At 39.7% G+C, this 144179-nt stretch overlaps 2 protein-coding genes across 2 annotated transcripts; one reads left to right on the plus strand and one right to left on the minus strand.

The window, feature by feature from the left end:
- Positions 1-9620: 9620 nt before the first annotated feature.
- LOC124789335 (tumor protein p63-regulated gene 1-like protein) lies at positions 9621-110721 on the minus strand. Its single transcript, XM_047256654.1, has 6 exons — positions 110391-110721; positions 102128-102338; positions 100629-100805; positions 84637-84774; positions 53337-53470; positions 9621-10739 (listed from the first exon to the last, which is right to left on the minus strand). The coding sequence occupies exons 1-6, from the start codon at positions 110641-110643 to the stop codon at positions 10531-10533; spliced, it is 1122 nt and encodes a 373-aa protein (XP_047112610.1). The 5' UTR covers positions 110644-110721; the 3' UTR covers positions 9621-10530.
- A 559-nt stretch (positions 110722-111280) lies between these two features.
- On the plus strand, positions 111281-112750 carry LOC124788884 (dolichyl-diphosphooligosaccharide--protein glycosyltransferase subunit 1-like). The gene has a single exon (XM_047256167.1). The coding sequence runs from the start codon at positions 111281-111283 to the stop codon at positions 112748-112750; it is 1470 nt and encodes a 489-aa protein (XP_047112123.1).
- Positions 112751-144179: the final 31429 nt, after the last annotated feature.

Raw genomic sequence — 144179 nt, forward strand, 5'->3', positions numbered from 1 at the left:
AACTACTGCCCACTCTGACTGTAAATTCCCTAAGTACAAAGACCAACTAACACACCATGAAATTTTTAGAACATTTATGATGGGGTTTTGGAGAAAATAATTTCCAAAAAACCAAAAAAAATTAGATTTCTTCATCTTTATGTACTTTGACAGCTTAAGAATTTCATGTATTAATGACATAGCTGACAGTTAACAGTCCTTCCACTTTATCATTTGTCAAGACAGTTAAAATCATGTGACTAATCGTATTTTCGAAACATAATTTTGAAATTCACAAAAAGTCTATTTTCCCAAAAAAATTAAAATACAAGAAGCCCAGAAGTGTGTATGTATTAATCATGCCTCATAGTATTGGGAACAAACTATTTACTGAAAATAAATTCAGATCTCTACCACTTTTGGTTTCTTTATCACAGTTTTTCAATTTCCCCTTTTGTTATGACGTCTTCACAAACACTCTCATTTAGTGAGGTCTGTAGGATTTCAACAAATCACCAGAAAATCAAAATATTGTAGTTTCAGAGATGCATCATGTGGAACTTCACCATATATTTTCTTCAGCAGACTTTGAAATAGTCACATGACACAGCATATGTACGCAAAACAAGCCTAACATGACCACCATCGTTCATGACTCCAACTATTATGGTATGCTACTGCACTGTGGCATTATACAGTATTGTGGCATGAGGATTTCAATGTGTGTCAGGACTGGAGACTTGTACCTGCAAACAAACCAAAAGTTAATTACATCACTTTATTTGGTTAAAGTGATTGTTAAAACTTTATGACTACTACTTATGATTTCAATGCAGACTTTGCCTCCCATTCTAGCATTCAGTATTCTGTTGCAAAGTTGTTTCAGAAGCTCCCATTAGAGACAAGGTACAATCTTAGGAATTCCTATCAGTAAAAGAAAAGCTACTTTGCCAGCCACTTATATGCTAACATAGATTCAAGTATGGAAAAACAGTATTAGCTGCATGATAAGTAGACATGCTTATACAAGGAGTAAAGGTAACGAACATCCACATAGTGTATTTCAGCATCAGCAAAATGTAGGTGGCCACAATAAGGTACCATACAGATGTACGTCTAGTCTTCACTAATTTCTCTGAAGAAGAACATCACTCACAAATTTAGCAATGTTTTCTGTTTTGTACTCCTTCAATTGCTTTTGAGCCAGATATGACTTTTCATTACCATAAGTAGTTGTGTTTGTTGTAAACAAGTCTCTATTGTTACTAATGTAGGTTACTTTGGTTTTTTGTTAAATATCAAAAGAGGCTTTGTAAATATTGATCTCGCAGTAGGTGGCAAACAATATTTACTTAATGTAAATGCAGATGCAGCAACTATTTGTGAAATAGAGGCTTTCCTGACAAATTTAAAATGTTGAATAGTGTCAGTAGAAAACGAAATAGCACATATCAGTGTAGAATTGGTCACATTGTGATCTTATCAACTATTATTGTTTCTGTATGTCAGTTGTGATTGGAACAGGAAAGGAGGTAAATGAAAGTCATGATACAAATGTCCTCCATCACATATCAAAAGGTTCTGTATTTGTAATGTGAAGAATCATTTCACTGGGTTCTATATCCATTGCACATAATCTACAAACAGTGACAATTACGATGCTGTACAAATGGAAGGAAAGCAGAGCATCACCCGATTCATTCAGAGGAGTGGCACTACAAAATGCTTCCTTCCAAATATTTACAAAAATGCTCAACATGACTATTTGATACAGTTGAGGGAAACATTCCAAATGTCAATTTGCCTTTATGAAGGGCAGAAGCATGGTACAGCAGTAAAACACTTAATGAATCAAATAGAAGATACACCGACACCAAAGGGGAATGTAGTACACAGTCTCTGTAGAGCTCAGGAAAGTGTTCAACTCTGTAGAGAGAGGAAAACTAATAGACAAACTGAAAAGAATGAACAGAAGTGGACCCACTTGTGAGAACAATTGAGGAATGCTTTCAATAAAACATGATCCAGATAAACAACAATGTAGAACTCTCAAAGAAAATTATCATATGAATAAGTTCTCTGAGGAAGCTCTGAGCCCTACATAGTTCAACATCTATACAACAGATGTGACAAACATAACAAAGAAGACTGTGTATATGTGGATGGATATGTGTGTGTGTGCGCGCGCGAGTGTATACCTGTCCTTTTTCCCCCCTAAGATAAGTCTTTCCGCTCCCGGGATTGGAATGACTCCTTACCCTCTCCCTTAAAATCCACATCCTTTCGTCTTTCCCTCTCCTTCCCTCTTTCCTGATGAAGCAACCATTTGTTGTGAAAGCTTGAATTTTGTGTGTATGTTTGTGTTTGTTTGTGTGTCTATCAACCTGCCAGCACTTTTGTTTGGTAAGTCTCATCATCTTTGTTTTTATATATATTTTTCCCACATGTATTCAACTTTCTTCATAGCACCAGAAAATCCAGTTACTTCATACCATAGGTTCTGAATTAATGAAACATTAAATTTTTGTTTGTGAATCAACTTTTTGAATTGCATGTTATACAAAAGGTTTTGGGATACTAAGAAATCAAGGAAAGGAATACTACTTTGTTAACAATTTATTTTATTAAAAATTCAAATTTGATGCAACAGTATTAAAATTATGATTCCAATTTCAACATTATATTGCACCATCAATACTGTACAATGTACCTCAAAAATTCAAGCCAGGTAATTGCTTTCATATTTTCAAAATGTATATAACCTCAAGTCCAATGCTGTTGGACACCAATCTAGAGATTTGGTGCTCAGTCTCAGGCATATCAAAAATTCTAGAATTTAACAAATTCAGAGACAAACACACCTATTAAATATGTTCAGAAATTTCATAAATGGTGTACCAAATTACATTCTATTTTCATTAGTATTTCTGAATTAATTTACTTGAACAATATAGAGTTTAGCAGATGATGATGATGATAATAAGTCTTTAATTATATATTATCACAATGCCAAATATATTTTACAATATCACACTCTTTAACAGCAAACAACTTTGAATGATATGTTTCTCATGGGTTACTTGTTAAAAAGTTTCAATGAAACATTTATTTACTGATTAGGCCATGCAGTAACAAATTGTTTAGGCATGTAAGCTACTTCAGTGACCTAACATATGAGATCATAGTACATTAAAAAGAATAATATATTGCTTTTATCATAGCATGGTTATAGTATATGGACATTCAAAATTTGCAAAGAGAAAGTTCAGGCAGCATTTGGAATAGTCATATAAATTCACAAACACCTTTTTTTTTTTTTTTTTTTTTTTTTTTTTTTTTTTACATCCACGTAATGTTTCTACTGCACAGTTGGGTGTCCGAAACTTTGGTTATTGCTTCAATTTAGCCTTCAAAAAGGTCATCCACAATGAAAGGTAACATTGTACATCAGCTTTGTCCATCTGACAAAGCAGTGACAATCAGTAGTAGCAAAAGTAATTGTTAACCTAATAATTGCTTGCTTCACACTATTGCACTTAAATAAATCCTTATAAAATCAGTTACATCATCCTATCTAATGACTCAAATAATTCCAAGTACATGGACATATCATTTAATCTACCAAATCTAGACACTATTCCTGATGATTAATGTGACTATGACCAAAATATTCATACAAAATATTGAAAAGGTACACTTATGAGCATTCTTAAATTGAACATAAATACATCTATCTGACATCTATTGTGTATCATATAAATAATTATAATTGGTGTCAAAACTTTTATTGCACTTCTCAGTTTCATTATTATTTACAACTTCAATTCACGTCACTCACGAGAGTTATAAGAAGCAGAATTCCAACTATAGCACAAAAATAATGATATTGGAGAAAGCTCAGAATGAAAGAAATCAAGTTAAAGGCTCAGTTTCCTCATTTGCGATTGCAAGTATTCAATTCAGGACCCTCAATCACATCATAGTCAGTCCACACACTTTCATTATCCTTGTTGCCAGTTATGTTTCACTATTTTAAGGTGTGGGCTCTTATTTCTGCCAGTTTTACTATCAGCTCTCACTATTACTATCAACCCACATTACAATTAGATAAACATACTTATCATGTGAAGTGTGTGTACATAATATTTCACGTGAAAGAATACTACCAACTGAGAAAACCAGCTAGTGTTTGGTGCTATCCTTTTACACGTGAAAGTTCAACTCTATGCACCAAACACTACCAGTTTTTCTCATATGGAAGTAATACAGAAGTATTATTTCATGCGAACACACACACACACACACACACACACACACACACACACACACACACTTTTGTTTCAGTTGTTCCATTATGAACTGACATAATTTAGGGTTAAAGCAATGGCTTCTCTGATGTGTGCATCAATTGAGATCTAGATTCCCCTAGAGAAGTAACAGAGAATTTGCAATTCATTTGTGTATTTGATGCAGGTGACTGATGACTGATGGCATTCTAAAAAGGTATAGTTTCATACTTTAAGATATACCACTAAAAGGATTACTATTAATTTCCAATTAAACTGTTTATTAAAAATGGTGAAAAATTTTAATTCATTTTTCAGCTTTAATAAGAACTCATGTCTTATGAAATGTGTTTAAACTTAAGTATGGCAACACCAAAATTATTTATTTTCTTTTTTTCTCAAAAGAGATTGTGATATTACAAATCAAAAGTTAAAGAAGCAATTTACAAACATGCTAATGTACATTTTGTGAAGAAACTTTGCAAACTTTCAACTTGCAGTGAAGTGGGTAATAACATTTGGAAGTTTGTAATTATATGGGAGACATATGAAAACATCAGAATTATGTTGTCATAATATTTTTCACTCCAAACCCTTCCTTTTACAAAAGCGTAATAAATAGAAGACAGTGAAGCACTGTCCACAATGCATATTGCACTTTATGTTTATTTCATTCATATTTCTCTAAAAAGTACTCGGTTTATTCAGGGTTGAAGTGTGAATCAACCAGCTTATACCTTTAACATAATAATCTTTCTTCTAAGTTTAATAAGTATTTCTCTCAAGTGCCATTCCCATTTTATTTAATATATTTACACACATGAGTATTATTATTAACTACCAATACCGAATGAGTAGAAATAGTTTCAAAAACAAAAGACAAAGATAAGATAAAATTTTCTTGATTTTATGAAGAAAAAATGTCTTATTTTAGTAGTTCAGCATCAAATACTTCAAACAATTGATACTGTTGTGTTTCTCAATGAAATTACTCAAAGACCAGATAGAGCTTACTATGTGCCTTTCACCTAACTGAGTAGGTCTCAGTCTTCATTCAGCAGAATACAGTGTGTATTTCTTTATTAAGTAATTTCCTATGACATTTTAAATTTTATAAATAGAAGTGTTACTAAAATCTCAATCATATGATGCAGTATTAGCATCAAATCTTGATTGGTGTATCAGATAGCCTTCATGTATGTAATTTATTAATTTAGAATATTGTAAAAGTCTATATCATGAGACTCATTTTCCATTTGAGTAAGGCAATGCTGTGTTCACAACAGGAAAGTCAAGTCTTATAAATAATAAAGAACGAAATAAAGAGGAGACAGATTCTGAGCCTGACAGGAGCAGTCACAAGGTGGCATGTAGTCAGACCAAACTGACTTCAAGGCTGATCACCAGCCTGTGGGGAAATAACAGATACAGGGCTCAAACAAAAGAGGAAGGACAACATGTGAAGCTGACAATGCATAGCAAGTAAAACAGGATTAGACAAAAATGCTAAAGATACCAGTCTTGAAAGGACAACAGTATTAGATGTGTGAGAGAAAGAATGAGGTCTGGTGGTGGGGAGTCAAGCATGTCACTGGTGGGCAATGGGCACTCAAGTTTTTGTATGAACTCATCAGTTGGCTGTAAATCAAGGTCATATCTATTCCCCACCCCCAACCCTTTCTTTTCACTTAGTTTTTTGGTATGCCAACACTCACTGTGAAATAATCAGGAGACACACCCACAATTTTACAACACTACTGGGGTAGAAGATCTTAAAGGGAAGAGAGCACAAAAATTTAGCGACAGTATGTCCAGTGGAGATGATGTGGTTGGTTAGTTTGCTTCACCAGACATCGAGGCAAAGATTAAGATGTGCGCTATAAAATGCTGATATGGAGATAGTTCTCTGTTGGTTTTCTAGGGTATTGCATCTTGTGTGGGAGTTTCTGTGAACATATGGAGTGATGACAAGCAGTCATCACCACCATACAAGGTTGTGGTCTCTCTTTGGAGATACTGTGGTAAGGTCAGCAATTTCCTGTAGTTGAAACTGTAGAATAGACTTCACCGTATTTACTCGAATCTAAGCCGCACTTTTTTTCCGGTTTTTGTAATCCAAAAAACCGCCGGCGGCTTAGAATCGAGTGCAAAGCAAGTGGAAGTTCTTAAAAATGTCGGTGGGTGCGGCCACAACTTAGTTCTGCCGTTGAATATATGTAGCGCTACAAAGGCATGCTTTGTAGGCATAAAGATAAATACTGGCACCAAAACCTCTGCATCAGTAAATAAATTTAAAAAAAAAAAAAAAAAAAAAAAAGGTGGAAGACAAGCTTTTTTTCTACGCGCCGAGTTTTGACCACTGCATTTTCATACATTATCCAACGAAGTAAATACAAATTCCGTATTGTTCATCTTCGAATGTAGCAGCATTTCAATGTACTAAGAAAACCCGACTGGCAAGAATGTTTAGGATGTTTGTCAATATGGCTAACTCTACGTTCTGAATTTTTTCCTATCTGTGAGAAGAGATGGTTGCTAATAGGAACTTTTATAAATTGTGAATCACATGCAGTATTCTCGTCACCATAAGAATAATACGAATATAAACATTTTGCCATGTATTGTTTCGTGTTTGCTGCTATCTCATTTAAATCCTGTCTGCGTAATAAACCACAAAACTAGAGTGAGACAACAGCAAACGCGGAAGAATATACATATCATGTCATGTTTATATTCGTATTATTCTTATGCTAAACAGTGATACAGTCAGAAATGAAGCGAGGCAATTGACTAGATTTTTAAGTCTAAGATGACTCTAATTTCTGTGCAGAATGTAATGTACTAAAGAGGCGCCTGCAAAGATTTTCAAACGGAGGAACATTTTCACTAAACTCTCGTTCAGAACATCATCTATCATACGCAGTCTATTATTTGGTTCTTGATGATCATTATCAAAGAAAGCAGCAGTGTAAGTAACAACAAGTAGCAGTCTCTTGCCATTGTTTTGCTAATGAGACGATTCCTCTCTCGCTCTCTTTTTTTTTTTTTTTTTATTTGTAAGCGGCGGTAGCGCGCACAAAAGCAAGCCATGCCGCGACCGGCGACAGGCCGTAAACACGCAGTATCAGAGTACGACAAACAATGCATGACACAGTACAGTAAAGCATTTTCAGCGTAGAGTGACGTAAACACCTATAACAAAGAAAACTGCGCTTATCAGATCAAAGAAAAATAAGCAATCAATTCAAACCAGATGAAGCACGTGAAAAAGGAAGGGTACCCGTATAAATACGGACGGAGCGCCTGACTTATAGCAATGGCTACCTGATAAAGCTTAACTGCTAAGCTTACGACTCGAACCAAACTACTGTAGCTGTATCGTCATTCATTCGACCTAAATTGTCTCATATTACAGTGGACCAACTTTGTTTCGATTTGGAGATGCGGCCTAAAACTTTTCTCTCACCTTGAATTTCGAGTCTTAAATTTCAGGCGCGGCTTAGATTCGGGAAATTTTTTTTTCCTTGATTTCGAGTCTCATTTATCAGGTGCGGCTTAGATTCGAGTGTGGCTTAGACTCGAGTAAATACGGTAGTCAACTGTATCTTTTGAATCACTTATTCTAGTCATCATTAAATCACCGATAGGTACCTCAGGGAATAACATCAAGACAAGTCAAGTTTCTCTCCCATCTAGTTAAAGCAGCTGAATCCCACAACACGAACCTGCTTTCTTCAATGTCAGACGTAACCACTCTTGAGATGTGACAGTACCAAAATGACATGTTTGTGTCTAAAAACAATTAATTCAGTTTGAAACTAGTTTATGGAATTTATATCCAGAATGAGATCATTGTAAGTCAGTATCTGTGCCTTTCATCATTCTCTACACATATTATGAAATGATGCATATAAACCATGGCACCCCCTACATGCAAAAATCATTTTTTTGAGATCCATAATGGGAAGGTAAAATTTCAATCAACAATTACAGCATTACAGTTGTTTAAGAGACAGAACTGCAGAAGACATAGCAGATATAATAATTCTTTTTGGTTAAGCTGTTACAATAATGAATGACCCATATGGCCATTTTATTTCTCTTACTGACTAGGACATGACTAGGTACATGGTCAGCTTTTCTTCACTCTCCTCTACTTACAATTTGCTTTATAAGTTTGTACAATATAATATATGTACATCTATTCAAAAATACAACTGAAGCTCATAGTGTATATCTTAAATTTCCTAAAACATGAATTAAAAATGGGTAAACATTCTTACAATCTAGATGGAATTTTACAATAATAAACAACACACTCTCTCGAGAACACATAAGTAAATTAAAAGTAGAACTTTATGAGTTTCAAAATGTATGATGGTTTCACAATAGCATGGGCCATACAGAAGTACAGTTTAGCTAACAAAGAATTATTTGTGAAAACATCATTTTGATTTCTGCTCCATTTTTCAAGAAAACCGTTATTCATAGGAGTTACATGTCATGGTTTTCCATATAGGAATCATGGACTATGAACACTAAAAGAATTAAACAGTCTGTAAATTAGGTCCTTATACTAGTTACGTCTCAGTAAATGATATCACTTAAGAGGACACTGTAGAGCACAAAATGTAGAGGACAAATCAACCGTCAATAACTACACTCCATGACAAAGCTAAACTGCAATTCTTCATGCAATTCATATTGTGAATAACACCTTCAAACATACTGTTTGATGCATTACAACACAGACATAATCTGTTACACAGACAACTTACTGTTTTTGTTTAGTTATTTTGGTAAGGCAACATCTCGGACAACAGCTCAGTCCAACTAATTCTGATATTCATCATCATCATCAAGAAGTGAAAAGCATTAGAAAAAAATAAGTATTCAGAGCATTACTACTGAACTACTGATGTTAATTAAATTAAACTATGTTTAGGGACACGCCAAAAACTATTTCCTATTTCAATAGTCTTCCAATGGTTTCAAGGCGAATTAATACACATGATGTACAGAAAATTCAGTATCATAAATTCAAGTCAGTGTATTTCCATAATGAACAAGGCCACTGACCTATTCCACAGTTGCAGTCAGTAATTGGGTCTGGAAATCAACAATTTTTATCCCATAAACAAGATGACAGTAACACAAAATGCGTCTAACTGGCGGATTTCAACAGTTACACTAGCTTCTTCAATGTGAAAATTCATGGCTTTGGCTGAAAACAATCAGGCAGTATTTTCTTTTTCAGTTCTTTTTGAATGCATTGATAAACTGCAAATATTAAATTTTACTGTCCATTTAAACACCCAATACAATTGGGCAATTTCAATTTCATTTGTAGTATAAAGTAAGTTTAAAGCAAATTTTTTGTTAAATTCAATGTTTAAATTTTTTGTTAAATTCAAAGTTTAAATTCATAATAAAGGACAGTATAATATTTTGGGACATCATATACTGAATGATTCTGTATATGCCTGCTGAAAGATTAAGCCTGAAATGTAAAGTGTTAACTTATTTTCAACATAAATATCACACCTCTGTATCTACTCACATATTCAAATACAATAACAAATAAATACAAACAGTGGCACATCAAATAAATATGATACTTTATAATTTTATGTGAGATTTTAAAATTGGGTTAAAGAAAAAGTGCACTACCATTCCTGGTTGTTCAGTACATTAGTCTTCACTACCTGTCATGTTAATTTGCTTTCACATCAATGTAGTGTCAAGGACTACTGTCTAATCTTAAGATTGATAAAACTATGATTTACAAAATATTTCTACAGTGCAGCATAAATAACTATCAATGGTAAACATAAACAAAATCTGTGCAAAAAAGAATGGCGATAACCCCACCAAATTTTACAACTTACAGAAACAGCAGATTACTGCTAGTATATAATACGGCGTAACACCATACAAAGTATATTTAAATAACAGAAGCTACATTTCAAAATTCCAAAAACTTGTCATACATACAAATTTTTACCCACAACAACAGTTACACATGTCAAAACATAATCATGTAAAATTCGAAGGCAATGGAACCTAAAATAGTAGTACTTCTGCCATTATACTATTATACAGGTAGTTTCTCAAGGATTAGTAACACAAACAAATAACTTTACGCCTTACATGTCTGTTTTGAGGAATTTTGAACATAGGAACATATTTTTGTAAATTAATTACTGTAGATGACAGTTGCATTAGCCTGCCTGTCAGCCACGGAGAAAGTTTCGTCCAGGAACAATTAAAAACTAAATTTTCCACGTACTTTAAAGAATCCTAAAGAATTTTTGTTGTGTATTACAGAACCCAGGCCAACATAATTCTGAAGCACGATAGACTTGTGTTCCACTCTGCATACTGGACCATCAGCCTCCTTCTGTATGTGTTCTACAGCATCCACAAGTTTACGTGCAAAGTCTTCAACATCATACATTTTATTGCTATCACCATCTGAAATTAAACACAAAGAAAAAACTTATTTTAGTTTTGGTATTAATCCGCATAGTAATTGAAAGAGTTAGCTCTATTTAAATGAACATTATCAAATTAACAGTGCTCCTTAGTATGACAAGAGAGTTAGTTATACAAGTGACAGTAAACGATAAAGGAGAGGAATGGACAAAGTGAACAATGGGAAAGGATGGACCAGCAGGACTGGCAGGATAGCAGCACACAGGCTAGGTGCCAGAAAATACAGGTATGAGTGAGGCTGGGTTAGGGGACCAGAGTGGCGGCAGTGGTGAAGACCAGTGGGCGGAGCTGAGAATGGGGATTACTTGTGTGAGGATGGGCATTTAGCAGGGCAGGGATTAGCGGGGCAGGGTGGGCATTTAGTGTGGTAGGAGTGGGGGATTTGCGGGTCGGATCAAGGTGGGGGATTAGTGGAGTGAGATTAGAGGATTAATGGGACACAGACAGGGACAGGGACAGGAGATTGGCAGAGTGTGTGTGGGGGGGATTAGTGTGGCAGTGGTTGGGGGATTAGTGGGGTGGAACTGGTGGATTAGTGGTGGGGGACTAACAGTGCGGGGGTCAGGGATTAGCGGCACAGGGTTGGGGGGGGGGGGGCATTGGTATGGAGAAAAGGTGAGGAGATGAAGACAAAGGGGAACAGACAAGGAGGGAGCATCAGGAGAGAAGAAAATAAACAAGGTGAAAACAAGACTGAATGAGAGAGGATAACAAAGAAGGGAGAAACTAAAAAGGGAAGTGAGACGGGAGGAACAAGGAAGAGACGTGAGAAAGGGGGGCACAATGGAGGGAAATGAGAAAGGGGGGAACAAAGAAGAGCAATGTGAAAGGTAGGGGGGGGGGGGGACAAAGAAAGTGAGTAAGAAAGGGGGAACAAGGGAGAGCAACGAGAAAAGGGGACAAAAGGAGGATGAGTGAGAATGGAGAACAAGGAAAGGGTGTGATAAAGGAGGGGACAAGGAAGAGGAGTGAGAAACAAGGGGGGGGACTAAGGAGGGGAAACGAGAGGTAGGGGGGAATGAGAGAGAGTGAAAAAGAAAAGAGAATAAGAGAGTGTGGGATCAAAAAGCATAATGGGAGAAGGGGGACCAAAGATGATGAGATGGGAAGGAAATGGACGCAGGGGACAGGGAGAAATGGAGACAGGAGTAATGGAAGTGCAGAGATATGGATAGGGTGGGATGGATGGAGAGAGGGAGAGGGATGGAGAAAGCGATAGGGATGAAGAAAGGAGGAGGATGGAGACAGGGCAAGGAACAGTCACTAGGCAGCCAAGAGAAGGGAATATACTGTGGGGGTGAAGTGGCTTGTGTTGGGACCCATACGGTGGCTTAGGGGCTCACAAAGGGACCCATAAGGGGGCACAGGGACTCTGGACGGGACCCACATGCTGGTGCAGGGCCCTGTGAAGGGCTCTGTCTGGGGGTGTAGTGCCTCATGAAAGACCAGTGCAGGGGCAAGGTGGCCTTGTGAAGGGGTTGAATGCAGGGATGTAGGGCATCCACACAGGAGTGAAGAGCCTTGGAGCCTTGTGAGTGGACCCATGAAGGAACATACAAGTTTGACCCACGCAGGAGCGTAGGAGCTAGGGAAGGGGCTCACAAAGGGACTTGTGTCGTGGCATCAATGTTAATGAATGGACACTAGAGGCTCATGAACTGACTTGTGTGGGGATGGGGATGCGTAGGGGTACACAAAGGGACCAGTGCAGGGCCATAGGGACTCATATGGCTGCATAAGACCAAGCAACACTGCATAGGGCCATGCTAGGCTTTGTAGGCCCATGTGTGGCCAAAAAGGGGCAAAGCAGGGCCACGCGAGTGTGCATCGGGTCATGTGAGTGTTTGAGGGGCCAAATGCAGGGATGTGAGGCCATGTGCGGGGGCATAGGGCCACACCCAGGGTCATACGGCCAAAGGCAGAGGCAGAGGCACTGGACATGTGTAGGCACTGGACACGTGCAGGCACATAGGTAAATGTGAAGTAGGGTAGGTGACTATGAAGGGGGTAGGCAATCATGAGAGGGCTTAGGTGATATGCTAATGTTGTCCCGTGGGGTCACAGTGTGTTTTGGGGAGGCATAAGTGAGGACGTATTTGATGGGCATAAAGGGATGCATATTTCTCGAGTAGGTGAGCGTGTTGGGCGGATGTTCTCATGTGGTAGGCATAATGTCGTTCAGTTGGCATGATGATGTTTGGAAAACATGATGGTGTTCAGAAGGCATGATCTCTTACAGGAGGCATAATCTTGTGTGAGGAAGAGTGGTTATAATCATGGCGAGTTTATGGGGTTGGTAGGGGGTATGACATCTGTAGGGTGGTATCCACATCTACATTTATACTCCACAAGCCACCCAACAGTGTGTGGCAGAGGGCACTTTACGTGCCACTGTCATTACCTCCCTTTCCTGTTCCAGTCGCGTATGGTTCGCAGGAAGAACGACTGTCTGAAAGCCTCCGTGCGCGCTCTAATCTCTCTAATTTTACATTCGTGATCTCCTCGGGAGGTGTAAGTATGGGGAAGCAATATATTCGATACCTCATCCAGAAACTCACCCTCTCAAAACCTGGCGAGCAAGCTACACCGCGATGCAGAGCGCCTCTCTTGCAGAGTCTGCCACTTAAGTTTGTTAAACATCTCCGTAACGCTATCACGGTTACCAAATAACCCTGTGACGAAACGCACCACTCTTCTTTGGATCTTCTCTATCTCCTCCGTCAACTCGATCTGGTACGGATCCCAAACTGATGAGCAATACTCAAGTATAGGTCGAACGAGTGTTTTGTAAGCCACCTCCTTTGTTGATGGACTACATTTTCTAAGGACTCTCCCAATGAATCTCAACCTGGTACCCGCCTTACCAACAATTAATTTTATGTGATCATTCCACTTCAAATCGTTCTGCATGCATACTCCCAGATATTTTACAGAAGTAACTGCTACCAGTGTTTGTTCCGCTATCATATAATCATACAATAAAGGATCCTCCTTTCTATGTATTCGCAATACATTACATTTGTCTATGTTAAGGGTCAGTTGCCACTCCCTGCACCAAGTGCCTATCCGCTGCAGATCTTCCTGCATTTCGCTACAATTTTCTAATTCTGCAACTTCTCTGTATACTACAGCATCATCCGCGAAAAGCCGCATGGAACTTCCGGCACTATCTACTAGGTCATTTATATATATTGTGAAAAGTAATGGTCCCATAACACTCCCCTGTGGCACGCCAGGGGTTACTTTAACGTGTGTAGACGTCTCTCCATTGATAACGTGCTGTGTTCTGTTTGCTAAAAACTCTTCAATCCAGACACACAGCTGGTCTGATATTCCGTAGGCTCTTACTTTGTTTATCAGGCGACAGTGCGGAACTGTATCGAACGCCTTCCGGAAATCAAGAAAAATAGCATCTACCTGGGAGCCTGTACCTAATATTTTCTGGGTCTCATGAACAAATAAAGCGAGTTGGGTCTCACACGATCGCTGTTTCCGGAATCCATGTTGATTCCTACATAGTAGACTCTGGGTTTCCAAAAACGACATGATACTCGAGCAAAAAATATGTTCTAAAATTCTACAACAGATCGACATCAGAGATATAGGTCTATAGTTTTGCGCATCTGCTCGATGACCCTTCTTGAGGACTGGGACTACCTGTGCTCTTTTCCAATCATTTGGAACCTTCCGTTCCTCTAGAGACTTGCGGTACACGGCTGTTAGAAGGGGGGCAAGTTTTTTTGCGTACTCTGTGTAGAATCAAATTGGTATCCCATCAGGTCCAGTGGACTTTCCTCTGTTGAGTGATTCCAGTTGCTTTTCTATTCCTTGGACACTTATTTCGATGTCAGCCATTTTTTCATTTGTGTGAGGATTTAGAGAAGAAACTGCAGTGCGGTCTTCCTCTGTGAAACAGCTTTGGAAAAAGGTGTTTAGTATTTCAGATTTACGCGTGTCATCCTCTGTTTCAATGCCATCATCATCCCGGAGTGTCTGGATATGCTGTTTCGAGCCACTTACTGATTTAACGTAAGATCAGAACTTCCTAAGATTTTCTGTCAACTTGGTGCATAGAATTTTACTTTCGAATTCACTGAACGCTTCACGCATAGCCTTCCATACGCTAACTTTGACATCGTTTAGCTTCTGTTTGTCTGAGAGGATTTGGTTGCGTTTAAACTTGGAGTGAAGCTCTCTTTGCTTTCGCAGTAGTTTCCTAACTTTGTTGTTGAACCACGGTGGGTTTTTCCCGTCCCTCACAGTTTTACTCAGCACGTACCTGTCTAAAATGCATTTTACGATTGCCTTGAACTTTTTCCATAAACACTCAACATTGTCAGTGTCAGAACAGAAATTTTCGTTTTGATTTGTTAGGTAGTCTGAAATCTGCCTTCTATTACTCTTGCTAAACAGATAAACCTTCCTCCCTTTTTTTATATTCCTATTAACTTCCATATTCAGGGATGCTGCAACGGCCTTATGATCACTGATTCCCTGTTCTGTACATACAGAGTCGAAAAGTTCGGGTCTGTTTGTTATCAGTAGGTCCAAGATGTTATCTCCACGAGTCGGTTCTCTGTTTAATTGCTCGAGGTAATTTTCGGATAGTGCACTCAGTATAATGTCACTCGATGCTCTGTCCCTACCACCCGTCCTAACCATCTGAGTGTCCCAGTCTATATCTGGTAAATTGAAATCTCCACCTAAGACTATAACATGCTGAGAAAATTTATGTGAAGTGTATTCCAAATTTTCTCTCAGTTGTTCTGCCACTAATGCTGCTGAGTCGGGAGGTCGGTAGAAGGAGCCAATTATTAACCTAGCTCGGTTGTTGAGTGTAACCTCCACCCATAATAATTCACAGGAACTATCCACTTCTACTTCACTACAGGATAAACTACTACTAACAGCGATGAACACTCCACCACCGGTTGCATGCACTCTATCCTTTCTAAACACCGTCTGTACCTTTGTAAAAATTTCGGCAGAATTTATCTCTGGCTTCAGCCAGCTTTCTGTACCTATAACGATTTCAGCTTCGGTGCTTTCTATCAGCGCTTGAAGTTCCAGTACTTTACCAACGCAGCTTCGACAGTTTACAATTACAATACCGATTACTGCTTGGTCCCCGCATGTCCCGACTTTGCCCCGCACCCGTTGAGGCTGTTGCCCTTTCTGTACTTGCCCAAGGCCATCTAACCTAAAAAACCGCCCAAGCCCATGCCACACAACCCCTGCTACCTGTGTAGCCGCTTGTTGCGTGTAGTGGACTCCTGACCTATCCAGCGGAACCCGAAACCCCACCACCCTATGGCGCAAGTCGAGGAATCTGCAGCCCACACGGTCGCAGAACCGTCTCAGCCTCTGATTCAGACCCTCCACTCGGCTCTGTACCAAAGGTCCGCAGTCAGTCCTGTCGACGATGCGGCAGATGGTGAGCTCTGCTTTCATCCCACTAGCGAGACTGGCAGTCTTCACCAAATCAGTTAGCCGCCGGAAGCCAGAGAGGATTTCCTCCGATCCACAGCGACACACATCATTGGTGCCGACATGAGTGACCACCTGCAGATGGGTGCACCCTATACCCTTCATGGCATCCGATAGGACCCTTTCCACATCTGGAATGACTCCCTCCGGTATGCACACGGAGTGCACATTGGTTTTCTTCCCCTCTCTTGCTGCCATATCCCTAAGGAGCCCCATTACGCGGCTGATGTTGGAGCTCCCAACTACCAGTAAGCCCACCCTCTGCGACCGCCCGGATCTTGCAGACTGAGGGGCAACCTCTGGAACAGGACAAACAGCCATGTCAGGCCGAAGATCAGTATCAGCTTGAGACAGAGCCTGAAACTGGTCCGTCAGACAAACTGGAGAGGCCTTCCTTTCAGCCCTCCGGAATGTCTTTCGCCCCCTGTCACGCCTTGAGATGACCTCCCACTCTACCACAGGTGAGGGATCAGCCTCAATGCGGGCAGTATCCCGGGCAACCACAGTCGTAGTCCGATTGGGAGATGCGTGGGATGAGCTGGCCGTCCCCGACAAACCCCCATCCGGACGCCCACAGTGATGCCCATTGGCAACAGCCTCAAGCTGTGTGACTGAAGCCAACACTGCCTGAAGCTGGGAGCGAAGGGATGCCAACTCAGCCTGCATCCGAACACAGCAGTTGCAGTCTCTATCCATGCTAAAAACTGTTGTGCAAAGAACATCTGAACTAATCTACAGAGAGCGCAAACAAATCGACACAAAATTTAAACGGTTATTAAAATACAAGACTGCCTAGTAAATGCAGTAATGCTGCTACTTGCGCACTGCTGACACACTGCTCGGCGGCGGAAGGAGACTACGCGATTTTACACTATTCAGGTACTAAAACACGATGCTACAACTCTCAAATACTATAATAAACCCGAAATTTATGAATTAAACAATGCAAGTACCAAAAACACGCAAAGAAATTAAGAATTAAACTATGTAACAAATGAGCTAGGAGTATACGACTTGCTGCTGCAGCTGCTTATCCAACGGCGGCAGGGAGCACATGGTGTTGGTATGGGGTATGAGGTCAGTAGGGGGGGCAAGAGGTCAGTATAGGGGGGCAAGAGGTCAGTATAGGGGGGCAAGAGGTCAGTATAGGGGGGCAAGAGGTCAGTATAGGGGGGGGGGGGGGGGGCAAGAGGTCAGTATAAGGGGGGGGGGCCCAAGAGGTCAGTATAAGGGGGGGGGGGGGGCAAGAGGTCAGTATAGGGGGGGGGCAAGAGGTCAGTATAGGGGGGGCAAGAGGTCAGTGGGTATTTTAAGTCACTGGAGGGGAATGTGGGTTAAGTAAAGGTATGGAGCCACTGAAGGGGAGTATAGGGTGTTAGGAGGGTATTAGGTTGTTGCAAGGAGTAATGGGTCATTGAGATCGAATGGTGCAGTGGAGAGTTATTGGATCCATAGGTGAGTACGAGGGTCGTAAGAGCTTTAGGGCTCACACAGGGTGTGAGTCAATAGGGAGTATTAAAAAAAATGTGTATGACACAGATACAATACCATACTGTTCACAATCTACACACAGAAGAAGCAATGACGGAAATAAAACAAAGGTTCATAATTGGGATTATAATTACAGATGAAAGAATAACGATGAGTAGATTCACCGATGTCATTGCTATCCTGAACAAGAATTACAGGACTTCGACTCAATAATCTAATGAGTACAGAATATGGATTGAGGGTAAACTGAAGAAAGATGAAAGTTATATGGAGTAGACTAAATGAGATTCACTACAAACTTAACATCAAATTGATGACTATGAAGTACATGACATTACTCAATTCTTCTACCGCAGAGGGGAAGGTGGCTTCGAGCAGGGGGATGGCTCAAGTGCAAGGACAGCACCAGGCTGAGTGTGCCTAAGGCGGAGAGGTGTGGGAGAAGGCAGAGTGCCAGCAGATGAAAGGACCATGGTGTGCGTGCAGCGCAGACATGGTGGTGGTGGTGGTGGGTGGGGGGGGGGGGAGGTGAAGCACTGGTGAGATAGAAGGGGGTGGGGGGCAGTGTGGCTCCAGCGGTGGAGGCAGTGGCGCTAGAGGGAGGGAGGCACGTAGGCAAAGGGGGGGGGGGGCACTGTGCTGGGGAAGGAGGATGTTGTACTACGGGAAGGTGGGCTGTGGTGCCACAGAGGCATGTTGTTGTAGAAATAATACTATTAGAGAAGCAACTGAGATCAGGTTGGCACAAAATCTTATCAACCAGATCATTGGCTCAAACTTAGCAAGGCCTAGAATACTGTCATAAAATTATTGAAAGCATAGGAAAAAGTTAACATCAGGCAAGAAACAAGGAAATGAGTTCTTTACAATATTGTCACGTAGAAGAAGGTGTAATTAGATGAATGACAAACACTAACTTCACTTAACGAAGGTTTATTCAGCACTTGCACATACAAGAGTGCAGACCGAACTGCCTCTGGCCAGAAAACATACCGTGTATAAACAGTTACAGAACATTCCAGTACAATGATTCTTGACATTCGTGGATATTTCTAGAATGTACTCAAACCGAATACAGAAATTAAAATTTCAAAGTTCAGGTGAGTTTTGAACACATGAACCTCCATGCAACAGTCTAGTAGCATAGCCACTACACCACGGTGACTGTACTATTTAGCTTCTTCTGCGACATTGCTCCCTCCTTAAGAGAACAGTGTCTCGGCGTTATGTCCTCCTAGTCTGGGAATGAGTCATCGGTCCTGCATACTCCACCTCCCGATGACTGATGCTCGCCCTAGCAGTGATCTTCTTAGAACCTCCTTTGCCGCTACACTCTTCATCACCTTTCCGCTTGTTGCCTGTCACTGGAGCTTCGAATTTACCCCGGGTTGCAGGATCCTTATATGGCTTCATTCAAAGGATGTGGACCGTATCTCTGATCTTTCATCGTCTTGTGTTGGGGTCGAAATCTTCAACTTCATTAGTAACATGAGACAACTGTTTTACAACATTGTAAGGTCCAAAGTATTGCCTGAGGAGCTTCTCAGAGAGACCATCCTTCTGAAGAGAAGTGAAGATCCAGACGAGGTCACCAGGCTGGTAGACAACAGGGCAGTGGCTTGCGTCATACCATCGGCGATAGTTTTCTTGAGCCTGCAGCATGTGGAGTCGAGCTAACTGCTGGGATTCCTCAGCTCTGATTAACACCTCGCCAATGTAGGCATTGTCCACATCATCAGGATGTAACGGAAACACAGTGTCCATTGTTGTAGTCGCCTCACGCCCTTGCACCAAGAAAAATGGCGTAAATTCTGTGGTGTCTTGTTTGGTGGTGTAGTAGGCAAATGTCACGAAAGGTAGCACCTCATCTCAGTTGCTCTGCTCAACATTGATGAACACTGATAGCATGTTGGCCAAGGTCTTATGAAGGCGTTAAGTAAGCCCATTAGTTTGCAGGTGGTAGGCAGATCATGTGATTAGTAATGTTGCACCGACGGTTTATCTCTGTCACAAGATTTGATTGAAAAACTTTCCCTCGAGCCATAATTAACAGCCTTGGGGAACCGTGTTTTAGTACAATTTCTTCCATGATGAATTTGGCTACGTTGAATGCTTCCGCTGTTTTCGTGGCTTTTGTAATGGCAGAGCATGTCAGATAATCAGTGCAAACAATAATCCATCTACTGCCACTAACAGATGTTGGAAATCGGACGAGGAGGTCAATCCCAACATGCTGGAAAGGCGTTTCGGCTGGTGAAATTTGTATGGGTCGGCTAGGTGGTTTCTGAGGAACTGCCTTTCTCCACTGGCACCCTCGACAGTGTGACACATAGTGACGGACACTCCTAAATAAACCTAGCCAGAAAAATCTCTTGCGGATCCTATTATATCTTAATAAATTCTAAATGTCCAGCCTCAGGCATCTCGTGGAATTTCGGTAGAACATGTAAGTGCATGTGTTTAGAAATCACTGGTAGCCACCTCTTTCCAAATGGATCAAAGTTTTTCTTGCAAAGTAATTCATTAACTAACTTAAATTGTCCTTTCACATCCTCTGACCAATTTAAGGCTAGCATAATTTGTGGTGTCATCATTCTGCTCAGCAGAGGCAACCTGGAGTGCAGCGAGACAGTCACTATCTTCATCAAAGTCTTGATGGTCTTGTACAGGGTTTCTTGAGAAACAGTCGGCATCTTGGTATATTCTTCCACTTCTGTACACTATGGTAATGTCATACTCTTGAAGACACAGTGCCCACCTGGCGAGTCGTCCTGTTGGATCCTTAAGGCCTGTCAACCAATAAAGTGAATGATGGATTGTAACAACTATGAATGGCCTTCCATTAATATACCGTCGAGATTAGCACATGGCCCAGATCATAGCAAGACATTCTCTTTCTATAGTTGAGTAATTTCTCTCGGCTTTTGTAAGTGACCTAGAAGCATCCGAAATTTGCACCAGAACACCACCGATCCAATACCCACTGGCATCTGTGGGTAGCTCTGTAGGTGCTCTCTCATCATACAGACCAAGTACAGGGTCAGTCGTCAGAGCTTTTCGCAGCACATCGAAAGAATCTTGTTGAGCACCACCTCAGATAAATTTAGCATCAGCTTTTAACAATTCTTGGAGTGGCCTGGCTTTGATACAAAAGTCTTTGATAAAATGACAGTAATAAGAACATAATCCAAGGAAGCTTCTCACATCTCTAATACTTTTAGGAATAGGAAATTCCATTATAGATCTCACCTTTTCTGGGTCTGGCCAAACACCTTCATTTGACACAAGGTGTCCGAGTATTTTGATTTCTTTTGCTGGATTAAGTTTCAGTCCACCTTGTTGGAGACACTTAAGAACAGCACTCAGTATTTTTACGTGTTCATGAAATGTCTCAAAGAACTCTATAATGTCATCTAAATAACAAAGACACATTGTCCACTTCAAGTGCCTTAGAAGATTATCGATCATCTGTTCAAAAGTTTCTGGTGCATTACACAAACCAAACGACATTACCTTAAACTCATACAGGCCCTCAGGGGTGGTGAATGCAGTTTTCTCACAATCAGCCTCATCTACTTCGATTTGCCAGTATCCCGAGTACATGTCCATGGTTGAGAAAAACTTAGCTCCCTTCAGACAATCAAGCGTATCGTCAATTTGTGGAAGGGGGTAAAAGTCCTTTTTAGTTACCTTATCAAGATTCATGTAATCAACACAAAAGCGCCAACTGCCACCCTTCTTCCTGACGAGAACCACCAGTGATGACCATGGGCTCTGCGGAGGCTGACTGATGTCATTTTTCATCATTTTCTCTACCTCGTAGTGAATTATTCGACGTTCCGTTGCTGACACACAATATGCTCTGGCTTATTGGTTGGCTAAACCATCGATTTGTCTAATTTGCTCTTCACCTGTGGATTGAAGCATTCAGAGAACTCTTGAAGAATGGCAAGTAGCTTCTTCTGTTGTTCCTTAGTGAGATCTGGTGATAGTCGAGCTAGAAGATCTTGTCTCGTAGTGGAAGCACCAATTTCCCCCACAGACTCAGCATGGGAGGTTTCTACAACACTCAGCTGTTTGGCAATTAATGGCTCAGGATTTGCTACGCACATGCGTCTTGGAAGAATCTGAGGTTCTCGGCAACAGTTAACTATCCACAATTCACCAAATCCGTTCTTAAATGAGATGGCAGAGGCTGGGATGACCAAATTATTCTCCAGTGGTATGCTTCTCTTACATTCCACTACAAGATCCATGGGTTTATACATGGCATGACACACGACAGTTACTTTTCTAGTGCTGACTGCAGGAATGATCACTTCATCCAGTACACACAGTCTCCACACACTCGGATGCGCATCCTCCTCTCCACAGTATCTCATCACGTCTAACATAATCTTCGCATGACCACAATCTATAATTGCCCGAGAAGCTACAAAAAAGTCCCATCCGAGAATGGCGTCATGACTACACTCTGCACTCTTGTAAGATGACGAATTCTAAGGGCTATGTATGGCCACTTACACCCACACAAATTACACATCTTCCTGCAGGTTTTAAATATTTCCCATTAGCCACCTTCAGCAGAGATGTCTTGTTGTCGACAAATACGGTTTCCTGAAACTGGCGATGGTACTTCTCCGGAATGACTGAATATGATGCTCCAGAGTCCACAAGAGCTTGGGCTCGTCGGCCATCCACAAGGCTATCGACGTAGTTTCCTATCATTTTTGTAGTGATCGATGGGAGAGGATTTTTCTCTTCGGTGGCCTCACCTCCAAGGAAGGTCGCACCCTTTAGTTTTCCGGGTTGCAGCGGCTAGGTGATCGGCTGGAGCTTCTAAACAGTGATGGAGACCTTGAGTGGTGTGTTGGGGAGCGTCCTCTCCAGCGGCTAGCTTGTGGTGACGGTGACCTATGTTGTCCTGCACCCACATCTTGTTGTTCATCTTCGTCGTCCCGGAGTTGGCATTGGCTAAGATTGGTCTGCTGTCTTATGGTGCAGACACTGACAATAGCACACTACATGTCCCAGTTGTCTGCAGTGGTAACATACAGGTTGGTTATCCTGGTCCTCCAGATGTCAGTCTTCCTTGGTGCTCAAACCGTTCCCCATCCGGCATTGTAGGAACATAACTTCGCCTGGGTCTCAACTTTTTCATCGTTTGAAAGGGAAATGAAGGACGAAAGATTGATTTCAATGTCTGTCTTGAGTTTTTGCTCCCCGTGCAATCCAAGTGCCTTCTGAACTCTCTCACTACCTGACGAAGAACAGTTGTGAAATCAGTTCCTTCCTCCATCACAGACATCGATACGACATTTGGAAGCTGTTAAAACTTCTTGCATGTAATCCTTTTTTGATGCATTGTCTCGATATAGTGGCACCATTTTACGAAGTCGTCTGCCGTTGAAACCTCCTTCAGGAGTAGAGCTTGATACATGTCCTCAACAACACCCTTTATGAGACGTGCAACTTTACCTTCCCCCTTCACTCTAGGATCCACTATTTTACACAGCTCCAAGATGTCATGAATGTAGGATGCTGTAGTTTCTCCTGGACACTGTGACCTGCACTTTAATTTATCTTCGCCTTGCACTTCTGTCATTGTGTGTCACCGAAATACTTGCGCAGTTCCGCCTGGAATACTCTCCAGCTGGTGAACTTCTGGTTGTTGTCACACCATTGCTTGGCAGTGCCCTCAAGTAGAAAAATATGTTAGCCAAACACACGATGTCATCCCATTTGTTAAATTTGGCTACACGCTCATATACGTTCAGCCACTTGTTTGGATCTTGGCCATTGTCACCTGAGAACCCAGAAGGATGTCTCATGTGGTGGCACACAGTTGCTGTCAACATAACATCCTCCTCTTCTTCTTCTTCTTCTTCTTCTGTCTCTGATAGACTGCAATCTGCTGAATATGGCTCAAACTCAGGTTTCTCACCATGTAAATGGTGGCTCTGTCATGGCCTGATGGGAGCCACTGTGTCGTCAATAATGTGCGCTATCACAAGTTCCAATACCCAGCGTCTCCACCAGAACAATGTCACGTAGAAGAAGGTGTAATTAGATAAATGACAAACACTAACTTCACTTAATGAAGGTTTATTCAGCACTTCCACATACAAGAGTGTGGAGCGAACTGCCTCTGGCCAGAACTCATATGGTACATATATACAGTTACGGAACATTCCAGTACAATGATTCTTGACATTTGTGGATACTTCTAGAATGTCTCGAACCGAATGTAGAAATTAAAATTTTACAGTTCAGGTGAGTTTTGAACTCATGACCCTCCATGCACCAGTCTAGTATCATAACCACTATACCACGGTGACTATGCTACTCAGCTTCTTCTGTGACAATATATCTACTTACTACACACTGCCTACAGGACTGGACAATGAACAAAATGCCTTTAACCACTCAGGGGCACCTGGGTAAAAATGGCACACTTAATGCCAACTGCAGAACTATAGAAAGGCAAAAGAGGGGATAATTTAAATAAGTCAAAGGAAATCCCTGATGTGTAGAATATATTAGAGAGTATACGATATACTGACCTGTTACATTCTTATACTACTGTACAAGAGAAACCAGTACTAGTATAACCAAATGCAAACTGACTGTGCTGGTTAAGCATGAGATTATATAGGGTAATTTCTGTCTGAGATTATTAACTTGTGCTGTATATGATTCCTGACATTCTCATAGCACTGCATTCCATGTTCCACTGACTGCTGCCTGAATTCTTAATTCCTCAAACAACAGGTGCGGCTTTTTAAAGGTTTTTATTTTATTCTATGACCAGTTTCATGTAGCTACATTGGGTAGCATATGATACACACTGCCACTATAACAGCATAACTAAAACTGACTGCTCCTCATCCAAAGGGTGTGTACCTGGAACCAGGGTGCACTATCTCTTGCAGCACCACACCAAGTTCTGGCTATCGCCATGTGATCTGTCACCTGAAGCAATAAAAAGACTGACCCTGCTTGGATCTGACTTGATTGTAGGCTGGTTCATCTACTAATATTTCACATTTGCTGTATGTTTATAAAGTAACTTATTCTTTTTTTGCGATTTCTAATACTAATTTTCCGTCCTTGCCATTTATCTGTCTTGTTATCAATGAAGCTTGTTTGTTTTCAGGACTTGTTCATGGCTATTCCTTGGTTTACTATTTTCTGTAACTCATATTGATCAATAATCACTATCAAAATGGTAGTTCAGTGACTAACAAGACTTGTGTATTATATACACTTGACAAAACATGAACGTTTCTGTTATTCTTAAGTTCTTAAAACAGTGGGAACTCAGGTGCCAAAGACTGTTTCCACACCCATCGCTTGTGAACCTTTCAAAGAGCAAAGAAAGAGTGAGATTTGATCAGATTTTCAGAGTGTTCTGCGTGATTGACTAGAATTTAAGATCTTTCATCCTGTATGGACAAAACAGAAAAACTTCAGCTATTTAAAAATAAACTTTGCTCCATTAAATAGTTTGGTCTCACTGTTTTTTGGTGACACTTACCTGCATCACTAACATTGCCATAGGAAATGCCACATACTTTATGTCTTGTCACACACTAAAACTAGAAGAGCCACAGCAAAATAAGTCAGTGCCACAACACCACAATCTCCAATCACACAGGCAACACATCAAGAGATCAAGAAACAGTTCAGTAATAGCAGTGGTGCAATCTTCATCATAGCAATACACACATTAAAGGCTATCAAATTCATACAATATTTTGCACCTGCTTTCATCACCTATTTTGGTGTACCTGGATGACTAGGTTTAACCAGGAAACTCTCACCTCATGAAAATTCTCTATTATACTGTGCATAGTTGACCACTCAAATCAAATTCACACAAGTGTATCAGAATACCTTCTAAATATACATGATTCAGTTACTCGAGTTTTCCACCATTATTGCCAACACACTATCACCCTGATACAATAATCAAGCAAATCAAGACATGCAATTTACTACCGAAGCTATTCATAAGCAAATAAATCATCGAATCACATCCATTTGCAAATGAAACCACTACAGAATATATACTAATTTCTGGTGACTTTTATGGCATCACAATTAAAGATGCTGTTGACACAGAATCCAACACAAACGGCTTGAAGCACTGGACAAAGGTCTCGAATGAAACTGCAAGTAAATCCTTCCAGGATTAGATTGTGTTTCAGATTATTCATTCCCTCATTCATTCATTCTTTCTTTCACTCACCAATAAAGTGATGATGAACCTTCATGAATGTAATACGAGCCAACAAGTAACAAGCAATCACAAAAATTTAATTTGCACACTGTAGTGCAAATAAACAATCACCATACTGGTTAAAGATATTTGTGTTTATGCCAGCTTAACTCAACCATGTAAATGAAAGAAAGTTGCTACTATAGGAAAAAGTCTGCTGCTTTTTCATAATATTAAATAACAGCTATGTATTTGCTTTCATAGTTTAATATTTACTTGATTAGAGTGGTAGTTTTCAGAGAAAACAATTACCTATATCTGTAAATACAGAGTTTGGTTTACAGTTCACTATTACCTGTCATGCAGTTTTAAACTGAATGCCACTACCTGCCAGGAATATTAAATTCTTGAATCCAGATATACGATAATATATAGAAGGTGTTGCTAATGAGATATTTTTTAATTTACTTTTGAGTGTTTTTAATTTTCTTTTGAATGGATAAAAATTCACAATGCCATGCTAAATGGGAGCTGGTTGAACAATTTGCATTAGAGTACATAACTCCTCTCCCAAATCTAGACAAAAATGACAAAATCTACAAGAAAATAATTTGTGTCTCATTCTATAATTGTGTAGCTGAAAGTGATTTTTATCAACAACAATAAAAATCATTAAGGAATAAATCTATTGGGAGAATAGCGTGAGAATTCTAAGATGTTTAATAATGCTTCACTTCCAACTACATCAAGTGGTATAAAATCCACAAGATTTGGCCAAATACTCCTCGGTTAATGCCGACTGGTGACTGTCTTCAGTTGCTGCTCCTGTCCTTATACAACCGTATTGCCATCTGTGACATCACTGATGCTCGTCCCAGTGCCATATAGGGTAAGGTTTGTGTTGTGTGTCCACCACGTCTTCTTCTTCAACCTTCTGATGGCAAGCTCCAGGCCACCATCTATACTGATAGTGTTGCCACAAATTTTTAACTCTGTCACTTCTTTTATGATACTATCCCAGAAACCATTAGTCCGTGTAATAGCATATGTCTTGTCAAATGCATTATGATGTCTGTTTTCTAGAACTTACTCTGCTACTGCTGATTTGTCACAGTTCTGTGCAGTAGTATGCAGTCTATATAACACAGAAGTGTCCACACCCACAAGGTATTTTATATACTCCTACCATTCTGAGGCTTACACTGTCTTTCACAAGCCTCATGAAATTTTGCGGAAGTCCTGAAGACCGAATCAATTTTATGTTTCTTTAGGAGCCAGCTCATCTTTCCTGTTACTGTGCCACAGAATGGTAAAAATGTAAGCTCCTTCAAGTCCTCCTCAGGGTCCTTCAGCTTGTGTGTTTTCAGAAAGGTGGCTTGTCGAATCCAATGGTTGTTGTAGCCATTATCCACGAGTACTTTCTGTAAGTGGCTCAATTCCTTTGACAGGTTTTTTAGCATCTGAGACGATTTTGCTCGATATACCAAGGTCCTCAAAACAGACGTTTCTGTGACTGAAGGTGACAGCTGTTAGCATGCATATTTTGGTCTGTGTGGGTGGATTTCTGGTAAACACTGTGGATGAGACACCTATTTGTTTTATGGCAGAGAAGGATGTCAAGGAATGGCATGGCACCATCTCTCTCTACATCCATCATAAACCTGATGTTGTCATGGATATTGCAGATGTGGTCCAAGAACTCTCCCAGCTTTTCATGTCCATTAGACCAGACAACAAATGTGTTATCAACATAATGATAAAAGCTACTACGCATTGCAAGAGCCTTGTCCAGAGCCATGTGCTCAGTGTACTTCATAAATGGGTTGGCTGTAACTGGAGCTAATGGGCTCCCCATTGCGAATCTGTATGTGGTTAAAATATTCTTCATCACATAAAATATAGGATCCCATCAGAGTGTACTTAAATAAATGGACAACAGTGTCATCAAATAACTGGAGGAGCAGATCTACAGCATCTTCGATGGGAGTGTGTGTTAATGACACAACTTCAAAGCTGACTATAATATTTCCTACTCCAAGATTTGCAAGCACTTAATTCAACTGATGGAGTCAGATGTATTCTTGATGTGGTGCATGCAGTGATCTATGGGTGGAGTAAGGAGGCTGTATAGATGTTTTGCGAGTCTATAAGTCAGTGATTCAACAGTGCTCACAATGGGACATAGAAGTGTGTTGCTCTTGAAAACTTTTGGAAGGCCATGCAATGTAACTGGTGGAGGTTCCCGAGGAAGGAGATTTTTAATGAAATTCTTTTTCAGTGAAGGCCTCTTGGGAAGCTCTGACATCTTCCTTATTATTCTGTATGTTTGGTCCCTCGATAATTTTGGACATGCCTCCTCCTCCTCCAGCATCAAACGAATCTTCACGTTATAGTCGGTTCATTCCCTAATGATGGCTGCATCGCCCTTGTCAGCTGGCAGGACTATGGGGAGAGGATCACTGCAGAGTTTGTTAAGACCATTATGTCCAGCTCTTGCCATGTTTGAGGATGGAAGCTTAGCTGTGGAAAGAATGTGGCTCGTTTCTCAATGAATTTATTCCGCAGTTTCACTGTGCACCTTGTGAACTGTTGGTTCCATACCACTTATTATCGTCAGCAAAACTGATACTCCATGGTGAAGTTGCAAAATGAAGTTCTTTCTTAAGAGTCAACATGCCACCCACGTCAAGCTTCTTGTAGTCTTGATAATGGTGCATTCTGTTGTTTTCCATAACGCTCCATGCTATTGCTATCAAACTGGGCTGAATTTCCCTTTCTGCCTATACATGAAATTTTTTGTGCTACTGTGGTTGTATCAATCCATACCCAATTCAAAGCTGAGAATGACTCGGCCAGCCACCGGTGGACGGCCATTACCTCGTGGCCATTTGTGTCCAACTGCTTCCTGGTGTGAACTACCCTCTCTGACAGCAGGTTGAATCTGGCATGATAAAGTAGTCTCTCGGCTGCAGCAGTGTGATATGGTGACTCATGAAGGCAAAACCTGGAACTGTCTTCTCTTCACGGCAGCATAGTAGGAAGGCTAGAGAGATCAATGAATTAGCCTTCTTTAACCTGCAGCTTACCCAGGTGATGCTGCATCACGTTTCCTCTACGTACAGGTAGGTAATATACAAATGCATAGATTCACTGTGAAATGTACAGATAAAATTCTCTTGAGATTCCAGCTGGTTTAAAATTCACAAACCTTGGGCCAAATACTCATCAGCCATTGTCAAGTCGTGACTATCTTTTGATTGCTGCTACCATCCCTATATAGCTGTGCTGCCTTCTGTGACACCACTTGTTCTCGTCCAGTGCCATATAAGGCATGGCTACAAGAACCACCAGATTTCGCAAGCCATCTTTCTGAAAACACCTGAGCAGAAGGACCCCAACGAGGATGCATGAAGCTAGTATTGTTGCCATTCTGTGACTCACTAACAAGAAAGAACTGCCGGCTCCTAAAGGAGCATAAAATCAATTCAGTATTCAGGGCTTCAGCAGAAATATGAGAACTCATGAGGCCTCTGAAAGATGATGTAGGTGTCAGAATGCTAGGAGTATATAAAATACTGTGTGGGTGTCGATAGTTTTATGTTGGGCTGACTGTGTATACTACTGAACAGCAATGTGCAGAACACAAGAGTGACTTTTGCCTTTGATGCCCTGAGAAATCAGCAGCAGCGGAGCCTGCTCTAGAAAATGGATATTGTACTGCATTCAGCAGACATCTGTTATTACACAGACTAATAGTTTCTGAGATAGTATCATAAAAGAAGTGACTGAGATAAAAATTTGTGACAACACCCTCAATAAAGATGGTGGCTTGCAGGTAAGTGTGGCTTGGGACCTGGCCATTAGAATGTTGAAGTGGGTGTGGTGGGCATGCAATACAAACTTTACCTTATATGATGCTGGAATGAGCAGCAGTGATGTCACAGAAGGTGGTGTGGCTATGTAAGTATGGTAGCAGCAACCAAAAGACAGTCGCCACTTGATAAAGGCTGAGGAGTATTTAGCTGAAAGCTCAAGGATTTTAAACTTGTGATGCAGCTGATTCATGGATTTTAAACCCTTGATGCGGCTGAAAGGTCAAGAGAGTTTTATCAGTACATATCACCATGAAACAATGCATTCATATATTCTTAATGCTTGTTTCTCCTGGAAAAAACACTTTGTTTGCTTTGTCCTGTAAGACAATTCAATTAGTAACAAAGTGCACCTTGGCTTTAGGTCAACACCATTATATGTGTTGATGGCGACAGACCTAGAGTCATTCATAGAAAGTCTACAGTAAATAGTGCGTAAATACTCAGATCTTGCAATACTAACTGGAGGTGACTTCAGCCCACTGAGTACAGACTGGAAAATCTATGGATTCATTGCAGGGTTACAGTCAGTCAGTCTTGCGAAGTACTTTCGAGTATGTTTACTGACACCTGTTTTGAGCAGCTAGTTCGGCAGCCCACAAACAATGCCATTATCTGAAAACCATTGAGCTACAAATAGGCCGGACCTTATCAACAGCTTCAGTATAAAGATGAGGATTATCACTACAAAAGTTAATAAATCAATCAACAAGGATAGGAGAGTTTCTGCTATGTGTAATGACTACACTCTTGTAAGACGACAAATTCTAAGGGCTGTGTATGGCCACTTATACCCACATGAATGACTCATCTTCCTGTAGGATTTACATATTTCCCATTAGTCACCTCCAGCAGGGATGTCTGCCTAGTAAGAGGATTAAGGACAGAAAAGACCCTAAGTGCTTTAACAACGAAATCTGCAAAATGATGAGGGGGCAAATGCTGTTGCACTATCAGTTCAAAAGAGAAAACAAATGAACGGCATAGAGACAGAAGTGATGACACTTTCTGCAGGACCTGACCATCATTCTGCAGGACAATGCTCAAGCACGTACAGTGCAAGCTGTTACTGATTTTTTTGACTGATGGGGTTGCTGAGTGCTGTACCACCTACTGCACTTCCCTGACTTAAGCCCTTGTGAGTTCAACTCAGTTTCTAAACTGAAGGAAACACTTCATGGCATTCGCTTCAGAACTGCTACAAATTTGTCGGGCAACAGACCATACCACTCGAACTGTCAACACAACTGGCACTGCTAAGAGTATCCTACAACTTCCACATCGCTGGCAATGGGTTATACACAATGCTGGTGACTACTTTGAAGGTCAGTAAAACTTTGAAACACGTATCTATTTTGTACGAGTTGTAAATCCATAGTTGCCACTATTAGAGTTCCAACCCTTATATAATAGATTTGCTTGAGACAAAAGCTTATACTCATGAATAAGCACAGTTTTAGTAAGCATCACTCGTGTGAAACTCAGCTTGCTCTTTTCTCACATGACATACTGCAAACTATGGAAGAAAAGCAAGAGGGAGATCTCATATTTCTAGATTTCCAAAAAGCCCCACTGCAGACTTTTAATAAAGATATAAGCGCATGGAATGGATTCCCTGATATACGAGTGGCTCAAAGATTTCATAAGTAATCTAAACCAGAATGTTATCCTTGACGGTGAATGTTTATCAGAGACAAGGGTACTGTCAGGAGTGGCCAAGAGGTCCTCGATGGTGAGTGTTTATCAGAGACCAGGATATCGTCAGTAGCGTCCCTGGAAAGAATGATAAGACTGCTATTATTTTCTATATACATAAATGATCTGGTGGACACACAGGGCAGCAATCTGCACTTGCTTGCTGATGATACTGAGAAGGTGTCATAGTTGAGTGACTCTAGGAGGATACAAGGTGACTTAGACAAAATTTCTAGTTGGTGTGATGAAAGGCAGATAGTTCTAAATGCAGAAAAGTGTAAGTTAATATAGATGAGTACAAAAAGCAAGCCCATACTGTTTGGATACAACATTAGTAGTGTTCTGATACAGTCGCATCACTTAAATTTATGAGTGGAACATTGCAAAGCGATACGCAATGGAACAAGCAGGTGAGGATTGCGGTAGGGAAGGCGAACGGTTGAGTTCAATTTATTGGGAGGATTTTGGGAAAGTGTGCTTCATCTATAAAGCAGAACACTTATAAGACACTGGTGCAAACCATCCTTAAATACTTCTCAAGTGTTTGGGATCTGCACCAGGTCGGATTAAAGGCAGATATCAAAGAAATTCAGAAACAGACTGCAAGATTTGTTACTGGAAGGTTTGAAGAACATGCAAGTATTATGGAGATACTTGAGGAACTGAAATGGGAATCCCTGGAGCAAGGCAATGTTAACACTATTGAGAAAATTTAGAGACCAGTATCTGAAGATGATTGTAGAATGATTCTACTGCCGCTGACTCACATTTTAAGTAAGGACTACAAAGACAGGAGACGAGAAATTAGGGTTCATGCAGAAGCATATAGGCAGTAGTTTTTCCCTTACTCTTTTTGTGGGTGAACAGTTACAAGTAGTGGTACAGGATACCCTCTGCCACACACCGTACAATGGGTTGTGGAGTATGTAAGTTCAGTGAAACCCCTATTTTACGTTTTCTTATGGTTCAGACTCAAAAAACGCAAAATATTGGAAAATGCAGAATCAAGGAAAATGTTCAAACACCCAAAAATATGAGCAAAAACAAATGAAACAGGCATATATAATTAGAAATTGCAATCCTTTCCAACACTTTGTATAAAATCTGTCTAGTGAAGGAAACTAAATGTTCAGTACAATGTTTATACAGTAATGTGTGGTAATAAATTTCATCAGTTCTTAAAATATAACAGATGTGTAACAGCATGTAAAAACTCACCAAAAATATTGAAATTGGTGTCTGGGTAAAAGGCAAACAAACTGTTTTCCAACATGCTATGACCACAAATTATACGTTCACAACACGTGTTTTTGAGAGATCATCCTTTGTGCTCACCAAGAAAAAAGCAAAAATTGATGAACATATTAAATTAAACCAGAAACATCACCCCAGCTAAGTTGTTGAACCATAAGCATAAATGTGGACATCCACTTAAGGACATACTTTGTCACCATTGCTGCTATTCTTAATGTTTTTCTTACGGGCCACACTTCACTTCATACACTCACCCCATTAAAGTGTTATTTAAGCGTAATGAGAGAAACGAAGACGTGAAAAAATGAGTTTACTTCCACTATTAGCGAGTTGAGCATTCGGTCGTTTCAATGGTCTTCTATGTCAGAAGTGCTTGCCAAAGTATTCCATAAATAACACAGAATATGCCACGCAGAATTGTCTCTAGGACCAAAAGATCACACGCTTGTAAAACTTTAACTAGCTTGTTCATAAACATCAAAATTTCCTCGAACTTTCTTGCACTGACAGTGTGGAAGAAGCCACATTTCTGTGTCACACGCAAATGTCTCGAACAGAGGCCAGTGACGGAAGTCCAGCTGTTGCCATATGGTAGTGGGCCAAACTGCAGAAGCTTCCTGAAAGTTGCTCAGTATACGATATTCAGCTGTCACCTCGTGGAAGTGGGCAGCACAGAAGCATCTCGCCATTGCTGAGGTTGCTAAGCAGCTATGTCATTACCTGGGAATGATCAGTGGCTCAGGATTTGGTGCACTGTCTTTGGCACTGAACACTGGCAGTTGTTCACATCTATATCTACGGTGGAACTTCGATTTTAGATTTTTCATGATTCTACACCGTATATTCATAGCCCCTGTGAAAAACCCATAAGGTCAATGCGAGAAATTCACCAATTTTAAACTTCTTCCTAGTAAGGTTTGCCTCAATCCTTAGTTCTTACTAAACATCTCACTTGAATTTGTCCCATTTTCTTTCTATTGACATCTGATGTGACTGAATGAGTTATAAGTGGCACAAAAGACAGATGGTTCGCACCATGAGTGTTGGCGGAGTTAGGGGAATATTTTAGGCCATTGTGGAGAGAGGGGAGAGAAGAAATGCTGACTTAACCCACGATTGGTGTTGCCATGACAACCTGTAACATTTAGCTTCATGATGTTATTACGATACAACTATTGCTATGTTGCAGCAGTAATGGAAAAACAAGACAGTCAACGCAAATTGTTCCGGACTGAGCCAATACATGATGAAGGGGCCCAGCCACCACCCTTTCTTGTACCACTATTTGCAAGTGTCATATATTTGCAAGTATTCTGATGTGCTGTATTCAGCAACAATATCATTCATCAGCCTTTTAAATTCAAACACGGTGTCTCGAAGAATATGCTTGGTCATAATTGAGGAAATGTCGCCCATCTCCAGTTAGTGAACTTTTATTGGCTGGTGGCTTGTTAAGTCGTCCAATAGCCAGCGCAGCGCCCACATCACACTAACACATGTAAAATGAGCTTGCCTATGGGAGCGGGGAGTGGCCATTCAGCGATGGGAATGCTGGTAGGGATAAAAGCATCTTGTGAAGTGCTGATGCAGATGATGTGCTATGACAGAAATTTCACATGGGAATAGAACAAGGGTTTTGTGGTAGCACCTTTTAGAGACTTTCATGTCCTAATCTGACATGATACAGTTGCAACAACTACATACACCACTCACGAATATACTTAGCACCGCACACACTACAAAATGTAGATTGTAAAGATTGGCAGCAGTAATAGAGGGCATGAAGTGAAACTGTAACACCTAAGTTTTATTTCAAATTTACATTTTACACAGTGTACAGAAATTTACTGAGCAGACTTCTAATAAGCTTATAATGTCAACTGGGGAAGTATAGTTATGGAGATTGAGAAAATTACTTAAATGTCCTAAAACCGAAACTTATGTTTCAAAACTCAGTTAGCAATAATAACTAAATGTCTTTTATTATCATCTGAAGTCATAGCAAAGCTCACAGTATACAAAATCACTTAATTGGAATTTTCTTTCCAAAACTTTAATTACTCTATGTTAATAGTATAAAAAAATCATTATTCAAAATTATCATTTGCTTATTATTTTGTTGTGTGAACACATGGGAATGAATGAGAGAGTGTATGTGGGACATACGTTAAAACTTAATGTCATTTTATGTAAAACCTTATAAAATTGGACCGTGGGAAAATTGTATTGCAAACACGATGTAGACAATGTATGTCAGTGTATGCTTGCTTTTGTAAGAGGGCAGCCAGAATAAAAGTTGGAAGCGGGGTAAGTTTCTATATTAATTTAAAGATCATTTTGCATTTCGTTTTATTTTATTAAACAATATATTAGAAATTGGAATTATAATGACGTAAGTGACTATCTGATTAGTGGTTGGCTAGGGCAAGTTTTGCCGCGAGAATGATCTGGAAGGATCATTCTGATTAGTCATTCAGATCAACAGCCAATTAGAATTAAGCTGTTCCCAGGTGCAGATAGTTATGTAGGCAGAGAGGAGAGGGGCATCGAGAGAGTCTTTCACTAGCCTGCTTCTGGGTATCACCATGATAGATGTCCCCGTGAAAATAATATGTAAAATTAAGAACTAGTGAGTTCATTGCATTTAAAACGTGTCATGACTAAGGTGGCATAAGTTATGAAGATTTTGAGGAAATTTTGATGTTTATGAACAAGTTAGTTAAAGTTTTATAAGCGTGTGAGCTATTGGTCCTAGAGACAATTCCGCGTGGCATATTCCATGTTCTTTATGGAATACTTTGGCGAGCACTTCTGACATAGAAGACCACTGAAATGACCGAATGTTCAACTCACTAACCGGGTCGGACTTGCAGGAAATCTGGCTGCTTTTACATGTGTAATATGTTGGATAGAGAGCGAACTTTGTATTGATTGTGAACTGTGACATTTCCATGTAAATGTGAACTTTGTTTTTTGCCACATTTAAATATTAATTTGGTGCATTAGTTCGTTGAATGTTTGTATTGTATGTTGGTATTCTGGTTGCTATAGATTTATTTATCGATTGTCATTTTTTTCTACTTGTAGTTCACTGTTGCGGTCTGGGTTTACACATTGTTATTCTGTCCCTTGGAGATAGTAAGTAGAGCTGTGAAGACTAAAGAATGGAATGCCAGGTGGAGAAATCAGAACATTTCCGATATATCGTTCTGTTTGAGTTCAACAAAGGGGTCACATCAGTGGAGGCAGCCAGAAACGTTTGCATCATTTTTGGGGATAATGCCATTGGACAGAGTACAACAAGAAAATGGTTTCCTCATTTTAAGGAAGATCATTTTGACAGATTCTGCATGCTCAGGAAGACCTTTGGAGGTCGATGAAGATTGTTTACACACATTAATCCACAATGATCTGCATCAGTGTACTCAAGAACTGGCTAATGTGGTGTGATCATACCACCATTATGTGATGTCTGTATGCAATGGGGTAGGTCCAAAAATTGGGTGTACGGGTACCGTATGCTTTAAGTCAAAATCACTAAAATCTGTGGGTGTCCACGTGTGCACCTTTGCTTGCTCATCATCAACGGGCTCACGAACAACACTGACCATTCCTACCCTGTATCGTTACTGGTGACGAGAAATGGTGTCGTTACGATAACACAAGGAAAAGAAAGGAGCGGCTGAGCCCAAATAAAGCAGCAACTTCTTGTACTAACACCTGCAAGCACCCACAAAAGACAATGTTATGGATCTGGTGGAACAGCAATGTGCGGTGTGATATAAATTGCTTCCCCGAGGTGTAACCATCTCTGCTGACATTTATTGTCAACAACTGAGACATCTTGCAGACACAGTCCAAGAACACAGCCAGGAAGACTGTGTGAGGTGATGCTGTTCCACAATAACACCTGCTCACTGTCTGCTACTGACAAAAAACATTATACAGGAGTTAGATTGGCAAGTCATTCCGCATCCACTTTATTCACCTGATCCTGCTCCCTCAAATTTTCACCTTTTCTACTCTGTATGAAACAACTTTCAAGAAACTTCATTTCTGAATGAAAATGGCTCGAATAGTTCTTTCCCTCAAAACCACACGATTTCTACAGTTGTGGAATTGAAATGTTACCCCAGGTGTGGCAGACTGTTGTAAACAGTGAAGGAGTGTGGATTACTGATGGCTTAAGTTTCTGTCATGTGTATCTGTTACATTTATCCAGCAACCCAATAAATTAAATTCGCCCCCGGACTTTGATTGTTAGGTATTGTAGGTGATAATCTGGTTCAGTGCATTAATATATTTTCATGGTTGACAAATGGTCACTATTAATAATAATCAAACTTCATAAAGAATAAATGCACGAGTTAATGCAGTCTTATGTACATTTCTGAGCAAACATAATCCTGCACTCATTCAGACTCAAAGCACTGAGGTGAAGTGGTGTTAATGAGGAGAGGCTATGAAAACCAGATCAGTACTGCTACAAATGGATGACCACCCAGCTCTGTGCCTCTGGTGAAGTGCCATCGCCTGCCGTAGTGCTGCAGCCTATAGTTCAGGGTTCATCTCTCTGTGCACCACTGTCTGTCCTCAGGTCACTACGTCACTGCCATCTACAATGTAAGCTACCTTTGCTGCCTTGCCACTGGCTGCCTGCTCCGTTGAGGTCCACATCTGCTGCTGCTGGCTCAATACCCAGTGTGTCAGCAATGTTGAGCTCAGCAAGCCATAGCCTGGACAGCATGTGTATGCTGAAGGCTTTATGTTATGCCTACCTCACCTGCTACACCAAGAGGAAATGCCAAGCCAAGCCATTAGTTGTCCAAATCAGATGGAATAATAAAGAACTGTTTTGGTCATTCATTGTTTTTCTGCAATTTGCTGCAACATCCTCCCCATTGCACAAACCTGAGATGTCACAGATGGGAGACGAATGCCTCCTGAAAAGCACCAACATGGCTCCCACAACCCAGCAACAGTCATCACACTACCAACGACTACAGTAGATTACGAACAAGAGCTAAAGGTCACACTGCACTGATATAGGTAACCACTCCTCTATTTTGCACGCAAGTCTAATGTTATTCACATAAATTCTTGAAGTAAAGGCAGAATTATGAGGGCGAGCTGAAAAGTAATGCCTCCAAATTTTTAAATAAAACAAGTGTTATTAACAGTGTCCATCTTTGTTCTTCATGGCTACATATTAATTTCTCAACATAGTCACCCTGTGGATGAATAAATTCTCTGAAGGAGGGCCCAGTTTCTTGATACAGCAATTGCAGAATGTCTGGCTTAATTGACGAAGCCACAACCTCACCTCCGCTTGCAAGACTTCATCACCATCAAAGTGAAGTCCTCAAAGGTGCTCTTTAATTATTGGAAACAAATGGAAATCAGATGACGCCAAGTTAGAATTATATAGTATTAGGAACGGAAAGTTGGTTAAAACCTGAAGTGAACAGTAACGAAATCCTAGACACAGAATGGAATATATACCGCAAGGATAGGATAAACGCCAATGGTGGAGGAGTATTTATAGCAGTAAAGAATTCAATAATATCCAGTGAAGTTATTAGCGAATGCGAATGTGAAATAATCTGGGTTAAGTTAAGTATCAAAGGTGGGTCAGATATGATAGTCGGATGCTTCTATAGACCACCTGCATCAGCAACCGTAGTAGTTGAGCGCCTCAGAGAGAACCTCCAGAACGTCGTGAAGAAGTTTCGTGATCATACTATTGTAATAGGGGGAGACTTCAATCTACCAGGTATAGAATGGGATAGTCACACAATCAGAACTGGAGCCAGGGACAGAGACTCTTGTGACATTATCCTGACTGCCTTGTCCGAGAATTACTTCGAGCAGATAGTTAGAGAACCAACTCGTGAAGCTAACGTTTTAGACCTCATAGCAACAAATAGACCGGAACTTTTCGACTCCGTGAATGTAGAAGAGGGTATCAGTGATCATAAGTCAGTGGTTGCATCAATGACTACAAGTGTAATAAGAAATGCCAAGAAAGGAAGGAAAATATATTTGCTTAACAAGAGTGATAGGGCACAAATCGCAGAATATCTGAGTGACCACCATCAAACGTTTATTTCTGAGGAAGAGGATGTGGAACAAAAATGGAAAAAATTCAGAAACATCGTCCAGTACGCCTTAGATAAGTTCGTACCGACTAAGGTCCAAAGCGAGGGGAAAGATCCACCGTGGTATAACAATCATGTACGAAAGGTACTACGGAAACAAAGAAAGCTTCATCATAGGTTTAAGAGTAGTCGAATCATAGCTGATAAGGAAAAGCTGAACGAAGCGAAAAAGAGCGTAAAGAGAGCAATGAGAGAGGCATTCAACGAATTCGAACATAAAACATTGGCAAACAATCTAAACAAGAACCCTAAAAAGTTTTGGTCATATGTAAAATCGGTAAGCGGATCTAAATCCCCTATTCAGTCACTCGTTGACCACGATGGCACCGAAACAGAGGACGACCGAAGAAAGGCAGAAATACTGAATTCAGTGTTCCGAAACTGTTTCACTGCGGAAAATCGTAACACGGTCCCTGACTTCAGCCGTCGCACGGACGCCAAAATGGAAAATATTGAAATAAACGATATCGGAATTGAAAAACAACTGCTATCACTTAGTAGCGGAAAAGCATCCGGACCAGACGAGATACCCTTAAGATTCTACAGTGATTATGCTAAAGAACTTGCCCCCTTTCTATCAGCAATTTATCGTAGATCGCTGGAAGAACGTAAAGTACCTAGCGACTGGAAGAAAGCGCAGGTCGTTCCCATTTTCAAGAAGGGTCATAAATCAGATGCGAATAATTATAGGCCTATTTCGCTTACGTCAATCTGTTGTAGAATAATGGAACATGTTTTGTGTTCTCGTATTATGACGTTCTTAGATAATACAAATCTCCTTCATCATAACCAACATGGATTCCGCAAACAGAGATCATGTGAAACTCAGCTCGCCCTATTTGTCCAAGAAATTCACAGTGCCGTAGACACTGGCGAGCAGATTGATGCCGTATTCCTGGACTTCAGGAAGGCATTTGATACGGTTCCGCACTTACGTTTAGTGAAAAAAATACGAGCTTACGGAATATCGGACCAGGTTTGTGATTGGATTCAGGATTTCCTAGAAGAAAGAACACAACATGTCATTCTTAACGGTTCAAAATCTGCAGATGTAGAGGTAATTTCGGGAGTACCGCAAGGAAGCGTGATAGGACCTTTATTGTTTACAATATACATAAATGACTTAGTTGACAACATCGGTAGCTCCGTGAGGCTATTTGCAGATGACACGGTTGTCTACAAGAAAGTAGCAACATCAGAAGACTCGTACGTACTCCAGGAAGACCTGCAGAGGATTAATGCATGGTGCGACAGCTGGCAGCTTTCCCTAAACGTAGATAAATGTAATATAATGCGCATACATAGGGGCAGAAATCCATTCCAGTACGATTATGCCATAGGTGGTAAATCATTGGAAGCGGTAACGACCGTAAAATACTTAGGAGTTACTATCCGGAGCGATCTGAAGTGGAATGATCACATAAAACAAATAGTGGGAAAAGCAGGCGCCAGGTTGAGATTCATAGGAAGAATTCTAAGAAAATGTGACTCATCGACGAAAGAAGTAGCTTACAAAACGCTTGTTCGTCCGATTCTTGAGTATTGCTCATCAGTATGGGACCCTTACCAGGTTGGATTAATAGAAGAGATAGACATGATCCAGCGAAAAGCAGCGCGATTCGTCATGGGGACATTTAGTCAGCGCGAGAGCGTTACGGAGCTGCTGAACAAGCTCCAGTGGCGGACACTTCAAGAAAGGCGTTACACAATACGGAGAGATTTATTATCGAAATTACGAGAGAGCACATTCCGGGAAGAGATGGGCAACATATTACTACCGCCCACATATATCTCGCGTAATGATCACAACGAAAAGATCCGAGAAATTAAAGCAAATACGGAGACTTACAAGCAGTCGTTCTTCCCACGCACAATTCGTGAATGGAACAGGGAAGCGGGGATCAGATAGTGGTACAATAAGTACCCTCCGCCACACACCGTAAGGTGGCTCGCGGAGTATAGATGTAGATGTAGATGTAGATATTGGGTAGGATCAATGACAATGAACTCAATGCATCAGATTCTTGCACATGTCATAGCGCTTGTGTGAGGTCTAGCATTGTCATGCTGAAAGAGAGGGTGCTCCATGCATGGACAAGCCCTTCAAACTTGAAACTTGATTACAGCATGCTCTTTTTTTTATTATTATTTATTTTATGGCCTTCATTGGACCACTGTAGTCAAAAATACAAAGTTCTAAACAAGTTGTTACACATAGATACAATTTGGTTTCACAATAACTTAATATATTTAGGTAATATGATTATTAGAGGCTATTCTTATATGAAAGGTGTTTTGCTCTTCTGTCTGCCCAATATTTCTTCATTCTTTCAGATATTTTCTTTCTTTCTTCATCTGAGACAACTCTTCCTGTACTCATTTTATTGATTTTCATTTGTAGTCTGGTTTGCGGGTCTTGCAGTATTCTGGTTTTCTCTGTCTTGTTTTTTTAGGTCATCTACTGTAATTTGAAGTTCTTTTATATCTTCCTTAATTTCTGTGATCCATTTAATGTCGCTCTTGCTATTCCACAATTTTTGTATTATTTTTTTACTAATTCTGTTTTCTGGAGTTCTTATCAGATGTCCAAAGAATGAGATGCGTTTCTTCCTGATTGTGCTCATGACTGGTTCTATTTTCTTATATACTGTTTCATTTGATGCTATTCTCCAATGTCCATTTATTTTATACTGTTTCTTTATACATGTCCTAATTATTCTTCCTTCTATTTTTAGTATTCTGTCAATTTCTGCTGTATTAGTTGTTTCGAAGATAGTTTCAGCTGCATACGTTATTTCTGGCTGTGCAACTGTTTTATAGTGTTTTAATTTTGCATCTATAGATAGGCTTTTTTTGTTGTATGTGGTTTTGGTAATGTAATTTGCATAGTTCAGTTTTTTTATTCTATTTTGCCATAATGGCTTCTCATTTAGATTGTATGTTATTATTTTGCCTAAATATTTAAATTTATCAACAATTTTGATTTCGTGTTCTCCTATTGTAATTTTGTTTGCAAGTGGTGGATCAGTTAGCATAATCTCTGTTTTTTCAAATGATATTCTAAGGCCTACTTTCTCTGCTATTTCTTGTAGTGATTTCACTTGTTGCCTGGCTTCTTGAACGGTGTTGGCTAGGAGAGCAAGATCATCAGCGAATCCCAAGCAGTTTAAGCTAATATCATCTTTTGCACTTCCAATTCTTATCCTCTTTGGATTGTCCTTGTACCATTTTCTCATTATGTATTCCAGTGCACAGTTGAAAAGTAATGGTGATAGGCAGTCACCTTGTCTTAAGCCTGTTTTTATGAGGAATGGTTCCGAAATTTCTCCTCTAAACTTCACTTTTGATTAGGTGTTGGTTAGAGTGAGTTGTATTATTTTAATTAGTTTTGGATGGAGTCCTAGATTTCTTAAAATTTTTAATACTGAAGGTCTGTGGAGACAGTCATATGCCTTCTTAAAATCTACAAATGTTATTGCCAGAGGTTTGTTCCGTTTCTTGTAGTATGCCATAATCAATTTTAAACTAATTATCTGCTCTGCACAGCTTCTCCATGGTCTGAAACCTTACTGATATTCCCCTAACTCCTGTTCTAACTGCTCCTTGATTCTTTCATATAGGATCTTGGATAGAATTTTATATGTGCAATCTAGGAGAGAGATTTCTCTGTAGTTGTCTGGGTTGCTCTTATCTCCCTTTTTGCGTAGTAGGTGGATGATAGCTGTGGTCCAATGTTCGAGAAATTGTTCTGTTAACCAAATTTTTGTTAGAGCCATGTGTAAGGAGGTCTTGACTGTGTCACTTGCATATTTCCACATTTCAACAAAAACCTGATCTTCTCCACAAGCCTTATAATTTTTTTTGTTCCTTAAGAATTTCTTCTACTTCTTGGAAAGTTGGAGGGTCTAGTTTGTTAGGTTTGGTTTTTATTGGGGTATTTATGTTGATTTGTAAGGGTTCTTTGGGTTCCTCGCAATTCAGAAGTTTGTAAAATGCTTTTGCCATGATTTCTGCATTTTCCTTGTTACTGTGTGTCATTCTTCCATCTTCATCTTTCAGTATTAGTGTAGGGGCCTCATATTGTTGTAGTTGTTTCCCAAAGATTTTTTAGTAGTTCCTGGAGTTGGTTTTATGATAATTACCTTCTATAGACTTTATAATATCTTTATGAAATCCTCTCTTGATTCTTCTAATACTCTGAGTGAATTTTTTTCTTTCATTTTTTAGGTTGATGGCATTTTCTTCAGTTTTATGTGTTTGAAACTTTAACCATGCTTGGTGTCTATCTTCACGGAATTTGTCACATTCTGATGTCCACCATGCATGTTTCCTTCGTGGGTTCAAGGGAGCTAGATTCTCTGCTTCTTTTTTAAGATTAGGCACTAGTTGTTCTAGATCATCTGTTAATTTGATGGTTTGTGTTATTTGTTGGTACTTATTATTTTTAATTAGTTGATGTGGGTCAAACCTCCTTTTTATTTTATTAGTTTTTCCGGTCCTCTTCTTTAACGGTGTGAATTTGATTTTAATTTTAACCATATAATGGTCTGAGCCTGTGTCTACTCCTCTCAGTACTTTAACATTGTGGATCTCCTTATGAAAATTTTTGTCCATACAGACATGGTCTGGCTGCCACTCGCCCTTCCTCCAGTCTGGATGTTTCCATGTTTTAAGTTTACTTGGCTTCCTCTTAAAGTATGTTGATTTAGATATAAGGTTGTGTTCTCTGCAGAGTTCTACAAGTCTTTGACCGTTTTTGTTTGTAAATTTATGTGGACTCCATTTTCCAATTATATCTTTACATTTCCTTTCTTTTCCCAACTGAGCATTGAAATCTCCCAATAAGATTTTTACATTCTTTTTATTTACTCTGTTCACAGTTTGTTCTAGAAGGTCCCAAAATTTATCTACCTCTTCCTTTGTTTTTGTTAGACAATTTTTTTCATTTGTTGGGGCATGAGCATTTATTATTGTATAGGTTTTATTCATTGTTTTAAAGCTTAGAGTCGCAATTCTTGGTGATACTGCTTGGAAATCCGTTACTGAATCTATTATTTTTATGTTTACTAAAAACCCTGTTCCAAACTGGGGACATTGTTTCATTGCCCTCGGTCCTGGTTTCCCATGATAAATTCTGTATCCTTGTGATTCGAATGGGTCCTCTGTGGTGTTTCTCATTTCTTGGATCCCTGTTATTAAAATTTTTTGTTTATTTAGTTCATCTGTGAGCTCCTTGAGTTTTCCGGTCTGAAGTAGTGAGTTTATGTTGTGTGTTGCTATATAATTTATTTGCTCATGTTTAATCTTCTTTTTGTGTTTTAGTGTACATTTGGATGGTTGCAAATGCTCCGATTCATTGCTGTCTTCTAGTTGACTACCCACCGAATCCAATGTAGCCTTTTCCTGCCTTTTTGAGCAGGACGGTGGAATTTTTTTCCTAAAAGACCTTTCCATTTTTGACTGTCGAAGGTTGTCAACCTTAGTTGGAGCAAGCTCCGATTTACAACTGCGGTTGTTAACCGCAGAGGGTGTGTTTGGTCCGTGAGAGCTATTTTATTTCACTCAAGTCTGCCAGTAAACCGGTGAGGACTTCCCTATCCGCCACCTGGGACGCGCCACGTAGGAGAATCACCTCTCCTCCTACTATGACAGCATACTAAAAATGGTTCAAATGGCTCTAAGCACTATGGGACTTAATATCTGAGGTCATCAGTCTCCTAGACTTATAGCTACTTAAGCCTAACTAACCTAAGGACATCACACACATCTATGCCCGAGGCAGGATTTGAACCTGCAGCAGCAGCAGCGCAGTTCTGGACTGAAGCGACTAGAACCGCTTGGCCACAGCAGCCGGCGCTCTTTCTTACACACCAACACAGTTATGGTAAGCATTGTCATATTACCTGCTACAATTCGGAGCCTTCTAGCAGCAGAGGGGCACAAATACGTAGGTATTAAGAATAAATATGTCGAATATTAGTAATGTTTGTTTCATTTAAAAAGCTCTAAGTTTTCACATAAAAAATTCAAAAGCATTACTTTTTAGCATACCCTCATCCATAGATGGTGAAGCAGAACCTACAGTGCATAAACAGTTAGCAAGCCCCACATTAACTCAAAGAAAGTTCTGTGAATGTGAAGATTTCCAATTTACAAATATCACGTAGTTAACAATAGATACCTATTTCATTCCCAAGCTTAAGGGATTGTCAATGAAACTTACAACTGCATACTTGCAATTATCAGTTGATGAAACACCCACGAACATAATGATAAGAGACATAGAACTAGGCCGGCATTGCTACAAGCGTCAATCTTTAGGCATAAATAATGCAACCACAATTTTTTTAAGCATTTAGGCATCAACAACTACATCATACTTCACAAGCCACCTAATAGTGTGCGATGGAGTGTACTTTTTGTACCACTAACTGAGCTCCCCAACCCTGTTCCACTAACGAATAGCACGTGGAAAGAATGACTGTCAATAAATCTCTGTATTGGCTCTAATATTTCAAATTTTCTCTTCTTGGTTATTATGCAAGACATTTGGGAGGGGGCAGGAAGTAATATATTGTTCAACTCTTCCTGGAAAGTGCTCTCTCAAAATTTCAATAGTAAATCTCTTCTTGATGCGCATTGCCTCTCTTGTAACATCTGAGAATGGAGTTTGTTGAGCATCTCCGTAAAGCCTCTGCACCAGCTGAACAATCCTGTGATGAAGCACCCTGCTCTCCGTTCAATCTTCTCTCTCTCTCTCTCTCTCTCTCTCTCTCTCTCTCTCTCTCTCTCTCTCTTGTATCAGTCCTACCTGGTAAGGATCCCAGATAGATGAACATCACTCAAGAATCAGTCAAACAAGCACCTTACAAGTCACTTCCTTCATGAATGAGTTATGTTTCCCTAAGATTCTCCCTATGAATTTGGGTCTGGCATTTGCTTTTCCCACTATTTGTTTTATGTATTCATTCCATTTAAGGTCACTCTGGATAGTTACTCCTAGACATTTTACAGTAGATACTGTTTCCTGCAGTTTGTTATTAATAGTGTAGCTGCACAGTAGTGGGTTTCTATTCCTATGTATGCGCAATATGTTACACTTAATATAATAGAAGGAAACATTCCACGTGGGAAAAATTATATATAAAAACAAAGATGAGGTGACTTACCGAACGAAAGCGCTGGCAGGTCGATAGACACACAAACAAACACAAACATACACACAAAATTCAAGCTTTCGCAACAAACTGTTGCCTCTCCTTCCCTCTTTCCTGATGAGGCAACAGTTTGTTGCGAAAGCTTGAATTTTGTGTGTATGTTTGTGTTTGTTTGTGTGTCTATCGACCTTCCAGCACTTTCGTTCGGTAAGTCACCTCATATTTGTTTTTATATATAATATGTTACACTTACTTACATTCAGGGAAAACTGCCATATCCTGCACCATTCTCACTTCTCAGTAGACCATTCTGCAAATTGTTACTATCTTCTAGCATTGCTACTTTGTTATAGACAACCACATCATCTGTGAACAGCCTTGAAGGGCATCCAACACTTTCTATTAGATAAGTTATATATATCGTAAACAATAAAAGTTCTATCACACTTCCTTGGGGTACTCCGGAAATTACCTTTACATCAGTCAATTTGCTCCAGTAAGGGCGACATGTTGAGTTCTATCTGCTAGGAAGTCTTGAATCTAGTCACAAATCTGCTCTGATATTTTATAAACTCATAATTTTTCCACTAGACGGTAGTGCAGGATGGTGTAAAATTGAGATGAAGCAGCTGGGAGTTTTTTACTTCCCCTCTTGTTTTGCCATCTGTGTCCTTAAAATTCATTTTTTCACTTCTAACTAATTACTTTTAACATACGCGAGTATAATCTGTATTTTCATATAAGAGAAAGGTTGGCCCTCAGTTTTAAAGAATATAACACTAGATCTAATTTTGTGCTTAGATTTATGTAGGTAATTGATTTTCTAATTTATTTTGGCTATTCCTAGTTAAAACTTTCATTACAGAGTGAAATCAGTAATTGTTTTGTAACTTAAACTCTATTGTTGACATATAAACAAATATAAATTCTGCACTAATGATAAACATTTGGAAGACGAAATGCTAGTAATATTAAAATTATCTATTTGGCTCTATTCAAAAACATGTTAGCAAAGCCAGCCCTTAATTAATTCCAAAGTAATTAACAGTTTTCTCAAAAGTATTGTTTGCATAACTATATTTGTTAATTTTACAATTTAAACAAATAATTCGGTCTAACTCTTGAAGCAGAAGAAACAGTTAAAAAGACACAATTTTTCACTGTATTCAGTTAATTTAATGAGTTAAGTTTTAATTGTAATTTCCATAAATTTCACTTCAAACAATGTGTAGTTTCAGTATATATTATTGTGATGACACATAAGAGCTCGATTTTTTGTCACGAGACAGTCAGTCCATGGCTGAGTTTCAGACAAGGAACCTGTGTTGGTTAGAACTACAACAATGCATCAACTTAACAGTGAGATAAGTGTTACACCAATAGGCCGTGTGTTAAACCAATGACAGTGTCTGCTCCATATGTACCTGATTATTATGAAAGAACTGTGGATTATGTGGTTATGTTTTTTACTGCTCCTAATGTTCAACAGTAAACTATTCCAGAATGAGATTTTCACCCTGCAGCGGAGTGTGCGCTGATATGACACTTCCTGGCAGATTAAAACTGTGTGCCCGACCGAGACACGAACTCGGGATCTTTGCCTTTCGCAGGCAAGTGCTCTACCAACTGAGCTACCGAAGCATGACTCACGCCCGGTGTGAGTCGTGCTTCGGTAGCTCAGTTGGTCGAACACTTGCCTGCGAAAGGCAAAGATCCCGAGTTCGTGTCTCGGTCGGGCACACAGTTTTATTCTGCCAGGAAGTTTCAGTAAACTATTGTAGCAGTATGTGGATGTTTGCCTAAAACCTATTAATGAGGCTTATGAAAAATTAAAGCAATAGCACATTGGCCATATAACTGGGTAATATTGGGGGGTTGTGAACAGTGAAAGTAAAAGACAATGAAATGCAAATGTGCATCTGTTGGTTACATCATTTACAGCAGGCAGTAGTTGTACTTCCACAACCCATTTTTCAGCCAGTGTAGCAGCCAGTACGTTGACACGGAGGACAACAAATGAAGAAAACAAAGTAGGCAAACTACTACAAAATGCCTTCATGGAGTCAAGGAACACGAGTTCAACCTAAGTGCTGTTGTCTATGGCACTGTGGATCTGATGGAGGAACAGAGTGAGCCGAGTTTCGCAGGCTCTCTGTTTGCAGAATCCACTTTGATTTTTATAGAGGAGATTTATATTCTCCAAAAACATCACAATTTTTAGCATAAAACATGTTCCATAATTCTACATCAAACTGATGTCAACGAGACTTAGCAATAGGAGTGACCTGCACTTTCTTCCAGTCATTAGGGACCCTTTAATGCTGAGGCAATCTATGGTAAATTACTGCTAGAAGGGGAGCAAGTTCTTTTACATAATCTTTGTAGAATCTTATAGGTATTTTATCTGCTCCTGATGTCTTACCATTACCAAGTGATTGTAGTTGTTTTCCTATTCCGCAATTGGCTATCTCAATATCTGCCATTTCAATGTTCACACAATTACTGAAAGGAGGAACTGTGTTACGATCTTATGCGATGAAGCAATTTCAGAAGACGAAATTCTGTATTTCGGCCTTATCTCTGTTGTCTTCTGTTTCGGTGCCAGTATGGTTACTGAGTGAATAAATAGATGATTTTGACACACTTACTGATTTTACATACAACCAAAGCCTCTTAGGGTTTTTACTCAGATTGGTTGACAAAGTTTTAATTTCACAATGTTGAACGCTTCTCTCATTGCTCTCCATATGCTCATTTTTGCTTTGTTCAGATTTTGTTTGTCAGGTAGGTTTTTACTTCTCTTGAATCCGATACAAAAGTTCTCTTTGTTTATGGAGCAGTTTTCTAACAAGGCTGTTACACCATGGTGGGTCTTTCCCATCCCTTAAGACCTTATTCGGAGCATGCTTGTCTAGGGCATATTGCACGATGCCTTTGAATTTTTTCCATTTGTTCTCCAGATCTTCATCCTCATCACTGAATATTTGATGCCGACTGCCCAGATACTCTGAAATTTGTATCTTGCTTGCTTGCTAGTTGTGCACACATCACCTACAGCAGTGCATCAATCACAGAACTATTCTTCAGAAACACTTTCCTTGCCATAGCCAGTCTACATTTTATATCCTCTCTACTTAGACTATCATCAGTTATTTTGCATCCCAAGTAGGAAAACTCACTCACTACCTTACGTGTTTCATTTCCTCATCTAATTCCCTCGGCATCAATGGATTTAATCGGCATCAACTGATACATTCCAGTATTCTTCTTTTGCTTTTGTTGATGTTCATCTTATACACTCCTTTCAAGACACTGTCCATTCTGTTCAACAGCTCTTCCAAGTCCTTTGCTGTCTCTGACAGAATTACAATGTCACCGGCAAACCTCAAGGTTTTTATTTCTTCTCCCTGGATTTTAATTCCTACTCCAGTTTTGTCTTTTGTTTCCTTTACTGCTTGCCCCATATACAGACTGAACAACATCAGGGATAGGCTAAAACACTGTCTCACTCCCTTCCCAACCACTGCTTCCCTTTTGTACCCTTTGACTCTTGTAACTGCCCTATGGTTCTGTGCAAATTACAAATAGCCTTTCATTCCCTATATTTTACTCCTGCCACCTTCAGAATTTGAAAAAGGGTATTCCAGTTAACACTGTCAAACGCTTTCTCTAAGTCTACATTTGCTATAAATGTATGTTTGTCTTTTCTTAACCTGTCTTCTAAGAAAAGTTGTAGGGTTAGAATTGCCTCGCGTATTCCTACATTTCTAAGGAATCGAAACTGATCTTCCCCGAGGTTGGCTTCTACCAGATTTTCCATTCGTCTGTATAGATTTCGTGTTAGTATTTTGCAATCATGACTTATTAAACTGATAGTTTGGTAATTCTTACATCTGTCAGCACCTGCTTTCTTTGGGATTGGAATTATTATATTTTTCTTGAAGTCCGAGGGTAGTTCACCTATCTCATATATCTTGCTCACTAATGGGAGAATTTTGACATGGCTGGCTTTTCTAGGGCTATCAGTAGTTCTAATTGAATGTTGTCTACTCCCAGAGCCTTGTTTCCACTTAGATCTTTCAGTGCTCTGTCAAATTCTTCAGGCAATATCATATCTCCCACATCATTTTCATCTATGTCCTCTTCCATTTCCATTACATTGGCCTTAAGTACATCTCCCTTGTATAGACCCTCTGTATGTTTCTACCACCTTTCTGCATTCCCTTCTTCACTTAGTACTGGTTTTCCCTCTGAGCTCTTCATATTCATACAGGTGGTTCTCTTTTCTCCAAAGGTCTCTTTAATTTTCCTGTATGGGGCATCTACCTCATCCCTAGTGATATATGCTTCTACATCCTTACATTTGTTCTCTAGCCATTCCTGCTGAGCTATTTTGCACTTCTTGTTGACCTCACTGTTGAGACATTTGTATTCCTGTTTGCCTGCTTCATTTACTCCATTTTTATATTTTCTCCTTTCATCAATTAAGTTCAACATCTTTTCTGTTACCCAAGGATTTCTACTAGCCCTCATCTTTTTATCTACTTGATCCTCTGCTACCTTTTCTATTGCATCTCTCAAAGCTACCCATTATACTTCTACTGTATTCCTTTCCCCTGTTCTTGTCAATTGTTCCCTAACGCTGCCTTTTTGCAATTTCTTCAGTTTTAATCTACAGTCCATAACCAAAAAATTGAGGTCAGAGTCTACATCTGCCTCTAGAAAAGTCTTACAATTTAAAACCTGGTTCCTAAATCTCTGTCTTACCATTATATACTCCACCTGAAAACTTCCAGTATCTTCATGTTCCTTCCATGTGCACAGCCATCTTTCACGATTCTTAAACCAAGTGTTAGCTATGATTGAGTTCTGCTTTGTGCAAAATTCTACCGGGTGGCTTCTTCTTCCATTCCTTGAGCCCAGTTCATATTCACCTACTACTTTTCCTTCTCCTCCGTTTTCTACAATCGAATTCCAGTCCCCCATTAAATTATCATCTCCCTTAACTATCTGGATAATTTCTTTTATCTCATCATACATTTTTTCAATCTCATCATCATCATCTGCAGAGCTAGTTGGCATATAAAATTGTACTACTGTGGTAGATGTGGGCTTCGAGTCTAATTTTGCTACAATAATGCGTTCACTGTGCCGTTCGTAGTAGGTTATCCATGTTCCTACTTTTTTATTCATTATTAAACCTACTCCTGCATTGCCTGTATTTCATTTTGTATTTATAACCTTATATTCACCAGACCAGAAGTCTTGTTCCTCCTGCCATCAAACATCCCTAATTCCCACTGTATCTAACTTTAACCTGTCCATTTCACTTTTTAAGTTTTCTAATCTACCTGCACGATTAAGGGATCTCATATTACATGCTCCGATCCGTAGAATGCCAGTTTTGTTTCTCCTGGTAACGATGTCCACCTGAGTAGTCCCCACCCGGAGATCCGAATGGGCGACTATTTTACCTCTGGAATATTTTACCCAAGAGGATGCCATCATCATTGAACCACACGGTAAAGCTGCATGCCCTTGGGAAAAATTATGGTGGTAGTTTCCCCATGCTTTCAGCTGTTCGCAGTACTAGCTCAGGCAAGGCTGTTTTGATTGATATTACAAGGCCAGATCAGTCAATCACCCAGACTGTTGCACCTGCTGCTACTGAAAAGGCTGCTGCCGCTCTTCAGGAACCACACATTTGTCTGGCCTCTCAACAGATACACTGCCATTGTGGTTCCACTTATGGTACGGCTATCTGGCCCACCAATGGCAAAGTCCACGGTTCATGGGGGGCCCACTGTGTTATGTCTATTATTTTACAGGTGTTGTGTGATTTTTCTTTCAAGAAATGCATGAACAAAATTGTGGCAGTCACTGGCAGTTTAAATGCTATGTGCGTTCAAAGTGCCAGAGATGGCCACAATTTTCTTTTTCTTATTGTCCACACTTTCCAACATATAAACTACTTTCGAAGTGCCAAAATGTACTAGAATAAATAAAATATCTATAAAATGTTGCACTGTACAATGTAGTTGTGGTGAGACAGTTGCAATTCCTGAAATCCAACACCCGGAGCCTCTGGTCTGCCAAGAAGCACCACAGTTCTGGGTCCATGGATAAACCACAAAAATCTGCTGCATTACGCCACAAACAAACAGTCCTGGCCTGTGGGCAGATCGCTGAGACTAGATACTACAGGCAGGGCCCACACATTAGTGGGAAACTATAGGCTTCAGATTGTCAGGCCCAATCTGTTAGAGGTAAGCACAGCAATGGCATACGGTTTTGGCCCATCATGAAAGTCAGCTCATGTGGCCAGCTGTTCACTTGTCATGGACAACATGTTGATGAAATGAGACCATAGTAATCAATCCATGCAACAGATTACTTGCACAAATACTCTGAGAATCAATACTAATGAGGATAGGTAGCGACTCACCGAAAAGATCATCACTGAGCCATAGACAGACACATAGAAAAGACACACTCTCATAACTAAGTTTTTCGCCATAGCCTTTGTCAGAAAATGCGGGTGCACACACATTCACACAATCATTCGGACACAACTCATGCACACATGACCGCCATCTCTGGCCACTGCTTCAACGACCTCTGAGAATCAGATCCAAACAAACCACTTCTCATTGGCAGCCGCTAGGCTAGCTGCATGAATTGGTGGCAGCACTGACTCCAAGCTGAGGGGAGTGGTAGGAAGGGGAGAAGCAGTAAGAATGAGGGAGTAGGGAAGCATTGCATGTACTCAGCTGTGCCCAGCTAGCGACGATGCGTGACATCTCAGTAAACAAACCATTTCATCTATTGAGACAAAAACGAGGTGTTTCCAATGGTTTTTTTTTTTCTGGTATTTCCCTGATACATTTGAAATTCCCTGATTACCCTGATTTCCAGAACTTGTGGCAACCCTGAATGTAGTTCGTAGGCACCAAATGACCATGAGAAAGAGGGCTGTCTGTATTTCAATGTTTTATTTGCAATATTTGAACAGAGGCCTTGAAAGTAAATGCCATTGTAACAAACACGAAAGTATTACATCAGCGACACTCTAAAAATCTGAGTTTCCTGAAGTTAAAGTGGTTCCATACTTTGAAACTGAGTGAACAAGCACGATGTTCACTTTGTATAGGGGTTTGCGTACTTCAGATCAGAAGCACTGAAAGCTATGCAACACACATACATGAACCATCCTGACAAAGTATAGTATATATTAAACTTACCTTTGTGCCACAGAAGTGGGTGAGATGTATATGTTGTAAAAGGTATATCACTATTAAATGGATTCCATCTCTTGGTAAATGTTAATGGTTCCCCTCGATTCCACATTGCACGTAATCCACGTACATTGCGTGACCTGAAATTTAATTTGGACTATTGGATTCATACAGAAGCTTCTTTCCACATAATAGTCTTAAATACAACACATGTGAAGGTACTGACAAAATATTATATTACAGAATGATCTTAATTCAAAATAACATTGGTTGACTTCACTGCCATGTTCTACTGTAATTAAAAATTAATTTGCATAAAATCTGAAATTGCACTAACTAAATTTAAAGTTCCTTAAATAAGCAAAAAAATTCATTCATTACATTTATCTGGTCAACTACATATCATGGAATGTTGACAGTTAAACTTGGATTTAAGTATCAGCAGAAACAGCTCTAACAATTGTCAGTAATAGTAATAGCTGTAGAAATGCAAGTAATATTAATTATTAATAATATACTAGTGCCTACAGTACAGGTCAACAAAATTAAGTTATATACTTCCAAAACAAAGGTTATTCAGTGTGCCCACTATTTATTAAATCCATTTCTTACAAGTTTTGTCAACAAGGCAACACAGTGTTGCACAGGTTGCGTTGATATGAGACATTTAATCAATACTGTGGCAAAAATCATTTATTAGCTTGTTGACAGAATAGAACAGAAGTAATGCAACAGTTCTAATAGCTTTGGGGTATTTGCAGGACACCGTAGTTCAGTTCAGATTTCGCAACCCTGAAAAACTAAAATAAGATTATCATTATTAACACCCCCACCACCACTAGTCATGGAACATTCACTGGTAGATACATGCTACCTTTAGACTTTTCCATGCAATTAAAGACACAAATACACAAATCTATACCGCTCTTGCATTTTATCTAATGTCATTCTCGTCAGGACACATTTTACATCTTGTCCCATCAGGACACAGTCTAGGTTTTGCCTTATTTCTTCGAATATGGGGGGAAACAAATTTGTAGGTCCAACTAACACCCATCTGGTGGCTATTTATCTCACTCAAGTCCACTTAATTTTCATCATAATCACATTTCCATTCCATTCTATTTGCTGATACTTTTCACATCTACATCGATACAATGCAAATTACACTTACGTGTCTGGCATAGGGTTCATCGAGCTACTTTAACAGTAATTCTCTGTTGTTCCATTCTCAACCAGTGTGCAGAAAAAATGAACACCCACATCTTTCCAAGTGTGCTCTGGTTTCCCTTTTTTGTTATCATGATTGTTTATCCTTATGTAGGCCAGCGCCAATGAAATATTTTTGCTTGCAGAGGAGAAAGTTGGTGATTGAAATTTCGCAAGAAGATCCTGCCACAATGAGGAACACCTTGGTTTTAATGATGTCCACCCCCAAATCCTGTATTGTGTCCAATACTCTTTCCCCTCTTTCTCAGTAATGCAAAATGTGTTGCTCTTCTTTCAACTCCATTTATTTTCCTGTCTCTTCTGGTAATTTCTAACAAGCATCTCCTCATTTTTCACTGTGTATCCCTCAGTTTTTCAATATTTCTGTATTACAAGCACAGGTCTCATTACCACTAGTCAAGATAAGCAAAAAACACCAACTGTAAACTTACCATGTTGGGCACACCATAATCTTCACTTTGAAAAATCTATTTACTTTCTCAAAATAGCCGCAGTCACTTTCAATCTTCTGTTTGTTTCATTTGTCTTCCATTCAGTTGTTATCAACTGCTTCTATGACTCAGTTGTTAATTTGTGTTATTTTCTTTCTGACATAGCCATCGTAAATTATTTCAGTCTTATTGGACCGAGCGAGGTGGCGCAGTGGTTAGACACTGGACTCGCATTCGGGAGGACGACGGTTCAATCCCGCGTCCGGCCATCCCGATTTAGGTTTTCCGTGATTTCCCTAAATCGCTCCAGGCAAATGCCGGGATGGTTCCTTTCAAAGGGCACGGCCGACTTCCTTCCCCGTCCTTCCCTAATCCGATGAGACCGATGACCTCGCTGTCTGGTCTCCTTCCCCGAAACAACCAACCAACCAACCAGTCTTATTATAAAGTTTTTTCCTTATTTTAATTTATATTTACACAGAAACCTGCTATTTTAAGTTGTTCTATTTGTTGTTTATTGGCCCTTAAGGCAAACAATACAATGCCATCCACAAAATGAAGGTGGTTCAGATGTGTTCCATTAAACAAGTACTACTCCTTCATTTTACCAGTTTAGTGTTCTGAAAATGGGCTCTCAGATTCCTAGTACATCCCGTTTAATTACCCTGGAATTGAATCTCTCCACTTCAGTCCTCAACCTGCAAAGGGTTTTTCAGGCAACCTAGCCATGCAGATGTCTTGAAACAATTTTGGGAAAAATTGCGCATACTGAATCCCCTATCAGTACCATACTTTGCTCTGTGTTTGATAGAGCAATGGCGAGATAAATTTTTTCCAATGGGGTGGATTAAAGGCAACTATTGATAATACTGGAAGTATTGTTTATTAAAATATTAATCTTCTTTGCACAGTCTGAGTGAGCTCAACAGATGTTACACAACTGAATACTCACAAAAAAAGCCACAAATACTTATCTCTGATTCCACAGTGGCACTCCTCAGTCGACCAGAAAACAGGCTGCCTGCTACACAGTCTGAGGGTATTACCAGAAAAAAGGATCTCTCTAGTGATGCAGTACCACCAGTCTTTTACATTCAAAACAGACAGCTTTGCAAAGTTTAGTTTCCCAGGCTAAATACTCATCTGCACAACTTTCTTTCAGGCACTGATCACCAAAGTGCAAAATTGTCAACAATGAACAGTGTTTGTGAGGTCAGGAGAGCAGAATGACACATAATTGGCACTTCTTCTTTTCCCTTCAAGAAACACATTTTAAATTACATGACATCCATTTGCTAATGTGTCATGGTTTCCACAGGAAGCACAACAGCTTTAGGTAGAAAGAGCCATCTGTGTAGGTGATGTATAATACTCCTTCCATCTCCCTCTTGCTATGAAGGCACATGCAGAGCTTACAACAACACAAGTTTATCACAAGAGAACAGTAGTTTCCTCCTTCAGACCTTCTTAATAATCAGCTGACTAAGTGACTCATATTAACCTCATCACACAGCTCTTCTGTCCATTCTTCCTTAATCTTCAGTAGACAGTGAGGAGAGAAGCATTGGCCATGAGACTCTTACAGTATCAATGCCCACAGGAGTTAAAGGGGACCATAAAATATTTCTGATTAGCAATTGCAACAAGAAACAAACAGCAAGCACGTAGTCAGTATTAAACATTCATTTCTGGGGCTGAAAATGTTGAGTATCAATGGGTAAATTCATGAGTGATGTACAATGAAATTTAGACAGATACATACCAGAGTAAGAAGGGTTGGGAAAGACCCAATGTAGTTAAATAGCAAAGTCCTATAGCTGCAATGAAAGCAAACAGATTCATAATAATCAAAGTTTACTTGACAAGCAAATGCTGAACAAAGCCAAACTGAGTAACATAAAATCAAATAAGACATCTTCAGTTAAAACTTCCGGGCTGAGAGGCCGTGGTCGAAGTATAAAATTTCCACCAAACGTTTCGTCTCCATCTGCAGGAGACATCTTCTGAAGTCGTCCAGCTACTGCCACTGAGGCTCCAGGTACTCTCGCATTTATAGAGCGCATAGAGGGCACCACCATTCATCATGTGATACCGACATTATACCTATCTTTGGAAGGCGTCATCATTCTTGATTAAGAGTAATCAATTGTCATTCTGCTGGCACAATGTTGACATCCATATTTTGCCCAACTTTAAAACTTCATATTTTCTTTTAAAATTATTATGGTGTTTGTGAATCTCTATTGCTTCTCTATACATGTGTGCATGATAATGGAATATTCATACTAAAACGCTTGTCTCATTAAATTTAATTTCGTGGTTCTCATCGGCCGTTGCTGAGCACGTTTTTTGAGATGGGAACCACGAAATTAAATTTAATGAGACAAGCGTTATAGCATGAACATTCCATTATCATCCTCGCATGTATAGAGAAGCAATAGCGATTCACAAACACTATAATAATTTTATTAGAAAAGACGAAGTTTTAAAGTTGGACAAAATATGGATGTCGACGTTGCGCCAGCAGAATGACAATCGATTACTCTTAATCGAGAATGATGACGCCTTCCAAAGATATGCATAATGTCAGGATCACATGACGAATGGCCATGTCCTCTACGTGCTCTATAAATGCGAGAGTACCTGGAGCCTCAATGGCAGCAGCCGAATGACTTCAGAAGATGTCTCCCGCAGATGGAGACAAAACGTTAGGTGGAAATTTTATACATCGACTGTGGCCTCGCAGCCCGGAAGTTTTAACTGAAGACAACACCGGCCATGAAAGCCTATATTGTATGATCGATTATGACTTGTTGGTCTTGACTTTAAAAAATTCAAAAGTCAAATTTCTATTTGCCAACCTGATGAAATATCTTAAGACATTCTGATCTGATACAAAGTCAGGAAATGGACTTAAGATATTTAATTGACACTCAATGATTACACCAGCACCGAAATTGAGGATGAACACAGAGAAGGTCAAAATTCTGAATTCAGATTTTGAAACTGTTTCACTAAAGAAGACCAAAGTTAGTGTCTAGTCCCTAGTGAATGAGGCAGGAACAAACTGAGGGTAGCAAAGCAAAAGCTGAGATGCTTAACTCTGTTCTTAAATGTTTCTTTACATAGGAAAACCCAAGAGAATTGCCCTGATTTAATCCTCGTACCACTGAAAAGTTGGATGAGCAAGGGTTAGTGTCAGTGGGTTGAGAAACTGCTGAAATCATTAAAGTTGTACAAAGCTCCAAGGCCTTATGGAATCCCTATCAGATTCTATACTGAATTTGCAGCTGAGTTAGCCCCCTCTTATAACTATACTCTATTGTAGATACCTCGGACAAAAAACTGTGCCCGGTTCTTGCAGAAAAGCACAAGTCACACCTGTCTACAAGGATAGCAGAAGTGATCCACAAAACTACCATCCCATAGCCTTGACATCTATTTGTTGTAGAAATTTATAACATATTCTGTGCTCAAACTTCATGAGGTCTCTTGAACAGAACAATCTCCTCAATCCCAACCAGCACAGATTCCAAAAACATCATTCTTGTGAAAACTAACTCACACTTTCCTCCAGTCAAGTAGATGCAGTATTTCTTGATTTTAGAAAAGCATTTGACTCAGTACTACACCCACGCTTATTGTCAAAAATACAATCATATGGAGTATCAAGTGAAATTTGCGACAAGACTGAGGACTTTTAGGTAGGGAGGACAAAGCATGTTAGCTGGATGGAAAGTCATCGTCAGATGTAGAAGTAACTTCAGGTGTGTCCTAGGAAAATGCGTTGGGACCATTGCTTTCATGTTGTACATTACTGATCTTGCAGACAGTATTAATAGTGACACCAGGCTTTTTGCAGATGATGCAGTTATCTATAATTAAGTACTATCTGAACGAAGCTGCATAAATATTTTGTCAGATCTTAAAAAGATTTCAAAGTGGTGCAAAGACTGGCAACTTGCTCTCAATGTTCAGAAATGTAAAACTGCTCCTCACAAAATAAAAAAATAAAAACATAGTATCCTATGACTATAATATCAAAGAGTCACTGTTGGTATCGGCCAACTCATACAAATACCTGGGTATAACACTTCGTAGGGATATGAAATGGAATGATCACGTAGGCCCAGTCATGGTTAAAGTAGGTGGCAGACTTCATTTTATTGATAGAATACTGGGGAAATGCAATCAGTCTACAAAGGAGATTGCTTACAAATCACTCTTGCCACCCATCCTAGAATATTGCTCAAATGTGTGGGTCCTGTACAAAATAGGATTAACAGGGGATATTGAAAGAAAACAGAAGGGCAGCACAAATGGTCACAGGTTTGTTTAATCCATGGGTGAGTGCACAGAGGTACTGAACGAACTGAACTGGTGGACTACTGAAGACACATGTAAACTATCTCGAGAAAGTCTATTAGGAAAGTTTCAAGAACCAGCTTTAAATGATGACTCTACGAATATACTACAATCTCCTATGTGTCGCTCACGCAGGGATCTTGAATATATGATCAGAATAATTATTGCACGCGCGAATGGAATGGGAAGAAATCCTAATAACTAGTACAATGGGAGATGTCCTCCACCATGCACCTCACGGTGGTTTGCAGAGTGTAGATGTAGATTCTGAAATGACAAATACTGAGATAAATAACTGTGGAATAAATAATCAACTAAAACAGTTCAACAGAGAGCACTGGAATAATGAAATATTCTAAACAATTGGATAAAGTCACTGTTCACTCTCATTTCAAAAAAGAGGCACTGAAGAGACATTTTGTGGCTTTTGTTTATTTACTTGAGATTACACTCTTTCAAAAATATTTATTTTGTCACAAGCACTTCAAGCCATTTTCACATTTCAGTTTATTTCTTTTCCCATTCATCTGCTGATTCTGTAACTATGCTGTTAGTTTTTAGAGTTTACTGTTTGATGTGTGGATTACATATTATCTCGGCTTAGTTTAATGACTTTCAGAACTGAAGAATTACTTTCATACCTACTTTTAAATATGCTCTATTAAGTTCTTCCATTATTCATTGAAATGTATTTGCACTACAGTGTACAGTGCCGTCAGCACATTGAAGTGATTCTTGTTATCCTCCAGTAACACATGTTCATTCTTTGTTTCCCTGCTTCATAGAACTAAAATTACAGCATCTTTTGCTGTTTCTCAAGTAAATACTATTTTGGTCTATGTCCAGATAATCTTAATTTCTGAAGATGCTTAAAGTGCTGTATGTTTCTCAAGTAAATACTATTTTGGTCTATGTCCAGATAATCTTAATTTCTGAAGATGCTTAAAGTGCTGTGTGATGTAATCTGGTAGACCAAACTATGCTTCAATACATTCTTATAACACCCATTTTTGTTTCTTGTCTTACAAGTTTTTCTTCCCTTCCATCTGTGCATATATTTTTACTATGCACTTTACAAGTCCGTGATAAGTGCAATTCAAAAGTGGTTTAGAACTTTTACATTCTGCACAATTCATTTATTCTAATATTAAAAGGGGAGAAGAGAAGTTTGTGGCACAACTTCACTAGAAGAAGGGATTGGTTGGTAGGACATGTCCTGAGGCATCAAGGGATCACAAATTTAGCATTGGAGGGCAGCGTGGAGGGTAAAAATGGTAGAGGGAGACCAAGAGATGAATACACTAAGCAGATTCAGAAGGATGTAGGTTGCAGTAGGTACTGGGAGATGAAGGAGCTTGCACAGGATAATGGTAGAGGGTGACCAAGAGATGAATACACTAAGCAGATTCAGAAGGATGTAGGTTGCAGTAGGTACTGGGAGATGAAGGAGCTTGCACAGGATAGATTAGCATGGAGAGCTGCATCAAACCAGTCTCAGGACTGAAGACCACAACAACAACAATGTTAAAAGGAAATAGAATGTCTGGCTAGGTGGTGTCAGAGAGGATAGCAAACAAAGATAAAGGAGGAAGTGTCAGAGAAAGCTACCCCTCCACCTGTATCTCCCCTCCTCCTCACAATACATGGATCCATCTCAATCTGGGACCTGAGTAAGCTATCCCTCCTTTAAGACTACCACAACCTAGGCATCTTTCCACACAGAAGAAGGAATTAACAGTTCCAAAAGCTGGGTATAATGTTTTTTTCCTACTGTTAATTGTTCTATCTGCAGTTCTTTTATTGTCATCTCCTGAAAGCAAGTATTCAATAAAACCACCTTTTTATACTTATCAGCAGTCTGACTCAAAAAAGTATAAAACACAGGAAAGAGTAAAATACAGGGAAGCACAGGAGACACAACAAGCTGTAGACTTTGTGCCTATCATTTTCTGTTTATGAAGACTGCCAACTTTAGTGTTTTAACCAGTATTTTGTTACAACTTTAATTTACCATAATTTTATATTGTTTACCAACACTAAGTCTCACATTATAACACAAATATCTTTTTTGTGTGGTTTCACATAAGACTTTTGCTTCCATTTTTTGCTTACACCACTGGACACAATCGGAATAAAGAAGGAAATGTGTGTTTGTGTGGACCACTGCCTTTGTGATAATCACAAAGGCACTGCCCGAGTGCTGACATGTACAAATGCACATGCAGGTTTCCCTCTTCATTCTGATTATGTACAATGGTGTAAATAGAACACAGAAGCAAAAGTCTTTTATGAAACCACATTAAAAAGATGTAGTTTTCTAATGTGAGAGATAAAATTACAGTAAATGAAACTGAACAACAAAAACAATCAATTATTGACAAAATTATTTAATTGGATAGATAAAAAAGCTACTCATCAAGCAGCGGCAGAACACACACATAAAAGACGGTTGTAATTTGCAAGCTTTCGGAGCCAGTGGCTCCTTCTTCAGGCAGACGGGTTGAACAGGGAGGAAGAGGGGAGAAGGAAAAGGACCGGAGAGGTCTACGGAAAGGGGTTGATTTCAGGAAAGCCACTCAGAGCTGCGGGTCAGGGGTGACTTATCGTATGGGATGAGGAGGAAAGATTGATTGCTGGGGACTGCATTGGATGAGATTTGAAAACCTAAGAGCTTAAAGTTGGAAGACAGGGTAATATGCAGACAGAGATTACTACTTAAACATCTTGCATGAGTTAATAAGAGTGAAAAGCTAAGTGCATTGTACGTAATAGAGGTGGGAGGGGGATGGTGAAAAACAGACGGGAAAGGCAATGAAAGGTGTAGAAAACTAAAACAGAGTGAAGCAAAGAGTAGTTACAGTGAAGAAATGCAGAGACGGAAGAAATTAATGTAAATTAAGGCCAGGTGGGCTGCGAGAACCAAGGAGATGTTGTTGTGCTAGTTCCCATCTGCTGAGTTCTGGGGGAAGAATCCAGATGGCACACGTAGTGAAACATGCGCCGAGCTCACAAATGTCACGCTGTAGAGCATGCTCTGCAAAAGGATATTGCGAGTTGCCAGTATACACCCTCTGCCTACGCCCATTCATCCTAATTGATAATTTGGTGGTAGTCATACCGATGTAGAAGGCTGAACAGTATTTACATAACAGTTGGTATATGACATGTCGTTTCACTGGTAGGATCCCTTTCATAGTATATGTTTTGCCAGTTACAGGGCTATTATAGGTGGTGGTAGGAGGGTGCATAGGACAATGGCTCCTATCAATGTGACTGTCTCTGCTGCAAACTTGCCCTCTTCACCCACATACCACCACCTATGATAGACCTGTAACTGGCAAAACATATACTATCAAAGGGAGAGCCAACTGCGAAACGACACTTCATATACCAACTGTTATGTAAACACTGTTTAGCCTTCTACATCAGCAGGACTACCACCAAATTATCAATTAGGATGAATGGGCATAGACAGAGGGTGTATACTGGCAACTTGCAATATACTGTCGCAGAGCATGCTCTACAACATGACATTCGTGACCTCGGTGCCTGTTTTATCACACACGTCATCTGGTTTCTTCCCCCAGTCACCGGTTTCTCAGAACTCCACAGGTGGGAACTAGCACTACATGTCCTTGGTTCTCCCCACCCAACTGGCCTTAACCTAGATTAATTTTTTTCCATCTCAGCATTACTTCACTGTAACTACTCTTTGCTTCATTCTGTTTTAATTTTCTACATCTTTCATTTCTTTCATTGTCTTTCCCATCTATTTTTCACCACCCCACTAGCACCTCCATTACATACAATGCACTTAACTTTTCACTCTTATTAACTCATGCATTATGTTTAAGCAATAATCTCTGTCTACATATTACCCTGTCTTCCTCTTTTAAGTTCTCAGGTTTTCAAATCTCATCCGATGCAGTCCCTAGCAATCAGTCTTTCCTTCTCATCCCTTACCATAAGTCTCCCCTGACCTGCGGTTCTGGGTGACTTTCCTGAATTCTATCCCATTTCCTAGACCTCTTCAGTCCTTTTCCTTCACTCTTCCTCCTTCCCCTTCAACCCTTCTGCATGAAGGAGCCACTGGTTCTGAAAGCTTGTCAATTATAACTGTCTTTTATGTGTGTATTCTGCCACCACCTGGTGAGTAGATTTTTTATCTATCCACTTAAGTAAATGAAACTTGTAACACAATATTGGTTAAAACACTAAAGCTGGCAGTCTTTGTAAAAAGAGAATAGTAGGAATGAAATCTATGGCTTGTTGCCAACAAGACAGTCACTCAGTTCAGGGATGTCCTGGATGATACATCATGTTAGAGAGCATCTTGAGAGGAAGTTTATGTCTGACATCAAGTCGTGCCAACCTAAGACTTTGTACCTAATACGGATGAGAGTATTTCACTTAGAAGAAAAAACAATTCATGAAAGTCTTCAAAAGTGGTGTTTTTCATAAAATGACTGAGAAATTAATTAAAGCTGTTGTAATATAATGTAATAAGCTGAAGAAAGAGAGCTGTCAGAGTCACTATCATCAGATCGTGATTATCATTAAGGCTGAGACTCAGCACATTTCCCCACCCTTCCCAACACTGTGAACCTGTAATATAAGCAGCCATGACCTAATATGCAGACAATAAAAGTCTTACTTACCGCACTAACACTATGTTACACGATCAATAGCTTTGCATACAGTCTGCTTTTCCTGCTTTGTTCCAAGGCTGACTTTAGCAAGAATATAATGCACTTTTTGCAGAAATCTGCATGAAAGTCAGTGTTAAAGGTTGTGATATTGTCAAAGAAAACTTAAAATGAGGGAAATGTAACACGGAATCATTGATGTTGGGCAAGCACTGATGAAGAGAATAGGAATTCTGTTAGGTCCAACAAAAATGAATGTAAAATGCGGGAAAATATAAAATGTGGGAATGTAAAAATGGGGTTTTTCTGTAATAGACAACATTCTACCTCTCTGTAATACTACAGCATTCACAAGCGAATTTTCATTTTGATGCAATTTATTTATTGCTTGATAAAGTACTAGAGATTTCATTTTTTGTTACATTTGCTTCCTGCCAAATCCATTTTTTATTTGCTTTCTTTTGGAAGAATGTGTCAAGAACAAATATGTAGTTCTTCTCAGAAATTTCTATTACTGTAGAACTCTGTCAATTCTGGTGTCATATGCATAACATTCTATTAAAACATTGTTCTTCAGTCTTTATTCAGTTTTAGTATCTAGCACTATAATCTTGAACAGACATTTACTGGCACTTAACATTTCCGTACCTCTTTGCACATGTTTATATTTCGCTGTTAAAATGTGAGTACGTTTGTGCATATACTTTAATAGTTTCAGTGGAATACCTTCTATTTATTTTTAAAACAATCTACACTAATAAACGACTATCCTAGAACCATTACCAGTTGCAGGCTGCCTGTCTAAAGGCTTCCAGGAGCAACAAAAAGTTCATTTTGAATATTTCGTGTAATTATTGACCAAATTCGAAAATTTAAAATGCTGTCATAGTGTACTCAACCAGAGTTGTAATCTTATGGTAGGTTTAACACAATAAGACAATAATTACGGACAGAATTGTGTTTCTTGAGGTAGCATGACTGATGGTATGGAGATAGACTTCATTCATCATCAACACCAGACGGGGTCTCTTAGTCAAAAATGCCATATGCTCATTTGATTTCATTTTATACAGTGTGTGAGAATGAGAGCACATAGCAACTTCCAGCAAACTTTACACTAATTTCAAATCTTTGTGAAACTTTTTCTCACTAACATCCTCCCCCCCCCCCCCCCCCCCCCCAAACACACACACAAAATGTTGAAGAAAAAAAAAGTTTATTGTCTACTACAATTGTACTGTTCATGTGGTAAAACTTCAGCATCACACATGATGTTTTAATTTATTACTTATTCACTACCCACTCTATTTGTAATATAGTTTGCAGACAATATTTAAATATTTCACTGACTGTATATGCAATATTTTATCACTGTACAACACATAGTTCACAAGATATGACATCAGAAACACTGAGATGCATGAAAAACTTGCTTTTGTTTAAAATGGAGTGTAAAACTCTCAGATTATATTAGATATTGGGTTACATCACCATTTATTTCATACTTTTCTTTTCAGTGCTAAATTAGTGGTATTATTATCTGACATCAGTATTTGCCTAATATGATGCTGTAAATGGTTTTATGTAAGGGTAAGATTTTATTATGTATGTGCTGTTGTTAACATTTACATCAGTTAACAGGTCTGTGGCAGTTTAACTTTGTAATGCCATTTAAGTTTTGTTTCAATTTGGTGTACAGGCTCCTGATGATGATCAGATGAAAGAAACTGACTCTTTAAATATAGATTTTCTCAGCAGTGCAAGATAATAATCCTGACACTTTTCAAATATCTAAGAGCCGTGGGGCACCACTTACTGAAAATAGACTACATTCAGCAAATGTTTCATAAAGCGAGCACACAGTGACTTCCAACAAATTTCAAGCATAATTTGAAACCTTTCTTAAACTTTTTCTTGCTTATGTGCACTTTCGGAGGAAAGGAGACACTCACTGAGAAGTAGAAGTGTTGAGTTGTCAATAAGCACCCACAAAAGAGAGAAATAAATAAAGAAATAATAATAAAGACAACTCCATGTTGCTGCTTTTAGGTGAGTAGTCTCCTTTAATTGAAAAGTACTGACATTCTATAAGAACTTTCCTACAATTTTCCTTGCTTCCATGCTTCAAGTCAAATATTTATTTTGTTAATTATAGTAGGGCCAAAAGCGTTAGAATTTCCTGATTTTAATTACAGACGGTCTGTATTTTACTGTCACACTTGCGACTTTCTTACTGCATTGTCTATGAGCCACAGGATACCTCTGCACATGTCAGTGAACAGGCAAGAAATGATGACAAGGCAAGGCAAAAAGACCCCCTGCAGACAGGACTCAAACCCATGCTGTAGAGGGCGACAGAGCAGATGAACAGTGGACCCGACACAAAAAGTGCAAAACAATCTACACTACAACAAAGTACGTCGAACTTTTGACACAATGCTGTCAAAAGATCAAGTACAACCACAATTCAAATCAAGAGCAGAGAGAAAAACCAAAAACAAAACGAAGTCATTGGTGAGTAGTCAGTAGTATGGAGGAGATAGAAAACAAACCTATCAGAGGAAGTAGATGACTGAGTGAGTGGTATTTATGCTGGCTGCAAGGGACACCATGGGCTGATGTATTCACATGGTGAGATGGTGGAGCACCACTAGGCGAATGCACTGCTGCGGCAACACTGCCCTCTATTGGCCATCGAGATCCATTTGTACTTGTGGGCATTCAACATCCACGCGGCCTGATACCTGTTCCCTCCTCCCCAAAACTGGTGCTTAGTGGTGTAAATGCCCTGGAAGATGAAATGCAGGTGCCTGTGAAGGTGCAGCTGCATTGACTGTAGGCTGTATGGAGAAAGTGCAGTCAGCGGTGCCCCTCGGAACATCGCTGGAGATGGGCATTCCGAGGGGAACCACTGATCCACAGAAAGCCAGAGGGCAGAGTGGGGTGGCAATGGGACATCTACAGTAGCCACCCAAGGTTCTGGTCATTGTGGCACATTGGCACCAGAAGGCAGTGGAAGAGGGGCTGCAAAGGGGATGCTTGTGTCTGCAGCCTACGCTGATTGTGGTGATGGTGCTCAAGCTCCTTCTGTGTGTGGACCAACATAACTCATCACCTGTGATTGGGCACTACTGTTCCTGGCGACCAAGTCACAGCACTCCCCTAGGAGCGTGCCCGCATGGCCATGCCAGAGGTGTAACATTTGGGGGATGCAAGCAAGGTTCTGATGGCAACGGTCACTGCAGATGAAGCAAGATCTGAGGCTGGAGACCAAGGAAGAGCGCTGCAGGGCTATGGTGGTTAATCAGTGTGGTGCAATAAGTCCTCAAAAAGAAAGTAAAAGCTGTCATAGTGGCAGAGGATTCGAAAGCCTTCTCCATGTGCTGCTTACATGTCTGGACGAGACTGGACAAGACTTCACCACTGGAGGAATGGAACGGAGAGCTACGTATGTGTTTGATGCCATTGGTGGCACAGAAGTCCTCAAAGGTAGAGGCCGTGAATTGTGGGCCATTGTCAGAGGCCAAGGTGCGAGGGAGCTCTTCAATGGACAAAACTTGGGCTAAGGCAGTAAGGGTGGTCTTTGTCATGGTGGATGCCATGCTTATGACAGAGGGGTACTCTGAATAAGTATCCACAAAGTAACCACATAGAACCCAAGAATAGGCCTGCAAAATCAAGATGGATGTGGTCCCAAGGGAGGCGAGGATAGGCCAAGGGGCAAAGGACTGATGGGACGCTGCATGGTGACGGGTGCATGCTGTGCAACTAAGGACCATTTTTTGGATGTCGCCATTGATACCTGTCCAGTACACATGGTAGCACGCGAGCGTCTTCAAACTGGACATGAACCCGATGGAACAAACTCAAAACCCAGCGATGTAATTCTGTCAGAATAGCCACTCAATGTGCATATGTCTCAGTATCCAAAAGGATGACACCACCCACAACCAAGAGTCAGTGAGAAAGTTGTCTCCAAAGGCAGAGCCCTGTCATCAAACTACAAGTGAGATAATGGGGCCAGTCATGGCTTACATAACGAAGGACCTGTCGCAGGGTGGGGTCTTGGCGTGTTGCAGCAGTAACACACTTGCCAGTAAGGGGAAAACGGCCCAATGTATGTTGATGTTCAGCATCAATGTGGAAGCAGAAGACCTCCTGTTGAAGGGTCCATCCAGTCGGTAGATGGGGCAAAGCATCATCACTAGAATGCTGAGCTGTCAGCTTGTACCGGTTAGTATAACTGTAGGTGCTGAGGAACAATGACCAGCACTAGAGACATTGTGCTGTTCATTCTGGGAGACTGACACGCGGCACAAATAATGCCACCAACGGCTTGTGATCAATTATTACAGAGAATTGTATCCCAAAAAGGTAGACATGAAATTTCTTCACTGCAAACACTATTGCCAAGGCCTCCTTTTTGATCTGTGAATAGTTGTACCGTGTTGGGGTCAGGGCCTTGGATGCATATCCAATAGGCTGTTCAGAACCATCCCTATTCCTTTGTGCCATGACTGCTCCTATACCATAGGTGGTCGCATCAGTGGCCACAAGAAATGGGCAGCTGGAAGAAAAGGAAGTGAGGCAGGGTGTGGATGTCAACACAGTTTTCAATTTGACAAAAGGTCGCATGCAGGGGTCAAGGTATAGGAGACCCACTTTTTATGCAACTGATTGAAAGGTTGTGCAATGTGGGCTGCCTGAGATAAGATTTTAGCATAATAGTTGAGCTTGTCCCCTCCCAGGGGACACCACCTTATCAAAGGCACCTTCAATGCCCGGGGGGGGGGGGGGGGGGGGGGGGGGGTTGCGTGCTCCGATGAAGTCAAGAGCTGGGTCGGCGGTAGCGTAACTACTGACAGGGTTACCCAAGCTGGAGTGGTCTTGACAAAGGAGCCAGACAAAGTGTGTCCCACAACATAGGGCAGGGAGAGATCTATAGGTGTAATGAAGCCAACTTCCCTAAAGGAGTAAACCTCCTACAAATCCTGGTCCTCTTAGTTGGGGGTTGGGCAAGCGGCTAACAACCCCTCTCTGTAAAAAAATTCTTGTTCAGGAACCTCAAAGTAAAGAAGCCGGACAGTTTTACAGAAGATGACATGGCACTGTTAAAGGCAAATGAAAAAAAATAAAAAATAAAAATGTGTTTATTGGAACCTGGAACATACAATCACTATATAGGGTGCGAGCCCTGAGGTCGCCGCAAGATCAATTCGATAAAACCAAGGCAGGCGTAATTGCCCTACAAGAACTGTTATGGACTGGACAGAGTGCTTGATATGGGAAGCTGGATAATTTTCTACCATGGTCCAGGGAGCCACCATGAATTTGGTACAGCACCTAGTGAGTGGATTCACTGGAATAACACCTAGAATTTCACATATGAGATTGAAGGCTCGATTCTCAAACTACTCATTGATCAATGTACAAACACACACAGAAGTATAAGATGACCAAGATAAAGACACCTTCTTTGAGAACCTCAAGAGAATTTATGACAGATGCCTTGCGTATGACACTAAAACAATTATTGGAGACCTCAATGCACAGATCTGTAAAGAAGACCATTATCTCCCAGCAAAATGAAAGCACAGCCTCCATGAATATACAAATGACAGTGGCTACTGAGTCATTCAGTTCGCACTGTCACATAACATGGCTGTTGGTCCCACTATGTTTCCCACACAAAATAATTCATAAAACAACATGGTTTAGCCCTGATCAGTGTACCTTCAACCAAACTGATCATGTAATTATTGATGGGAGGTATTCCTCAAACTTACTAGATGTACATACATCAGAGAAGTTAATGTAGATTCAAACCACTACATTGTAATTGCAAACCTACGAGCTCGAATATCCAATACAAGAAAAGTCAAAGGAACACCTCAAAGTAAGTGTATGGCATTGAAGCTAAAAAATGAAGACATCTCTAAAACATACTTTGAGAAGGTTGCTGAGAATCTTGCATTATAAACTTCTAGTGTAAGTGAAAATCTGGATCAGGAATGGAATGCTTGTAGGGGCGCAGTCATTAAGCCAGCAGCAGAAGTACTAGGGAAAGAAGGAAAACAACAGAGGAATTCCTGGTTTGATGAAGAATGTAAGAGTATAAGTCAGGAGAAAAATTTGGTGTAGAGGAAAATGCTTGAGAAATCATATATATACTCATCTAGCAGTAAGAAATTATCAAGATAAAAGGAAAGAAGAGAAGAAACTGCATTGGAGAAAAAAAAATGGAATGGGAAAGAAAGCAGATTGAAGAACTGGAGACAATTGGAAAAACAAATGATGTTAGAAAATTTTATCAGAACATTAATAGTGAAAGAAGAGCTTTCAAGCAGTGCACCAACTTGTGTAAAAGTAAAAATGGGACACTACTAACTAATGATCAAGAGGTGTTGGAGCATTGGGTAGAGTATTTCAGTGGACTGTTGGATGCTTCAGAGTCCCCTACTGAAGATATCCCAGTCCCTCAAGAGAAGATGATGCCGTAGAAGTGAACAAAGCAATTGCCCGACTGAAGAACAATAAAGCACCAGGGACTGACAATATAACATATGACCTATTGAAAGCCAGAGGAGTTGAGCTAAAACGTAGGATCTACAAGATTGTGTGCCTCATCTGGCAAAAGGAAGAGTTACCAGAAGAATGGAATGTAGGGATAGTGTGTCTGGTGCATTAGAAAGGATATCTATTTGAATGCAGCAACAACAGAGCCATAACGCTATTATACATACAGTGCTATCAAATATCCTGTTTAGCAGCCTTTCACCTATAGCGGAAGACATTATTGGAAGCTATCAATGAACGATCAGACCAAAAAAGTCAACTGTAAACTAGATATTTACTTTCCAACAAATAGTAGAAAAGACCAATGAATTCAATGTTGGTGTGCATCATCTTTTCACTGACTTTAAACATGCATGTGACACAATAAATTGGGCCAAACATTATGAGGCAATACAGGAATTTTGAGTGCCTGGAAAATTGGTGCATTTAATAGATGTCACCCTAAAGTACCCTCAGTGTACCATACAAGTGCAGTCCAGGCTATCACCTCAGTTTCCCACCCGAACTGGTCTAAGGCAAGGAGATGGGCTTTCCTGCCTCTACATTTCAGCCTGGCACTTGAAAAAGAGTACGTGAATCGGGTAGTGAGACAAGAGGTACTATCTGATATAAGTCTGTACAATTTCTGGGATATGCAAATGACTCGGATTTAATAAGCAGAACACTTACAGATCTACAAAATGTATTTTCAGCTCTAAAACTGAATGCAGAGAAGATGGGTGTGAGAATTTATGAAGGAAAGATGAAGTTTATGTATAATGGCACTAACCCACCCTTACAGCGCATGATAACCCTTGATGGAATGACATTTGAGCAAGTGGAATGTTCCACCTATCTGGGCTCAAGATAGAAGCAAATGGCACCAACTTTGCTGAAATTACGGCTGGCATAAGTGCTTCTAATTGATGCTACTTTGGAATGTTGCAACATTTTAAATCCAAGCTTCTATAACAAGGGACTAAGTGCCGGCTTTACAAAATGCTGATATGCCCAGTGATTACTTATGGCTCAGCAACATGGACAATTACAAAGCAGGGAGGAAACAAACTGGGATCACATGAAAGAAATATATTGAGGAGGATTTTTGGATGTGCCACAATGTCCTACAATATGCCCTAAAACAAGCACACATTGTACAGTAAGAGAAAACTAATTGTATTCATGAGCCCCCAAATATGGGCAGTTACAATATCCAAACTTACAGTCAGCCAATCTTGACCACACCACTTGTGTGCTAACCTTCCTGCATTACTAAGGAAGGCCTAGAGAGTACAAGTATAGAACAGAGGTATGTAGGTATCAGAAATAATAGTAGTAACAGCCTGAAAAGTACATCTGCATTTCAATCAGTTGTCAATTTTGCATCCTTACAGTCAAAGAAAAATGTGAAAACATTATTGTGCATAATCAAATTTATGAACTGGTGCATTCCTTATTGTATTTTCTGAATGCAATTCACTTATTTAAGAACATAAATATACAAAACTAATGTAAAGGTCACAGGAGGTAAAAAAAAAAAAAAAAAAAAAAAAAAAAAAAAAAAAAAACCGTCTACTTACCAACAACAAAAACAAGGACAGCTCTAGAAGGGCTAAAGAGACACAAATCAAAACAGGAAGGCCAAAAACCTATTTTTCAATAGTTAAGGTTTTCTTCTGACAAGGGAAGAAAGAGAGGAAGTGCTGAAGAGATCAGAAAAATTTGTTGATTTCTCAACCAGCAGAGAAATTTGGAGTGTAAATACAACAACAACCACACTTTTTCTCCCTGTTTCTATCAACAGTTCAATGAAAATTCCTATACTACAAATTTTTGTTACTTCAAACTAATAAATTAAAAGTTCTTTTTCAACAGTGAAAGTACATAAATTACAGAGCATGCACTATGAATTGAATGAATCAAATTTTGAAAAAGCAGCGAAACTACCATCACTATTTGGAATTGCTAGAAACAATAAAACAGTAATCCACATTCACCTAAGCAAGCTCAGTTTGTAATAAAGACTATACACACAATGCACGGCATAAGGAAAAAAAAAACTAAAGCCTATTTCACTATCATATCCAATGTTGAAGTTTATTACATTCATTAAAGAAGTTTACTACATTCATTAATGCAAACCAATGGCCATTATAATCGTAACACCTTGAAAAGAGCATGCAACAAATGTTGAGGAGTGTACAACATGCTTGGATATGTAAATGATTAGCATATCAGTACAAGTGGACACAGCAGGGATATGTAACATCATCTACATTTTGTATATAAGATTACACAATGAGTCTGACATTCAGAAATTGCATTTGAATGTTGATTATTTGTGAGAAGATCATGTTATGTCCTATGTAAGGAGGAGCTACATCTATCAACAGTGGCAGGATACTTGCACTGTCATTTATCCATTTGCGATATTGCTGCTTGCTTTTATCGGGATCCCATCACTGTCATGTGAAGTGGACTCAATGGTTTTAGAAGCACCATACTCAACACCACGCAGAATCTTAACAACCTTTTGTGACCATGCACGGTCATACAGCCAAGTCACATACCTTGACTCACGAAATGCACTTGTTTGCAGCTTGACAAGTATCCACAGGGGCAGTGCGATGGCATCTAGAGCACTACGAACTATCAGCATAGTGACTATTGTTGCGGCAAAGGGGCGCTTACTGACAGAGGTACAACCATGACAACACTGGGCACAAGAGTGGCATCCTGTTCTCTTTTCAGACAAATCATTGTTCTGCTCACAGCATCATGATGGATGTCTCCACTTGTTTAGGTTCCCAGGAGAACAAATCCCACCAGACTGCATCTGTTGTTGCCACAGAGGTCCAGAACCTGGTGTGATGGTGTGGGATGCCATTGGATACATGCCATAATCACCTTCAGTTCACTCAGCTGGTAATTTAAGAAGCAGATATATTAAGGCCAGTGGCTGTGCCCTATCTTCGGGGTTTTCATGACGTTATCTTTGCACAAGAAACACAAGATCCTAAATTGCCTATGCTGTCCTGGCAAGCCATTCTCCAGATTTCTCATCCATTAAAAACATCAGATCATGGGTTGCTGAGAGATAGGCATGCCAAAATTCGCCTGGCACTATGATTGAAGAACGCTACCACAGTGGACACAGCATAGAATGATGAAATCGTATATTAGCTCAGTTTGATTCTGTGTCCAGTTGGGTTAAAGCCACTGCTGCTGGCAGAGGTGGCAGCTCTATCTATGGAGTTACACCCTATATACCTCAAATTGCCTACAAATGTTTTGAAGAAAAACAGTCTTAATTGCAAAAATTATTGTTTAATGGTGCATTTCACCTTTTTAAGATATCATTAGATTTTCTACAACAAAGAAGACAGTAAAATATAAACAGCTTGTTCCTATCATACACAGCTTGAAATAAAAATGTCAATGAAGCATCTACAAACCACTAGAAAGAAAACTTCCATTTGATGTTATGCTATGAAATAAGCAAACATCAAGATCATGCAACACAGTGCATGTCCCTATACAGTAAATATGAAGTAATAAGATCTTTAAAAAATGAAACAAGTACTGTAGCAGAGGCAAAATTGAAAAGTGCAAACATTCCCTTCGATATGTGCATAACGGCAGGCAAAGCAGTGCAGTAAAACGACTACCCTTACAGACGTAAAGTTTCATTTCCACACAGATGGTGTGCATGAGCAATTTCAAATAAAATTTTTAATTAAAATCACATAACAGTTGTTAAAAATTAGGCTACTGAACAAAACATTGTTGTTGTTGTGGTCTTCAGTCCAGAGACTGGTTTGATGTAGCTCTCCATGCTACTCTATCCTGTGCAAGCTTCCTCATCTCCCAGTACCTACTGCAACCTACATCCATCTGAATCTGCTTAGTGTATTCATCTCTTGGTCTCCCTCTACAATTTTTACCCTCCACGCTGCCCTCCAATACTAAATTGGTGATCCCTTGATGCCTCAGAACATGTCCTACCAACCGATCCCTTCTTCTAGTCATGTTGTGCCACAAACTTCTCTTCTCCCCAATCCTATTCAATACTTCCTCATTACTTATGTGATTTATCCACCTAATCTTCAGCATTCTTCTGTAGCACCACATTTCGAAAGCTTCTATTCTCTTCTTGTCTAAACTATTTATCGTCCATGTTTCACTTCCATACATGGCTACACTCCATACAAATACTTTCAGCAAAAACTTCCTGACACTTAAATCTATACTCGATGTTAACAAATTTCTCTTTTTCAGAAATGCTTTCCTTGCCATTGCCAGTCTACATTTTATATCTTCTCTACTTCGACCATCATCAGTTATTTTGCTCCCCAAACAGCAAAATTCCTTTACTACTTTAAGTGTCTCATTTCCTAATCTAATTCCCTCAGCATCACCCGACTTAATTCGACTACATTCCATTATCCTCGTTTTGCTTTTGTTGATGCTCATCTTATATCCTCCTTTCAAGACACTATCCATTCCATTGAACTGCTCTTCAAAGTCCTTTGCTGTATCTGACGGAATTACAATGTCATCGGCAAACCTCAATGTTTTTATTTCTTCTCCATGGATTTTAATACCTACTCCGAATTTTTCTTTTGTTTCCTTTACTGCTTGCTCAATATACGGATTGAATAACGTCGGGGAGAGGCTACAACCCTGTCTCACTCCCTTCCCAACCACTGCTTCCCTTTCATGTCCCTCGACTCTTATAACTGCCATCTGGTTTCTGTTCAAATTGTAAATAGCCTTTCGCTCCCTGTGTTTTACCCCTGCCACCTTCAGAATTTGAAAGAGAGTATTCCAGTCAACATTGTCAAAAGCTTTCTCTAAGTCGACAAATGCTAGAAACGTAGGTTTGCCTTTCCTTAATCTACCTTCTAAGATAAGTCGTAGGGTCAGTATTGTCTCACGTGTTATAATATTTCGACGGAATCCAAACTGATTTTCCCCTAGGTCTGCTTCTACCAGTTTTTACATTCATCTGTAAAGAATTCGCGTAAGTATTTTGCAGCCGTGACTTATTAAACTGATAGTTCTGTAATTTTCACATCTGTCAACACCTGCTTTCTTTGGGATTGGAATTATCATATTCTCCCTGAAGTCTGACGGCATTTCGCCGGTCTCATACATCTTGCTCACCAGATGATAGAGTTTTGTCAGGACTGTCTCTCCCAATTATAATGATCAAATATATTAAAATAATAAACAAACATAATGGGATATGCCATATAAATATTAGAACAACATTTCCATAGCTGACCAACAGCAATCTTTAGAATGCTTTGTCCAGTAGCCCTATTTTTAATTCCTATGATATCCTTTTAATCATAATTTTAATGCCAAATTACTCATGCACACTTGTGTTAGTTTACGCCACAACATTTCACGACATCCCTTGTCCAATGCTTACCTGTTTACATGCCGGACGTCTTCAACTCTGCTGGTCAGTTTCACTATTAAAAAACTAAACTCTAAACTCCATCCGAACAGGCCCTGGAAAGCCTAATGGTGGTGACTGACCACTGTGTCATCCTCAGGCGATAGGTATCATTGTCTTTCAGTGCACTGTATTCAAATAAAGCTGCATATCTGCAATTTTGTAAGGCTGGTCTATCGCTGTGTACTGCTTGCCTCCTGGAGCAGACACTTGTCCCATAAACTTTCATCAAAGTGATCTTTATTTATCATGAAAAATTTTGTTATGAGTTATAAAGCATCAAGAACTGATAATGACAAACTTTCTTCACAAAAATATTATGAAAAACATTAATTAAATATGTCATGATCTACAAAGAACAGTCATATGGGAAACTAATATCTATGATCATTGTCAATGTAATAACAAATGCTCTGATGATTTGTTTTGTTCTCACTTCTTCTTTGATTGCTGATGATGTATCTTGAGCTTGCTGGAGGACAGACGTGATTGCTGTAAGTGTAATTTGGTAACTTCAAACAACAGATGAAATTTATCTAATTTTGTACTCTCTTATTGAAATATTTGGTAACCCCACCAGCCTATGCTTTAAGAAGTGTCTGTGAATACTTTAAATAAAGTGCCAGAAGCACAGATGTTATTCATATTGTTGTTGCCCATCTTAAGACCGATAATGTTATTTCACTATATTTCTGAACTGATTAATAATATTCAACTCAGACTTGTTAAGAAAAAATACTAATAATACTCCTTCGGAGTGGACAGGTAATTTTCTTAATTTCAAGAAATTTTATGTAAATCATCGATCTTGTATGTCCTCATAGAATCTGTGGCAAAGGCGATGTTTTATCAATACCTCAAGAAAGCAAATATTTATCGAGAGAAGTTTCAAATATCATGAGATGGTACATACAGTTGTTCGTGCTGGAACGTAATCCACGATAGCTGGATATTTTACTAAGGAACTATATTTGGTATTTAATAAAAAGATAGCCCTTAGAGCTTACTAGCTGGAACTTATAGCTCTACCAACCAAAGGCAGTTTAATACCGTGTGGTTGTAGTTTGTGCGTGTAGGTGAGATGTATTTTCTGATAAAACAGATGAACAATTAATAGAACCTTACCACCAGAGAGAACAGCTATTACATATGTGCATGCTGCTTCAATTTAAAGGAAGTTTCAGAGGTAAGCTAACAACATGCATTTTAATACATCAAGATCCTTGCAAATTGTTTTCAGTGTATATTTTGATAGTTCCATTAAAATACTGCGCAAACAGTATTAAACTAGGCCTACATTCAAAGATTTATTGTACACAAACAAGCTTCATCACACTCGTACGATACATTACACAATGTGTGCATGTCTTTACAATGCATTAACACAATAAAACGATTCATACAGACAGACATTCTACATGCCACAACACGGTACACACCACAGCTGCACTGCCATGCCTGTCACTGTATGTGTAGTGAAGGTAATGTTTGCTCTTTTCACTTTTGCCTCTGCTAAAGTATGAGGGTTGCCCAGAAAGTAATGCACCACATTTTTTTTCTTCAAAAATTCTTTATTGAACATAATGAGAATTACACACACGAAAGAATGATGTTTTATCTACACACCCTATTTTTCCACGTAATCTCCATTCTGTACTATGGCCTTCCTCCAGTGCAAACAAGGGTGTGTATGCCCTGTTGGTACCAACCCTTGTCCTGGTGGTGGAGCCATTGCTTCACTCTGTGAATCACCTCCTCATTGTCCTCAAAATGTCTTCCATGGATGGCATCCTTTAATGGCCCAAAGAAGTGGAGGTCCAAGGGGGTTAGGTCAGGGCTGTAGGGTGGATGGGATAACACTGTCCAACCCTGTTTTGCAATGTGTTCAGTAGTTCTCAGACTTGCAGAGAGCTATCATGTTGCAGCAAAAAATCTCGCCAAAGTCGCTGGAAGTGCGTCTTTAGTTTTGTTGACATATGCTTCTGAATTACTGGTACCGCCTCTTGGCATCACATCAATGAGAATCACACCTTCACAGTCCCGGAACACGGTGATCATGACCTTATCGGCAGAAGCAGTTGTTTTGAATTTTTCTTCTGTGGGGATTGAGAATGGCACAATCCCATCAACTGTCATTTTGTTTCAGGCTCAAAAATGGTGAACCCAAGTTTCATCACTTGTCACAATCTGAGACAAGAAGGCCTCCTCCTCTGCTTCAAAATGTTGCAACAAATCAAGACAAATGTTTTTTCTGTGCAATTTGTGATCCACTGTTAAACACCAGGGGACTCATCTTGCACTAACATTTTAATATCCAAGAGTACAGATAACTGCTTCCACACTTCCTTTGCTGATTAACAGATGCAGTGCCAACTGCCAAGTCGTAATGCTTCTGTCCTCGCAAATTACATCAGCAGCTTGCTGCAACATGTCAGGTGTGACAGTCGTGGATAGTCCCCCTGACCACTGCAAATCGTGGAGCTCCGCCGAACCGCACTTCTGATGACCTCACCCTCCATGACCAACAACTAACTGTACTTCGTCAACAGCAGATGCTCCATAGACTTAGCACAAGCATTTGTGAATGTCCCCCACAGTTTCTCTCTCTCTGCAGTGAGAAATTCAATGATAGCATGTCGCTTGTACCGTCCATCACCTATAGACACCATTTTGAAACTGTCCTGTAGCTACGCTACCTGTCAGAAGTGACGGAAACTTGGTGTGCTCATTCAAGAGACTTCAAATAATACATATGTAACATTTCACATTTGTAGCATTGGTTTTGGCTGAGAAAAAATATGCAGAGCTTTACTTTCTGGGCAACCCTTATACTTCCTTTTCATTTTTTAAAGATTTCACAGCATAACATCAAACAAAAGTTTTCTAATGGTTTGTAGTCATTTCTTTGATATTTTCATTTTGAGCTGTGCATGCTAGGGCCATACCTCTGGCTATTTTCTTTTTTAGGAAAAAATGTTTTACCTACAAATGTAATAATATATTCTTTCTACCATACAGTTTATTCACAATAAATAAAATTTCATTATTTGCTCTCATTTCTAGTGTTACAGTTGTCATGGCTAACAGAATCTATAAAACTATCATCAGCAACAGCAACTGAAAATATATGGTTTGCAGACTATTACAGACATCTAATAAATAAGTGTCACTGCAGTGGTCCAATGGCTGCAATAGGGAGTTATTACAAAAACAAAGAGAGCACCATCACAGATTTAAGCAAACTCAAAGTCTAGGTGACAAACAAAACATGAATGAAGTGAAAAAGAGCATAATGAGAGCAACATGAGAAGCTTTCATGAACCTGAAATACAGTTTTGTATGTCCGCCTCTGTAGCTGAGGGGTCAGAGGAGCTGACTGCCAAGCAGGTGGACCGGGTTCAATTCCCTGTACTGCCAGGGATTTTTTGCTGGTGGAAGGACTGGTACGGGATCCAGTCAGTCTCCCAAGACCATCCGAGGAGCTACTCGACTGATCAGTAGAGGTTCAAAGGTCAAGGAACCCGAATATGACTGGGAAAGCAGTGTGCTGACTACATGTCCCTCCATACTGCATCCAATGATGCTACTGGCAGAGGATTACATGGCAGTCAATCGGGTTTGATCGGCCAATCTAGGGCCAGAACACAGATCTATACCTTACTTTTACTTTACTCAAGGAAGTATGATAGGACCATTACTGTTTAGCATATACAGGGTGATTGAAAAAAAAGTTTGCGAACTGTCAGGGCACATCGGACCTACACCAAGAATCTGTAATCAAATAGGAACTGGTGGCCACAAATGCCATGAAAATGTGCTACAGTCATGAGAAGGTATTGCTATACCAACAAAGGTGGAGCACAAGGAGACTGTCGCCATTCACGCCGTGGAATTTTTGGGAGTAACATGATTAGCTACATGTACCACAAAATGGCTAAGCTGCATTTGATTTATGGTGTGACCAACTGGTATCTACGAGAAGCCGTATGACTGTATCATGCAAAATATCCCGACACAAAGGTGCTGCATTGCCGATTATGTGAGGCCGGCTCATTCCATGTGCACAAGCCAGATGCTGGTTGCCAATGAACAACCTGGACAGTTGCAGTGGAAGAAAGTGTTCCCGAAAGGGTGCAGGCCGAAGTTTCACAGTATGTGTCCTCTTCACTGATGAGGCTGCGTTCCCACTCGAGGGTGTGATGACTGTTCAAAACCTGTATACACGGGCAGGTATGAACCCTCATGCTACATGCAGGCACGCCTCACAATGCAAAATTTATCCCTAACGTGTGGGCTGGCACCTTTGGAGACCATTTGACTGGGCCGTACTTTCTCCTGCATTGACTTGATAGTTGCAAGTGTCTCATAGTCCTCCGAGAAGTTCTTCTGGACATGCTGAATGATGTACCATACTTATTTGTATCCACATTTGATTTCAGTACGACAGAGCCCCGGATTTTCAGCAGACAAGTGAGGGCACATCTGCAGGCAACCTTTCCCGGACACTGGATTTGTCACGGTATGTCAGTCACATGGCCACCAGAATCACCCGATCTGTCCCCAATTGTTTTTTTGCTTTGGGGGAGTCTGAAGTGCCCTATGTATTGAACACTTGTTACAATGCCAATGGACCTAGTGGGCAGAATTGTTGTGGCAGCAAAATGTCTTTGAGATAGACCAGTTATCATTCAGAGGGTGCACCGTTCAATGCAGCGTCAATGTCAGGCGTGTCTCAATGCATCTAGACAAACTTTGAGCATCTCCTGCAGTAGGCGTCCGTTTGAAGCATGCGATTAAATAACTGCAACACCATTTACTCGCCTCATAGTGCGGAAGGCCTTTGCAACCCCCAGTTCCTATGTTTTTTTTTAATCAACTTGTATATGCATTCCAATCAGATTAATGTGACCACCTGTCAAAAGCCTGAATAACCATTTTTTTGCCCTGCTGACATGCAGGAAGAGAGTAAAAGAGGTTCTGGAAAGTACCATTAGGAATTTTGAGCCATGCTGACTCCAGTGCTGTGGCAGGCTGCACTAGGTTGCTCAGTTGATGAACAGCCCGACTGAGGTGGCTGCACAGAGTCTTATTTGATGTAAATCTGGGGAATGTGGTAAACTCATCCTTGTGCTCTTTAAACCATGCATGTACTCTGCAAGCTGCCCGACACACTCCACAAACCTGCTGGCAGGTGCCATCGTGCCAAATAAAAAACAAATTGCATTTCACGATGGATGTGATTTCCGAGGATAGGAGCATACTTGTGTTGATCTACTTTGCCTTCCAGAATGAGCCACAAAATCATTCCCCGGGCCATAAGGCTCCCTCCTCCAGCCTGGCCCCTTCTGACAACTGTATATACTAACAGCCATCTGTCAGATGGAGCAGAAGATGTGATTCATCTGAAAAGGCCACCCATCACCACTCAGCCCGCTGGACATCAAATTCTGGTATTGGCATGCAGATTCCAGCCTTCATTGCCGATGAACAGCAGTCAGTGTGGGTGCATGAACCAGGCACCTGCTGTGGAGGCCCACACACAGCAATGTCTGCTGAATGGTCATAGAGGAAACACTGTTGGTAGCCCCTGGGCGATCAGTTGCTCAACAGTTGCATGTCTATTTGTTTGTACACAACTCCACAGCCATTGTTCACCCATCATCTATGCCTGTTGGCGCACCACAGTTACCCCAGTGCTGGGATTGGATAGTGCCATGTTGCTGTCCACAATAACCATGGCGGCATGTAAACAGTTTACAAACTTAGCCATTTTGGAAATGCTTCCTAACTTGGCCTGAAAGCCAATAATCTTGCTCTTATCGATGTCGGATAAATTTTTCTGTTTCCACATTACAACAACAACTGCGCTGTTTCCTGCATCCCTCCTCCATTGGTAGTGCTGCCACCTGCTGTCTGTGAGTAGTTATAGCACAGTGATGTTGAATACAGGCAGGTGCTACATTAATGTGACTGGACTGTGCATAATGATCTAGTGGATAATCTCAGAAGTTCCATGAGGCTATCTCAAAGATTGTGGTAAATTGCAAGACGACCTGCGGAGGATCAATAACTGGTACAGGGACTGTCAGTCGACCCTGAATGTAAATAAATGTAACATACTGTGCATAAACGGATGAAAAAAAAAAGATCATCAACCATACGATTACATTAGTGACAAGAAATCACTGAAAACTGTAGCTGCTGTAAATTACCTCAGAGTAACAATCGAGAGTGACCTAAACATGGAGTGACCACGTAAAACAAAAAGTAGGAAAAGCAGATCCACAGCTGAGAAACATTTTAAGACTCTTAAGGAAATGTAATTTATCTATGAAATAAGAGTCTTCTAAGACATTTGGTCAACTGATTCTTGAATATTGCTAATCAGTCTGGAACTCTTAGCAGGTTGTATATAGAAGAGATAAAGATGAGCAGCATATTTTGGACAGCGCGAAAGCCTTGCAGAGATACCGTATTTACTCGAATTTAAGCCGCACTCAAATCTAAGCCGCACCTGAAAAATGAGACTCGAAATCGAGGAAAAAAAATTTTCCTGAATCTAAGCCGCACCTGAAATCTGAGACTCGAAATTCAAGGGGAAAGAAAAGTTTTAGGCCGCACTTCCAAATCGAAACAAAGTTGGTCCATTGTAATATGAGACACAATTTAGGTTGAATGAACGACGATACGGCTGTAGTAGTTTGGTTTGAGTCGTAAGCTTAGCAGTTAAGCTTTACCAGGCAGCCGTTGTTATGCGTCAGGTGCTCCGTCCGTGTTTATACAGGTGCCCTTCCAAATCGTCTCATTAGCGAAACAATGGCAAGAGACTGCTATTCGTTGCTACTTACACTGCTGCTTTCTTTGATAATGATCAACAAGAACCAAATAATAGACTGCGTATGATAGAAGATGTTCTTGACGGAGAATTTAGCGAAAATTTTTTCCGTTTTAAAATCTTTGCAGACGCCTCTTTAGTACATTACATTATGCACAGAAATTAGAGTCATCTTAGATTTAAAAATCTAGTCAATTGCCGTGCTTCATTTCTGACTGTATCACTATTAGGCATAAGAATAATATGAATATAAACATGACATGGTATGTATATTCTTCCACGTCTGCTGTTGTCTCACTCTAGTTTCGTAGTTTATTAGGCGGGCAGGATTTAAATGAGATAGCAGCAAACACGAAAGAATACATGGCAAAATGTTTATATTCGTATTATTCTTATGGTGAAGAGAATACTGCATGTGATTCACAATTCATAAAAGTTCCTATTAGCAACCATTTCTTCTCGCAGTTAGGAAAAAATTCAGAAAGCAGAGTTGGCCATATTGACAAATATCCCAAACAGTCTTGCCAGTCGGATTTTCGTAGTACATTGAAATGCTGCTACGTTCGAAGAGGAACAATACGGAATTTGTATTTACTTCGTCGGATATTGTATGAAAATGCAGTGGTCGAAACTCGGGGCAGAGAAAAAAAAGCTCGTCTTCCACCTTTTTTTTATTTATTTACTGACGCCGAGGTTTTGGTGCCAGTATTTGTCTTTGTGCCTGTGAAGCATGCCTGCGTAGCGCTACATATATTTGACGACAGAAGTTAGTTGTGGCGGCACCTACCAACATTTTTCAGAACTTCCGCTTACTTTGCACTCAATTCTAAGCCGCAGGCGGTTTTTTGGATTACAAAAACCAGAAAAAAAGTGCGGCTTAGATTCGAGTAAATACGGTAGTCAACAAACTCTGGGTGTCAAAAACTACAATATAGGGGTTGTGTGAGAGAATTTAAAGTCCAAGACAGAACATTTCAAGAACAGTTGGGCAGCATATTACTTCCTCTGACATACATCTTGCAAAATGACCCCAACAAGTACATGTAAGAAATTGAGTTAAAACTCAGATTTACCAACAACCATTCTTCCTGTCCTCAGAGTCTTTCGTAGTGGCATGGTTCAATAAAATCTTCTTGGTTTACAAGCCATGTCATTTCAAATAAAACATTTGAGCTATCAAAAGCTAACACTTGAGTTTTCGATAACTGTCACCACTATCATCAGGACTTAAAATCAGTCGCTGAACACTGAGAAGATTTTATTGAACCATTCTTCCCTCTTGTCATTCACAAATGGAAGAGGGAAGTGGACAAAAGATAATGATACTACAAGTATCCTTTATCAAACACTTGGAGTGGCTTGCAACATACAGGTGTAACAGCAGATATAAATGGGTGGTTGAGTTTGGTATGTCTGTGGATGTTTGTGTGGGAGAGTTCACTTAAACTGAAGAAAGGTCAGTAGCTCAAACACTAGTGAAATTCTCTGCACTATTACATGTCCCTCACAGGCCACGCATCAATCAACTGCAAGTGAATGAATGCCGATCCTCATATTTGCTTATTGCTGACATCCTAAAATTTTCAGAATCATAAAACAGCTAATGCAGCTGCACACCAACTACAGACTACAGCACTTACATAAATCTTAGAGCTTGATTTTCTTTTTTTCCATGCAAAATAAGAGTCTAAAGCTTTCTATGTAATTGCAAGCAGTTAGCAGTAACAAATGTCATCACACTATCTACGAAAAACAAGTGCCCAAGCACGAAGAGTGGTACCTGGGCTCAAAATTACGGATGTCAAATGGATTAGCACAGAACTCTGCAGATGCTGTGTGTGACCAGCGTTCCTGCAGAGGTCGCAGCAGACAGCCCTTCACGACTGTGACAACCCCCGTTGCTAGACCATTCAGCCTCCTACACACATGCACCACGTATTATAAACACAATGTAAGCCAGAAACATAACACAACATATACATTTTAGCCACACAGTTACAGTAAGGCAAAGTACAATCCAGCCACACCAGAAATTTGACAGGCAGACAGAAAGCAACAGTCACTAAAAGATGGAGTAACCTATTTTGTAACAGTCAACTTTCTGAATGAAATTTTATGTAGGTGAAAAAGTAATATTTCAGATAACCCTCTGGTATTAACATGAATGTTTACCTAGCAGACAACTGCTACATCATTTCCATCCTCGTGTAGGATACTGACTCCAATTACAGACAAACTTATCGTTGAATTTTTACAACAAGAATACAATCATTATACAAAACATACAAAAGAAATATTAGTCTTTGGTAAAACATAAATAACAGAAGGAGTAAGAGGTAGCAAATCCCAAACTGCTGAAGGTTCAAGATGTCAACCAGGGTACAAACAAGACTAAAAGATTGCTAGCTTTCAGATAAATCCTTCTTCAGAGCTACAAAATACACATACACTCACAAACTTATAAGCACAAACACCTGCATGGCTACATGTCATGGGAAACCACATATAACCCTATTCTGCCAACCTGTTTATGGACCATCTAGAGCAAATGTTCCTAGCTGCTCAAAATCCCAAATCACTTCATTGACTCAGGCTCAATAATGACACCTTCATGATTTAGATCCCTTGCACTACAGTCTCAACACCTTCTCTCTCGTCAGCCTCACCTGTTTCTCCTCAGCCCACTGTGTCACCTTCCTGGACTTGGGCCTTCACTTCTTCAATGGCACCATAAAACCCCAGTTTACATCAAGCCCACTAACCATCAACTGTACACGCATTTTGATGACTGCCTTACCTTCCACACTAAAACATCTAACATAGTGTGGCCACTTGTGGATGGCACATCTACAATGACAAGCAATCCCTCAACTATTATGCTGAAGGCTTTACCAAGGTGTCCACAGAACACACTGTACCCCAAAAGCTAGTGCATAAACAGATTCCTGTGTCATACACTCTCAGGAATACCTGTAAAAGAGCATCACCATCATCCTGAATTGGAGCACTGTAACCATATCCTCTGCTGGGCTTCGACAACTTGCCTGTATGGAAATGGCGACCATCCTACTCATAATCATCCCTCAACTACCACAGTGGTATTCTTATCACCCACACAATACATGAAATTTCCTAGTCCATCCTTATGCCATATCTGGTCTCAACCATTATCCAGAGGTCATACCTCTTTGGAACACACAGGTGCAACACCTGTCCAATGCAACCACCAGCAAATCCTAATACCCAGCCCTGTCACAGACTTATCCTACCCTGTACCAGAGACAGAGCTGCCTGTGAAAGCAGCCATGCCATATATCAGCTCTATTGTCAACTTCTGAGCAGTATTGCATTGGGGTATGAACACCAACGAGCTGTCTACCCAAATGAATGGTCAAATCCAAACTGTGGCCAAAAGAAGAGTTGATTAGACTTGGCCACTGTTTCTATGTTTTGATACAGTGTATCGATACGTGGAACTGTTTCAGTGTTTCAGAACGGCTGTGGTTCACTGTTTGAAAACAGTGGTGTTTCATTCCACCCCTGTCTCGGATAACCGGACCAGATTCAATCTCGAGCGAGCCAGACACAGAAACTGTATCGTTGTTTCAAAATAAGGCTGTTTCAGTCCACCTGTGCTTGGAACGGACTAATTGTATCGAAACAGTGACGTTTCATTCCACTCTGTGTTGCACGAGATTCGGGCTTGGCACAGGTACTGAAACACAACATACCACATCGTGAAACACTTTCAAGAGTGTTGAAATCTTTTTGACGAGCAATAGCATGAAGCTTAAGGTATCCGAAAATAAAGCTTCATTTCTAGCTGACTGTCCTATTCCGAAATGGCGTAACATCTGCTTTACAAACACTAACCAAACAATAAAATAACACACACTATTCACATTCAAAATAATAAATATGTGAAAATCATCCAGTTAAATTACACTTTTTTTATAATATATGCTTCTCTGTTCATGTACAGTAGTCATAAGAAATGCAAGTAAGCCTACAACATTTTGAATAAAAAAAAGGCGTAGAGTGACAGTTATTTGATATACATAAATTTGATGTACGTATAATTGCAAGCAATCTGTTTGACATTATCACTGATAGTGTAATGGTGAATGGGAAGGGCTGGGAAGCATGGTGAATTTATAGTAACGGTTCGAAACACCTTGAAAGACAAAGTTTTTTTCTGTTAGATTTTGTTATTTATTCGAATTATTTGGCATTATTTGTGAGTCTATAGTCACTGTGCCTATTATCCGCAATGATTCCCCTTGTGTGCATGGAAATTAGCAGGATGTTTATATTACCCATACTAATGGAATATGGGAATCCCAGTAGCATATCCGTTGTTTCTGCAGTTTGCTCCCCATTTCCGTTCGTGGTGGTTCTTCTATCTTCAGCTATGGCTGTCCTCAGCCAATTGAAAAGTATGAACGTCACACGACACGAAAGCAGCGCATTTGCTGCAGGAAATACGAAACTGCCAAGACGCCTAAGTGATAGTTTCATACTTTCTGCGATATGATTAGCGCTCTCGCACCTCATTTGTGTTTATATGGATATACTTATATAGTAGACATTCAAGATGATAAAATGTGTAGGTTTATTAGATTACAAAACACAAACTGTTTCACTGTTTCAAAACAGCATATCGAAACATTACATTGTACTGTTTCATTTGTATCGAAACAGTTACGTGTTTCAGTTTGCCCATCTCTAGAGTCGATCACCCAATGGCAGAACATATTGCTGAGCGCAATACACTCATCTTCAATGGCTGCTTCACAGCCTCTACCATCTTGACCATTCTTGACAATGCCAGCTTCTCTGAATTGTATAGATGAGAACTGTCCTTGCAGCACATCTGTTGATCCCATAGTCCTCCTGCCTCAATGTTTACCAGCCTGTCCCACATCCACCTCCGTCTCAGGTCTCATGACCCTCCCACTTCACTCATCTTGAACTCACACCCTGCAGTCTCTTTCTTGCAGTCTTTGCACTACCTCTCTTTTCCATTTCACTCCTTCACATCATGCGCTATAAACAACCATAGACTTTCAACACCAAAGAAAATTTACTGGTAAATATCAACAAATAAGTGACTCAACAATCCAGCAAGTTGTTACTCTTATGTCTTTCAGTATCCAAAAACAGTATTACAATTTCTTCTCCCCCAGTTAATAGTAACATACTGCCTTTGCTTGACTCTTGAGAGCCATAAGTTTTACTAATTTGTTTTCATGGCACAGACCAATATCAGTGTAAACTAGCACTATGGTTCCCATCAGCATTATGATTTTCAAGGAATCATTTTATCAAGGAGATAACAAGTGCTTTAAAATATACAGCCTAATTTTGCATATTAAGTAACTTTTTTAATGCTTCATTCATCAGGAAACACATTACCCACATGATAAACATGCCATTAAAAGCTACACAATGTTACATGAGACAGAAGGCTCCAAGTTTAGCTTTGAAAAATAACACATTTATTTGTCAATGTACTGTGAACATTTGACATACGAGTTACACCACATAATAAGTAATGATGTATTAAATCTGTTAATTATATTCAGCTGAAAGATATACATTTTTAGTTAGTTTATGGACTACTCCTTACACAGCTCCACATTATAAGTATTTATTCAATTAAAGTGCTTTAAACTGTTTGTTCCATGCAGTGCATAGTCAAACAATGAGAGACATTCAATAAGTAAACACTTTTTTTCTCAACTTCTGTTGAAAAAAATGTGGTATTTGCTGTGGGCCTTCATGGAATATTCCTACTTCAGTCCCTATAGTTTCACGAAGTTTCAATAAGTAGCGGTGCTATACGTAGGCTTCAAAATGGCTTCTGTAATAGAGGGGTGTTCCAAGCAGAGAGTTGTCAATGAGTTTCTTTTGGTGGAACTCCAGAGCATCACAGCTATTCATAGGCACTTGCAGAATGTCTACAGAGACCTGCCAATGAACAAAAGCATGGTAAATCACTTGGCGAGGCATCTCTCATTATCACAACAAGGGCATGCAAACCTACCCAATCACCTTTGTGCTGGCCAACCGCAAACAGCTATGACTCCTGGAACATTGGGACATGCGGACACACTCATCTGAAGTCACTTACGGATCACAATCTAAAACCTCGCTGCTCAACTGGATGTCTCTGCTGGTTGTGCTGATACAATCGTCCACCAGTTGGAGTACTCAAACATGTGTGCCCACTGGCTTCTTTGCTACCTAACAGGAGACCACAAAGAACAATGAAACACTTTGTGTGTGGAACTGTTTATATGTTATGAGGCTGAATGTTAAAATTTTTTAACAAACATCTTCACACGTGATGAAACATGGGTTCATCAGTTCAAACTGAAAATGAAACAACAATCCATGGAATGGCGCCAAACGACCTCTTCTCCAAAGAAAAAGTTCAAAGTCGCATCCTCAGTCAGTAAGTGACTGTGGTGGTCTTCTGGGACTCTGAAGGATTTATTCTGTTTGATGTCCTCCCTCAAGGTGCAGTAATCAACTCTGAAGTGTATTGTATTGTGCCACCCTCAGGAAATTGAAGAAATGATGTCAGTGTGCTTGTCACCACAAAAATGCAAATGAAGTTCTTCACTATGATGATGCAAGGCCTCATCCAAGTCTGCCCACATGAGAGGAGCTCACAAAACTTCAACTGACTGTCCTCCCTCATCTTACACCTTCTGACTTCCCTCTATTTGGCCCAATGAAGGAGGCACTCCACGGTAAGCACTTGGTGGATGATGGGGAAGTTATTAATGCAGCAAGATTTTGCCTGATGTCAAGCAGTAGAGTTGTACCATGTGGGCATACAAGCTCTCCCAGCAAGGTGGTGTAAGGCCATCACACTGAATAGAGGTTATGTCAAAAAATAGGATTTTGTGGCCTGAAGAGTGGAGAATAATATGGTTTATTGGAATCCTGAGTAAAACCAACTTGTTTTCAGAAAAAAAGTGTTGCATTAGTTATTGAATGCCCCTGGTATACATTTTATGGTGTGTTCATTATTTCATATATTACACACGAATGGGAAAAACAGACCCATGATTAAATTCAGCTGGAAATAAAGCAACTCAATTAAAATGAATTTATTGTGCAGCAAAATCATGTTGAAAACTCTTGTACAACTTTTTGCTAATAAACTGGCAGAAATTTAGCCAACTCTATCCACATCAATATGTGGATAAGTAGAATGGATGGAGTTTAAACTTATGTCAGTCTATGATTTTCTTCTCTCTACTCTTTAAATGCAACACAAACTCCGTGAACAACTTTTCTGTAAGTGGTACAGGTACACTATGTGAAAACAGCTTTGCTTCTCTTTTCTCCTGCCCTCAGTAAGTCTCACATTATTGACGATGTTGGGACAAACAATGAAGTTAAAAGACATTTCCAATTATGTGAAATGTCTCCAAATATTAGCCAGTTTTACATGAACAAAGCCCTTTCATCAATGTAATACAGTAATACAAGAACGTCTACAGTAAGCACACTAATAATTGCCGTATTGAGGATGGCATTGCTATAAGCCATTACAATTGGCTTAAATGTTCATACTTAACTGGCTTTCATACACAACGAAGCACAATCTCAGTTACATTTAAAAAAAAAAAAAATAATAATAATATCAATCATACATGAAGTCTAATGATGAAAAATCCATGATGGAAAAACAACAATATGAAATGGATAAACTGCTACTCATAACGCAGAAAACACATTGAGTGGCAGACAGGTACATTGAAAGGAGACTGCTAGATGTTATCAGCTATCGGAATATGTCCTTCCTCGGATGTAGACAATACACACACACACATGCACACATAAATAACTCACACACATAAGGTTACTGTTGTTTATGGGCACTAAGGCCCAGCCAGTCAGCCCTTTGTGGCCGCGGACACAATGGTCATATGTATGTGTTTTACGCACGAGTGAATGTGCACGTGTTTTGTCTACATTTGATGAAGGATTTCGTCCGATACCTAATAATATCTAGAAGTCTTCTTTCAATGTGCCTGTCTGCACTCATCACCTCCTCATCTACATGGTAAGTTGCAATCTTTCTATTTCATACAAGAATTTGGATGGTTCATAAAGCACAGAATGAAAAAGCCCTCACACAACTAACTTTTATATTTTGAACCCTTGGAAGGAATCATACATTGAAAAAAATTTAAGATCTGTAATTAAAGAGTTCAAAACGCATGCAACATTTACGTAATATATCTGAAATAAGGATGTTGAGAGTAGCATGCAGACGAAGCCATTTAATGTTTGAAAACTCAAATATTTTATTTACTATTATTAATTAATAGCCTCACATATACACTGATGAAAGGAACAATTATGACCACCTTCTTAATACGAGGGTTGTTTTTTAAGTAAGGGCCGTTTGCGCGTATAGTCCCATAGTTCGCGCAGACGCCGCAACAAGCCACCGCGCCACTTGTCGGCATCCTTCCCGTTCAGACTGATGCAAGTTGCAGCTCTGTAGCTGACGTGTACGCATCGCTGTGCTACTTTATAATGTTTACGATTATTCAATCGCCCGCCGCGTCTGAGATACGGTCAGTGATACGTTTTTTGACCGCGAGAAGCCTATCAGCTGCAGAAATTCATCGTCAGTTAACAGAAGTTTATGGCTTGAATGCAATGAGTGAAGGTAAAGTGCGTCAATGGGTTAGAGAGTTTAAAAATGGCCGTCAAAACGTCCATGACGAAGAACGCTCAGGCCGGCCCTCTGTGATCACTGATGATTTGGTGGCTGCAGTTGAAACAAAGATTCGTGAGGACAGAAGATTCAGAATTTCAACTCTTTCTTTGGAATTTCCACAAGTTTCACGATCGGTTTAGTACAAAATTGTGTCTGAAAACCTAAACTTTAAGAAACTGTGTTCTCGGTGGGTACCCAGACTCCTCACAGAGGACCACAAAGGGAAGAGATTTGCCACTTCATTGGACTTTTTGATTCGTGACGAGGAAGAAGGGGATGACATGTTGAGTCAAATTGTCACTGGAGATGAAACATGGGTATCCCATATCACTCCCGAAAGCAAGCGACAATCTATGGAATGGCGACACACAACCTCACCCGTCAAGGTGAAAGCCAAACAGACGCTGTCAAAGCGCAAGATTATGGTAACTGTGTTCTGGGACCGGCGCGGTGTTTTGCTAGTGGACTTTATGCCACGAGGAACGACAATCAACTCAGATGCCTACTGTGCAACTCTATAAGAAGCTCCCCAGAGCAATTCAAAACAAAAGGCGCAGCATGCTGACAAAAGGAGTTTTGCTCCTGCACGATAACGCTAGGCCTCATACCTCTCAAGACTCGGGATTTGATTGATTCTTTTGGCTGGGAAGTTTTGGACCATGCACCATACAGCCCTGACCTTGTTCCTAGCGATTTTCACCTTTTCCAGTACCTGAAACACCATCTTGGCGGGCAGCGCTTCAATGATGACGATGAAGTGAAAGCGGCTGTGAACTCTTGGCTGTTGGAGCAGGTGGCCAAATTCTTTGAAGAGGGAATTAAAAACTTAGTTGTACGGTATGACAAGTGCTTAAATAAACAAGGCAACTATGTAGAAAAATAGGTAAAAGTGTGTAGAATCAGAAAATAAAAGTTTTTTTACAAAAGTATTTATATCTTTTTTAAAAAATAAAAACGACCCTTACTTAAAAAACAACCCTCTTAGTTTGTTCATACACACACACACATCAAATAAAGTTTTGCATCAGCTCGGTTCCCAGAACTCCTGAAGATAGATATCGACAGTGGATATTGTATCACAGACACAATCCCTTCAACTGTTCACAGATGTCACTAAACCCGCCCATAGATGTAAACAACCACACATGAGCAGCGCCTATTAGACAGAGGGGGTCCGACAGCTGATCAGTTCCAGTCATTCCACCAGGAATGAGGTACACAGCTCATGTTGTCTGTAGTTCAACCATGCCTAGACAGTCAATACTGAGGTTAAATCGCATCTGCATTGCTACAACAAGAGAAGTGTCCAGGAGCCTTGGAATGAAGCAAAGCGATGTTGTTCGGACATGGAGGAGATACAGAGAAACAAGAACTGTCGATGACGTGCCTCGCTCAGGCTGCCCAAGGGCTACTACTACTGCAGTGGATGACCTCTATCTAAGATTATGGTTCGGAGGAACCCCGACAGCAACACCACCGTGTTGAATAATGGTTTTCGTGCAGCCACAGGATGTCGTGTTACGACTCAAACTGTGCGCAATAGACTGCACGATGTGCAACTTCACTCCATGGCGAGGTCCACCTTTGCAACCACGACACCATGCAGCACAGTACAGATGGTCGCAACATGCTGAATGGACCGCTCAGGCTTGGCATCACGTTCTCATGAACAACCAGACAATCGTCAGAGACGTGTTTGGAGGCAACCTGGTCAGGCTGAACGCCTTAGACACACTGTCCAGCAAGTGCAGCAAGGTGGAGGTTCCCTGCTGTTTTGGGGTGGCATTATATGGGGTCGACATACACCACTGGTGGTCATGGAAGGCGCCGTAACGACTGTACGATACATGAATGCCATCCTCCGATAGATAGTGCAACCGTATCGGCAGCATATTGGCGAGGCATTCATCTTCATGGATGACAATTTGTGCCCCCATTGTACACGTCTTGTGAATGACTTCCTTCAGGATAATGACAACACTCGACTAGAGTGGCCAGCATGTTCTCCAGACATGAACCCTATCGAACATGCCTGGGATAGATTGAAAAGGGCTGTTTATAGACAGCATGACCCACCAACCACTCTAATGGATCTACGGCAAATTGCCATTGAGGAGTGGGACAATCTGGACCAACAGTGCCTTGATGAACTTGAAAGTAGTATGCCATGACGAATACAGGCATGCATCAATGCAAGAGGATGTGCTACTGGGTATCAGAGGTACCGGCGTGTACAGCAATCTGGACCACCACCTCTGAAAGTCTCGCTGTATGGCAGTACAACATGCAATGTGTGGTTCTCATGAGCAATAGAAGGGGCGGAAATGATTTTTATGTTGATCTCTATTCCAATTTTCTGTATAGGTTCCGGAACTTCGGAACCGAGGTGATGCAAAACTTTTTTTGATGTGTGTACTTTTAAAATGAAAAACCACAGCAGGTGCCTATGTATAGGTCATGTAATTCCCTTAAATTATGGGGCAGTGTTTTGCAGTCACAGAACACTTGCACCCAATAGCATACCAGATGTGTTCCATCAGGTTCAAATCACGAAAATTTGGTGGCCAAGACAACAATGTGAGCTCACTGTCTTGCTCCTCAAACCACTGTATCATCATTCCAGCATCGTGATATGGTCATTTATCCTGCTGGTATATGCCACTGCCATCGGGGGAGACTTCAAACAAGAAGAAATGTGGTCCATAAGAAATTCCACATGGTCCATAGCTGACATGTGCCTTGGAGTCCTACCATAGGCTCCATGGAATACCAGGTGAATGTCCCCCATAACATAATACTGTCCTATGTCTGTGGCATGGTAAATGTACAAGCATCTATTCCGCCTGGATGACAGCATACCTGAACATGACCATAAACTTTTTGTAACAAGAAACATGATTCACATGACCACGTGACACCTTTCCATAGGTCCACAGTCCAATCATAATAATCCTATGATCACTGCAATCATAATTTAAGATGTCATCGGGCCAACATAGAAACACTTATGTGTTTTTTTACTCTGTCGTCAAATCAGGCACAGAATGCCATCTATCCTGTTTTGCAGAGTGGATGAGCCTCCGAGCTACGCACTATGTGATGAGCTGTGGACATCCAACACCTTCTCGCCTGCTAATGGTTTCACTATCCTTCAATTACTTTTCGTAGGTGCCCATAGCGGTAGCATATGAACATCCAACCAGAGATACTCTTCCAAGCACCAGGCCATAACAATCTGTCCTTTGTGGAAGTCTCTTACCTCAGTAGATTTACCCATTTGAGACCTGTATCATCACTAGAATAATTACTCATTTGCCTCTGCTCTGATTATACTACTACCACATGACATGCCTGCAACACCACCACCAGGCAGCATTTAACTTCCCAGTAGAAGTGGTCATCATGTTTCCACTTGTATTTTTGTGTGTGTGTGTGTGTGTGTGTGTGTGTGTGTGTGTGTGTGTGTGTGTGTGTGTGGTCTTTTTGTAATAGTTAGGTCTGAGGACATACACTGCCTGTAAGCTTTGCTGTGTTTTTAATGTTATTTATGTAACTATAGGCTACTCAATGCTTCAGCTACAAGGTGAATAGCTTGCTTTACTCCTTCCACTGTTCGTATTCCAATCAGAAATTTCGATTATCATAACAAAGTAACAGCATGTGCTTGGATCAAACAGCACCCACAGAACGTCAACACGAAGAGTGTAGAGGAGAATGGGGTATGTATTATTACCTAACAGAATTAACTGTTGCAAAATAGATCATTATGCCTAGGTAGTACCAAAGGGAATCATGTAGTGAATAGATGACTGGATTTTTGGGGAATCTGAAAGGGACTAAATATCAATGTTAAAGCTCATTTCTTCCTTCAATACTTAAAGCCTTTCCAGGTGAATAAAAGAATGAACTGCCAGTTTGACTTTTGTGGTATCATCTGAGGCAGGGAGCCAGGTAAAAAGCAGAGGGAAAGAAAGAAAATATCAAAAGTTATGGAAATGCAATGAAGTGGGAAAGGTGTGCTGGTCTGAAGCCGTCAGAGACTGTCCGGGGCCTAGTCTGCAGCAGGAATATAGAATACAGGCTTAATGCTCAAGTTACAGATGGTTAAAAGGGAAAAATAATACTGAGAGCAAAAATGCCATAGATTGAGCCAATCTGTTGATCAGGAGTAGTTATAAAGCTAGTCAAAGATGAAGCAGAGGTAAAGTCCACCAGAACTGAAACAAATGCTGAAACACAGAAGAGCATTTTCTTTGATCCACAGAAAAGGTCCTACCAAGTCTTTGGATGAGGTATACACCATTGGGAGAGGGGGGGAGGGGGAGGGAGAGGATGCCATGAAAGTAATCTGATGAGCAGGTTCAATGGAGGAGAGCAGTGGTCAGAGTGAAATGACTCCAGATGAACTGATACTGGAACATCAGACCTGGGTAACAATTGTGGAAGGCAAATTGCCCACCAGGAAAAAGGATATGGAGATCTGGGTGTTCGGGTTAACTCAGGACATGAACAACTTAGTAGTAATAGGTGATATCTGCTACATACAGGAGGAAACTCAGCTACCAGGAGGATGTCCACAAGGCTTGTCCAAAAGGTGCCAGTCGTACACCTGATCCTGCAGTGGTGAAGAAGGTCCAGTAGCTGTAATGTTGAGGGGTCACTGATCCATAAGCCAGGCACGCCTAATCTAGTCAGCATAGGACTAGTGCTTCATACAGACATATGAGGGTGGAGCAGCTCATACTACAGGAGGTATGACTGAAGCAGCAGGGTGTGCCGAGTTTCAACTGTAACAACACAAGCCTTCACAGATGGGCTTGAAGCCTCACTTCAGGTCACTTACAACAACATTCATCACTACATTCACAGGACACCAGCACTTTGGCACACGGCATATGCGACTTATACAGTCATAACACTTCAAGAAACCCATTTTGGTATGACTAAATACTGGTCATCCAACTGGGATGGGCAAGAATTAAAGCAGGTAGTCATTGAATAGTTAACTGTCGTAGTGTTGGCCTCTGCCAGCCAGGACTCAAGTGTCCTGCTGTCAGCAGCCATTTCAGCCATGGCTGGGACCACTGACTACACAAGGCTACATCACACCTGGCTGAGCACAGTCACAGCAGTTCTACCCCAACACCTCACTGGTGGAGTCAGTTGGTCAAGGCCTACCTTCCAGCAATGCAAGATGTAGATTTGAGTTTGTAATAAATTAATAAAAGGACTCTTACCTCTGAGTAGCATTTGACTCACCCAGACCCACCATCCTCCACCACAGCACACCCACAAACTCTACAAGCAGTGTCAGAAGTGTTAATGGCAACTGCAATGGTGGTTCGATATTTGCAGCACAAAGAGCAATGCAAGAAAGTAGCAGCATATGCCTTTTATAATCACTGTGTGGTATTGCAACTACTGTTCAGGGATTTTTCCTCTTCCTACAGTCCACTGTCCAATTTTAAATTATGTCAGGCACAGTTTCAATTGCAATTCTTGGGAAGGATCCACAGAATGAACCAATTGTGTGTACATATTGTAACCTAACAGGTCATGTGACCAGTGCACCAACTCACACAACATGGTAAGCTGGGCATACTGGCAAAGAGGACATTACACCATCCAGTGTAGGGAGAATATTTGTTTGAGGTGTGGAAGACATGGGTACCAGCGAACTTGAGCTGAACATAGACAGTAGGTGACTGAAGTCATAGTCTGTTGTAAGTAATGTTATTTGAATTAGGAATTTAAGAGTTCTCCATGAGGCTACGCTAGTAAGTAAGTGGTTTGACGAGTGCCCAAGACATATGCAGACCTTCTTCTTTTCCATTTCTGTAATAAGACTCCTACTATTCATTCTATTTCTAGTGAAGTAACAGTACACATTGCTGTAGTGCTGACATAGCAAAATGTAAATCAGTGTCTCATCAGTACCTTATGGTTTGGGTTTTTTGTCCTTACATCACATGATGCTCGCTCACAGCAGCGCAGTAAGGCATTGAGATACTGCGGATGTGAGATGGGTCATTAGCCATGGCGTCATCAATACAGCTCCAGGTCCCCCGAAGTTCAATCGACATGATAGCAGAAAATCTGCCTTAGGTAAATATCTGAACCAGTGTATGGAATAATGGGATACATATCAGATATTAGAGAATTATGACAAAATAAATATTATACAGTTGTATTAGAGGCACAGGCTTGTAGCTGTTAAAACACCTGTGGCTTAATAAGTGAATCAGTGGTACCAAAGAGCTCTGGAAGCACCACCTACCTAACTGACTGCATTATATGCTCAACAGGGATTGGGATGAAGTTTAAGATTTAAGAGATAGTTCCTGATCATTACAGTCAGAAATGTGACTGTAGTAAAACTTTATCATTAATTTCTTTTTGTAAATAGTTCAGGTTGAGCCCTTCTTACTGAATGTGTGAGCTAGCCCTCATGACACAGTGATAAGCATACAGGGCTATTACAAATGATTGAAGCGATTTCATAAATTCACTGTAGCTCCATTCATTGACATATGGTCACGACACACTACAGATACGTAGAAAAACTCAAAGTTTTGTTCAGCTGAAGCCGCACTTCAGGTTTCTGCCGCCAGAGCACTTGAGAGCGCAGTGAGACGTTTTGGAAAGATCTTTAATGTGCAGCAACATGTACACTGCATTTTTTCATGTTACGGAGGTATAAATTTGAATTCCACCACAAACACTACATGTTACTTTCCGAAGCAATGAAATCAAGATTGTGACATGCTTTTGTAAGCCAGCTACAGCTCCTGTCACGTGATCTCGCCAGCTGATGACAGCATAGGACATTTGATGTAGTCAATCAATAGCAAGATCACTCTTAAGTATCATGAACACACAAAAAAGAAAAGTTAATGGTTTAAATTAAGATACATAGTATTGCTAAAAATAATAATAATAATAATAATAATAATAATAATAATAATAATACTGGTCATGAAGATTAATAAGCTGCAAGAGAAGCTAAGCTTCCACATATATTGTGGATCTTTTTGAGCGCGTTACACTTTAAGGTAAAAAAAAATGGCTCTGAGCACTATGGGACTTAACTTCTGAGGTCTTCAGTCCCCTAGAACTTAGAACTACTTAAACCTAACTAACCTAAGGACATCACACACATCCACGCCCGAGGCAGGATTTGAACCAGCGACCATAGCGGTCTCGCGGTTCCAGAATGTAGTGCCTAGAACCGCATGGCCACTCCGGCCAGCACACTTTAAGAAACATCACACAAATGTGCCAGTAAAATTTGTAATAACGACGTAAGTGTCTGATCTTATGGGCTCGAAATTCTTCTAGATGGTCGTCCTCAAAGAGTTGATTTTTAAATGAGAATCATTCGCTCTGTGATTTAAGAAATTCATCGTACAATCTCACACATAGTTTGTCTTGCATAAAAGGAAATTTACTTTGAAAGTAATACTTTTCGAACCACCATTCGCAATATTTGCCCGTGACTTGTTAGAAATTGGTTCGTTTCAGCAGTTACCAGAGAGCGCCAGATAACAGGCGTCACTGCGCCTGTGCAGCTACAATGACGCAGGAAGCCCGCATGTTCGTACGTGTGAAACAATGAAAGATCATACATTATGTCATAAAAGAAACAAGACATCAAAACATACTTCAAGAGCATTGGAATTTTGTGAACCATACTAAAATGCATAATTTGCCATAATGTGCACAATTGTGTGTCCAGATTCGGATGTAAATTTTCTTGAGTTCCAGTACTGCATTATCTCATGTTTGGTTCTTTATGATGGCATAATGCCATACGAGCTAGAAGATGGAAAACGTGCACTTGAAATGCAGTGAACAGTTGAAACTAGCCAACAGTGTGAAATTAAACACTTCGTTTCAAATAAACTGACTGCCTCAGCACAAAAGACTAATAAAAGCCTAATCTCTTTAGCAAACCGACAAAAATAACTTCATTGTTCTGCAAGGCGATTAATGCTTGACTGTCCGAAAGGCGGAAATAAAACCAGAAACTAACAACATATTTTAGCCTTCCGTAATTATGCGAACATATTTTAATTCACTTGGTAGTCCCCGGCTACAGAAATTCGTTTTGTTTTCATTTAATGTGAGAGCAATAAACGAAGAGGAAACAGCAAAATCACTAAACGTAAACACAGGTCACGCGGAGACTACCCACCTCCCACTACAACTCAGATTGTTCTGTGCATCAGCCCTGGATCTATGATATTTCCAAACCGGGACAATACTAGATAGTGGCACCCAGCCACACTTCTGTAGCCAGAAGCGGGAGAAGGTACTACTCTGATGCGACTCAACTGCGCATGCGCAAGAGCTGGCCCGCGACTGCTCAAATGAATCTAATGAAAAAACAGCTGTCACATCACGCTCATTGGAGGCAATTTGTTGTTAGGAAGCACTGCATATTCTTCCCAAAGCCTTTGACACACTTGGGTTGTCAGACGCTTGTATGAGCACTGTGTTTTGTTGTTGTATATGGTGCATTTCCTTTGCGACTTAAGTTTGATTTTCTTTTTTTTCTTTCTCTCGTTCATGTTTTGTTGCTGCAGTATTATTCTGCAGAAGCAGGATACAGTAATATCCTTCGTTAGAGTATTGGTTATTACCAGTCAAAATCACAAAAATTTAACTGGTAACTAAACAATGAAAAATTCCTGGAATTCTAAAAAATTCCCGGGTTTTTCCCAGTTTTCTCCTGTACAAAAAAATTCCCGGGTTTTTCCCGGATCTCCTGGGTCGTATACACCCTGAAAACATCAGTCTTGTTAATCACTCTGAGGTGTTCGTGACATGCTAGATTTTAGAATCACAGATTCCTTCATCTGTCATAAAAGGAAAAGGGGTTTCAAGAAAACAATGTTAAACAAGTATTAAATAGGAATAATCATACAAATATTCAGTCCCAGGAGAGATATAATAAGACTTAACTCTAGTCTCATTTGTGACACATCTTAGTTAATGAAATCAACTCAATCTTAAATACTCACGGAACAAGAGATCCTGGTGGATAGATAAGATCACCGATAACAAGAGTATCAAGAAGATCTAGAGGAACTTTGCGGTATTCTAGCTGTTTCAGGGCAATAAAGTCATATTTTACAGTGGTTAATGTAGCACTTGAAAGAAGAACTAGTCTCTCTTTCTCATTATCCCAAAAACTTATCCTGTGGGAAAAAAAAACAGAGTAAAAAAAATAATAGTATTATAATAAATCACAAAAAACATATGAGGGGAAACCATTTATTACTAGCAATATTACACTCTGTAGTAATGCAGGATTCAGCAGACTCTTAAGTCATTCAACCATAAATTTGTTATTCACACAGAACAGAGCACAAGGGAAAAAGATGCACACAACTGGTAGGGGGTAAGTTCGAATTCTTTCCCTTCTTAAACATGCACATGAAACAGAAAAATGTCTCCCCTTCTTATCTCACTTCCATTTTACTCAGTCCTCCCCCCCCCCCCCCTCCCCATTCCCCTACAATTACATTGCACACAGTAATAAAATAGCACATATGAAATACTTTATCACTGCTGTTCATAGATAACTCATCTTTCTACTTTTTGTTTTGATATTTCTGGCTCACATGACCCAGTCGTACAATTACATTTATCCACAATGGTTTGATACAGATGAATGTGTTCCATCTTATCATAACACTATGTCTATACATAAAAGGAAATGTCCTGACTGACTGACTGACTGACTCACTCACTCACTCACTCACCAATGCACAGCCAAAACTGCTAAGGAAAGAAACTTGAAATTTGGAGAGGGTGTTGATCTTCTACTGGTAGGCGTCATTTACGAAGGGATTTTTCAAAATTCCATCCCTAAGGGGGTGAAACAGTGGACGAAAAGATTTCTGAAAATATGTTGCTATTAAGGTAATTTTGAAGCTAAACTACAAAAATTGGTATTTAGTTTCTTGGTCAGAAATTAAAAAAAAAAATGTGGTTCAAGAGTTTAGGAAATTGAATCACTTATTAAAGAATTAATAAAGCATTTTAAAGTTACATCTATGAAAACTGGTATTTGACTTCTTGGCAAAAAATGTTTCAGTGTTTTTGCAAATTCAGCCCCTAAGTGGGTGAAATAATGGCTGAAAATTTTTAAGAAGATATTTCATTGCATTGCAACATTTTTAAAGCTGAATCAGTGAAAATTGGTACTTGGCTTTTTGTTTCAAAATAAAGAAATGTGTGTTAGGAGATGAAAGTTTCTATGAAAATATCACAAGAACTCAAAAGGCAGAATTAACAGTGACTCCAGCTATCAGAATCGCTTTTTGGTCAGAAGTAAATTTGGAAAAGGCCATGCTTCTATGGCCTAAATTAGCATGAAATGTTTAGAACTCCTTGCAATTTGTAAACAACATAAAAATTTCATTAAAGGAAAACAAAACAAAAAATCTATACAGACCATACAGTCTACACAAGCAAAGCAGCAGGTGCTAAGCTAGTATGTTATATAAATACTTACTCTGTCATAAGCCAAGATCCAATAAATTCTCCATCTTTTTCTGGAACTAGTATTTTTTCAACACATTCCTTTACTGCATTTTCTACTATGCCATCCCTGTATGTAAAATAATCTTTGGCATTATCATGTTCCAGACCACTATTCTGGCAAATTGCATCACTTTGCACAGCAGAACCTTCTTTTGAATGAGATTTCTTCAGATGTTCTGAAACTGGTAAATAATGTACTGTTATCATATGGCTCATCACATAATGAGCCTTGCAAAGAATCAAGGCATGGTACATTACATTATTGCTATTACCATTATGAGCAATTTGTTCAGAGTCAAATTATTACATGTAACTGAAGAACCATTGTAAGAATAAGCAAAATTGGAAGTTTACATCTCGAACATTGTCTTTATAATACATTCATACACAGCACACCATACTAAAGTTTCATACATATGATAACGGAACAAGCAAAATCTAAATTAAGCTAACTGATCAAAACCAACAACCAACAGAAATTCACAGCAGTAAACGTTGAAGCTCTAGGTTTCTGAACAGGTTTTCTTCTACTTTGCAAATAGAGAGAGATCAGTTAGGAAAGAAACTTAATTGGCAGGAAGATTAAATACTTTTTACATCAATTTTTGTCTTCTGTACTCTGTGGGCGATTTAAAAAATGTGTACTTTCCTTTTTAAAGGTCTTTAGCTTATACTACTTTTTCCACTAAAGCCATAGCCCAAAATTTCCAATTTCTTTCTTTTGTAGATCCATTATGATTCAACGTCCTGTCAGCAATGAAATTATTTTACCCACAAGGAGAAAATTTTTCCCTCTGACAGTGAAGTGTTTTCTACATTCAAAGAAATTTATTTCAGGTAAATGTATTTTAGGTAAATGCTGACTTCTGTTTTATGGTGACTTATATCCAAATGTTTGAACTTAAAAAGTTAGTAAATACTATGGTTGTCATAACCTGTGCAGTACACTCAAAACAGATTCCACAAATTTATTTAAAGTGGGAATGTGGGGCCTGGTAAAGCCTTGGAAAGAAACTGAATCTCTACATGTATTAATTTCCATAAAGTATGAAAAACATTAGCCATGCCCTTAACCACAAGTATGTGGCCATATCAGTCATTTTCAGCAGCACTAATGACAAGGAACAGCTGAAATTCCTAAAAATGAACAAAGCTGCAGGGTATCATTGAATTACTACCAGATCCTTTGCAGATTTAGTCCCATTTTCAAGCATTATATGGAATTGTGTCCAGTAGTTGTAAGAAAGTACAGATCGCAGCTGTCTACAAACTGGATGGCAGAAGTGATTCACAAAACTACCACCCAATATCTCCATCATTCACCTGCTGTAGAATCTTATAACATATTCTGAGTTGTATGAGAACAAAGTTTTTCATGATGCCACTGTTGTAAAATACATTCTCAGACTTCTTGCTGCATCAATCCAGGGTGAAACCTCGATCTTTTGACGATATCCACCATCATCATTGTCAGCAACAACCGATTGTCAAAACTGCTGCTGATGTGGTCTTATAAAGCCCAAAGATGGCTTCTAATTGGTCAGTAGTTACATCATGCTGTCAACGTCTGTGCTTGCGGCACCATTGCTCCCACCGTAACGCAAACATTGCGATGAATATCTGTGGATTTACTCTGCGTCGAGAGCTCACTTCCACTCACTGCTAAGACTATATCTGCTGTCATGGCTGAAGGTTTTCTCACACATTCTTAATTCTTTAGAATCTTCAATTATATAATTCCTCTGTGTGTGATCCCAGTACACAAATTATTTTGTCAAAACAGTATTTTATGTTTGTTTGCGAGGCTGTGCTCAGCAACTGCATGTTTTCCAGCTCACAATTTTTAATATGCTGTTGATGTTCTGCATAGCGGTCAGATGCAGTAGGATGGACTGACTGATGTAATTGTTTCTGCATTCACATGGGATGTTGTAAATTCCAGGAATCCTGAAGCTGAGCCTGTCCTTAACAGGGTGTAGCATCTGCTTTATCTTCTTAGCAGGGCAGAAAACAGATCTGATGCCTCATCTTCCCAGGACCCTGCATATTTTGCTGGCTGTAATGCCGCAGAAGAGAGGGGATGCAGTCGGTGGCTCATCACTTGAATGTTTAACTTTTCATATTTCCTTTTCTTGGTGAATGCTGACTTGATATCACATGGCCCGTAGTCATTCTTCTGGAACTTCAGATGACTGATTTTGGAATTCAAGTAGTCTTAATCAGAAATGGTTTTTGCTGTGTGTACCAGTGCATTTTAAGCCGCTTGCTGACTTGATATCACATGGCCCGTAGTCATTCTTCTGGAACTTCAGATGACTGATTTTGGAATTCAAGTAGTCTTAATCAGAAATGGTTTTTGCTGTGTGTACCAGTGCATTTTAAGCCGCTCTCTTCTTTACTGGATGAGGTTCATCAAGCATATGCATATCAATTCCCACCATGCCCGGCGGCCAACTGTGCAGTTTGTACATTCTAACATAAACCGTTCACAAGTTATGATGATTTTATTTTATTTTATATAGTTCAATAATTGTCACCCTGTTACACATGCTACATTTAAATGGGATGCAGTACACACTCAGCTTTAAGAGGTCTTTATCATCCTTAACAGTACAAAGAAGACTTTCTCTTTTAGTTAATAATAGCAAAATACAATGGATGCAATGTTTCTGTATCAGTCTACTGATCTTCCTGTAGTTTATACCAGCACAAGGCAGACAAACAACTCTTGAGCAATGCCAGCCACTCATACCAGTGAAACGTGAGGAAAATTGTTAAGTACAGAGGATACTTTTACAGCTTCATACTTTGTGGAAATCAACACCTATTTCTTTCGTACACCATTTCTTTTGCATACGTTTCACAGTTTCGTAGTTTATCACACCTAATGCGGAATACTATCTACACAATTTACAAGTAGTTTGAACAATTTAGGATGCATTAGTATTTGTAGAAAGAAACAATAACTGAAAAAGTGATGTACGTGATTTTCTAAAATATTTCTTCAAATTCAGGTACCTTTTAATCTAATAATAAAAATATGAAGGAAACCAAATTTTTACCAGACATGTGCGATATGTTGACTGAAATGCTAACGTATTTACTTTGATGCAGTAATTACACTAACCAGAGTAAAAATTATTATATGTTACATTTTAACTTTTAGAATATTAAAAAAAGCAAATAAATTAAAGTGTACCTAAATTTTGAAAAGCACTACTTCAGGAAAATTTTGAATTAAAATTTCAGTCATATTAAAAGGTTTTTATTAATTTCCAGGATTCCGGAAGGCATGGCATCAGCGACTGTGCGGTTTACCAAACTATACAATAAATTGCAAAAAACCACCTAAATTGCATTATTAATTTTCTTTATTGAAGATTAGTTTTGAGCCCTAAGCTCATTATCAAATCATCCACTAAGTTATGCAATACTATCCATTATGACAGCCACATGACTGTTCATTTTAGTTAAACATATCATCATGAAGTTATGCATGACTCAACACATTAGGTGAATGAAGTTCAATCCAGCATCACTTTACACAATGATGTGTTCAATTAAAATGAGCAGTCATGTGGCTGTCATAATGGATAGTATTGCATAGCTTAGTGGGTGATTTGATAATGAGCTTAGGGCTGAAAACTAGTCATCAATGAAGAAAATTAATACTACAATTTCGATTTCTTTGCAAGTTATTGTACAATTTCGTATTAAAATGTGCCTCAGAACACAACTGAAGCACGGTCTTCAATCTGCTGCGTGTCTTCATCTTCCAGCTTTTTCTAGGAATTCTTTTTTTTCTTGTTGTGCCATTTGTGACTGTAAATTAATTATGTTTATATCAACATATCTCAGCAAAAATAACTGCTAGTTCTTTTTGCTGTACCTAATCAAAACTGACTAAACACAATGTTTGTGTTATATATGTTTTTCATCTACAGCTTTATTTATATTACTTAGTTTACATTTAGGACACTGTGTTTAAAACCTTTATACAATGTCCTAAGTGTAAGCTAAATAGTATAAACAAAAATATGTACATATTATAGACCACATTATATTCCATGCAAAGAATAAAGATGAAATGCGTATGACATAAAAATTGTGTTTTATTCAGTTGCGATCAGAATGTTCCAAAGTAACAATTAACAATGTACCACAAAATTATATGCAACGGATGACAGGACTACAAAAATTGAAGAAATTATATTGCCTAGTAGCAGAATTCTACATACCATTATGTGGGGGTATTGCAATGTACTTTCATACCGGTATTCAGTTACTGTTTACTAAATCATCTTCTTTCATAAAAGAAGTAGCAAAACGTAAACAATGTAATAGTGTACAATGCCTGAACCTAACTGAATGACAAACTAGTAGAAAGAGTTAAGGGTGAAAGACAAGCAGTGCCACTGCTGACACAAAAACTTGATTGTCCCTCAAGAACTGATACTTTAGTTCGGAAATACGGAAGCGGCCGATCCCGCCCGTCCGCTTTGACCCATGACGTCACAAATATGGCGGAAACGACCATAAACCACGATTCCAATATGGCGCATATAAAGTCGGTCCGTACACATTATGAGGACGAAAATACATCGAAAAACAAACACACACACTTTCCACAAAAAGCCTAATGACACTATCAGGACAAGCGCGGGAAATGGGGTGTTTTTGGGTGGGGGCAAACTAAATATAAACAAATTTAGACACTCACCAATATACACACACACACAAAAAAAAGAACGGCATCACAAAACTCCCCAAATACCACTAACCACAATATCATCTCGAATCGGACACTTCCCTTGACCTATATAGCTCAACAGCAGCTCCCGATCCCATAAATTAGGATCAAACACTTCCCTTGGCCTATATAGCTCAAAAACATCTCCCAATACCAATATCAACATACATAGCCACACATTGGGATGAAACACTTCCCTTGACCTGCGCACTGTTAATTTTATCCGTCATATCCATTCCTGAAGAAAAACAACAACCGATTAATTTTACTAAAATTACCACACGATGTACAGTGAACAACACTACATTAACCTTCACACAAAATCGTTAATTCACTGAAATGAAGTCCACTGCAAACACAGCCGACACTCGAACAATTCTGGATAATGAGCAAAAGCAAACTGAGCCCATTACACCACACAAACAAAAACCCTGCATGTACCACCAGAGAGCACAACAAACCAAAACAGGATGACATCTACAAACACGCCACACTCACAAACCAAGCTCCGCGCCATCATGACGTCACACACGACAGCAACCTTACGTCACGGGTCAAAGCCAACGCGTGGGATCGGACGCTTCTGTCGACCCCTTTAGTTCTCCTCAGTAGTATGGACTGCTTTGTTTTTTGTTAGTACCCTTGAATTTTCTTTTATTGAATTTCTTGATGTGTGGCATTATTAGTATTTATTGCACACTAATGGACATCTAGATTCACAAAAATCTGTAGTAATTTGGCAGCAAACTTTCAAAGGACATAAACAAAGCACTTCACCAACACAAAAAATCAATAAGAGCAAAGCTGATCATTTACAGATTCTTTAAACTATCTGTGTTACTAAGCAAACAATACATCCCAAACAGAAACACTGCAAGCAAAAATTTTCCAAGTGTTTTGTGGAATGCTAATGGTTTGTAATAATTTAGGTAATGGCAGTGGGAGGGCAGCAAGGAAGCATATATGGCCATGAGTTTAAAATACAGCGGCTATTTGTCATTCTAAATAAAGTAATAAAAAAATCAAATTTTCCATCATTAAAAAGTGCCCTGCATCCTTCAACAAATCCTCGAGACAGGCACCAAATGGCAATTCATCAACAAGTGATCACAAAAACCTCAAAAATTTAGAGCATTTAGCTTATTTTATTATTTCAGTTATGAAATTCAATACTAACTGTAAACAATGTTGAATATAAAGGACATAAAAGGATAGAATAAAAAGTAAAGTCAATGGAAGACAGAACATAAAAATAGGCCTACATATACGAGCTACAGGAACTGTAGAGGAAAAAGATGGATGAATGTCATATCATGTAAGAGAATATCAGTGAGCATTTATCAGGGTACTGATGGGAAGAGACTAATAGAAAAATCAGGAAAGTTATCAATAGTGTAACTGAAGCACAAGCACATAAGTAGAGCAGTAAGGTCTTCAATACTAGGCTGCAAAAGCCATACTATTTTACAAGGATAAAATATTTGTCTAGATCTAATACAAAAGAAAAACATGCCATTTAAAATTACAAGAAGACTTACACGCTTTCTTATTTAAAACCCAAATAAGACAGGTTTCAGTCACAGACCATCTTCACAGTTTAGGGTTAAAACTGACAGACCAGTAATGCTCTGTTTAGCCTACACATGTTATTTATATGTTTGGCTTTAAAGCCCTGTGTGATATACGGGAATTCATGCCGTGCTCTACATATTTGACATTACCAGTATTCAAGTTTTAACCCTACTCTGTGAAAATGGCCTGTGACTGAAACCAGTTGACATTGGGTTTTAAATGAAAAAGCAGCTTATGGTCAAACATGCATTTTATGCATCACTTGATACCTTCCAAAAATGTTTGAAAAAATTATTCCTAGCTTTCGGAACTGTTAGTTGCTTCATCAGGCAAGAAAGAGGGACAGGTTTCAGAAGTTTTCTTGGCTGTGGTAGCAACAGATGTGTGGTATAATGTAGAAATATTATGTTTAGTTTAGCTTGGTAGGTGACAATTTGATTGTAAGGTAATGAAGGCTATGAATCTGAAATTGAAATAAAAGGCTGCAGTAACAGATTGTTCTACAGCATATCCTAATGTCAATAGGCAATAATTAATGCATTTTTCATTGTGAAAATTAAACTTGATTGATAAAATCAGAAAATCTGTATTACATAAAAGACAAATCTCTGATGAGTATTTTGGTTCATATTATGTACAGATATCATATATCAGTAACAAAAATTGCAAGGGGTGGGACTGCACAACTCTTAACCATATCAATACCTACATAACAATGGAGCCCTGTTACATTTGTTCCACTACACCTGTCCATTCCTTTGAATAATACTTACTTTGAGAATTTTGACATACTGCCTGTTAGCTCTCTTTTGGGTTTTTTGTCCAACATTTGTTTTACCTTTTTTTCTGACATTTTGCCTGCATGAATGGCTGGCTTTGTCAAAGCTTTGTTCTTCATTGCTGGCAGTACACTAAGCTCCAAAAATGCCTATCACTCGTGGTGGCATCAAGCATCAGCCAAAGAATCTGCGACAGAAGCCTACAGGCAATATGTCAACAAGGGGTCAAGAAAGTCTGGTCCATTTTGAGAATTTTGATGAAGAATTATGTACGTTTTCCTTACCATTGACTGATAACTTCATAGAATTTTCTAAAAGCATACAATTGTTCCTGCTAGCCATATAAACTGCTTCTATGAATGGTCATTTTCTTACAGCATATTAACAAGGTTTGACAAGTATTCAGCTTTCCGGCAGCAAAAAAACTCCACCGAGATTCTTTCCTAGAATGCGTAATCACCAGATGAATATGTTTACAGCCAAGTGGATATTATTGTGTTTCATGGTAAACTCTCTTCCCCCCCCCCCCCCCCTCCCTTCGCCTCCCCAATCTCCAATGCTTATGAGCCATGTGCCTGACTGCAAACTTCACATAATTTCAACAGCAACTATAGTATTCATCTCACACAATTCTTAGACACTGGAGAAAAACTACTTGCTGTCATAGTTGCATGTTGGCTGTCATATATTCCTACGTCAAAAATTTTGAACAACAAAACCTGAGCACCAAGTTATCTGTCTTTGACGCTATAAATAGTAACACAGAAGAAATATGACCAAGTGAAACCAAAGGTGGGAAGGAAGAAAGAATGTTAACATCCCGACAATGAAGGCATTTGAGTCAGGGCTGAGAAGGAAATTAAGTCTACCTACATTATTAGGAAACCGAAAGACGTTAAATATATGGTAATTTTCCATCTCACTGTGGTAAGGACGAATTGATAACAGTGAATGTTTAATAACAGACATCAATCTTTAACTTCAGTACTGTTCCACGACTATAGCTATGACAGCATGAACAAATAAAAGTGATACAGATGCTACATTTAAGACTGTATATATTGCGCGCGTCAGCCGAGCTGAAATAGTTAATAGCTAACTGAAAGTAAGCATAGAAGTGCTATTAAACTCACTTTTCCTTGGTATTGACGTTATTGGAGATATAACATCTGTGCCGCTTGAAATTGCTGGCTTTAGATCACCACTTTCTTTATTAGCCCTGTTTTGCTCATTTCCCGTGTCAGGAGACAATGACAGTTTTGCAACTGAATCACTGTCTCCCTGACTACTTGGACTTCTACTTTGGTCAGCATCGTGCTGTATCTGCAGCGTTACACCTCGAAAATCAACATTTGGTCCATCTTCTAATAACTGTTCTTCGTTCATCTCCACGCAAAGCCTGACTAACAACAATCATACGTCAAAAGCTGTGATAGTCAACAAACCAACTCCCCACGTCATGATTTTATCGTCTGCCGCAAAGAACTTCTGTCACAATCGGCAGATGTGCTAATACTGAACTTGCGTCTTGTGACTCGAGGAGGTTGGAATCTAACCAGTTTGTTGGGAATATGTAAACAAAATGTATCTTCGTATTAAATATGTGAGCTTCCGAAAGGTTGAAAAAACTTTTACTTTTAAAAATCACTGGGAATCTGGAAGACGAGACGATGTATTTCAGAAAGTTTATCGGTTTCATGCTTAACTTTTAATTCTTATTAACGAAGCAGCATCTTGATAACACCGTACCATAAAAGTAACTGTAGGAATTTAGAGTTTTGACGTACATTCGGAGGCAATATTTCGTTGACATTCTTGTATAATGTAATTATATTACCTCTGTAACAAGGATAAAGAAGTAAGTTATTATCATGATTTACAATCTCTGGCGTTTGTTACGGAAAACATTATTACTGGTTGAATAGTAGCACAATTAACTGCCTAAATAATTCGTTGTGTTGGTCGGTAGTTGTATGTAATACAGTCATTTCTAGGTCTTTGATAACATTAGCGCAAGTCAGTCATGAAAAAGTCAACTTTAATTATAGTATGTTATCTGTTTACTTTTCACTGTGCCACACGACTAATAGATAAAACTATTAACCCACGGTTGCTGAACAGATCAGTTAATAGGACATTCTATACAAAAAATCAGTTACTCCACATTGATTACGAAATACTTATGGAATACCATGGAAATACATCCGCAGTTGGTTTCATCTTTTCTGTGGAAAGTATATTAGCAAATAATGTCGTGCATCTGGAGGCAGTGCAGTTGGATTCTTTCACGGAATCAAAGCTGAGAATACAAGAGGTAAATGTTGAGAATTTGAGTGGAGTATACTGGTTTATAGGTTTCAAGCACCCACTGCTGAATCGTCAGTCAGTTCGCGTTAAAACGAGCGCAGTACTTGCACGATGCCTGCGCCCGTTACCAGCCTACATAAATCAAGAAGAAGTGCAGTTAGTTGTATTACATGCTAGCCATTATTTTTATAGTGCTTACTGCACTGATCAACAGGTTACAGTTGTTAAACTTCCCAGTTTCAATGTAGAAAGTTATTCAATTATTCAGCCAACAAAAAAATATTTAAACACCATTTCGTATGGGCCTTACAGAGGCATCTCAGCATTCAATACAAGTGACATGCGGATTCATTTTGAGTCCAATGCGGCACTTTTAACTGTAAAAAGTCTCAAACGTGTTATAAAAATATCTCCTTGGGGTAACATTGCTGTAGCAGAGAGAATCAGATTACAGAACACTGGAGCTGCCTTAAAAGGGCCGTTCTCCAGATACGTGTATATGATGCACCATGGAATGTCTGATACAGCTAGTGCTAACAACATTACACCAGTTCTGCCGAAGAGTGCAAACAATATTTATTACATTGATGACCTTGGGAATATTTCAACTTCTCATGTTCTAAACACAGAAGATTCAATTAATCTCACATTAGAGTTTAGATATCCACTACTTGGTGGCTGGAATATTAGTTTAATAATTGGCTATGATGTACCAGCTAGTGAATATGTCTTCCACATTGAAGATGACTATGTCTTACATATGCCTCTCATTAATAATTTATATGAAGGTATGTTTATAGAAACTTTGGAAACTGTGGTAATAATTCCTGAAGGTGCAGTAGGTGGAGAATTAGTTATTCCATTCCCTGTTGACAGGAAAGATATAAGCAAATATTACATGCTACTGGACACTGTAGGAAGGACTGCTGTAAGCTTCCATATAAACAATTTGGTTGACAAACATATTCAGTGTTTCCAAGTGCATTACCATGTACCAAAAACAGTGTTGATTTACAAACCAGTGCTATTAATTGTTCTGATATTTATATTGATTGTTCTGCTCTGGACCATAAAAAATTACAAAATATTGTCAGATTTTGTTTCAGTGAATTACTGGAATAGAATGCCTGGAAGAGATGCAACGTCTGAAGACAGCAGCTGTAAAAATGAAAATGAAATAAAATGAATTTATAGCCATCATTTACCCAAAGCATAAACATGTTTTCTAGTGTATTATACAGGCTGTTATCTAAATCTAGTCTTTCATATGTTTGCTGTGAAATGTAAGAGACATTATTAATTAATGATAGGCAATATTCAGTTTCATTGCTAGCAAAGTTGCTTTTAATTCTTGAATATATTATATTACACTTTCTAAGCATTTACATGTGCCAAATGATTACTTTTGTTTCTGTAACATCTATTTGTTGTTTGCCACTCCAAAATTGAGCATCAATTCAGGTGTTAAAATTTTTCCTGGAAACTTATTTTTACTTCTAATTCACATCTGTATTCTGTGTGCCACAGTTTGTGAATAGTACACAGTATACAAGTACAATTTTTTGTTACCCCTATTCATTTCGTAGAGCGTGCATGGAAAGATAAGTTAGTAAGTATCAGTAACATAATCTTCTCCCCAAAAGATCTCCCACAAAACCCAAAGAAATTTTGTATCATATATTTAGGTTGCCAGTGAGGCCAAAGTTAATGTCTAGACACTTAACGATAATACAGAGAGTGAAACTGACGGTAGGAAAGCCAAAGCAGAAGTGCCGAGCTCTGTCTTCAAACATTTCTTCACAAAGTAAGATTCAGGAGTACCACTCCAGTTTAATTGTCGTACCACTGCAAAGATGAATTACATAGCTATCATCAATGCCCATGGCGTGACTCTTCAAGCTTTCCCAGCAGATATGTTGTAAATAGTCTTCACGTGTTTTTGGCAAACCCATGAAGACTATTTACAATGCCCATGGATTTGAGGAACATTTGAAACTGCAATAATTGTACTAAATGCTGAGGCCTCATTGAATCACTCTCAGATTCTATACAGGATTTTGCAGTTGGTTTTAACTTCCCTTTCACCCATAACTTATCACAGATTCCTTGAACAGAAACTGTACCTAATGCCTGATGAAAGTACAGGTAACATCTGCCTGCAGAAAGATTAGTAGAAGTGGTCAACAAGACTACTATCCATTATCACTGTTGTAGAATTTAGAACGTAATTGGAACTCAGATATAATATAGTTATTGAACAGAACGACTTCCTCCATGACAGTGAGTGTAGATTTCAAAAATACTGGTCACGTGAAACCCAACTGTGGTCTGTGAAGGCTTCAGTGAGACCCTTGATATATTTCAAGAGGGACAGCTCATCACTGCAGGTGCGATGACCATGAGTGGCTAGGCAGTATGGAAGGGACCTCTTGGTATGGAACAGGTGGCAGCTGTCAAAGTGGAGGTTTTGATGGTGGTTAGAAGGTTTGATATGGACAGAAGGGCTGATGTAGCCATCTTTGAGGTGGAGGTCAACATCTGGGAAGGTGGTTTGTTGGTTTGAGTAGGACCAGATGAAGCAAATGGGGGAGAAGCTGTTGAGGTTCTGGAGGAATGTGGATAGGATGCCCTCACCCTCGATCCAGATCGCAAAGATGTCATCAGTGAATCTGAACCAGGTGAGGGGTTAAGGATTCTGGGTGTTTAGGAAGAATTTCTCTAAATGACAGGTTGGCATAGTATGGTGGCCTGCAGGTGCCCATAGCTGTACCGCAGATTTGTTTGTAGGTAATGCCTTCAAAGGAGAAGTAATTGTGGGTAAGGATATAGTTGGTCATGGTGACTAGGAAGGAGGATGTTGGTTTGGAATCCGTCGGACATTGGGAAAGGTAGTGTTCAACAGCAGTAAGGCCATGGGCAATAGGGATGTTAGTGTAAAGGGAGATGGCGTCAGTAGTGAGGAGCAGGGCACTGTGTAGTAAAGGGACAGGAACTGTGGAGAGCTGGTGGAGGAAATGGTTGGTATCTTTTATACCGGATGGTACGTTCCAGGTAATAAGCCGAAGGTGTTGGTCTACGAGAGCAGAGATTCTCTCAGTGATTTGGGGGGGGGGGGGGAGGGGGTTACAGTAACTGGCCACTATGGGGCGTCCCGGGTGGTTAGGTTTATGGACTTTAGGAAGCATGTAGAAGGTAAGAGTCCAGGGAGTGGTAGGGATGAACAAAAAGATGGTTCTGGGGTGAGCCTAAGGATTTGACGAGAGACTGCAGATCATGCTGGATTTCTCTAATGGGATCACTGTGGCAAGCTTTGTAGGTGGATGTGTCTGACAGCTGACGGAGTCCTTCTGCCAGGTAATCCTTGCATTTCAGATCAGGTTGGGATCACTTTCTAAATGGTGGATTGCTGTTCTTTCTGCAGGTGTAAGGTTAGTTGGTGAGTAGCAACTTTCCTTTTCATAACATTGTTACATTCCATCCTGGATTTTCAGTTGTTTGAGTTCTTAAATTTCAGTCATTTATGCATTATCAGTTTCCACCATTTAATTTAAATATTGTTGCAGTATATTAGTTTAGTCTGGGAAGTGGTCAAGTTGAGTCAAATGATGTCTGTCAAACTTAAGAAAGATGCATTTTTTGTGGAAAAGCAGATAGTGGCAGAACAGCACTGGAGTCAACTGGAGGTACACTTTTTGAGTGAAGAGCTCAAGGGAGCGATTCATGACACTGTTCATCAGATCTCAAAGCAGGGCACTTTTTAGGTTGAGATCTTGAAGAAGGCAGATCTGCAAGGGATATAGCATGTGTTTTCCAGTTGAGTGGTTAGTAGATTCTGAGACGTGAACAGCTGCTACCACACTGTAACTTTTTCCAGTTTCATTATGGAATTGAGAATAGAGAGATTATGAGTTTCTATTCATCATCTCATGTGTCTTAATTTCTAAATTGTCATGTTGAACTCTGAACTGTTTTGATCTGGTGAATATTTAGTGTATTTTTATCATAAAATGAACTTAACTTTTGCTTATGTTGAATGACTGTTTCGATTGGGGATTCAGCTACCAGTGATACTGCTACCGGGGATTCTGCTACCATTCTCATAACACTCTCAACTAACTGTACTGCATTTATTAAGGTTATTTTCAACCTGCATTTTAATTGGACATCATTGGACCACTTTCCATTTATCTGAGCCTCACTTTCTGCTGGTTAAAGAGCAATGACTCAGCACCTGAAAACTGAGGTAGCATCATACAATGCTCACCAAGAGCAAATTTCCTGTACCTCTCTGTGATTTATTATGCAAATTTAGCCGTAATGTATATGTACACATTTTATTTGTGTCCACCTTTCTGATTGGTGAACCTTTCATCAATGTATCATTTGGAGTTGTCATTCCCAGCTGGAACAACATCCCACTGAGTCCAATAGTATGCTGTGAAAGATAAGTTTTTGCAAGATGCTTAGTTGGAAAATCCAGCCCTCCGGTTGCACAGTACCCCCAACAACATGAGATGATACTTCCATGTATTCCTCAAAATACCTTCTTCCGATACAGAAACTGAGCAATGCTGACCCAAATGATGTCACATCATTGTCCCCTAGTCCACATAACCTACATCGTGGGGACATCAATCTCATCCTACCCAAGAGATCCACACTACTTACCAACATATGAGCCTCTCTGCCCACTAAAAACCAATGCTACATTCTGTTTAGCAAGCCTACCAAGCAGCAGTCTCGCTATGCAAATGCTTTTGCAGCATTATTTTTTTTTTACTGGGAATGCCATCCAGCTGTTGAGGATTTTCCATTGTCATTTAATGAACAACTTATTTTCTATTTTGTCAGTCCCACATCCAATGCACCACCACTCTGCATTCATAACACTGTGGTTGGTGACATTGTTTCTGAAACTGGCTTTTTCCTTCTGTAGAGAAAGCACTCTGCTCATCTTGCACCCAAGTCACTATGTCCATCTCCTTGAACTGTTAGTAACCATAATGACAGCAGCCAAATCCTTTAGATTTTCCATCCACACCCTCCTCAGCATGTTGCTGGAATTCTCCTCAAAAGCACATACAGTACCCTGTGTTCTGCCACTTTCAAAACAATCTTATCAGCCCCTTCATTTGTGTCAACTCTCTGAACTTATTTTTCTGATTGTATCCAAGAATGCTTCCACCAATTCATTTCTGTTCTGAGTCATTCAGTTAAGTTGTTCCCTGATGAATGTAGCACTATTCAGTTCGCTATTCTGCTGATAGAATCCCTTGTTATGGTGCTCAAATATGTGCCTTATTTAACCTCTTATGATACGTATACTTACTATTGGTTTGCTGCAGAATTCTTGAACCTATTTTGAGTTCGAATATAATAAATTCCCTTCACTCAGAAAAGCTACTGTCCACAGATCAGCACAGATTTACAAAGCATCACTCATGTGAAACTCAGATTGCTTGTTTCTCGCTTGACATTCTGCAAACCATGGATGAAGGGCAACAGGTTGATGCCATATTCTTAGATTTCCAGAAAATGTTTGACACAATGCCCCACTGCAGATTGTTAATGAAGGTACAAGCATATGGAATAGGTGGCTTGAAGACTTCTTAAGTAGTAGAACCCAGTGGGAAAGTAATATGCACATATAAAGATGGAGGTAGTATCCTGTACACAAGGTATAAAAGGGGAGTGCATTGGAAGAGCTGTCATTTGTACTCAGTTGATTTGTGTGAAAATGTGTCCAACATGCTTATGGCCCCATGACAAGAATTAGCAGACTTTGAATGTGAAATGATCGTTGGAGTTAGAAACATGGAACATTCCATTTCAGAAACCTTTAGGGAATTTAATATTCTGAGATCCACAGTGTCAAGAATATGCCAAGAATGCCAAATATTAGGCATTACCTGTTCAGATTAGTCCCAATTTCAGTTGTTAAGAGAGGATGGTAGGGTCTGAGTGTGATGAAAACCTCACAAAGCTGTGGACCCAAGTGATCAACAAGTACTGTGAAAGATGCTGGTGGCTCCATAATGGCTGGTCTGTGTTTACATAGAATAGACTGGGGGCTCTGGTCCAACTGAACTGAAGATTGACCAGAAATGGTTATATTCAACTTCTTGGAAACCATTTGCAGCAAACAACAGTGGAATTTTTTTGGATGAAAATGCACCATTTCATCAGGCCATAATTGTTCATGATTAGTTTGCAGAATCTTCTGAACAGTTTGAGTGAATGATTTGGCCACTCAGACCACCTGACATGCACCACATCAGACATTTATGGGACACAATCAAGAGGTAAGTTCATGTACGAAAGCTTGCACTGGCAACGCTTTTGCAATTACGGAGGTTATAGAGGCAGCATGCCTCAATATTTGTGCAGGGGACTTCCAGTGACTTGTTGAGTCCATGTTTTATTAAGTTGCTGCACTACGCTGGGCAAAAGGAGGCCTGTCACAATGTTAGGAGGTATCCCATGACTTCTGTCACCTCAGAGTATTGTCTACATACATAAATGATCTGATGGGCAGGGTGAGCAGCCATCTGTGGATGTTTGATGATGACCCTGTGGTGTTGGAAAGATATTGTTGCTGAGTGAATGGAGGATAGAAGATGACTTGGACAAAATTTCTAATTGGTGTGATGGGCTGCAGCTTTCTCAAAATGTAGAAAAATGTAAGTTAATGCAGGTGAGTAGCAAAAATGATCCCATAATATTTGAATACAGCATTAGTAGTGTGTTGCTTGACACATTCATGTCAATTAATTATCAAGGCATAATGTTGCAGAGTGATATGAAATGGAATGAGCACATAAGGGCAATAGTAGGGAAGGTGAAAGGTCGACTTCAGTTTATGGGAAGAGTTTTCTGTTGTATATCTCATCTGTAAATGACACAAGTGTACAGAATAATAGTGTGATCCATTCTTGACTACTCAAAACTGTGTGGCATCCCCACAGGTTGCATTATTGGAAGACACTGCAGCAATTCAAAGGTGTACAGCTATACTTTGGACTTGTGCCTCAAGGTTAAGAACTGTAGGGCTTCCAAAATAGGTCAGGTGTGCACATCAGAGGCTGCTACTCAGGTAGCTGACTGTAAGGGGGTACACACAAGCATTTTTGGATTAGATTATGCTCTATTCAATCTAGATAACGATAGCTGTAGGAAACCCGGAAGTATCAGCGTAAGATCAAATGAAATGCCTCCCACTGGTGAGAGTATTAAATACCTAATGCTAAACTGCAAAAACAATCTTACCAAAGTGTCAGAGTTTGAAGTGCTCATAAAAAATAGCTAAGCTCACTTAATATCAGGTACAGAAAGCTGGTTGAAATGTGAAATCAATAGCAGTGAGATTTTTGGGAAAATTTAACTGTATATCAAAAGGATAGGCAAATGGGGAATGGAAAAGGTGTATTTGTCGCAGTAGACAAGAAACTCAAATCCACTGAGATACAACTTGAATCTGCATGCGAGACTGTTTGGATAAGACTCAGTATCAGGGATGGGTGTAGCATTATAGTTGGATTCTTCTGTTGCCCACCAGATTCATTTCCTGATGTAACCGAAATCTCAAGAGAAAACATCAGTTCACTTGTACACAAGTTCGCCAATCATACTGTAATCATTGGGGGTGATTTTACTCATCCAACAATTAATTAGGAAAATCACAGTTCTATTGGAGGTGGACGTGATACGTCATCCTGCGAAACTTTACTAAATATCCTTCTCTGGAAACTACCCCACTCATGATGGAAATATATTGGATCTAATGGTAACAAATAGACATGACAGTTTTGGAGATGCTCCCATCAAAACTGGTATCAATGACTATGATACGGTTGTGGCAACAATGGTTGCCAAAGTACAAAGGACAACTAAAACAAGCAGAAAGACATATACATTCAGTAAACTACATAAAGAGTCAGTAGTGTCGTATCTCAATGATGAACCTGAAACTTTCGGCACAGGACAGGAGCATGTAGAGGGACTCTGGCTCAGCTTCAAGGAATAGTTGACCACACACTGGATAGTCATGTACTCAGCAGAATAGTTCATAATAGGAGGGAATGTCCATTATATACAGTCACTGTAAAGAACTTGCTAAAGAAACACATTACCAGATAATAGGTGTAAAACGAAGTGAAGGGTTTTACATAGAGATGCTGAATGAAATGCATTTGGCTGTCAAGAGAACAATGCATGATGCCTTCAGTGACAATCATAGCAGAATATTGTCAAAAGACATATCACAAAACCCCAAGAAATTCTGGTCATAGGTAAAGGCTGTTAGTGGCACCAAAGTTAGTGTCCAGTCACTAGTGAATGAGACAGGAACTGAAATTGAGGGTATCAGAGCAAAAGCTGAAATGCTTAACTCTGTTTTCAAATGATCCTTTACAAAGTAAAACCCAGGAGAATTGCCCCAATTTAATCCTCATACCACTGAAAAGATGAATTAAATAAGTATTAGTGTCAGTGGTGTTGAGAAACAGCTGAAATCGTTAAAATTGAACAAAGCTCCAGGCCCTGATGGAATCCCTGTCAGATTCTACACTGTATTTGCAGCTGAGTTAGTCCCTTTTCTAACTATAATGTATTGTAGATCCCTCAAACAAAAAACCATGCCTAGTTTTTGGAAAAAGGTACAGGTCACACCCATCTACAAGAAGGGTAGTAGAAGTGATCCACAAAACTACCATCCAATATCATTGACATCAATTTGTTGTAGAATCTTAGAATATATTCTGAGCTCAAATGTAATGAGGTATCTTGAACAGAATGACCTCCAGAATGGATTTCAAAAACATCGGTCATGTGAAACCCAACTCACACATTTCTCACATGACATACTGAAAGCTTTGGATTAAGACAACCAGGTAGATGCAGTGTTCCTTGATTTCTGACTGAGTACTGCACCTACACTTATTGTCAAAAGTATTATCATATGGAGTATCAAATGAAATTTGTGAACGGATTGAGGACGTTTTGGTAGGGAGGACAGCATGTTACCTTTGCTGGAGAGTCATCTTCAGATGTTGAAGTAAATTTGGGGGTGCACAAGGGAAGTGTGTTGGGACCCTTGCTGTTTGTATTGTATATTAATGACCTTGCAGACAGTGTTAATAGTAAAATCAAGTTTTTGCAGATGAGGCAGTTATCTATAATGAATTACTAACTGAGAGAAGCTACATAAATATTCACTCATATCTTTATAAGATGTCAAGGTGGTGCAGAGATTGGAAACTTCCTCTAAATGTTCAGAAATGTAAAATGTTGCGCTTTACAAAATGAAAAAAATGTAATATCCTATGAGTACAATATCAGTAAGTTACTGTTGGAATTGGCCAACTCGTACAAATACTTGGGTGTAACATTTTGTAGATATATGTAATGAAATGGTCACATAGGTTCACTCGAGGCTAAAGCAAGTGGTAGACTTCAGTTTATTGGTAGAATACTGGGGAAGTGCAAGCAGTCCACAAAAGAGACTGCTTGCGAATCACTTGTGCAACTCGTTCTACAATATTGCTCAAGTGTGTGGGACCGCACAAATGGTCACAGGTTTATTTAATCTGTGGCATAGTGTCACAGAGATACTGAAGAAACTGAACTAGCAGGCTCTTGAAGATAGACATAAAATGTACCGAGTAAGTCTATTAACAAAGTTGCAAGAACTGGCTTGAAATAATTGCTCTAGGGATATACTATAGTCCCATATGTATTGCTCACATAGGCATCATGAGGATAAGATTAGAATAATTATGGCATGCATAGAGACATTCAATCAATCATTCTTCCCATGCTCTATATGTAAATGGAATAGGAAGAAACCCTAATAACTATTACAATGGTACATACCCTCTGCCATGCACCTCATGGTGGTTTGCAGAGAACAGATGTAGATTTGTTACCGATGGGTTCGAGCAGCACACAAGTATAATGGAGATGCTTCATGAAACCAAACAGGAAACCCTGGAGGGAAGGTGATATTCTTTTCATGAGGCTGTCTTGAGAAAAAATTTAAGAACCAGCATTTGCAGCAGGCTGCTGAATGATTCTACTGCCACCAACATACATTGAGCAAGGGGCACTAAGATAAGAAGATAGAAATTAGGTCGTGTATGGAGGCATATAGGTGGTTGTTTTTCCCACATTGCATTTGCTAGTGGAACAGGAAAGGGAATGGCTTATATTAGTGGCTTGTGAATTATGTGAGAGTATGTAGATGTAGACATATGTCTTTGTGATACCTACTAATCATAACTTAGCCATATGCAACTGCACATTGTCTGGCTGATTACCCAGACTATCTGCAGCTTCTAGACTGTCAGTAAACACTGCCACATCCTCCATTGGCTTACCCAAAAAAGGAGCCACTAAACTGGCCATGATAGGAAGAGGTACACTAACTGAAGTTCTTGCCTACACCTTTCTGGGTTGTCCACACTCACTATCTACCACAAAAGTTTCTACCTGCTTTTGTAATGTAACTTTCTTCCCCTCTAGTTCAGCTATCTGTTTTGTTGACACTTCAATAACTTGCCGGATTATCATTGCTCATGTTTCTGGCATTTGTGCAACTCCATCTAACAATACAATACATATGACCAGAAATACAAGTAAAATGACTCTAAATCGTACAGTGGATCATGGGCTCATTGAGACTCTGAGAAAGGATGTGCTTCATGCTCATAATGGTGACGTGTGTCACGCTGGCCTCTGTGACCAAGCGGTTCTGGGCGTTTCAGTCCGGAACTGCCCTGCTGCCCCAGTCCCAGGTTCGAATCCTGCCTCGGGCATGTATGTGTGTGATGTCCTTAGGTTAGTCAAGTTTAAGTAGTTGTACATCTAGGGGACTGATGACATCAGATGTTACGTCCCATAGTGCTTAGAGCCATTTGAACATGTGCCACACATAGCTGACACTGCCTGCAATCATGGCAATTCATGACCTGCTAAATTACAGTACTGGCATCTCACTGGCCATAAGAGATATACATTACAATTCCCTATAAAATGCGAAGTGTCTACATTTTCCTCCAGTTTCACAAACTGCACCTTCATATTTCAGCGCACATCCTGTCTATTTACCATGGCTGTGAAATAAAGAAAAGAGAAAAACCAGAAAAAGTAAAGCTCATCAGCCAAAACCATACTGTTGCACTACATGCTGCAGCCTGAGATATGATCCAGAGTCACCACTGTGGTGTCAGAAACTACTCTGACTCCACTTCCAGCAACTAGGGTGGTTGGTTACTATGATGGATGGTGGGGCTGCTAAATTAAGGTCAGAACATTGTTAGTCCACCACTCTGTGCTGTGTAGCAGTGGAGAGATGACTGGCTTCATGGTAGATGCCCGGCGAGATATCATAGAAGCAGCATTGTAAAACCATTCTTTTATTACTGAGTATCGCAATAATTGGATTGTTGTCCCAAGAAGCCATTGCTCACAGGATATCAGCAGTACATGCCCGGTGAGGAAGAGCTGCAGCCAGAATGTGGTCTGCACCACAGTCATATGGTGACAGTGTGTAGGCAAGGAAGCAGTGATGCCAAAGGGATGGCAAGGCCATTGACCCAGTGGGATGAGTACTCTGTGTCATCCCATACTGCTTATGGATAGCCAACCCTGGACAAAGTCCACCATGGTATGCAGGATCCTGTCATGTAGCCATTGCAGAGGGCAGATCACAACAGCATAGTCTTCCCAGAGGAAGGCAGCAAGCAGTTTGCCCACACAAGTGATGGCAATTGAATCACTGTATGGCTCTGGACAAAGCTGGAGGTCTCTACTCTATGGCGAGGGTGGAAGGCAGGCTGTAGCTGAAGTAGGCCCCCCAAAGTGGCCCATTGGTTAGAGTACACTAAATCCACTACATCAGACTCAGCACCAGCACCCCGGGGGGGGGGGGGGGGGGGGGGATGCAAGTATCAGCTGCAAAGTCCAGAGGGATTGATGATTAAGCTCTGGAGACTTATAGATGTACACAGATCCATCCTCAAAACAGGTGGCCAGTAGATTCATTTTACTAAGAATGACAAGTATATTTATGGTCTTGGCCTGCCCTTGGCTTACTGCAGCATCAGTTTTGATCATATAAGTCATAACAAGTCTGTGGCTCAAATGTGAAGTATCCAGGTCGTCTAGACCATTGTATTTTTGTATTTCTGATATGTCAATATTATCTATGCCTCTGGCCCCTCTTCTGGGTGACAAAATGACATAACCACCTCAAGACTTTATTAACAGTACTCAGTGCATCAGCAGGCAGCCCTGCATAACTCTCCTCAACTGTCCAACTTGACCTGCTTCCCTGGCATTCTGCAGTAACCATGGAAGGTGTCTTACTTTTATCCAGCCATGCAAAGTAAAGTATTTTTGGTGTAATACCATATTGCCTGATTAATGACTGGAGTTACGATGTGCTTTATTGAAAGCATTGAGAATGCAGTTTTACTTTTAACTCCTCAGCCGTTCGGCTTGACCTGCTTCCCTGGCTTCTTTGTTTTTAACTGAAGAAGATGTCTTAATTTTATCCAGCTGTGCAGAGAAAATTATCCGTGGCGCAATACCGCATTGTCTGACTGATGACTCGAGATACAATGTTCTTTACTGACGTGCACTGAGAATGCAGTTTTACTTTTACTGCTTTACACAGGTGGCTGTTTGTAGTGATTTCCTAGGGGCATTACAATGTGAGAAAGATATTTCTGGAAAAAAAGAAAACAAGAAAAGTGAAAAAAAGGAGACCACAACTACTTAAGGCATGAGGTTGGTACAATACTTTTGTTGAACAGTTCATTATTAAACGTTCAAATATTCTTCTGTGGAGTAGAAAAAAACTGTGGTAATTGTGCATGATGCTTAGGACTGTACTGGGCACTACACATTGTGGTTTGAATAGTTTTTCTCGAGTCCCCATGTGCTATGGCACAAAAATATATATATATTTGCTACACTCAGCTTAAGTGAGCGGCCCAAAGATGTGGCTGGTCTCAGTGTTTTGACTACGTTTTTCGTCATAGGGTGCCAACTCACACCTGTCCTAAAATCAATTTTTAAGCTGAAATAAAATAAAAAGAAAAGCAATGTAATCAGGTATTGAGGTGATATTTAAAAAATACTGAGTCACTCACGTAGATTTATAATTCAAAGAAGTAGTTTACTTCTATTTTTCCACAAATAGTCTCATCTCCAGTATATTGAGTAAACACTTAAAATGCAGTCAGAGGGGCTTTCATGTAAGGGCAGCTGTTAATAACTGATGCTACAACACTTCACCATAAAATTCATATGTTGTGATCACGGCACTAGACAGTCTGTTCACAACTCACAAAATACACTCTTGTCTGCTGTCCTAAACCACTGTATTGTGCTCCACTTGATCACTTTCAAATGTGGCTACCAACCCACTACTATCCCCAGATGTGCAGCACATGTCAGAACCAACTCCCTGTCATCAAAGATGGCCGCCCTATGCACCCTAAAATGACTGCCTATTTCAAAACAATGTTTGACAAAAAGGAATTATGAATATTCTAAAACTAAACACAAAAACATATATATTGAAAAATATGGAAATTTTCTGGGCAATAAATATTTAAAGTCCAATTTTTTGTATCTGCCACTGTTGTTTCACAAATAATGTTCTTGTGGCGTAATTTTGCCATTGTGCCTTATTCTCGGATTTTTGATACTAAACATAAGTAAAGAAATAAAAATACACCCTTAATTACTCATCTATCTCCTTAAACTTTAGAATTCTGCTGCTAGTTTCGTCTCTTTAAATTTATTTATTACCAGAAACACAGTTTCTCTCAGCCGAATCCCATATTCCTCTCATTCAAGAATGGTACATATTCAGCTAAATCGACTATGATAGCTTGATGCAGCTCTACTAGTTGCATCCATAAACACTTTGTTTATATTAATCGGCCAAAGCATTGCCAAAATATTAGCTTTTGAACTTTCATAAATTTACAGTTTTTAAGACAATAATAATTTTTAAACTATTACGTATTTTTATGGTGCATCTAGATAATTTAGTTTTACATATTTTTCTGTCCATGAGTGCCAACTCACACCTCTGTATCACTCTTAATTCTGTTTTATCAATATTTCTGTGGCATATAAATTTCTCCAAGTGCTCCAACATGGCCATATGTGCCCCTGCCAAGCATCCACTCAGATTTTTCCAACACCGCATTCATGCTAGCCGCTTGCCACAGGCCTGTAGCAACTGCCAGCCACGTGCTCGGCGGTGGCAAACTGCCGCTTTTAATTTCCCGCCACAACTTGTACACTCACTATTACCCCCACTTGCTACTCCATAAACACAGTGCATGGTGTTGTAAGTAGCATCAAATCCAATCTGCGACCTTAGAAATGAAATAATGCACAAAAATAAACTCTACATATGATAACAGAAAACTCGAAATGGACAAGTCCCTATATTATCTTATGCAGCAGCACTTCCTACCCTAACTTAACTAAACTTATGCTAAATATATTTACTCATCAGCATTTCCATGATGGTGATATGACTGGCCAAAGGTTGTGAGTAACAAAACACTTATGAATCAAATGTGGACCAACAATTTTTCTTAAAGTCCTCTAAATATTGTTCTTTTTCTTCAGTCTTTTAATTTTGATGCACTATATCTCTCAGTAGAAATTACACAGCACATTCAGTAAGCACTACACCTTTTGTTGTCTTCTGTGGTATATCTCTGACCTGCATCAGTGCTGCAGCTCAGACCTCCCATTTTATCAAGTTCTCCTGCCAGTCAGCTAACCTGATTCTACCAGGAACAAACAAAACTTAACAAATCAATTTCCTATCAGCAAAGGTGTTGTAATGCCTCGAGAATTATGGGGTAAATTCTAGAGACACTCATATTTCCACAATCTCGAACACACATTATTTTAAAGATGAGTGTGTGAAAGTGGAACATCGTCTACTGTGCCATGATTATGTGTGCACAGTACTGGTGTGTATCAGATGGTTGATCGGCTTGGGCAGGTAGTCACAGCAGTCGCCTCAAAAGTTACACGCCCAACACAAGGAGCAGACGCACCCTACTCTGTGATAGTGCTACATCAGTCATTATTGAGAACAGTTGAATGTTGTTAAAGGAAAGAAAAGACACTTACTTATTCACTTACTTTCGTGAAGTCCAGATGGTGGACTTGCTAGAGCTTTCTAGATCGTATTTGTTATAAAGTATGTAAGAGCATCTGTTGGACCAGCAATTGCTGGGCTTACAAAAAATGAATCGTTTATATGGTGTCTTGTTTGTGGAAGTGAAAATATAGTGAGATTGGTTTAAAAGTATCCTGAGTGTATGGAGTTATTTTAAGAGTATAAAAAATTCCTCCAAAACAGCATCTTATCTTCGGAGAAGAAGTTGGGCAGACAATCACAGCTGGCTATCCTGAAAAGAAGATCAATGAAACAACTCCACATAAGCTCAATAATAAAGTGGGAATGTGAGTCTGGCACACCAGCACCACACTGCTCCCTCTAGTCACCAGAAACCGCCAGGACGTGGTGACCAAAGTGGTCAGGACTCAAAAAGGAGGAATTTTTTTGGAGTAAATTGAGACAAGATGAAGTTGAGAGTTGCCATAGCAACCCCTAATAACAAGATGGAGAAATTGGTTCATAGGATTTGATTAAGATGATTTGGGTGTGGGGAGGAAGCAGTCCTCACACTCAGTAACCAGCAGCCACCGACACAGTAAACAGCTGACGCCGACGCAGTAACCAGCCAACATCGATGCAGTAACCAGCCGACACCGATGCAGTAACCCTCCACCATTGCTATTTGCCATTTGAGTTGCTGACTTCACACCTGCCAACGCCAATGCCAATGCTGCAACCAACCTTCGACGCTACCGTCGCCCTTGCTATTCACCGATGCCGATTCTACACCTCACCGACACAGCTTAGAACTCTATGCCAGGTGAGCTAAAGACAATAACTATTTGAATGTAAATTAGTGTGGTCATTATTCACAGAGGTGATTTTTTTTTAATGATCACAAGGACAAAAAAGAATAAAAATATGGAGCAGGAACAACAACCTACAGAAACTTCTGAACCGGGCATGGCCTCAAGAATTAGTAGAGAGATCCCAGATTGGACTAAATTGGCAAATTTAATAACTGCTCAAATTTCCTCTTTAAGTGAAAAATTAGATGCAGATTCAGCTTCTTTAAGACAAGAACTAAATGCTTCATTAAGAGAAATAGAGGGACAAAGTGTAGCTGCAACTGCTCAAATTGACTCCTTGAGAAATGAAATAAGTACAACTTTAAGTGAAAAACTAGAAGCACAGGGTGAAGCTTTAAATTCTAAATTTGAGGTGTTAATTGATAATTTATGAGTAGATTTAAAGAATGAATTAAGTAATTATTTAACTGCACATAAATCAAATGTTTATGGACTTTAACCAAAAGCAGGATGATCAATTTCAGCAGTTCACCCAGAAATTAGAGTTTGATATTGAAGACAATTGTAACAATATAGAGTCTGAATTTAAAGAAAAATTAGGATCATTTCAAAATGTATGTAATGTTACGTTCGATGCAGTGAAACAAAGACTACACACCTTAAAAGATAGCATTGAAAGACAGAATAAACTTCTCCCTATTGTCCAATCACAAATTGCAGGAGTCAACACTCAAGTAGATGATGTAGAGAGAAATTTTAAGGAAAAGCTAGCAACCTCAGACACCATAAATGTAAGTGGTCTGGAGGAACAGGTAGAGAGTTAATCGACCAAAAAGTTGCTGAGAGGGTAAACCCAGACAACGTTCCATCATGTTTAGTTTCCAAGCTTACTGATGCTAACAAGGTTATAGACGACTCATGGAAAGAATTCAAACTTGTTCAGAACAGAATAGAACATAAAATAACTTTACGTAATGTTGTGCTTCCTAGTAGAATGGTAATTATTTTGTTGTGGGGAGATTTTCACACAAAATTTAACGAGATGTACGGGCATGCACTTGCTCAAGTGAGGTTAATATCAGATCCATTGGACCTGGGCAGAGCCACCTCTCTTCCTCAGGGATGTTAACATTCTGTGTTAATGGGCAGAGTGACAACTGTTGGATCCCAAGTTGGGTTTGGTGTTACTTCCATATTTTTTTTCCCACACCGAATTGTTCAAATGTGTGTGAAATCTCATGGGACTTAACTGCTAAGGTCATCAGTCCCTAAGCCTACACACTACTTAACCTAAATTATCCTAAGGACAAACACACACACCCATGCCCAAGGGAAGACTCAAATCTCTGCCAGAACCAGCCACACAGTCCATGACTGCAGCGCCTTAGACCGCTCGGCTAATCCCGCGCGGCCACACCGAATTCTCTTCAAGTCTTATACTATCCTGTATTCTGTTCTCATCCTCTTATACTGTCATACAGTTTAGTACTTCAGCATACTCGTCTTGACATGGCAGACAAGCAAGAGTTGCAGCAAATCACTGATATCAAGGTCATACTGCTTCTTGTGGAGGTAGCAGTAAGTGACCTTGTCATTATATGCAGTCTTACTTGTTTTATGGGTGCTAGGATCCCCAGTTGTATAATCATCTTGATGGATTTGTTGTTATATTGAGTCAAGTTTGAAGCATTTGGTAATGCCTTGTAATATGTAAGTCAAATGCATGCTCTGCTCTATTCTCAATGTAAAAGTGAATTGACAGCATGCTCCGCTCTAGTCTCAATGTAAAGGTAAGTTGACAGCATGCCCCACTCTAGCCATCAAGAATCTCAAATCTGTTCATAGTTAGGTTTTATTTTTGCTGAAAGTAGTCTTTGAATGTAATTTCTTGACCAATTTTCCATACGAACCTGTGTGCAGAGGTAGTCATGAATGGCAACAGAAAAAAAAAGAATTATACCCGCTGGAACATTTTATTATGTCCTCCTCGGTTATTCCAGGACCGCTATTTCTGGTCTTTGTGACTTGTCCTAGGGTCTCGTTTGTAGTGTCGACAGCAGCTGACGAAGGCTCCATGGATTGTTAGGTCATATGTTCTCCTAACCAGCCAGTCTCTCCTGCCATCCACTTATAGTTAAGTCGTAGTTTTGCCTAGCCAACCAACGTATAGTTAGGTCTGATTCGGGCCTAAATTATTGGAGGTTGCAATTTAATATGAATATTTATATATTTGTGATACTATGATACTTACTACTGAATATTTTATACCCTTTGTGAGAAATGATGTGAATGTTACAATACGATGTAATATGAATAAGTATATATTTGTGATGATATGGTACTTAGTTTTCTACTTACTACTGAATATTTTATACCTTTTTTGAGATGTGACGTGAATGGGGAGGGTAGTGTAGGCACAAACATGATTAACACTACACACACACCCCACCTTTCAGGCAACCCTTGCAGACAAGTGTGACTGATTCTTCACTATTTGCCGTTCCATAGGCGTTGCTAAGATCTTTCTTTGGAGACTTCAAAGGTGAAGGTGAGAATGTCCATTCCGCAGAAGACGTTTAACATCATACCTCCTCCAGCTTCTCACTCAAGTACCGGCAAAGTAGGGATACTGGGGAAAGGGGTGGGGGGGGAGGGAAGTTTCCTGTCTTTGGGGCTATCTGCTTTCACTTCTTCAATCTTAGCAACCATTTCTATCTTTTCCTTTCTTACTTCTCATCCGAGTGCCGGTCTATATTTCTCTCTTTCCATATGCATACACTGCTATCAATGAAGTCCATCTCAATTTCTGTGGTTTTCTGCAACCTTCAACTTATTTTATATAAGTAGACCAAAGAATCAGACTACATGACTACCCATACACATACACACAATGAGACACAAAGACACAAACATAAAAGACACTGTGAGAACCATAATGTGTTGGAGGGGGAAAATTGTGCACATAATTATGGCTATGCGCACATGGTTATGTGAGGTGACGGTTCCACATCACATACAGGTATGTACATGTATATATTTATATATGTAAGAACTAAGAGTATTCATGGTTTTATGATTGTACACATTGTGGTTCATTGTGCTACATCGTATACGTAAATGTGCAGAAATATATTCAGATTTGATGTCACTCTAACAACTATTCTGACGAATTGTAGGATAGTAATACAAGTAGAGTATAAGTAAGAGAGTGTGTGTGTGTGTGTGTGTGTGTGTGTGTGTGTGTGTGTGTGTGTGTGTGTTTATATATATATATACACACTCCTGGAAATGGAAAAAAGAACACATTGACACCGGTGTGTCAGACCCACCATACTTGCTCCGGACACTGCGAGAGGGCTGTACAAACAATGATCACACGCACGGCACAGCGGACACACCAGGAACTGCAGTGTTGGCCGTTGAATGGCGCTACCTGCGCAGCATTTGTGCACCGCCGCCGTCAGTGTCAGCCGGTTTGCCGTGGCATACGGAGCTCCATCGCAGTCTTTAACACTGGTAGCATGCCGCGACAGCGTGGACGTGAACCGTATGTGCAGTTGACGGACTTTGAGCGAGGGCGTATAGTGGGCATGCGGGAGGCCGGGTGGACGTACCGCTGAATTGCTCAACACGTGGGGCGTGAGGTCTCCACAGTACATCGATGTTGTCGCCAGTGGTCGGCGGAAGGTGCACGTGCCCGTTGACCTGGGACCGGACCGCAGCGACGCACGGATGCACGCCAAGACCGTAGGATCCTACGCAGTGCCGTAGGGGACCGCACCGCCACTTCCCAGCAAATTAGGGACACTGTTGCTCCTGGGGTATCGGCGAGGACCATTCGCAACCGTCTCAATGAAGCTGGGCTTTGGTCCCGCACACCGTTAGGCCGTCTTCCGCTCACGCCCCAACATCGTGCAGCCCGCCTCCAGTGGTGTCGCGACAGGCGTGAATGGAGGGACGAATGGAGACGTGTCGTCTTCAGCGATGAGAGTCGCTTCTGCCTTGGTCCCAATGATGGTCGTATGCGTGTTTGGCGCCGTGCAGGTGAGAGCCACAATCAGGACTGCATACGACCGAAGCACACAGGGCCAACACCCGGCATCACGGTGTGGGGAGCGATCTCCTACACTGGCCGCACACCACTGGTGATCGTCGAGGGGACACTGAATAGTGCACGGTACATCCAAACCGTCATCGAACCCATCGTTCTACCATTCCTAGACCGGCAAGGGAACTTGCTGTTCCAACAGGACAATGCACCCTGGCCAGCAAGATCTCCGGATCTGTCCCCCATTGAGCATGTTTGGGACTGGATGAAGCGTCGTCTCACGCGGTCTGCACGTCCAGCACGAACGCTGGTCCAACTGAGGCGCCAGGTGGAAATGGCATGGCAAGCCGTTCCACAAGACTACATCCAGTATCTCTACGATCGTCTCCATGGGAGAATAGCAGCCTGCATTGCTGCGAAAGGATGATATACACTGTACTAGTGCCGACATTGTGCATGCTCTGTTGCCTGTGCCTATGTGCCTGTGATTCTGTCAGTGTGATCATGTGATGTATCTGACCCCAGGAATGTGTCAATAAAGTTTCCCCTTCCTGGGACAATGAATTCACGGTGTTCTTATTTCAATTTCCAGGAGTGTGTGTGTATATATATATAAAAAAACAAAGATGATGTGACTTACCGAACGAAAGCGCTGTCAGGTTGATAGACACACAAACATACACACAAAATTCTAGCTTTCACAACAAACGGTTGCTTCATCAGGAAAGAGGGAAGGAGAGGGAAAGACGAAAGGAAGTGGGTTTTAAGGGAGAGGGTAAGGAGTCATTCCAATCCCGGGAGCGGAAAGACTTACCTTAGGGGGAAAAAAGGACGGGTATACACTCGCGCACACACACACACACACACACACACACACACACACACACACACACACATATCCATCCACACATATACAGACACAAACAGACATATTTCAAGACAAAGAGTTTGGGCAGAGATGTCAGTCAAGGGGGAAGTGCAGAGGCAAAGATGATGTTGAATGACAGGTGAGGTATGAGTGGCGGCAACTTGAAATTAGCGCAGATTGAGGCCTGGTGGATAACGGGAAGAGAGGATATATTGAAGAGCAAGTTCCCATCTCCGGAGTTCGGATAGGTTGGTGTTGGTGGGAAGTATCCAGATAACTCGGACAGTGTAACACTGTGCCAAGATGTGCTCGCTGTGCACCATGGCATGTTTAGCCACAGTGTGATCCTCATTACCAACAAACACTGTCTGCCTGTGTCCATTCATGCGAATGGACAGTTTGTTGCTGGTCATTCCCACATAGAATGCATCACAGTGTAGGCAGGTCAGTTGGTAAATCACGTGGGTGCTTTCACATGTGGCTCTGCCTTTGATCGTGTACACCTTCTGGGTTACAGGACTGGAGTAGGTGGTGGTGGGAGGGTGCATGGGACAGGTTTCACACCGGGGGCGGTTACAAGGATAGGAGCCAGAGGGTAGGGAAGGTGGTTTGGGGATTTCATAGGGATGAACTAACAGGTTATGAAGGTTAGGTGGACGGCGGAAAGACACTCTTGGTGGAGTGGGGAGGATTTCATGAAGGATGGATCTCATTTCAGGGCAGGATTTGAGGAAGTCGTATCCCTGCTGGAGAGCCACATTCAGAGTCTGATCCAGTCCCGGAAAGTATCCTGTCACAAGTGGGGCACTTTTGTGGTTCTTCTGTGCAGAACCGTCACATATCAACAATGTAATATTTGCATCTATTCAGATGTACATATATCTTAATACATATATCTTAATTCCCCAACATCCCTTGGTGGTTCTGACATCACTTCAGGTGTCTAATTCGTAATTCTCCTGTTTGTGTTTAAGTGTATCTTTGTGTGTATGTAGATGTGTATTTGTGTATTCTGATTCTTCAGCCTACTTATATGAAATAAGTTGAAGATTATTGGAAACCTCGGAAAATAATGACTTCGGCGACAGAAGTATACGAATATGGAAAAAAGGAAAGATAGACAAGTACTCAAATGAGAAGTAAGAAAGGAAAAAGTAGAACTGGTTGCTAAGATTGAAGAAGAGAGAGAAATTAGCCCCAAAGACAGGAAAACCCTTCCTACCCCCCTTCCCCAGGATCCCTACTTCACCAGTACATGAGAGAGAAGCCGAAGGAGGTATGATGTTAAACATCTCCTTCAGAATGGACGTTTCCACCTTCACCTTTGAAGCCCCAGAAGAAAAATCTTAGCAACACCTATGGAAAGGCAAATGGTGACGAATCCGTTACACCTGTCTGTGAGGGTTGTCTGAAAGGTGGGGTGTGTGATTAGTGTTAGTCATGCTTGTACTTACACTACTGACCCCTTCCAAAAGTGATACAAAACCTCCCATATACATTACATCTTACAAAAGGTATAAAATATTCTATAAAAATAGAAAATTTTACACTACAATCAAATAGTTGTTTAGCTAATCTCTTTACACTATATTTTATACACACATAAAATATTATCTTCAGTTTATGTCATCTAGATATCACTCTGCTTGAATAGTACCATGATGTTATCTTTATACTATTCGTTTCATCCCATGTTTAGAGATCACTGTTTATCCGTGATTCTATTAAATAGGTCTCAATCTTGTAGTCATATCCGGTGTCCTAATTACTAACATTATAGGTTTAAGAATTGAGGAATAGATTACAGACTAGTTGAAGAATTGGAGGGAATTCAGTGCAGGAAAAGTAAATTTGAAGAAACACTGAAAACAACTAGGGATCTGATGGTCGTCACTCCGCCCGTTAACACAGAACATTAATGTTCCTGGGAGACAGATGTGACTCTGCCTGGATATGACATTAACCTCACTCGATTACTTACGGACTAATACTGCTCATTAAATTTTGTGTGAAAGCCTCCCCACACCAAACGGTTACCACTTTTCTAGGAAACAACAATAGGTAAAGCTATTCTATTTTCTACTTTATCATGGACAAGTTTGAATTCTTCACACAAGTCGTCCGAAGTGGCAAAAATATGGAGTCAGCCACAGTATAATTCTCAAATGTTGTACTTGATGCTCTTGATAAAGATGAGTGTGTCACAGGCATATTTTTGGATCTTTCTAACGCGTTTGATACAGTCAACCACAAGATTCTATTAAATAAATTAGAAGCATTAGGAGTAAGAGGGGTGGCAAATGACTGGTTTCGCTCATAGCTACCAGTTAGGGTACCAAGAGTAGAGATAACACATGCTTCAAATAGATTTAAACATGTAGTAAAACACTTATCAGAACCAAAATTCATTAATATAGGGGTTCCACAAGGTAGCATATTAGGACCAATTCGACTTCTGATATACATTAACGACTTTCCCAGTAGTGTGACTCAAGGTGAAAAAATTCTCTTCGCTGATGACAGCAATATTATAGTCACTGAGAAAACAAGAGAACTCCTTGCCGAGAAAGCAAATGGAACTCTCAAGGCAGTTTATGATTGGCCAATAAGCAATAAGGTGACACTGAACACAAAGAAAACTAATGCCATGAATTTCAGTTTGAAGAAGAAAAACGACAATGTTAAATTAAATGTAGATGGCACATCTATAGACTGTGTAACAAATGCAAAATTTCTAGGAATGAATTTTTATTCTCAGTTGAAGTGGCGTGAATACACATAGGTAATTGCAAACAGAATGTCATCAGCATGTTATGCCCTTAGAATCCTATCATCAGTGTGTAATATGCAGTGTCTTCTAGTTACATATTATTGATATGTACACTCAGTTCTTAGCTACAGCATTCTTTTTTGGGGAACAAATGCACAAAATATGAACACAGTTTACAAATTCTAGAAAAGAGTCTTAAGAATAATAACCAAAAGTACTAGTTGAGCTTATTGTAAAGACCTGTTCAGAACACTGGGGATTTTAACTGCTTCATGTGAATACATTCACCAGTCAGTTGTACACATCAAAAATAACATTGGTAATTACTGCACAAACAGCTGTGTCCATGACCATGCAACAAAAGACAGACTCAACTTACATTTACCAAGAAAAAATAAACATAAAACTCAAAACAGCATTTTCTACTAAGGAATAAAACTGTACAATAAATTACCAAAAGAAATTAAAGAAATTGAAAAAATACACTTATTTAAAAAGGCAGCTAAAAAGTACCTGTCATGCAATACATTTTAAACATTGAAGGATTACTTAGATAAAATAGAGTAGGGGTTTGATAAAAAATAATGCTATGCAAATAAAAAAATAATAATAAAAATGGTCATGAAAGATCCAACATTCCACATAACACCTTCACTTTATGGTATTTTCCTTCTTTTTTCCTTTCTAGAAATACTTACCCCCAAGCTATGCATAACACAATAGTAACACCTCTTCTTCTTTCTGAGCTCAACATCTCACTCATTATGGAGGGATGCTGACTCAGTTTTTCAGGATAGCAAATGGGATGTTGCGGTCCAGAAAATGGCCCAGAGATCACCAATGACCAATGAGTGTGTGTGTGTGTGTGTGTGTGTGTGTGTGTGTGTGTGTGTGTGTGTGTGTATAGTGAGTGAAGTGTTGTGAAACAATGTGCATCTTGTGTGTGCAGTGACTGATAGTGAGATATGAATGAACAGTGTGGCATTACATTATTTAATAAGTTATTTGTAAAAAAGTATTGTATACCAGGAGTAAATCTAATGATTGTCTCTAAGTATAAGTCTGTAAATATATGTGTATATGAATTAGCTTATTTGCAATTGGTCTAAACTTGTAAATACTTTGACATGTCTTATATCCTTGTAAAAAGAGATCTATGGATGAATAAAGCTGCTACTACTACTACTACTACTACTAAGTCGTCCATAACCTTTCTAGCATCATTAAGTTTGGAAAAAACAACTGTCGAAATGTTTCGGAGCATCATTAAGTTCGGGAAAAGCAACCGTTGAAATGTTTCTGGAGACTATACTCTCGGTAACTTCTTGATCTTTAATTAGGTCAAATTGTTCTGCCAACCTACTTACATTTATAATGTAAAAGTTGGCTATTTTTCCTTCAAAACTTCGTCCTATATTATCTGCTCATGAACTAACAACGCGTGCATTAACACCCAGGAATTTCGATTGAATAATCGACATTACTTCCTTAGATTGACCTGTGCTCTTTTTCAAAGTTTTCATTTCCTGTCTTATGGAATTAAATTTAACATAACAAACATTTTCACAAAATTTTAATTTTTGACTAAATTCCAATTCTACGTTATTACATTTATCTTCAATGTCAAATTCTAATTTTTTAGTTAAATTGTGAAGTTGCTCATCCTGTCTCTGGTTAAATTCAGTAAATAGTTGATTAACATGAGTATTCAAAGAACTAGTGAGTTCACTCTTTAAATCTAACTTCAGATTTTCTACCTTATTATTTAATGAGTCAAATTCAGTCTTTAATAAAACTATATTAGCTGCTTGATTGTTCAGGTTTTCACTTTGAGCATCTACTTTTTCACTTAGAGTGGCTGGATCAGCCTTATGGTCATCCAACTTAGCACTTTGGTCATCTAATCTAGCATTTAACTGAGTATTTACTGAGTCTAACTTTAGACTTAGCCCTTTGATTAATTTTGCCACTTCAGTCCAGTCTGTCATGGCCATGGCTGGTCTTGAAGTTTGTTGCTGTTCTTGATCCATAATTTTACTGATCCTACACCTAGTAATCATCTAAAGGAAAATCCCCTCAACTTTTACCAAATAATTATTGGTTTTCTCTCAGCCGGCATAGACGTCTAGCTGCATTGGTGAGTGAATGTGTAATTAGTGCCAGTAGACAGCACTATCGTTGGTGGCGTTGAATGTTGGTTTCGGCATTGTCGCCAGCCAGCAGATGTGGAGTCAGCACCGGTGACAGCAGCTGGTGCAGTTGGCATTGGTGGCTGGTTACTGCGTTGGGGTCAGCGCAAAGTATGTGAGTGAAGACTTCTTACTCTCCACACCCAATCTTCATAGTCGAAAAGTTGAGGTCTTCTCTCCAGTACTCTCTGCTATTACTTTCTCACAACTTTTACTGCGTTGCACTCGCAACTATCTTCCATTGGTTTATTGGACTCAATACGATTACTGGAAACAGTTCTCATATCTTGTTAGGCCTGGTTGCTATGGTAATGCCTAATCTCTTCTTTCCTTTTATGTGTTGAAATTCCCATTTTCTTCGGGTCCTGTCACTTAGGTTGCCATTTTCTAATGTTTTTCAGATGACAGAAAATAATATCTTCTTATTTCTGTAATCTATTGATCACATATAGGTACTTAAGTGTCAGCATACTCATTGATTAACGATGTACTAGAACTGCTATGCAGAAAAAAATTCTCTTCTTAGACATATAAATATCTTCGTCATCCCACTCGTATCTTGAGCCTTGGAAATAATAAAGTACATTGAGACATAAGAGTTGATTTAAAAACCATACGAAAATATGAACACATGGCTTGACTTCTCCGAGACCAAGACATGAATGTGCATAGAAATCTATATTCAATTGTTCATTAGTCTTTTTTTACAATCAACACAGACACTAACATACAGAAGAGTACTACATAATTATTCCTTGGATTTTCATCATGTCTTCTGTGGTGCTGGCGGCAAACACTTGTCATTGTCAGTGACTCACCCCTTTTACAGTCTTCTAATAACAAACTTCCAACCTGCACATAGAAACAGGTGGATCGGTAGAAATGTTCTCACTATCTCGCACTCGTACCTAAAATATCAGGTGTTCGAGATGGTGGAAGGCCCAGTGTTTCTAGAAATTAATCCCGAAATTCTTGAGGCACTACAAAGGATTGAACCCCATTACAGTGGCTGTTTGAACAGTCACAACTCAGTTACATTCCTGAGTCACAATGGTTTATGTGACTTATGATATTCCAACCTGTAAGCATTTGGCTAAGGGCAGCTTACCACAACAAATGGGTCATGGTACAATTCAAAAAGCTTTTTGATCTCACCATCTAAATCCTCTGACCATTCTTTTGTCTTTACTAATTCCACATCACCTACCTTGTACTTTGTAGGCTTGTATCTTAAATCATGCCTATGTTTTCTGTGTAAGGCCCCTTTTGCCAGATGTTCAATAATCGGCTTCTGTCTCTCTTGTTCAGAAATAGATGTGCCTGGCGGAAAGCTCACTACCTCAGCTATCAGGTTGGCTGTCTTTTTATTCCACATTACTTCATAAGGTGTAAACCCAGTGGCACTGATTTTCACACTGTTCATGATGTCCTCAAACTTGGTCACATATTCTGACCAGATGGTATGTCTGTGGCTGCAGTGTGTCCTGCGCAGTCGTACAAGCTCATGCATCTACCTCTCAGCTGGATTTCCTGCCGGATGGTAAACTGAGGTCCTTATATGTTTCACACCTCTCTGCTCCACGAAGTTCTCCCATGCCTTGGAGGTGAATTGGGATGCATTGTCAGATAACCCTGCTCTCGGCTTACCAATTTCATTGTAGTAGGACTCCAGTGTTTTAATCATTGTCCCACTACTGGCCTTTTTCATCCCATAAATCTTTACGTGTTTGGAGAATACATCAACTGCCAGCAGAATGTACTTTTGTCCACCCCTTCTAGATGGTAACGGGCCGAACACATCAACTGCTAGGAGCTCTTTAGCGTTTATGGACAAGATGTTTTGCATCTCCCCTTGACTGGTAATGCTGCTGTGTTTTACTTTCTGGTAACTGACTGTGTGTGGGGTGCATACAAGGGTTTTTTTAGATCAGGCAATGCTCCATCCAACCAGATAATGAAGCAGTAGGAAATCAAGAAGTATCAGTGTAAGAGCAAAAGAAATGCCTCCCACTGCTGAAAGGGTATTAAAATCCTACTGCAAACTGCCGAAGCATTTGCAACAAAGTATCAGAGCTTGAAGTGCTCATGAAAAGCAGTGAAACTCACCTAATACTATGTAGAGAAAGCTGGTTGAAAACTGAAATTCATAGCAGTGAGATTTTTGGGGAAAATTTAAGTGTATACTGAAAGAATAGGTTAATGGGAAATGTAGGTGGTGTATTTGTTACAGTAGACAAGAAACTCAAATCCACTGAGGTAGAAATTGAAGCTGCATGTGAGATTGTTTGGGCAAGAGTCAGCAGGAATGGGCATAAAATTATAATTGGATTTTTCTATCACTCACTAGACCCATATCCTGATGTAACTGAGAACTTCAGAGAAAAACCTCAGTTCACTTGTATGTAAGCTCCCCGATCATACTGTATTCATCTGTGAAGACATTAATCATCCACAATTAATCAGGAAAATTACACTTTTGTTACTGGAGTGTGTGATAAGACATCCTGTGACACATTACTCAATGATGTCTCTGAAAACTACCTAGAACAGATAGTTAGGAACCCCACTCGTGATGGAAATATATTGGGTCTAATGGCAACAAATAGACATGACAGTTTTGAGGATGCTCCCATCAAAACTGGTTTCAGTGACCATGATGTGGTTGTGGCAGCAATGGTTGTCAAAGTACAAAGAACAACTAAAACAAGCAGAAAGATATATAAGTTCAGTGAACTGGATAAAAATCCATAGTGTCATGTCTTAGTGAAGACCTTGAAACTTTCAGCACAGGGCAGGAGCATGCAGAGGAACTCTGGCTCAAGTTTAAAAGAATAGTTGACCATGGACTGGATAGATACATACCCCGCAAAACTGTTCATGGTGGCAGGGAACCTCCATGGTATACAGTCACTGTAAAGAATCTGCTAAAGAAACACATTACCACATAATAGGTATAAAACAAAGTGAAGGGCTATATAAAGAGAGGTGCTCAATGAAATGCATTTGGCTGTCAAAAGTGCAATGCATGATGCCTTCAATGATTACCGTAGCAGAATATTGTTAAATGACATATCACAAAATCCAAAGAAATTCTGGTCATATGTAAAGGCTGTTAGTGGCACCAAAGTTACCGTCCAGTCCCTAGCAGTGAGACAGGAACTGAAATCGAGGGCAGCAAAACAAAAGTTCTAATGCGTAACTCAATTTTCAAATATTCCTTTACAAAGGAAAACCCTGGAGAAGTTATAACGAATAATAGCCAGCTGCACTGCTGGAATTCCCCCGATTTAATCCTTATCCCACTGAAAAGATGAATGAAGTAAGTATTAATGTCAGTGGTGTAGAGAAAGAGGTGAAATCATTAAAACTGAACAATACTCAAGGCTCCAATGGAATTCCTGTCAGATTCTATACTGAATTTGCTGCTGAGTTAGCCCCTCTTCTAACTATAACCTATCGTAGATTGCTCAAATAAAAGACTGTGCCAAGTTTTTGGAAAAAGAAAAAACACGGGTCACACCTGCTTACAAGAAGGGTAGTAGAAGTGATCCACAAAACTACCATCCAATATCCTTGACATCAATTAGTTGTAGACTCTTAGAATATAATCTAAGCTGAAACATAATGAGGTGTCTTGAACAGAATGACATTCTCAATGCCACCCAGCAAGGTTATGAAAACATTGACCATGTGAAACCCTAATCGCACTTTCTCACTTTACATACTGAAAGCTTTGAGCCAAGGAAACCAGATAGATATAGTGTTTCCTGATTTCCGAAAAGAATTTGACCCAGTACCACACCTATGCTTATTGTCAAAAGTACTGTCTTATAGGGTATAAAGTGAAATTTGTCACTGTGTTGAGGACTTTTGGTAGGGAGGACACAGCACGTTATCTTGGATGGAGAGTGATTGTGAACTGTAGAAGTAACTTTGGGTATGCCCCAGGGAAGAGTATTGGAACCCTTTCTGTTCATGCTGTATGTTAATAACCTTGCAGACTATCTGAGAGAAGCTGCATAAATATTCAGTCAGATCTAGAAGGATTTCAACGTGGTGCTGAGATTCAAAACTTGCTCTAAATGATCAAAAATGTAAAATGTTGCACTTCACAAAATTAAAATAATGTAATATCCTATGAGTATAATATCAGTAAGTCACTGTTGTAATCAGCGAACTCATAAAAATACCTGGGTGTAACACTTTATAGGGATATGAAATGGAATGATCATTTAGGTTCAGTCAATTTTAAAGCAGTTTATAGACTTCAGTTTATTGGTAGAATACTGGGGAAGTGCAATCAGACCATAAAAGAAACTGCTTACGAATCACTTGTGCAACTGGTTCTACAATATTGCTCAGATGTGTGGGACCCATAACAGATAGGAGTAACAGGGGATATTGAATGTTTACAGAGAAGGGCAGCACGGATGGTCACAGGTTTGTTTAATCTGTGGCGTAGTGTCACAGAGATACTGAAGGAACTGAACTGGCAGGCTCTTGAAGAGACATAAAATATACCGAGAAAGTATATTAACAAAGTTTCAAGAACTGGCTTGAAATGATTACTTTAGGAATATACTACAGCCTCCTATGTATTGCTCATATAGGGAATGTGAGGATAAGAATAGAATAATTACTGCATACACAGAGGCTTTCAAACAATCATTCTTCATTCTTCCCACAATCTATAAGTGAATGGAACAGGAATAACCTTGAATAACTGGTACAGTGGGGCTTACCCTCTGCCATGCACCTCACTGTGATTTTGCAGAGTAAAGATGCAGATGTACATGTATACAAGGGGTTTGTTGTAATTCCAGCCCTAATGATGGTATGGAAGAGCATGAAAGTTACCAACAAGCAAGTTGTTATAAGAGATTTGAATGAAAGGTAAAAGTGCAATGCAATTGAGCAACTTTTAATGGGGTACAGACACAAAGACAAAGTGAGCAGAGTCAAAGATCATAAAATTGAAGATGAATGATAGTTTTCTTGTTGTAGACGATCACCACAGGGTCATAGAGAAGAGTTATAGCCAGTCCAATAACCCTATGGTAGTAGTCTAAAAAATGATGGGCTGTTCAGCTGGTGATCTACTCTAGTCATTCAAGTAATATGTTATAAATAGAGAATGAGCATTTGGAAAATACAGATGAACTTTCACATTAATTTGAAAGTGTAAAGTACGTGAGCGGTGTATATTTAACAGCAGGTTTCTGTGAGATACCACTTGATCCTGACTCAAGGCAGTGCACTGCTATCCTCTATGGGGTTTACAAGTAAGGTGTTGTTCCATTTTGATTAAATGTTTCTGTGGCAGAGCTTATTAGGGCATTATTTAATACAGGGTGATTCATGGAAATGTGCAGATATTTTAATATGTTACTCTACAACTAAAACTAAAGGAAAAAGTTTAGATAAACATAGGTTCTCAAATGTTTAGTTACAGAGTTATGACTAATAAACGATTTTGCTTGAAATTTAGCAACTTTGCTAATATGAAGCCATCACAAAACTGTATGAGGTTCAAGTAAAGCATGATTTCCATTTGTTTTGTTGTTATTGATCTGGTGACTCTAATGAAACGTGTACCAGACGTGTATTTGCAGTAGTTTTCCAGAACATCCAGAGAAGCAAAGATGGAATTTCATAAAATTTTTAATTTATCGGCTTGTTGGCCCATTTTTAAATTCCAGACAAGTGTACAAAATTTTCAACAGAAATTATAGAGAATTTAATTTTGGAAAAATGATGGTAATAACGTTAACTGAAACTGTATGAATATTTCAGATAATCTGCTTTTATTAATACCATAGCACATGTGAATTCACATTAAACTGGAAAAAACAAAGCTCAGTGTCGATTTAACACCAATGGATCTTTTGTGAATGGGGATGGATGAAAGACATAGTTTATGAGGACAAAGTCAATCCACATGAGACATTACTTGCTCACATTATGTATGCAATAGTTAAAATTAAAAGAGCAACCCTGTGAAACAGAAATTAGCAACAAAATCTGTTCTTGCACATGAAGCTGAATGCACTGAACTCAGTGGAAACATTTTTGAACATTTATTGTGAATGTATTGTGAAATTGTATGTACACTGTACAACTTCCTTAACAGTGAGCTTTGTTTTTTCTGGTTTAACATGAATTAATTAATAAAAGCAAATTACCTGACACATTAATGCAGTGCCAGTTAATGTTATTACCATCATTTTTACAAAATTAAATTCTCTACAACTTCTGTTGAAAACTTTGTGCAATTGCATGAAATTAAAAAAACAAATTGCGTCTAGAAGTTAATAAATTAAAATTTTTATGAAATCACGTCTTTGCTTCTCTGGATGTTCTGGAAAACTACTGCATATACATGTCTGGTAGATGTTTTAATAGATTCGCTAGATCAATAACAACAAAAAGATGGAAATAGTGCTTTACTTTAACCTCGTACAGTTTTGTGATGGCTACATATTAGCAAAGTTGCTAAATTTCAGATAAATCTTTCCTTAGCCATAATTCTGTAACTAAACATTTGTGGACCTATGTTCTTTAGTTTTACTTGTAGAATAACATATTAAAATATTTGCATATCTTCATGAATAACCCTTTATTTTTGGGCCATGAAATTTTATCTAAATTTCTGTTTATTTTGATGGCACTCTGATAACTGGAAGAACTAGGGAAGAACATTTTGGATTATTAAGGTAGGTTTGTTTGGAATTAAGGGAAAGGGAAATGATATTAAAACTGAAAGAATGTAAA

The sequence above is a fragment of the Schistocerca piceifrons genome, chromosome 3 (genome assembly GCF_021461385.2).
Source record: "Schistocerca piceifrons isolate TAMUIC-IGC-003096 chromosome 3, iqSchPice1.1, whole genome shotgun sequence".
Lineage (NCBI taxonomy): Eukaryota > Metazoa > Arthropoda > Insecta > Orthoptera > Acrididae > Schistocerca > Schistocerca piceifrons.

Bases quoted from the DNA above. Each gene is read 5' to 3' on its own strand.
- LOC124789335 (XM_047256654.1), bottom strand. From the start codon at position 110,643: ATGAACGAAGAACAGTTATTAGAAGATGGACCAAATGTTGATTTTCGA. The intron at 102,339-110,390 runs GTGAGTTTAATA...ATTATTTACCAG, and splicing joins AACGTCAATACCAAGGAAAA to TTTCAGAACATCTGAAGAAA. The intron at 100,806-102,127 runs GTAAGTATTTAT...TTTTTCCCACAG, and splicing joins GGATCTTGGCTTATGACAGA to GATAAGTTTTTGGGATAATG.
- LOC124788884 (XM_047256167.1), top strand. From the start codon at position 111,281: ATGAAAAAGTCAACTTTAATTATAGTATGTTATCTGTTTACTTTTCAC.